The 144,179-nt window shown below is 40.3% G+C and overlaps 2 protein-coding genes and 1 pseudogene across 2 annotated transcripts; all 3 read left to right on the top strand.

The window, feature by feature from the left end:
* Positions 1-22,451: 22,451 nt before the first annotated feature.
* Positions 22,452-68,049, top strand: LOC100768301. Its single transcript, XM_035449729.1, has 10 exons — positions 22,452-22,569; positions 24,785-24,852; positions 25,751-25,871; positions 26,052-26,197; positions 26,576-26,699; positions 35,205-35,379; positions 63,380-63,627; positions 64,656-64,795; positions 67,386-67,532; positions 68,005-68,049. Exons 1-10 carry the CDS (start codon positions 22,452-22,454, stop codon positions 68,047-68,049), a joined length of 1,332 nt encoding a protein of 443 aa, XP_035305620.1.
* An 11,211-nt stretch (positions 68,050-79,260) lies between these two features.
* On the top strand, positions 79,261-81,017 carry LOC100768010 (annotated as a pseudogene).
* Positions 81,018-129,890: 48,873 nt separating this feature from the next.
* Positions 129,891-132,669, top strand: Nap1l2 (nucleosome assembly protein 1 like 2). Its single transcript, XM_027433032.2, has one exon. It carries the CDS (start codon positions 130,259-130,261, stop codon positions 131,648-131,650), a length of 1,392 nt encoding a protein of 463 aa, XP_027288833.1. The 5' UTR covers positions 129,891-130,258; the 3' UTR covers positions 131,651-132,669.
* Positions 132,670-144,179: the final 11,510 nt, after the last annotated feature.

The following is a 144,179-nucleotide window of genomic DNA, read 5'->3' on the forward strand; positions in this document are numbered from 1 at the left end:
CCTAGAAACACCTATTTTTTCACAAAGAAGCTAAAATTATACAATGGAAAAAAGAAAGCATCTTCAACAAATAGTGTTGGCATAACTGGATTCGGACATGTAGAAGATTGCACATAGATCCATATTTATCGCCATGCACGAAACTTAAATCCTAATGAATCAAAGACCTCAACATAAATTCAGCCACACTGAACCTTCTAGATGAGAAGGTAGGTGGCACCCTTGAACAAATTGGTACAGGAGACTGCTTTCTGAACATAACACCAGTAGCACAAACATTGAGATTGACAATAAATGGGACCTCCTGAAACTGAGAAGCTTCTGTAAGGCAAAGGAGACAGTCAGCAAGACAAAACAGCAGCCCACAGAATGGGAAAAGATATTCACCAACCCCACATCTGACAGAGGGCTGATCACAAAAATATACAATGAACTCAAGAAGCTAGCCACCAAAACACCAAACAATGTAATTAAAAAGTGGAGTGCAGAACTAGAGAATTCTCAACAGAGGAATCTAAAATGACTGAACGACACTTGAGCAAGTGCTCAACATCCTTAACCATCAGGGAAATGCAACTCAAAACCACTCTGAGATACCATCTTACTCCTGTCAGAATGGCTAAAATCAATAACACCAATGACAATCTATGCTGGAGAGGATGTGGAGAAAGAGGAATTCTCCTCCATTGCAAACTTGTACAACCACTTTGGAAATGAGTATGGCAGTTTCTCAGGAAAACGGGAATCAGCCTACCTCAAGATCCAGCAATTCCTCTCTTGGGCATATACCCAAAAGAAGCACATTCATACAATAAGGACATATGTTCAACTATGTTCATAGCAGCACTATTTGTAATAGCCAGAACCTGGAATCAACCTAGATGCCCCTCAACTGAAGAATAGATAGAGAAAATGTGGTACATTTACACAATGGAGTACTTACTACTCAGCAGAAAAAAAAAAGAAAAAACCAATGGAATCTTGAAATTTGCGGGCAAATGGATGGAACTAGAAGAAACCATCTCGAGTGAGGTAACCCAGTCACAAAAAGATTAACATGGTATGTGTTCACTCATATATGATTTTTAGACATAGAACAAAGGATTAGCAGTCTACAATCGACACTACCAGAGGAGCCAGGAAACAAGGAGGACCCCAAGAGAAGATTGCATAGTCCCTTGAAGAAGGGGAAGGGTGTAGGGAGCCGTCCCTGCATTCTCCATTACAAGATGGCGCCTGCATCCGGCAGGCACCGAATGTAAACAAGATTATTGCGCAGGCGCTGGGTAATTTTCCATTCCTTGATCTCTGCCTATTCCGTGGCGTCATATGGCCTGATGAGCTGCAGCCAATCATAGGGTGACACGTCCCAGGCGGCGGCTGCCAGCCTTTATTAGGGGACGGGATTCTTGGCTCAGGGTCTCCGCTCTGGGAAGCTTATGCTCTTTCACTCTCAAGATGCATTAAAGCTTGTCTGCAGAAGGATCCGAGTGTCCTGCGTATGATTTCTTGCTGGCGAGAAATACAGAGCGCGCGGGACAGAAGGGGACAAGAACCCCTGAACAAAGTGGGAGCATGGGGCGTGAGTGGAGAGGAAGGAGGTGGGAAGGGAAGAAGGGGAGGGGGGAAGAGAACAAGAGGACTGAGACAGGGGATGAATAGAGGAGGGCAAGAAAAGAGATGCCTTGATAGAGGGAGACAGTACAGTATGGAGAGAGGTCTGGCACAGGGGAAATATTAGGGGATCCGCAGGGATGACCCCAACTAAGAATCCAGGCAGTGCTGGAGAGGATGCCATTGATGCCCTTCCCCTATAATGAGATTGATGACTACCTTGGTTACCATTCCTAGAGCCTTCATCCAGTAGCTGTTTGAAGCAGAAACAGGCACCCACAGCTAAGCACTGAACCATACTACTGGGATTCAGTTGTGGAGAGGGAGAAGGAATGAGCAAAGCAACCAAGATGGGGCTGGAGAGACCTGCAGAAACAGTGGACCTGAACTAGTGAGAGCATGGAGACCCTAGTCATAAAGCAGCGGAAGCAGCGGACCGAACCAAGCCCTCTGAATGTGGGTGCCAGCTAGGAGGCCAGGGCAGTCTATGGGACCTCTAACAGTGGAGCCAGTCTTCAACCCTAGAGCACAAATGGACTTTGCGAGCCCATTCCCTATGGAGGGATACTGTTGCAGCCCAGATACAGCAAGGAGGGCCTAGGCTCTCCCCCAAACGATATGACAGACTTTGAAAGTCCCTGATGGAGGGCCTCACTGTCCCTGGGGAGAAGTTGGGGGACGGGTTGGAGGGGTTGGTGGGGAACATGGGGGGATGGGAAGGCGAGGGAAAGGGGATGGATATGTAAATATGAGTGATAATTAAAGAATTTAAATAAAAAATAAGAAAAAAGTTGAGATTGGTGTTTTTCAAGGGTTGCTTTCTAAGATCAGGCCTGGCACCATAGGTTTCTAGCAAGACCTCACAAGTGTTCAAGATTTTCCTCATCAGTAAGTAGCAGGGTTGAGAGAGGAGTGGATCTTAAGTGTCACTTCAGGCCTTTCTATTAGGGGAACCTGATATCTTGTCATCTGGCTTTCTGGTTGTCATAACTGTTCTTTGGAGCTGAGCATTCTCCAAATGTTATGGAGAGCACATGCAGTCAGGGGCTTCCTCAGGGCCAGTTTATCTGCCTCAGGGATGTGAGAAGTCTGAGGGCTGCTTGCTCTGAGGCATTCCATTCTGGCCATTTCTTAGCCATGAATGTAACTCCTTGCTGAGGAGTTAACTTCACTGCCAGGATGTCTAATATTGTTTGAGTTAGAATTCCTAAGGAAATCCTCTTACTTTGAATTACATAAAGGGAAATTTAGGATTGAGTGGGTAGCCAGAAAAGCAGGGGCCCAAGTAAGTGCCTATTTGAGTTCCTGGAAAGAGCAACGGGCCTCCAGTTCTTGTTCTAGAGAGTCTGGGGTACATTTCTGAGTTGTTTTAAGAAGTTGATTAGATGAGTTAGTTATCTCTGTAAATCCTCAGTTGCTTGACAGTTTTAGGGACAGGATAAGTTAGAATAGTTTGGATTCACTCAGAACTCAGCCTACCTGTTTCCCTCTCTCTAATGTCATTCCCAAATATTTAACTCAAGCCTAGCATAGATGGTCATTTTCCTGAGAGACCTTATATTCTCATTTAGGATATCTTATCTGTATGTCTTCTTTATATTGATTCCCAAATAGGGACTGAGAGGGGCTGTTGGAGTTGTTTCCTTTTAATCCCATGTCTTTTCATGATTGGACTCCATGTTGTTATTCCCAGGTCTTCTTGTCCTTTGTTTTTCAGTTTAAACAGTCCTGAGAATGGTCTTCCCTAGCCATCCTCCTGGTTTTGAGCACAATATCAGATATAGAGAAGCAGTAGATACATTGAAACCCTTACTCAAATTTGCTTACAACCTTCCCCAGAGACCAAGAAAGAAAATCCCTGTTATGACTGTTATGCTAGGGTTCCTGCTTGAGCAACTTCTAGGTAGAAAGTCCTCTCTGCCTGATGCATGGATAAGCATCCTATCATTTGTCTTACTGCAAACATCTTTTTGTCATGAGATATGCAACAATAACTTTTACTTAAAGTAATTTATCCCTTAGCTGTTTTTAAGGGCACCAATGCCTTTCTTCTTGGGCTGTTTAGTTGTCCTCTTTCCTTGTCATGGTCAGGGGGCTGGCCTGAGTCAGTACTAGGCCTGGAAAGACATTTTGAGATAAACATACTTGGTTCTGAAGGAAGAGGGTCAAATGCAATCTTCGGAACTAGCTTCTCAGTGAGTTTAATCAGCAACAATTTGCACCTATATTGTCCACACTCAAAAGGCATTTACTTCTCTACAGAGCCGAACTCAGTGGTTTCTACTTGATAGGGAACTCACTGTTCAGTCCAGTGACAACTGACTGGACCTAGAGGACCCGTATTCTTTTTGATCTGCCTAGAATTGTCCATATGAATTTTATCTTCTGGATCATGTGTCAGAAATGCGGACAGAAAGCATATTCTCCCCTTTGAGGGTGCTATAATAGACATCTTAGTGGATAACCCTCTGATATCTTTAAACTTTATAAGGCTTTATAAGGCTATGGTCTGCACCCATGATTGAGCAGGGTCAAGGCAACAGAGGTATCAGCCTTTATCAGTGTCTAGCTTGAGATCACCACTGCCCAGTCTTGGTGTGCCCAACTGCTTAAAAACCTATATCCACAATCATTTTGTGGGTATGCAAATGAAGACAACCTGCTGACTTATATAGGAGAGCTATTTTCCCCTTGCGAATGTAGTGTTCTTAGTATCTCAGGAGGAGTCTAGGAGGCTTTGACTGAGCCCCCTGGAGACTTCTGGAATATGAGGACATATCTCTAAAGGATAGATGGGACATGGAGATGCAGAAGCACCTAGAATCAAAGTTGGAGAATCAGAGTAGAAACAGGTGTGATGGGGAAGGATCCTTGGCCTTTAAAGAAAGCACTTGTTCCACAGACTACAATTAGCATACCAGAATCTAGTTGGTACTTCCTGGCTAATTTGGCAGTGGTCCTAAAGGTAGGAAAACAGATGCACACATGGTATCTCTGACAAATTTCCTTGGAGACTATGTCTCATGATCTCCCTGGGGAGTATTGAGGTCAAGCTTCCTTGCAGGAAAAGATAAAATTCATTTGTTTAAGAGTTTGAAGAAAGATAGAGAAGCCTTGGGTGGGATTGGCCCTTCTCTACCCACGTTCTCTAGCCTGAAGGAGCAACTCTAGTGTACAAAGGGAAAGAGCTAATGCAGTCTAGTCTGTCCTAGGAGGATGCTGGACTGAGTAGTGAGACATCCACACCTATCCACGCCTCAACTAACATCTTCCAATTTTTTCCTCCCCTCCACTGAGGAGGTTCCTTGCTTGCAGGAGCCTGGGCCCACACTATTCCTCAAACCAAAATATTTGCCACCTGGAAGAAAAGGCTCCAAGAGCAGAAAGGATATGTGATAGGTGGGGTTTTAGTTGGGGTGGTGGTGGTAGGGGAGGACGGGAGGGAACTGGGATTGTCATGTAAAACAGTCTTGTTTCTAATTCAAACAAAAAAAATCTGAAAGAAAAAAATATGGAAGCCAAAAAGAAAGAAAGGTAGAAAGAAAGAAAGAAAGAAAGAAAGAAAGAAAGAAAGAAAGAAAGAAAGAAAGAAAAGGCTCCAAGAGAAAACAATAAAATAAGCTTCCTCTGACTCCTGAAATGTCCAATTTAGAAAGGAAATTGCAGGGGCCATCAAACGTGATGGCCCCAGTCACTCCAGTGAATAGCTGACAGAATATGATACCTACTATAATCCTCCCTACATCAGAATTCTGCTGAAGCATGTGATGCTTGGAGTAGAAAATGAGTTAGGAAGAGAAGAGACTAGCAATGGAGAGGCTGAGGCAAGAGAACAAAGGGGCTGTGGAAAGGGAAATTGGGTTTGTCTCGGTGGGATATTGGAAGATGTTCAATGGAGAAGTAAGCATCATTCATAGATCTTGCTCAGGTTTCCATAAATAGTCATCCAAACATCATGGAAAACAAGAGCTTGACTGCTGAACCTGTTAGGGGTGAGATAAAGCTCTCTTACCTGGGGTGTGTGGCCTTTCTTTGAGGCTGGAAGGCAATACTTCTTAACTATAACTAGTTGTGAGATGTAACACAAGGAGATTTTGAGAACCCTGTTCTCATTCAGCCTAGGTTAATTGAAGCCATAAACAAATACAGGAATCTGTAAAACTCAAGAAGTCCAAGGTATACAAGATCTACTTTTTATAATCCAAGCCTCTCTAGTTAGACAAAAGCTTCAAAAATTATACCAGAGACCCCAGAATTCTTTTCCCACTTTATAAAAGTTATTTTCAGCAACTGGGAGGAGACCTTGAGAGCCAGAAGGGCTAAACTGGAAGAGATAAACGTGGCATGTCAAGTGCACTATGGATTACTCTTAGGAAATCCTATAGCGCCATCTAGTGGCCATCTGGTTCAGTCTAAAGGAACCAACCCAGCTTCAGCTTTCTCCTGCTACTGTCCTTGGTCAGGACATACCTAAAGCTCCTGGGTAGTAAGTTTCCCCCAGGGCCATGTCTAATCTGAAAAGTGAAGCACCACCGGAAGGGAGAATGTTTCCCTCTCCTCTGTGAGGAAAGACCAGTCTCCACCCAAGGACGTTACTCTTTGGTCAAACTTGAAAAAGAAAAAGTGCCCTTGACTTCATTCCTGGACTATGAGGATCCTAGTGAAGCAAGAAGCCCTTCTCCCTTTGATGACTAGTGATTCCCCGAGGAGAGGTTCCTGTATTCTATATTTCTGTGGATAAACCTTGGGTAACCCTCAGTGTGGCTGGAACCAAAATTAACATTCCTTATTGACATGGGAGAGACAATTTCTTCCCTGACAACCTTTTCTTGTTTAACCATCCAGTCCTTGGGCCGTCTTCTTGTTACTTTACATTATGATCCACAGGCAGGAGAGAGGGAGGGAGGGAGGGAGGGAGGGAGGAAGGGAGGGAGGAGGAGCAGAGAGAGAGAGAGAGAGAGAGAGAGAGAGAGAGAGAGAGAGAGAGAGAGAGAGAAGAGAGAGACTGAGATTGGTGTGGATTTTTGAAACCTCCAGTGGCACACATCCAGTGGTACACCTCCTCCACACTGACTCCAACATGACCACACCTCCTAATCTTTCCCAAAAAGTTTCACTTACTGAGGAACAACATTCAAACATATGGGGTCTATGGGACATTCTCATTAAAATCATCACATTTCCACTCCCTGGCCACCATAGTGCCTGTAGCCATTATCATAAAGCAAAATGTCTACTTCAAAAGTCCCCAAAAGTTTTCACAGTCCTAAGACCACTAGAAGCCCAAAGTCTTTTCAAAGACACAAGACCCTTAACTGTAATCTCTAAAATCAAATAAAAAAGTGGATCACATACTTCCAACATACAATGGCACAGAATATATATTATCACTACAAAAGGGAGGAAAAGAGACATGGTGAAGAGATACTGGACAAAGCAAGACTGAAAACCATCAGGGAAAACTCCATATCCCATAACTCCATGTCTGATGTCAAAGGGTTTATTAGATGATTTTTTGCTTCAAGTTTTGTTGACCGTAACACACTTCTCTCCCTTTAGATGGTTTCACACCCTGTTAGCAGCTCTCTTAAGCAGGTTTCCCTTTACTCTGGCATCTCCAAAATATTGGGGTTTCCCATGCAACCCAGGCTTCACCATTAAAGCTTCACACCACGGTTTCTCCAGGCCTCCATGCAGGAACTCCCCTGCCATACTCACGGCCTCAGTGGTTTTCCTTTAACTGTAGAGTAAGATTGTACAACACCTTTCCTATATCCTTATTGAGGTTAAATCCAGAACTATATGGCCAAAGCTGCCAATTTTTTCTACTTGCTGGGGCTGGAACCTGGCCCCTTCCTTGAGTGATATTTGTGTCAGCTTTCTGTTGTTTTTGGTTTGTTTTGCTGCCTAATTTTTCCCTTTAGTTCCTTTTCACAAGTTGGAAGCCTAGCTGGGTGAGGTCTTGACCTGAGGAAACTACTCCCTTTATTCCATTTTGAATCAGGCCCTTCTTTAAAAATGTTTATCTGCTTGAGCACAGGACTTGGCTCCAATATTACTGGAGCTCTTTTTGTCCGAAAACTATATATTTTGTGTTTCTCCTTGCCCCACTTGCTCATTTTCATTGTAGATAAGCATAAGAGTGATAATTAATGCCAATACTAGACTGTCTTGAAATCTCCTCTGCCAATGATATTAGTCAGAAGCTCTTCAATTTAGCTTCCATCAGATTTTTAGGACAAGAGCAAAAACAGCTACTTTTTTGCCAAAATATCATAATGATCTCTAGGCCACTTGCTAGTATTCTTCCTTCCTCTCTGAACCCTCTAGATCCAGTGTAGGGGAAGCTGTAGCTACGCCTACTTAGAGGCTGGCTAGAGGTGTGCCTGACCACGCTTTCGAGGGCGTGGTCAGGGTGACGTAGAGCGATACTTGCATGGGACTGTGTCTCTCTTTCGGTTTCACTTTTGTACTTGCGGTACAGACTGCTGCTGCGCCGGCTGGCTAGGTTGCTCTGTAAGTAAGGCTTTTCCCTATTAAATACCCTTATATTTCTACTTGGCTCCATATTGGTAATTTCCCACTATAATCCAGGCCTATGTATTTCACATCACTATCAGCACTGTCTTCCATGTTCTTAATAGGATGGTCCATTAAGCCTCATTTAAAGCATCCATACTCTTTTCTAGTCCCATGTTCCAAAGTTTTCCATGTTCGTCCAACAAATAGCATGGTCAGGCCTGTCACAGCAATACCCTAGTCCCTGGTACCAACTTCTGTCTTAGTAAGTGTTCTATTGTTGGGAAGAGACACCCTGACCTAGGCAACTGTTATTAATGAAAACATTTATTTGGAGTCTTGCCTACAGATAGTTTTAGAAAGTGTCTTAGGGCTACTATTGCTATGATAGAACATCATCACCAAGAACAAATTGGGGAGGAAAAGGTTTATTTCATTCACAGTTTCATATAGCAGTTCATTATAAAAAGCAGTGAGGGAAGGAACTCAATCAGGGCAAGGACCCAGAGGCAGGAGTTGATGTAGAGACCATGAAGGAGTGCTGTTTACTGGCTTGCTCCCCATGGCTTTGTCAGCCTGTTTTCTTATAGGACCACTAGCCCAGTGATAGTACCACCCACTATGGACTGACCTGCCCCAATCAATCACCAACTAAGAAAATCCCCTGCAACTGGATCTGTTTTGTTTGTTTGTTTTTTTTCAAGACAGTCAAGACAGTATGTCTCTGACCTGGAACTTCCTTTGTAGACCAGGTTGTCCTGGAACTCACAGAGATCCACCTGCCTCCTGAATCTACAGCTGAATCTTATAGGGGCATTTTCTGAATTGAGGTTCTTCCTTTCAGATGACTCAACTTGTGTCAAGTTGACATAAAACTAGCCAGGGCTAGTACATGATTATCATGGTGGGAAATAGACAGCAATGGCACTGGAGCAGCAGCTGAGAGATTTACATCCTAATTCACAGGTAGGGGAGAGAGAGCGAGCGAGCGAGACAGAGATAGACACACAGAGAGACATAGAGAGAGAGACAGAGACAGACAGGTAGACAGAGACAGACAGACAGACAGACACTCCAACAAGGTCTATCTCCTCCAACCAGTCCATACCAAATTATTGTGGAATATTAATTTAAGATATGTTATATTTGTTTATGCCATGGAACATTTGTTTTAATGATGGAAAAATGTATTGCAAGCTGAATGGCCAATAGCAAGGCAGGAGGAAGAATAGGTGGGGCTGGCAGGCAGAGAGAATAAATAGGAGGAGATATCTGGGAGAAAAAGAAGAAGAGGAGAAGAGGAGGAGGACTCCTTGGGCCAGCCACCCAGCTATACAGCAAGCCATGGAGAAAGAAAGAAAGGAAGAAAGAAAGGAAGAAAGAAAGAGAGAGAGGAAGGAGGACATAAATAAATAAATGCAGAAACAGTAAAAAGGTAAAAGCCCAGAAGCAAAAGCTAGAGGGGATAATTTAAGAAAAGCTGGCTAGAAACAAGTCAAGCCAAGGCCAGACATTTCATTTATTTATTTATTTATTTATTTATTTATTTATTTATTTATTTATTGGTTTTTTTGAGACAGGGTTTCTCTGTGTAGCTTTGAGATCTGCCTGCCTCTGCCTCCCGAGAGCTGGGATTAAAGGCGTGCGTCATCACTGCCCAGCTAAGACCTGACATTTACAAGAAACAATAAGCCTCTGTTTGTTTATTTGGGAGCTGTGTGGTGGGCCCCCAAAGAGCTAAAGTGCAAAAGAGTCAAAGAGTTAAAAACAAAACAAAACAAAACAAAACAAAACAATACCCAATCCTTCCCAAACAATTCCAATAACTGGAGACCAAGAATTCCAACATATGAACTCATAGGGATCATTCTCATTCAAACCACCACACTCTTAAGGATAGACTCATATTTGAAACCCTAAAGGCCCATATAGCACTCTGACCACTAAATGCCCCTGTTCCGTACTGCCCAGAACCTCAAAGTCTCTGTTTATAGTTTTTACTATAGACCACTACACCACTCAAAAAGTTTTTACCAATGTCTGGGATAACTCTATTCCTGAATGCTTACAAACAACCACTCATGTCACAGTTGCCCCTAGGAACCCCCGAAAATTTCACTGAAGGTCTCAATATCATTTAAAGCTCAAAGAAGGATGTGATACCATACTGATAAATTGTTATGCTCTGGAAGTGGAATAGACCTTTCTAGCATTTCAGACTCAAACTTGTTTATTTCAAATGCTCTCCAAACACCCTGTTCTGGGACAGGTTGGCTCTCTAGCTCTGTAACAGGGAAAGAAAAACAGGAAACAGCTAAGGGTATTAAAAACATTCGACCCTTAAACAGCTTGGGAGGAAAACCCTTGTCAACAAAGATTACTATTGCCTATCCACTCTGTAGTATAAAAATGCCAGGGGTGGGAACAAGAAGCCAGAAGATCACCCATGGAGAGATTGTCCTGGGGGATTCCAGTCAGAAACACCAGATGGTTACTTTAGTGCAGTTTCCACTGTTGATTTCTGCTGGGTATATTAAGTGCCTGAGTTTGATTTAATGATATGTTGCCTGTTATATGTTACTTGCTACTTGCTCTTTTATTTTTGCTTGCTATATGCTTAACAAAGTCACTCATTTGGAACTGAGAGTTTGGATATTATAAATCATCCTCTGAACTGTACAGAGTAAGTGGAAAGAAAGGTTCACAGCTTCTCATTGATCAATTACCGGCCACTGAACTCCTGTAACTCCTCATTCCATGTGCCTATCTTGGCAATAGAGAAGTCGGATGGATCCTAAAAAATGTTCCGTATCTTGAAGGTCATGAATGAGACTGTTGTTTTGGTATACCCCATAGTTCCCAATCCTTAACCTTCTTGAGACAGATATCCTGATATGCCACCTGGTTCTTGATGTTAGGCTATAAGGATTTTTTTTTAAGTTCTTATCCACCTAGACTCAAAGTTCCTATTTGCCTTCTAAAGGCAGGACCCCTTTACTGAGCAATTTGCCTAGACTGTCATACTTCAACATTTGTCCTATTTTAAATTCTGCCCAAAGTGAGAAGCCTTTTTCAATACATAGATGATTTGCTAATCTATAGCTCAGATCAAACAAAACAGTGTCTTAATTCTTCAAAAACTTACCCCTTATGGATGTGAGGCTTTGCCTTCAAAAGCCCTCCTTCTTCTATTGTCCATTCAGCATAGAAAAAGCTATTCCAGGAGAACATTGGCAAATCAATTTTCTTCATATGTCCCAAGCAAAGGACCCACATATCTACTAGTTCTAGCAGATACCTTCACTGAATAGCTACAGACATTTCAGATAAAACAAAAGGACTTCAGAGGTGCTTCATGTTTTTATAGAACATGTTACTTCTCACTTTGGTCTCTCCTAGTTCCTACAGTCTGATAACAGCTTTGCTTTCACCTCCAATATCAATCAGGGAGTAAATGATTCTCTCAAAATTAAATATTATTTCCATGACACCTGGAACCTTCAATTTTCTGCAAAGATAAAAAAGATTATTTCTTAAAAAGATCTCCCTAAGTTCACACTTGAGACTAAACAGTCATTGCCCATTCTCCTCCCTGTGTCACTTTTAAGATTCCACATCACCTCTGAATATCTCTTAGCCATTTTGGAAACAATTTTCTGTTCTGCCTGGTCCCATAGCCATTTTTTAAATAATCACCCAGAGACTTAATATTAACCACAAACATTTGGCCACTGGCTCAGGCTTGTTACTAGCTAGCTCTTATATTCAAATGAACCCATTTCTATTAATCTGTATATTGCCATGTGGCCTGTGGCTTACCAGTAGTCTGTGAATATTGCTCCTTGGCCGGCTGATGGCTTCTCCCAGACTCTGTCCTTCTCCTGCATCTCTGCTTGGATTTCCTGCCTGTCTATTTTGCCTTGCCATAGGCCAAAGCAGCTTTACTTATCAACCAATGAGAGCAACATATATTCACATCATACAGAAAAACATTCCACGTCAGTTAGATCCCAAGACATAATTCCTGTCTCAACTTGTTACATCTTAGTGACAGCTAATAAAGCCTGCCACTGACTACCAGGGTAAGTACAGTCCCAAGTCTTACCTCACTTTTTCAGGATCACCTCCCATATTAACTTGGAGGACTGTGTCTATCTGAAAACCTTCCCAAAGGATAAAATACCACTCAAAGGTGTCATGTTCAGACCACATCAAGTGCTACTTAGACCTCCAACTTCTATCAGGTCACAAGGCCTGTCATCATGAGTGGTGGTTTGAATGAGAATGGCCTCCATAGGCTCATATCTTTGAATACTTGGTCTCTCGTTTTTTTTTTTTTTTTTTTTTGCAACTGTTTGGAAAAGACTAGGAGGTATAGCCTTGTTGAAAAAGGTGTATCCCTGGAGGTGGGCTTTGAAATTTCAAAGACCTGTATAATTCTCAGTATGCTCTCTCTTCCTCCTGATTGTGAATAAGTGTGTGAATGCTCAGCCATCATTGTTGCCATGCTTTTGCTCTAACCCTCAGAAACTGTAAGCCAATCAAATGCATTTGTTATAAGTTGTCTTGGTCATGGTGCTTTATCACAACAATAAAAAAGTAACTAAGACGGGGGTTGGATTCAGAAGGTGAGCTATTGCTATGACAGACCTGACCATGTTTTTTGTTGGGGGAGTGTTGAAGACTGTGGGACTTTGGACTAGGAAAAATGTTGAACACTATAAGTAAGTAGGTCTTAACAGGCTATTCTAGTAGGAGCTTGGAAGACAGTGGTGTTGAGATCAATGTGGACTACAGAGACCCAGATGAAGTGTTTTCAGAGGGGAACAATATTAGCAACTTGGCTAGGACCATTCTTGTGATATTTTGGCAAATTTTATTACTCTAGAGGACATGGGACCTGGGAGAATGGAGCCAACAAATGAGACAGACTAACATCTCATGCAATAGCAACTTCATTCAGAGCATCAACTCTCAGTGTTAAGAAGAGTCACATGAGAAAAGTGTCCAATCACAAAGGTAAGTGAGAGCTGCATGTGTTGGGCAAGCTGCACATGGCAAAAAAACATGTTTTTACACCAAAGCATATAAACAAATAACAATGGCCAGTTGTAATGAATAATCTGAAGTAAACACACTTCTATCCACAACACCTGGGAGGGGCACCAAAGTGTAATCCAAGAACAATGAACAATTCTGTGTTTTTGAAGAAACTTAGGTCACAAGACTCTTGTATTGGTTTCTTGGAGTTTTTTTTCACAAGTACTCAGAATTTTCTTCACAGGGTTCCATTTTCAGACTATGTTCCGACAGGCAAAGAATGTGGCTGCTTTCTGCCACTGTCCTAAAAATTTTCTTCAGGGACAATTGAAAATTAATGGATTAATTTTTTATTGGCAGGGGGAAATTTTAAGACAGCTCAATAGTGACTCTGTTACATGGTTTTTAGTGATAAGAGATGAAATTATTGAGAGGTTTGATGCAAAATGGAATAAAGGGAGGGGTGCCCTCAGGGTAAGTCCTCATCTAGTTAAGCTTCTAACTTTTACAAGGAAAGGCCTGGGGAAGTTTATGCTCCTAAAAAGCGGCACCAAAGGAGAGCTTATGCAATTGTTAGTATTTAGGCATTTGTACTGGCCTGACCTTGGGGTTCTGACAGGATACACCCTCAGCTGCAGCCACTAAGAGCACCACCTGTGCACATTCACTACATTCCCTTTTAAAAGGGTCCTGCCCACCTCACATCCCTTTCTCTGTCTGTTCTTCTCTCTCTGTGTGTCTCTCTGTGTCTCTGTGTCTCTCTGTGTCTCTGTCTCTGTCTCTGTCTCTCTCTCTCTCTTTTCTCTCTCCTGCTGCTCCCCCTGGAGGCCAGTCTCCCAACTCTCCTTTCCCTTTTATATGATCCCTTTCCCCTAATAAAAAACCTCTCCACTTGAACTCTGTCACATGAAGTTTTTCCCTTCAGTGCCGTTTTTTAAAATTACAACTTTGGTTTCCTAGCATTTCCTCCTGCCCACAGGCAGTTTGAGGTATGCTGGGACCCTGGAACCCTGGAACCCAGTCTACATACAACAACCTCACTTCTGCAGATTGATGGGTCCCTTCATCCAAAACCGGTATGATTGGTGAACCCTTCCTCCTTCCCACCGCTGGCTGTCACAAGAGTGAGGACTTGTCTCTTGAGTGTGGTTTCTCACCCTTTGGCTTTGTTAAGACCTGGTGCCAGGCAATCATAGCTATCTAGGGCTCATTTGAGTCCTTAGCCCCCACCCTTTGCAAGATGGCTCACTGGGTGTCCTCTGCCAGTCTTGTTTCTTGGACCTTCAGGTCCTTTGGCCCCTGCCCCTTGATTGATGGATCACCGAGATGGCTTGTGCCATTCTTGAGACTCTTGATTGATAAAAAGCCATTGGATCTCATTCTGCCTCACTTATGGGGAATAAATAAGTAAAGCAAAAATCAGCTTCCCAGCACTTTATATCTTGATGTGTAATGAAACCTTTGCAACATTCTGCTACTGATCTTGATAGATGGATGGAGGCATCACCTTTTCACTCTTTCACTCTTCCACTTTCTCCCTCCCACAATAAACCTCTTACATTAACTCTGTTTTGTGAGGCATGTTTGCTCCCTGGCAGAGCTCACCGCAAGGTAATCACTTCATGCTGGGACTCTACCCACCTGCTTCACCTTCAACAGAACTGCTCTTTTCCACCTGCAACAAATCTGCTTTCTGGTTCATTGGTGGCTTTGCCTTCCATTCAATATTGGCAATTGGGTCTCTGGTGGGGCATCCTGCTTCTGACCATTCCCCTGGATGTGAGGCTTCATTTCTCCAGCACAGTCTTCTCCTCCCCTTCTGGCTTTTCTCAAAGTCCTGGTACCAGGCAACTGTCTCTCTCTCTAGCTCAGAGTCCTTGGCGGCTGCTCTTTGTTTGAGGAATCATTGAGCAGTTTGTGCGTGTAAATTGATGCACAAATCTGAATTCCTGGTGCTAAGAGTTGCAGACCCTTGGGTCTTCTCTGCCACACTCATGGGAGCTGTGTCATCATCTATACCTCCTTGCTCCCATTGAGATGGTTTTTTTTGAGAACCACTGACCACTCTTAATCTGATACTGTTGCAGGACTACCAGCTGTTGGTTATAGAGCTGAAGGCACAAGACTGCCAAACATGTCCGGGAGATGCTGTGATGATGGAAAAGGCTCAGGTGCTTTAAGCCCTAGGGAGTCAACTTGGATCCACTTTGAACAGCATTTTGCCAGGTCCAGGAGGTGCCTGATGGTTCCACAGAGCCTTGACAGTGAAGTGAAACAACCAGATACTCCAGGATGTGGCTAGCACCCCAGCTTTCCTAGGTCTCCCAAGGTCAGCAGGAAGTAGTTTTGAGAACATGGCGTCCTTATGCCTGCCTCACCTGCTACCACTTTCTAATGCCTAACATTTTTATAACAAATAAAAAGGGAGGAATGTTAGTATTTAGGCATTTGTACAGGCTTGTCCTTGGAGTTCTAATAGGATGCATCCTCAACTGCAGCCACTAAGAGCACACCACCTGTGCCTATTCATTATGTTTCCTTTTAAAAGGATCCTCCTCCCCTATCTGTTCCCCTCTCTCTTTCTCTACCTCTCTTTCCTCTCCCCTGCTGTCCCTGTCTCTGAAAGCCAGTCTCCCCGCTTTCCCCTTTTTATGATCCATTTCACCTAATAAAAAACCTTTCTGGTTGAACTCTGTCGCATAGAGACTTTCTCTCTTCTGCTGCTTTTAAAAAATTACAGTAATTGTGATTCAAGGAAGAGCCAGGCTCCATCACAAACAGGCAGCTGAACTTGGTAGCATTGTCCATATAGTTCTGGCTTTAAAGTAATAGAGGATACAAGAGTAAGGGGGTCATGAAATCTTTCATCCCCCATGTGAGTGGAAATCCTCTATTCAACCAAAGGCCAGCACAACCAGAAGACTTGAGAGGAAACAGGAACCAAGGATCAAAACACCCACCCAACAAAGACAAATCCAGAAATCAGCACCTTGACTTATAATCACTCCAAATCCACATTCGTAAACAAATGTGTAAGAACACGATCACCAACAGCCAGAGCAATATGCCACCACCAGAGCCCAGCCATCCAATTACAGCAAGCCCTGAATATTCCAACACAGCTGAAGCAGAAGAAAATGACCTTAAAATAAGCTTTATAAAGATCATAGAGGTCCTTATAGAGGAAATTGTTAAATTACTTAAAGAAATAAAGAAAAAGACAATCAAATATTGGAGAAAATCAATAAATCCCTAAAAGGATTCAAGAAAGCCAAGGGAGAAAAAACAGTCGAAGAAAACGAATAAAGCTGTTCAAGTCCTGAAAATAGAAGCACAAAGAAAGCAAAACTGATGGAATTCTGGAAATTGAAAATCTAGGTAAGCAAACAGGAACTACAGATGAAAGCATCACCAACAGAATACAAGAGATAGAAGAGAGAATCTCAGACATTGAAGACATGATAGAACAAACAGATACACCAGTCAAAGAAAATGTTAAATCTAAAAAATTCCTGACACAAAACACCAGGAAACCAGGGACACTAATGAAAAGTCCAAACATAAGAATACTAGAAAGAGAAGGAGAAGATTCCCAACTCAAAAACACAGCAAATATTTTTAGCAAAATCATAAAAACGTTTTCCTAACCTAAAGAAGGACATACCTATCAAGGTACAAGAAGCTTATAGAATATCAAATAGATTTGACAAGAAAAGAAAGATCTCTGGCCACATAATCAAAATACTAAACACACAGAACAAAGAAAGAATATTAAAAGCTGCAAGGGCCAAGTAACATATAAAGACAGACCTATTAGAATTATATTCAACTTCCCAATGGAGATTCTAAAAGTCAAAGGGGCCTGGACAGATATCTTGCAGACTCTAAGAGACCACAGATGCCAGCCCAGACTACTGTACCCACCAAAACTTTCAATCACTATAGATGGAGAAAACAAGATATCCATGACAAAGTTAAACTTAAACAATATCTATCCACAAATCCAGAAGGTACTAGAAGGTAAAATTCAATCCAAGGAGGTTATCTATACCCATGAAAAGAAAGAGGCAATAATTTCACATCAGCATAACCCAAAAAGGGGACACACACACACACTACCACAACCAACAACTAAAACAAAATAACAGGAATTAACAATCATTGGTCATGGATATCTCTCAATATCAATGGATTCAATTCCCCAATAAAAAGACAGAGGCTAACAGAATGGATATGAAAACAAGCTCTATCCTCCCTCTGCATAAAAGAAACACACCTCAACACCAAAGACCGACATTACCTCAGAGTAAAGGTTTGGAAAAAGATTTTCCAAACAAATGGTTCCAAGAAACAAGCTGCTGTAGTCATTATAATATCTAATGGCATAAACTTCAAACCAAAATTAATCTAAAGCAATGGGGAAGGGCACTTCATATTCATCAAATGAAAAATCCACCAAAATTACATTTCAGTTCTTGACACCTGTGCCTCAAACATAGGGACACCCACATGAAGATGAAACACTACTAAAGCTTAAATTACACACCAATCCTCACACACTGATAGTGAAACACATCAGTACCCCACTCTCACCAGTGGACAGATCATCCAGATGAAAACTAACCAGAGAAATAATGTCGCTAACAGACATTATGAACCAAATGGGCCTAACAGATATCTACAGAGCATTTCACCTAAACATAAAAGAATACACTTTCTTCTTTGCACTTCACAGAACATTCTCCAGTATTGACCACATACTTGGTAACAAAGCAAGTCTCAACAGATATAAGAAAACTAAAATAATCCTCTGTATCCTATCAGACTACCACAGATTAAAGCTGGATTTCAACAACAACATCTAGCATACAAATTCGTGGAAACTGAACAACTCTATACTGAATGACTGCTGTGTCAAGGAAGAAATAAAGAAATTAAAGTCTTCCTAGAATTCAAAAAAAAAGAATGCACAAAATATCCATATTTATAGGACACAATGAAAGCATTGCTAAGAGGAAACTTCATAGCACTAATTGCCTTTATAAAGAAATTGCAGAGAGGAGTCTGGACATACCTCACCCCTGTCTACACCCTGCCCTCTGTCCGGCAGTGGGTGCCCTAGCCTCAGAGCCCTCATCCAGTGGCTGATGGAAGCAGAGGCAGACATCCACAGATACACACTGAACTGAACTCTGGAACTTAGTTGCAGAGAGGGAGGAATGAAGATCGAAGGGGTCGGTACCAGGTTGGAGAAACCCACAGAAACAGCTGGCCTGAACAAGGGGGAACACATCGACCCCAGATGCTGTCTGGGAGGCCAGTACAGGACTGATACAGACCCCTGAACATGTATGTCAATGAGGAGGCCTCTGCACTGTAGGGGGCCTCTGGTTGTGGATTAGTATTTTTCCATGGTGTAAGAAGTGACTTTGAGAGCCCATCCCACGTGAAGGGATACACTCTGGCCCTGGACACATGGGAAAGGGCCCAGGCCCAGCCCAGGATGATGTGGTGGACTTTGAGGAGCCCCCGTTGAGGGCCCTACCCTGCCTGGGGAGTGGAGGGTGGATGGGGTGAGGGGTAGGTTGGGGTAGGGTAGGAGGGGTGAGGGGAGGGAAAGGGAGAAAGGATTGACATGTGAAACAAGCTTGTCCTAATTTGAACTAAAAAAAAAAAAAGAAATTGAAGGGAACATAGGCTAACAGATTGGATACGAAGACAGAATCTATCCTTCTGCTGCATACAAGAAACACACCTCAAATTCAAAGACATTACCTCAGAGTAAAGGGTTGGGATAAGATATTCCAATCAAACGGACCCAAGAAACGAGATGGGGTAGCTATCCTAGTACCTAACAAGTTAGACTTCAAACTAAAATCAATCAAAAGAGAGGAAGAAGGTCATTTCATATTCATCACAGGAAAAATCCATCAGGAAGAAGTCTCAATTCTAAACCTCTATGCCCCAAACACAAAGGCACCAACAGTTGTAAAAGAAACATTATTAAAACTCAAATCACAAATAAGACCTCACACAGTTATAGTGGGACACTTCAACACCCCACTCTCACCACTGGACAGGACCACCAGACAGAAACTTAACAAAGAGACAAAGGAACTAACAGAAGTTATGACCCAATTGGGATTAACAGACATCTATAGAACTTTCCATACAAACACAAAAGAATATACCTTCTTTTCAGCATCACATGGAACCTTCTCAAAAATCGACCACATACTCAGCAACATTGCAAACCTAACCAGGTACAAAAAATTGGAATAATCCCCTGTGTCTTATCAGACCACTATGCTTTAAAGTTAGAAATCAAAAACAACACAAATTGCAGAAAACCTACCAACTCATGGAAATTGAACAACACACAATTGCACCATTCCTGGGTCAAGGAAGAAATAAAGAAAGAAATTAAAGACTTCCTAGAAGTCAGTGAAAATGAAGACACAACATACCCAAACTTATGGGACACTTTGAAAGCAGTACTAAGGGGAAAGTTCATAGCTCTAAGTGCTCACATGAAGAAACTAGAGAATAGTCACACCAGAGAGTTGACATCACAGTTGAAAGCTCTAGAAAAAAATGGAAGCAAATTCACCCCGGAGGAGTAGATGCCAGGAAATAATCAAATTGAGGGCAGAAATCAGTAAAGCCAAAACAAAGAAAACAATTCAAAGAATCAATGTAACAAAGAGATAGTTCTTTGAGAAAATAAACAAGATAGACAAACCTTTATCCAAACTAAGCAAAAGGCAGAGAGAGAACATGCAAATTAACTAAATCAGAAATGAAAAAGGGGACATAACAACAGACACTGAGGAAATCCACAGAATATTCAGGTCATACTTTGAAAGGCTGTACTCCACAAAGTTTGAAATTTTAAAGGAAATGTGTCGAAGGCCAAAAGGGGCCTCATACTGAATCAAGAGTTAATCATTGTTAGATGACCAGAATCGCTGCGACTACAAGATGTTTTTTCCGGATAAGCTGCACTATACATGTTGCAAAATGTTCTCCCTTTTCTCAGAAATAGCTGCGGTTCGCTAACAATGGGACCATGGGCTAAGATTTACCTTGCCTCTATTTCCTCTTGAAAATTTTCCATTCCTCCTGCTCCCTTACCCCGCCCTCCTGCTCCCTTACCCCGCCCTGAGTAAAAATCCCCTGCATATAAGCAAGCTTTACATTTCAATAAAGGAGACCTTGACATTGCACAGACGGACTCTTGTCCTTTCTTGCGCCGCAAGGTCTCCCTCCTCTCTCGCCCTCATGACCCCTTTAGGTGACAACCCCCTCGAGACCCGCGAATAACCTGGCCTGCTGGACGGGTCAAGTGGCGCCCAAACGTGAGGCTCGAGGTACGGTGGTCTCCGGACAGCGCTAAGAGAAGAAGAGGCTAGCCGACCCAAAATGGAGACGCCCTGCATCGCTCGTGCACCGGTCTGTCTCGAGGTAAGTACTGCTGTCCCATTATCGTCATGGGCAATTCAGCCTCTAAGGAGGCCCTCTTTATCAGAGAAATAAAGAGTAGTCTTAGGGAGAGAGGAAGTAGAGTTAAGAAAAAGGATCTCTTTAATTTTTTGTTGTTGTTGTTGTTGTTTTGTGGAGGAGAAATGTCCTTGGCTGGTGATTCATGGGCCTGGCATTCATCCACTAAGTTGGAATAAAGTGGGAAAGGATATTAATGGTCTCCTCAAAAAGGGAGAGGAGATCCCAGATTCCTTCTTTAGTTTTTATGGAGTTATCAGAGATATTCTTAAGGAATCTGAGACAGAGGGAAAAGTTCTCACCGCTCATGAGTGACTGATTCCCTGGTAAGTCCCCCCTCATTCCGTTCGATAATATGGGCCAAATTGTCTAAGGAAGTCAAACACTTCCTTTCGGGAAAGAGGAGTTTGAGTAAAATGTAAGGACTTGATTCAGTTTTTTGCCTTTTGTCAAAAAAAAAAAAAAAAATGTCCATGGGTCATTTTAAAAAGCCCAGACATTCATCCCTAACTTGGAAAAAGGTCGGAGAAGGACCTTAACAGATTGCTCATAGAAAAGGGAGCTGAGGCAGTTCCCTCACAGACTTTTAGTTACGGGCCTTGAGCCTCATTCTCCTAAAAACCTTAAAAATTACCCTGTCTTTAGTCCAAACCCCAAACTAAAAACAGATAGTAGAAGCTTAGACTGCTCAAGTACAGGAGATTTCAGAGTTTAAACGTTTTAAAAGGATCCTTCCTGCTTACAAAAGCCACTGCCATGATGCAGCATTTTGAGTTTCTCAGGGGCTTAGGAAGACTAGGTGCGGCCTCGCATACACGCAGGCCCTCAGGAGATATCTAGGAATGTAATGGAGAACAAAAAAAATCCGCGCCTACTTAGAGATGGCTAGATAGTAAAGAATATACAGGACAAATAATTGGGATGAGCAGGGAGAGAGAGTTAATAAGTACCAAATTGGAGAGCCTTCACCTCCTTCTTTCGTTTTAAGCTGGAAATTCAGAAAGGCAAATACTCAATGGTAAAATTCAGCAAGAGCTAAGAGACTTAAAAATTTTAACAAAATTGCTTACATGAGATAAGAAATTTACAGGTTTCTTGGGTCAGAGAAAATGGCTCAGGGGAACATAGCAGGATACATGTGCCAATACCATTCAAACAGCTCTAGGAACTATTAATGGCTTGTGTCCAGTATAGACCAACAGAGGCTGATAGGGAATATTACTATAGAAGCCTCACCCCTAGGAAATTAAAAGTGGATAACCAAGGCCTGCCGGTCAAGAGGAGGATATTTGTTATAGAGACCAGGCAGGGACCTAGGGAGTTGATTAAGAATTGATTTCTAGGCCTATATGGAATTTTACAAAAATGTTAGAGACACAGATGTTGGGAACTTTGATTATAAAATAGCTAGCCTATGATAATGTTGGTAATGCATGCCAGACCACACTAAGGCCTCACAGGAGGAAAACTGATATGGTGAATTCATTAAGAATTTTTCAGATATGGACCTAGCTTACACTCAGGGATTATCGATGATGGCTGCCTTACAGGAAATTCAGTTAAAAATAAGTTATTCCTATACAGAAAGCAAGGTACAGGGAGAAAGAAATACATAAAGCCTTCTAGAGGTCGCTTTGGGCATATGCAGAAAGAGCTCCAGGTCAGACAGAGTCCCAACAAAAGAAAGAATAAGGGATCAGGCTTATGCCCAAAATACAGCCACAGATTTTTCAGCGGCTCAGAGGGCATGGTCGAGCTAAGGCCAAGGTCAGCCAGCCATGGCAGCGGCCAGGGTCTGCCGGCCCTCAGCCAGCAGCTTGGTACCACCTCATGCTGGCATCTGCGGCAGGCTAGACAAAATGGCTGCCGGGCTGGCGGACAGCCTGCCTCCACGTGGTAACTTCCAGCCTTGGGAGATGCCGCCATAGTTGATGGCTAATTAATACATATATAAATACTATTGATACAGCCAGACAGAAACTTTTTGAGACTTATAGAGAAAAAAGGACAACATATTTAAGCTTAGAATTGTTCAAATTTTGGATGCTCATATTTCAATGATTGGCTATAGCTGCTATATTAGAAATTTCAATTAGGGATTTTTCTTTTCAACAAACTGATCATAACCTAGGCAAAAGGAGAAATGTGAGACGTATGCAAGTTATGAATGAACGGTGTGGCCACACCTGGATTCGTGATGTGATTGTGAATTTATGAATGCGGATGAATGAAAATGCCTAAATTGCCTTGGATATGATTAGAGAGATATTTACATTGCCTCAGATATTGTTTTAAAAATATCAAAATCATTTTAACATTGCCAAAAGGAGCATCCAATCAGTCAATTAATGTCTTAGCAGGAAAAATTTTGATTTCAGCCCTAGGAGACAGTCAATTAAAAAGTTAGCAAAAGCCTATAGCGTTAGCTTAGAGGCATGAGGATTCTATGGATGATTCTGTAAAATTTGACAGATGAGAGGATACAGGTCTTACTAAATTTTTATGGTTTAAAAAAAAATCTAAAAATTAAAGTTAAAACATGATTTTAAAAAAGGTTTATAAAAAGCCTCAAAAAAGAGCCAACCTGTTAGATTCACAGCTTAAATGTTTTTTCATATGCAAATTTAAGCCAGGTCAGCCAAGATGCAAATGAGATTTTATCAGCTTGTCAGCCTCAAAGGTTAGGTTAGAAAAGGCTACTCAAAAACTCTAAATAAATCTAGAAAATTATTAAAGATATATGTTATATTCTAAAAAAAAAAATTAAGGCTTAATAGATAACAATTAGAAAAGATAGTTTAAAAATCTTTAAATAAATTTTTTAAAAATTGTTATAAAATATTCATTGGTTAAATGCCTTTTTGGGGACATCTAATGATGATTTAAATCCTTTAAGTAAAATTCTATAAGGAGATAATGATCCAGATATACCCAGACAGCTAACTAGAAAGGTAGACAAGTTCTATTATTGGAGGAGGCGATTCAGCATCAATATTGACTATACAAAACCATTACTATGGTTCACCAGCCTAAATATTTTAAACCCTTATTTTAAAGCATTAGCCTACATGGTACAAAAATGCCATATAGATTTTAAAAAATATTTTAGGAAAAAACCAAGTATGATACATGTCTCCGACTCTAAGCAACAGTTTAATTGATGGTTTCAAAACAATGAGTCATATGCGATTGCCTTTGCCCAATTTTTAGGAAGAATTGATAATCAGTTTCTAGCTCATGGACTGTTACAATTTACACTATAAATTCTTTTGTATTTCCAAAATTGTAAAAAGCAGTCCCTTAAAAAAATGCTATGTTAATTTTTACCAATAGTCTATTGGGAGAGTTACTGACAGTCACTATATATTTAAAGCTTATAAGGTAACAAAAACAGTCCCATACACAGGATCTAGTAATAGTCAAGTCAGAAAATTATTTAAACAAATTCAAAATGTTATTCACCTAAGAATTATCGTGTTTATGGGTCACAATGGGAACCTATTAAATAGGTCTTTCCCTGATTACTGGCCAAATGAAATGAATTATCTGATTAACAAAATCAGTTGATTTGCCTTAAATAAAAAAGCTCGACAGGCTTGTAACTTTTCTTCATCATAATAGCAAGTCTAAGTAAGAAATTTGGCTTAACCAGTGAGACTACTGGTCAAATCATCAAACAATAAAAAATATGTTCATAATATGGCTATGGCTAATTTAAGGATGAATCCTCAAGGCCTGCCCCCCAACCATTTATGACGAATAGATATGCCTCACATTACAGAGTTTGGCAAGTTAAAAATGTGCCACTCCACAAACAGGAGAAGCCACCAGGCATGTTATAAGTCACTGTTTAAGATGTTTTGACTGCATGGGAATGCCAAAAGTTATAAAAACAGATAATGGGTCTGGATATACTAACAAAGCTTTCCAGCAATTTTGTGCTTAATTCCCGAGACCGGTGCTACCAGAACAGCCCATATGGCCTAGTCCTGCCCAGTGCGTGTGGACCTGCCTGCCGAGCCCAAGCCCCTAGCGGCAGGGACGGTTGGGCCTTTGGGGACGCAGCATGCTGCTGACTTGGAGTGAAACACCTGCCTCCGTGCTTTTATAGCGGCGGTGAGACATGAGGCGAGCCCGCAGCTCGGGCAACAGCGGCTCCTGAGCCGGCGGGACGCACAGGCCAGGCATTGGTGGCGCACACCTTTAATCCCAGCACTCGGGAGGCTGAGACAGGAGTTCTAGGCTGTAATGCGCTATGTCTGCACTAAATTCGGCATCAATATGATGACCTCCAGAGAATGGGCGGCCACCAGGTTGCCTAAGGAGGAGGAATTCTATACCATACATTGTCTATGCTAAATTTCCTCATGTATGATCCTACAGAAAAATCAGCCTCAGATCGCCTCTGGCATCCATAAATGGCTCAAAATTATGCTTAAGCCTTATAAAAAGATCCCCTAACTTACAAATGGCACGGACCAGATCCGGTCCTCATCTGGGGAAAAGGACATACATATATTTTTGATACTCAGGCCAAATATGCTAGATGGTTGCCTAAATGCCTTCTTAATCCACCCAGGGAAAGCCCCTGAGGAGCCTTCTAATTCTGCTTAATTCTAGATAAAAGATGCTGTCTTTTTGGCTACTTGTGTGTTCCCGCCTTCGATTGCCATTGCCACTGGAAGCCCTTATCAGATCTACAACTACACCTGGATGATCATCAACCCTGCCAATGATGCTGCCAACTGATGCTGTCAATGCCTTCACAACTATTGCGACCACCCCCTCTTTTCCCCCCCTAATAGTTGACTTATATACTTTAGCCTTAGGGGCCTCTCCAGACTAGGGAACCCCTGACCATTTTCCCCCCAGGAGCTCCCTTTTCCGCTGACCTTATTCTATCCTTAATTAACCCTACTGTTCAGGCCCTCCATCAAGCCAGCCACTCCCTTATAGAGGACGGTTGGGTCTGCTATTCTTCCACCCCTCCCTTTTCTGAGGGAATTGCAGGCATTTAATTTCTACCTTGCCAGTTCTACTAGATTGACTACTTAAACTGTCACCCTTACCTTTTCAGAAACTAACCAGATTCATTAAGTACCAGATTGACGCCATCCTCGAAAAACCGGTTTTGGTTCACTACCATCGCCTAGCGGCATTAGATTCTGAGCTGCCTGACGATAATAACCCTCCCCCCAGTCCTAAAGGACTGGATTTTTCAGGCCTTGAACATCGAACCTCCCGATTTCCTTGGCCTTGGAGCCGTCCATGACGGGAAATATCGTGGTGCCGCAAGCCAGATGCCGACCCTTCCCAACGGCTGTAGCGTCCTCCATGACGGGTTTAGCATGAGACTGACCCCCCTTCAAAACCTGTAGGCCCAAATCCGGTCCTCCCCGATCGAGGGATAAAGACTCTGCCTAAGCCCGCTCAAACTCCGGCCCAGTCATCTACCCCTAAGCTTACCCCAATTACCCCCTCTATTAGCCCGGATCCAGGCACTGTAGATAGATTATTCAATTTGGTACAGGGAGCCTATCTAGCACTCAATGCATCCAGTCCTAATTCTACTCGAGATTGCTGGCTCTGCTTGTCTGCTGAGCCCCCCTATTATGAAGGGATTGCCTTTATGGCCAGTACATCCAATATCACCTCCCCATCAGCAAGGTGCAGGGCTGTCCCTCACCAACTTACCCTGCCCGGAGTTTCAGGACAAGGGCTTTGTTTAGGAAAGGTGCCCTCCAGTTACACCCAGTTTTGCAATAAAACTATAATTCCCTATATAGGAAGCTACTATCTTGAGGCACCCAATGGTACCTATTGGGCTTGCAACACAGGATTAACACCCTGTATATTTGCTTTAAGCCTTGATGTTTCACATGAATATTGCATTTTGGTACAGCTTTGGCCTCAAATCAAATACTATTCAGGGGAGATACTGGTCTCACAGGCACAGCGCAGAGTGATGAGAGAGCCTGTCTCTATGACCATTGCCCTTATGCTGGGGATTGGTGGCCTTGTTGCCGGTATAGGAACCGGAACAGCTGCCCTTGTACAAAACAATCAACTGTTGCAATTACAAATAGCTATGAACACGGATCTTGAGGCCATAGAAAGATCCATCAGTGCTCTGGAAAAATCGCTGACCTCTCTATCCGAGGTGGTTTTGCAAAATAGAAGAGGGCTGGATCTCCTGTTCCTTAAGGAAGGTGGCCTTTGCGCTGCTTTAAGGGAAGAATGTTGTTTCTATGCTGACCATACTGGCATTGTCAAAGAGTCTATGGAAATCCTGAGAGAACGGTTGGCTAAAAGAAAGAGAGAGTTTGAGAACCAAAAAGGATGGTTCTCAAATTTGCTACAGGGATCCCCCTGGTTGTCTACTTTACTCCCAACTATTATAGCCCCCTTAATTGTTTTCCTATTGCTTCTTTCTTTTGGCCCATGGGCCCTTCAACGGCTAACCCAGCTTATTAAAAGACAAATTGATTCGGCCTTACCTAAAAGTATTTCGGTCCATTACCACAAATTAGTAGCAGCTGACCCGGGGGAGGAGCGAGGGTCGCAGCAAGAGCTCAGGTTCAGTAATCAAGGACTCAGGTTTAATAACTCAAGATTGATGCAGCAAGGGAGTACTCAATGACGGGAGTATGCATAGGTCCTGGAACAGGGGGCAACAACGTACAGAGGTCGTCAAGACCGGCTCAACAAGGCACGTTGCCTGTCCAGGGGCGCAGCCTATGCGGCCTAAGACAGGGGCTCTCTTGATAATAAGATTCATCATCCCTTTTTGTATACAGAAGGGGGAGATGTCGAAGGCCAAAAGGGGCCTCATACTGAATCAAGAGTTAATCATTGTTAGATGACCAGAATCGCTGCGACTACAAGATGTTTTTTCCGGATAAGCTGCACTATACATGTTGCAAAATGTTCTCCCTTTTCTCAGAAATAGCTGCGGTTCGCTAACAATGGGACCATGGGCTAAGATTTACCTTGCCTCTATTTCCTCTTGAAAATTTTCCATTCCTCCTGCTCCCTTACCCCGCCCTCCTGCTCCCTTACCCCGCCCTGAGTAAAAATCCCCTGCATATAAGCAAGCTTTACATTTCAATAAAGGAGACCTTGACATTGCACAGACGGACTCTTGTCCTTTCTTGCGCCGCAAGGTCTCCCTCCTCTCTCGCCCTCATGACCCCTTTAGGTGACAACCCCCTCGAGACCCGCGAATAACCTGGCCTGCTGGACGGGTCAGAAATGGATAATTTTCTGGACAGATATCACTTACCAAAATTGAATCAAGAACAGACAAGCAACGTAAACAGATCTATAACCTCTAAGGGAATAGAAGCAGTCATCAAAAGTCTCCCAACCAAAAAAAGACTGGGGCCAGATGGTTTCAATGCAGCATTGAACCAGAAATTCAAAGAAGTGCTAATACCAATACTCCTCAAATTGTACCACACAATAGAAGCAGAATGGACATTGACAAACTCTTTTTACGAGGCTACAATAACTTTGATACCCAAGCCAAACAAAGACACAACTAAGAAAGAGAACTACAGACCAATATCCCTCATGAACATTGATGCAAAAATACTCAGTAAAATACTGGCAAATCGAATCCAAGAACACATCAGAGAAATCAACCATCATGATCAAGTAGGCTTCATCCCAGGGATGCAAGAATGGTTCAACATATGAAAATCCATCAATGTAATCCACCATATAAACAGACTGAAGAAGAAAAATACATGATCATCTCACTAGATGCAGAAAAAGCCTTTGACAAAATCCAACATCCCTTCATGATAAAGGTCTTGGAGAAATCAGGGATAACAGGAACATACCTCAAAATAATAAAAGCAATATACAGCAAACCAACAGTCAACATCAAATTAAATGGAGAGAAACTCAATGCAATTCCTCTAAAATCTGGGACAAGACAAGGCAGTCCACTCTCTCCATACCTCTTCAATATTGTCCTTGAAGTTATAGCTAGAGCAATAAGACAACAAAAGGAGATCAAGGGAATACAAATCAGAAAGGAAGAAGTCAAACTCTCACTATTTGCAGATGATATGATAGTTTACATAAGTGACCTGAAAAACTCTACCAGGGAACTCCTAGAGCTGATAAACACCTTCAGCAATGTGGCAGAATACAAGATTAACTCAAAAAAATCTGTAGCCCTACTATACACGGATGACACATTAGTGGAGAAAGAAATCAGAGAAACATCACCCTTTACAATTGCCACAAACAACATAAAATACCTTGGGGGTAACACTAACCCAAAACGTGAAAGACCTGTACCATAAGAATTTTGAGTCTCTAAAGAAAGAAATTAAAGAAGATACCAGAAAATGGAAAGATCTGCCATGCTCTTGGATAGGTAGGATCAACATAGGAAAAATGGTAATCTTGCCAAAAGCAATCTACAGATTGTATGCAATCCCCATCAAAATCCCAACACAATTCTTCACAGACCTTGAAAGAACAATTCTCAACTTTATATGGAGAAACAAAAGACCCAGGATAGCCAAAACAACCCTGTACAACAGAGGAAATTCTGGAGGCATCACCATCCCTGACTTCAAGCTCTATTACAGAGCTATAGTCCTAAAAACAGCTTGGTATTGGTACAAAAATAGACAGGTAGACCAATGGAATAGAGTTGAAAACCCTGATATTAACCCACACACCTATGAACATTTATGATAAACAATCCAAATTTATACGATGGAACAAAGAAAACATCTTCAACAAATGGTGCTGGCATAACTGGTTGCATACATGTAGAAGACTGCAGTTAGACCCAAGCCTATCACCTTGCACAAAACTTAAGTCAAAATGGATCAAAGACCTCTACATAAATCCAGCTACAATGAGCCTATTAGAAGGCAAAGTAGGAAATACCGTTGAATTAATTGTTACAGGAGACTGCTTCCTGAACATTACACCAGTAGCACAGATACTGAGGTCAACAATTGATAAATGGGACCTCCTGAAACTGAGAAGCTTCAGCAAGACAAAATGGCAGCCCACAGACTGGGAAAAGATATTCACCAACCCCACATCTGACAGAGGGCTTATCTCCAAAATATACAAAGAACTCAAGAAGCTAGTCTCCAAAACACCCAACAATCCAATTAAAAAGTGGGGTACAGAACTAAAGAGACAATTCTCAATAGAGGAATCTAAAATGGCTGAAAGACACATGAGAAAGTGTTCAACATCCTTAGCCATCAGGGAAATGCAAATCAAAACAACTCTGAGATACCATCTTACTCCTGTCAGAATGGCCAAAATCAAAAAAAACAATGACAGTTTATGCTGGAGAGGATGTGGAGAAAGGGGAACACTTCTCCCCTGCTGGTGGGCATGTCAACTCGTACCGCCACTTTGGAAATCAGTATGGCGATTCCTCAAGAAAATGGGAATCAGTCTACCACAAGATTCAGCAATTCCACTTATGCATATACCCAAAAGAAGCACATTCATACAACAAGGACATCTGTTCAACGATGTTCATAGCAGCACTATTTATAATAGCCAGAAACTGGAAGCAACCTAGATGCCCCCCAACCAAAGAATGGATAGAGAAAATGTGGTACATTTACACAATGAGTACTACTCAGCAGACAAAAACAATGGAATCTTGAAATTTGCAGGAAAATGGACGGAACTAGAAGAAACCATTCTGAGCAAGGTAATCCAATCACAAAAATACAAACATGGTATGTACTCACTCATATGCGGGTTTTAGACATAGAGTAAGAGATTACCAGACTACAATCCACACTGCCAAAGAAGCTAATAAACAAGAAGGACCCTAAGAGAGACATACATGGTCCCCTGGAGAAGGGGAAAGGGACAAGATCTCCTGAGAAAATTGGGAGCATGGGAAGGGGGGAGCTAGAGAATGAGAACCGGAGAAGAAGAGGGATGCAGAGGACATGAGGGAGCAGAAAGGCTGAGTCAGGGGAAGAACAGAAGAAAACAAGAAAGGAGAGACCATAATAGAAGGAGACATTTTTTGTTTACAAAGAAATCAGGCACTAGGGAAATGTCTGGAGAACTACAAAGATGACACCAACTAACTATCTAAGCAACAGAGGAGAGGCTACCTTAAATGCCCTCCCCTGATAATGAGATTGGATGCCATCCTAAACCCTTCATCCAACAGCTGGTGAAAGTAGAAGCAGACAGCCACAACTAATCACTGAACTGAATTGGAATCCAGTCTCAGAGAAGGACGAGTGAAAAGCAAAGGGGTCTGGACCAAGTTGGTGAAACCCACAGAAACAGCTGACCTTGCTGCTCCCCAGACTGATAGCTGGAATACCAGCATGGGACTGATCCAGACCCCAGGAACATGGGTTTCTGTGAGGAAACCTCGGAAATCTAAGGGACCTCCTGTAGTAGTTCAGTACCTATCCCTAGCATTGGCGTGGACTTTGGGAGCCCATTACATATAGAAGAATACTCCCTGAGCCAAGACACACAGGGTTGGGCCTAAGCCCTATCCCAAAGGATACAATAGACTCTGATGACACACTATGGAAGGCCTCACCATCCAGGGGGAGCAGAAAGGATATATGATAGATAGGGTTTTAGTTGGGGGGGGTAGGGGAGGACGGGAGGGAGAAGGGAACTGGGATTGTCATGTAACAATCCTAATTCAAATTAAAAAAAGTTGAAAAAAAGAAAATCCATCAATGTAATCCACCATATAAACAAACTGAAAAAGAAAAACCACATGATCATCTCGCCAGATGCAGAAAAAGCCTTTGACAAAATCCAACACCCCCTCATGATAAAGGTCCTGGAGAGATCAGGGATAAGAAGAACATACCTGAACATAATAAAAGCAATATACAGTAAACCAACATCAAACTAAATGGATAGAAACTCAAAGCGTTTCCTCTAAAATCAGGAACAAGACAAGGCTGTCCACTCTCTCCATATCTCTTCATTATTGTACTTGAAGTCCTAGCTATAGCAATAAGACAACAAAAGGAGATCAAGTGGATACAAATTGGAAAGGAAGAAGTCAAACTTTCACTATTTTCACATGATATGATAGTTTACATAAGTGACCCGGAAAAACTCTACCAGGGAACTACTACAGCTGATAAACACCCTCACCAAAGTGTCAGGATACAAAATTAACTAAAAAAATCAGTAGCCCTACTATATACTGATGATAAATGTGCTGAGAAAGAAATAAGGGAAACATTACCCTTTACAATAGCAACTAACAACATATCTTGGGGTAACACTAACCAAAAGAAACGAGGAAGACCTGTATAGTAAGAACTTTGAGTCTTTAAAGAAAGAAATGAAAGAAGATACAAGAAAATGGAAAGATCTCCCATGCTCTTTGATTGATATGATCAACATAGTAAAATGGTAATCTTGCCAAAGCAATCTACATATACAATGAAATTCCCATCAAATCCAACACAATTCTTCAAAGACCTTGAAAGAATAGTACTCAACTTCACATGGAAAAACAAAAAACCCAGGGTAGCCAAAACAACCCTGTACAATAGAGAAACTTCTGGGGGCATCACCATTCCTGACATCAAGCTCTATTATAGAGCCATAGTTCTGAAAACAGCCCGGTATTGGCACAAAAATAGACAGGTTGACCAATGGAATTGAATTTAAAACCCTGATGTTAACCAATACACCTATGAACACCTGATTTTTGACAAAGAAGCTAAATTTATACAATGGAAAAAAGAAAGCATCTTCAACAAATGGTGCTGGCATAACTGATTAGGACATGTAGAAGATTGGAGATTGATCCATATCTATTGCCATGCACTAAACTTAAGTCCAAACGGATCAAAGACCTCAACATTAATTCAGCCACACTGAACCTCCGAGAACAGAAGGTAGGTGGCACCCTGGAACAAATTGGTACAGGAGACCACTTTCTGAACATAACACCAGTAGCACAAACATTGAAATGGACAATTAATAAGTGGGACCTCCTGAAACTGAGAAGCTTCTGTAAAACAAAGGAAACAGTCAGCAAGACAAAACGCCAGCCCACAGAATGGGAAAAGATATTCACCAACCCCACATCTGAAAGAGGGCTGATCACCAAAATATACAATGAACTCAAGAAGCTAGCCACCAAAACACCGAACAATGTAATTAAAAAGTGGAGTGCAGAACTAAGTAGAGATTCTCAACAGAGGAATTCAAAATGGCTGAAAGACACTTGAGCAAGTGCTCAACATCCTTAGCCATCAGGGAAATGCAACTCAAAACCACTCTGAGATACCATCTTACACCTGTCAGAATGGCTAAAATCAATAACACTAATGACAATCTATGCTAGAGAGGATATGGAGAAAGAGGAATTCTCCTCCATTGCTGGTGGGAGTGCAACTTGTACAACCACTTTGGAAATCAGTATGGCGGTTTCTCAGGAAAATGGCAATCAGTCCACCTCAAGATCCAGCAATCCCTCTCTTGGGCATATCCCCAAAGAATGCACACTCATTCAATAAGGACATATGTTCAACCATGTTCATAGCAGCATTATTTGTAACAGCCAGAACCTGGAAACAACCTAGATGCCCCTCAACTGAAGAATGGATAGAGAAAATGTGGTACATTTACACAATGGAGTACTACTCAGCAGTAAAAAACAATGGAATCTTGAAATTTGCAGGCAAATGGATGGAACTAGAAGAAACCATCCTGAGTGAGGTAACCCAATCACACAAAGATAAACATGGTATGTGCTCACTCATTTTTGATTTTTAGACATAGAGCAAAGACATAATCACTAGCCTACAATGCACACTGCTAGAGGAGCTAGGAAACAAGGAGGACCCCAAGTGAAGATTGCATAGTCTCTGGAAGAAGGTGATGGGGACAAGAACTCCTGACCAAATTGGAGCCCGGGGGCAGGGAGAGGAAGGAGAGCCTTCATCCAGTTGCTGTTCGAAGCAGAAACAGACACCCATAGGTACGCATTGAACCATACAACTGGAATTCAGTTGTGGAGAAGGAGGAGGGTTGAGCAAAGGAGCCAAGATGGGGGTGGAGAGTCCTGCAGAAACACTTGACTTGACCTACTGATAGAATGGAGACCCTAGTCATAAAGCTGAGGAAACAGCATTGGACCAAACCAAACCCTCTGAATGTGGATACCAGCCAGGAGCCCAAGACAGTCTATGGGACCTCTAACAGTGGAGCCATTCTTTATCCCTAGAGCACAAGTGGACTTTGGGAGCCCATTCCCTATGGAGGGATGCTATTGCAGCCCAGATACAGCAAGGAGGGTCTAGACGCTCCCCCAAATAATATGTCAGACTTTGAAGGTCCTTGGTAGAGGGCCTCACTATTCCTGGGGAGGAGTCTGTGTGTGGTTTGTGGGAGGTTGTGTGGGGAACATGGGAGGAGGGGAGAGGGAGGGAATGGGGGGGATGAATACGTAAATATGAGTAATTAAAAATAATAAAAAATTAAAAAAGTTTTTTATTTTATTTTGATTTTTTTGGGTGGTGGTGTTTCAAGATAGGGTTTCTCTGTAGTTTTGGAGCCTGTCCTGGAACTCACTATGTAGACCAGGCTGGCCTCGAACTCATAGAGATCTTCCTGCCTCTGCATTCTGAGTGCTGGGATTAAAGGCTGGTACCACTACCACCTGGCCTTCAGCTAGTTCTCTTAATTAACCACTGAGCCATCTCTCTAGCCCCCCTGTATGCCTTTTCTAACATTAACTAATCATTAAGAGTTAAGAGGCAGTCTTCCAGTTTCCTATATTAAGCAGCACTAAGAAGGCTACAAGAGGAAAAATGAATCTCATAGTAGGTATTATGATGTCAGACATTCTATAACCTCTGAATTCTGCTTCTAGACTACTAAAGGGGCTGTTGCCTTGAGATTTCCACAACACACCTCTTGCCAGCTGAGTCAAAATGAAGGCTCTACTTTGGCTTTACGGTGTTTTGTGCTTGGTTTTTGACCACTGTGATGGTAAGTCATACATACCTGGACATCCTTATGTATTCTTCTTTCCCTAATATGTCCAAAGACCATTTTGCTGTCCTTCTCATCCCTATTTTACTTCTTATCTCTCTCTGAACTAGTTTAACGTCCTTCACTGCCTTTTCTCATTCTCTCCCCCCTCATCTACACTGACACATCCTCTTCCATTCCTTTTACTCTCTTCTCTACCTCTACTTTCTGCCCCACCTTTTTAAATTTCACTCAACCAGATAGAACATCTATGCCTAGCTTTCCTTGTACAAAACTTATTTTCATTTAGTAGAAATTCTCAGAGAAGAAGAGGCACAGACTCATGTTGTGGTCATGGTGGGAATATCACACATCTACTCACACAGAAGAAACTGCACATGTGAAGGAAGTTAGGCCGTGAGGAATAGGCAGTGGAAACTTTGTAGCTGAATTTGAGTAGATTAACTCAAAACTATAAGAAAGTTCATCAGCATTGAAAATGTTTTTAATGTTTTAATGTTATCTTCATCCATCCCTATAACTACCCTTTTCAGTGCTCCAAATACCGAGACCAAGTTTGGGTTCAAGCCCATTGATCGGAAATCTGCCACCAGCCGATAGTTACATTGATGTACCGTGGCTGGTGTCTATGCCAGGAAATTGCCAGGGTATTGTCCTGACTCCATGGCTGATTCTTTCTACTGCCAACTGTCTGAAGAAATCGTGAGTAGGGGGAGAAAAGAATGTTATTGGGTCTTGGATATGGTTAAATGGGTTTTTCTTTTTAGGACTCCTGCTGGTGGATTGTTCCAGAGAAACTCAATGAAGAAGATGCAGACAAGAATCGCTTTTTGGTGTTAAAACACATAACTGGCTTGTTACTATCACCCAGTTGACTTCTTTTCTGTCTTCTCACACTTTATTTTTCCATTTCTTTCTCCTTTATTCTATTGAAAATTAATTGAATATTCACCTTTGTCATGCTCAAAACTAAGTTCTGAGGAGTCATAGATGTAAGATACAATATCTAGGGCAGGAGATATGGCTCAGGGGTTAAAATGTGCCAGTCACTGAACCTGATGACCTGAGTTTGATTCTTGGAAAGACAGGATGGACTCCTGCCAGTTGTCCTCTGAGTGCCATATACTTGCTGTAGTATGTGTATAGACAGGCATACATAAAAATAAATGAATTAATAACATTAAATGAATTTTTTTTAAAAAAACGGAAGATACAATTTCTCTTCTTGAAGACATGTTAGTCTTTCATCAAAGATAAAAGGTCTTTTGTGCTGGGTGTTGGTGGCACGTACCTTTAATCCCAACACTGGGGAGGCAGAGGCAGGCGGATCGCTGTGAGTTCAAGGCCAGCCTGGTCTACAGAGAGAGTACCAGGATAGCCCCCAAAGCTACACAGATGAACCCTGTCTCGAAAAACCAAAATAAAAGGTCTTTTGTGCCATCTGAAGAGATTGAATTTTATCACAAGCATAAGAAACATAAATATTCTTTGGGAATGGAAGTATTACTCTGCTTATAACCAGAATTCATCCATAATTATTTATCTTATATCAATTCAGTTACAAAGTCTTATTCATCCTTTACTCTCTAATGTCATATCATTCGGTTCTTTATCTTCATTTTCTATGGCCATGGCTTTAATTCAGATATTTATGATATTGGTTCTGGAATACTTCAATACTGTTCTTGAATCTATGCGCTATATTCTTTTTTGATATTTTTTGTTTTTTTTTTTTTTTTTTAGAAGCAGGGTACCTCTGTGGCTTTGGAGGCTGTCCTGGAACTAGCTCTTGTAGACTAGGCTGGTCTCAAACTTACAGAGATTCTCCTGCCTCTGCCTCCCGACTTCTGGGATTAGAGTTGTGCACCACCTCTGCCTGGCTATATTCTTTTTTTTGTATTTTTAAAATAATATTTTAATCAATTTTTTGATATTTTTGTACAATATATTTTGACCATATCACTCCATCTATTCCCATATCCACCCTCACCTCCCTAATCACACAAATTTATGTGCTCTCTCTCTCTCTCTCCCTCCCTCTCTCTCTCTCTCTCTCTCTCTCTCTCTCTCTCTCACACACACACACACACACACACACACACACACACACACACATTCATGGAGTCCAAATTGTGTTGTTAAACTACTCCTGGGTGTGGGGCCTGCCCCTGGGTATGGCCATCATACCATTTAAGAAAATTGACTCTCCACCCAGCAGCTATCAAATAGCAATCGTTCCTCAGCTAGGGGTGAGACTTCATGCCAACCTTTCCCCTTCCATGCTGGGATTTTATCTGGCTTGAGCTTGCACAAGTCTTATACATGCTGTCACAACTGCTGTGACTTTATATATGCAACTTTGCTGTTATGCCAGGAAAGCACTTTGAAATCACCCATCACCTCTGGCCTTATGATCCCTTTGCCTCCTCTTCTGTGAAGATGTCTGACCCTTGGACTAGAGGTGTGATATAGATGTTACATTAACAGCTGAGCACTGTGGGGGCTTTTCTTCTCTACATGCTGACCAGTTGTGGGTCTCTGTTAAATGCCATCTTCACAAGAAGATGCTTCTCTGATGACATTTGGGAGATGCACTGATATATGGGTATAGCAAAGTTACTAGGACTTGTTTTAATACTCTGCCCATTTGAGCAAAATAATAGTAGTAGGTTCTTTCCTTGGGCCTATGACTTATCTAGTCACAGGATCTTGGTCCCGTTAATGGTGTCAGGTATGGGTTCCATCTCATAGAACATGCTTTAATATTATCAGAAACTGATTGGTTATCCTCACAACATTGAGTAGTGGGCATACCTTGCCAGAACAGTTCTTATTATAGCTCAACAGGTTCACATCTGGGTGAGACTGATGATTACTTTCCTTCTCTGGGATTGTGTATAGCAGCACCTTCTAGCAATATGAAAGATAGCCAGTAGGGATGAAGCTTACAGGTGAGTATCAGTTCGTTTTCTCTATGTTTAGTGTTACTCCAAGATATTTTATGTTGTTTGTGGCTATTGTAAAGGGTGGTGTTTCTCTGATTTTTTTCTCAGCCCATTTATATGTATATGGTAGGACTACTGATTTTTTTGAGTTAATCTTGTATCCTGCCACTTTGCTGAAGGTATTTATTAGCTGTAGGAGTTCCCTGGTAGAAGTTTTTGGGTCACTTATGTGAACTATCATATCATCTTCAAATAGTGAAAAATTGACTTCTTCCTTTCTGATTTGAATCCCCTTGATCTCCTTTTCTTGTCTTATTGCTCTAGATAGAATTTCAAGGACAATATTGAAGAGATATGGAGAGAGTGGACAGCCTTGTCTTGTTCCTGATTTTAGACGAATCCTGTTGAGTTTCTCTCCATTTAGTTTGATGTTGGCTGTTGGTTTACTGTATATTGCTTTTATTATGTTCAGGTATATTCCTGTTATTCCTGATCTCTCCAAGACCCTTATCATGAAGGGCTGTTGGATTTTGTCCAAGTCTTTTTCTGCATCTAGTGAGATGATCATGTGGTTTTTCTTTTTCAGTTGGTTTATATGGTGGATTACATTAATGGATTTTTGTATGTTGGACCATCCGTGCATCCCTGGGATGAAGCCTACTTGTTCGTGGAGGATGATTTCCCTGATGTGTTCTTGGATTCGATTTGCCAGTATTTTATTGAGTATTTTTGCATCAATGTTCATGAGGGAGACTGGTCTCTAGTTTGCTGTCTTAGTTGTGTCTTTGTTACCAAGGTAATTGTAGCTTCGTAAAAATAGTTTGGTAGGCCGGGCATTGGTGGCACATGCCTTTAATCCAAGCACTCAGGAGGCCGAGGCAGGCGGATCTCTTTGAGTTCGAGGCCAGCCTGGTCTCCAGAGCGAGTGCCAGGATAGGCTCCAAAGCTACACAGAGAAACCCTGTCTCAAAAAACCAAAAAAAAAAAAAAAGGATTTTGGTAATGATCTTTCTGCTTCTATTGTGTGGAACACTTTGAGTAGTATTGATATTAGCTTTTCTTTGAATTTCTGGTGGAATTCTGCACTGAAGCCATCTGGCCCTGGGCTGTTTTGGGTTGGGAGACTTTTGATGACTGCTTCTATTTCATTAGTGGTTATAGGTCTGTTTAAATTACTTATCTGTTCTTGATTTAATTTTGGTAAGTGATATCTATCCAGAAAATTATCCATTTCCTTTAAATTTTCCAATTTTGTGGAGTACAGGTTTTCAAAGTATAACCTGATGATTATCTGGATTTCCCCAGTGTCTGTTGTTATGTCCCCCTTTTCATTTCTGATTTTGTTAATTTACATGTTCTCTCTCTCTGATTTTTGGTTAGGTTGGATAAGGGTTTGTCTATCTTGTTGATTTTTTTCAAAGAGCCAACTCGTTGTTTCATTGATTCTTTGTATTGTTTTCTTTGTTTCTACTTTATTGATTTCAGCTCTCAATTTTATTATTTACAGGTGTTTACTCCTCCTGGAGGAGTTTATTTCTTTTTGTTCCAGAGCTTTCAGTTGTGCTGTTAATTCTCTAGTGTGACTATTCTCTAGTTTCTTCATGTGGGCACTTAGTGCTATGAACTTTCCTCTCAGCACTGCTTTCAGAGTGTTCCATAGGTTTGGGTGTGTTGTGTCTTCATTTTCATTGAATTCTAGGAAGTCTTTTATTGTTTTCTTTATTTCTTCCTTTACCCAGGAATGAGGCAGTTGAACATTGTTCAATTTCCACAAGTTTGTAGGGTTTCTGCAACTTGTGTTGTTGCTGAATTCTAATTTTAAGTGGTCCAATAAGATACAGGGGGTTATTTCATTTTTTTTTGTATCTGTTGAGGTTTGCTTTATTGCTGAGTATGTGGTCGATTTTAGAGAAGGTTCCATGTGGTGCCGAGAAGAAGGTATATTCTTTTGTGTTGGATGGAATGTTGTATAGATGTCTGTTAAACTCAATTGTGTCATAACTTCTGTTAGTTCCTTTGTTTCTTTGTTAAGTTTCTGTCTGGTGGTCCTGTCTAGTGGTGAGAGTGGTGTTGAAATCTCCCATTTAGGTGTGTGCAGTTTAAGGTGTAATTTGAGTTTTAGTAATGTTTTTTTACTTTGTATTTTGGTGCATAGATGTTCAGAACTGAGACTTCATCTTGATGGATTTTTCCTGTGATGAATATGAAATGACCTTGCTTATCTGTTTTGATTAATTTTAGTTTGATGTCTAATTTGTTAGATATTAGGATATCTACACCACCTTGCTTCTTAGGACCATTTGATTGGAATATCTTATCCCAACCCTTAACTCTGAGGTAACATCTGTCTTTGAAGGTGAGGTGTGTTTCTTGTATGCAGCAGAAGGATGGATTCTGTCTTCCTATCCATTCTGCTAGCCTGTGTCTTGTAGGGAGTGACCCTGATTACAGGTACTCAATCTATTTCTCTTTATTTCCTAGTCTCTATTCAATTGGTCAGCAGTACCTGTAATCAGGGTCTCTCCCTACAGTGTCTTTGTATAGGTGAGTTAAGACCATTGATACTGAGGAATATTAATGACCATTGATTGTTGGTTCTTATTTGTTTTGGATTTGTTTTTGGTGGTGGTATTGTTTGTGAGTTTTCCCCCTATTTCTGGCTTTTGGTAAAGTGTGATTATTTATTGCCTCTGTTCTTGTGAGTGTAGCTAACCTCCTTGGGTTGGAGTTTTCCTTCTAGAAATTTCTGTTGGGCTGGATTTGTGCATATGTATTGTGTAAATCTGGTTTTGTCATGGAATATCTTGTTTTCTCCATCTATAGTGATTGAGAGTCTTGCTGTGTATAGTAGTCTGGACTGACATCTGTGGTCTCTTAGTGTTTGTAGAACATCTATCCAGGACCTTCTGGCTTTTCAGAGTTTCCATGGAGAAGTCAGGTGTAATTCCAATAGGTCTGTCTTTGTTAATTGGCCTTTTTCCTTTGCTGCTATTAATATTCCTTCTTTATTCTGTATTTTTTGGGTTTTGATTATGTGGCAAGGGAACTTTTTTTTGGCCCAGTATATTTGGTGCTTGGTAAGCTTCTTGTACTTTCATAGGCATGTACTTCTTCAGGTTGGGAAAGTTTCTTCTATGATTTTGTTGAATATGTTTTCTGCTCCTTTGAGATTGGCTTCTTTGCCTTCTTCTATACCTATTATTCTTAGGTTTGGTCTTTTCGTGGTGTCCAATAATCCTGTATATTTTGTGTAAGGGATTTGTTGGACTTAAAATTTTCTTTGGTCAACGAATCTGTTTCTCCTAGTGTATCTTTGACACCCGAGATTCTCCCTTCTATCTCTTGTATTCTGTTGGTTATGCTTGCATCTGTAGTTCCTGATCACTTACCCAGCTTTTCTATTTCCAGCAATCTCCCAGTTTGTGTTTTCCTTGTTGTCTCTATTTCAGTTTTCAGGTCTTTAACTGTTTGAATTGTTTCCTTCATATGTTTGATTGTTTGTTCTTGGCTTTTCTGTTTTCTTTAAGAGATTTGTTGATTTATTGCATTTTTTGGTTTGTTTTTTCTTCATTTATTTAAGGGGTTTTCTCATATCCTCTTTGAGGCCCTCTATCATTTTCATGAAGCTGTTTTAAAGGTCTTTCTCTTCTGTTTCATCTGCATTGGGATGTTCAGGTCTTGCTGGTATAGAATCCCTAGACTCTGGTTGTGTCATATAAGTCTTTCTGTTGATGGATGTGTTCTTATACTGTTGTCTTCCCACATCTTCTTCCAGAGGGTACAGGTGGGGTCTCTCCCTCTTCTCTTTCTCTCTGTCTCTCTGTCTCTGTCTCTGTCTCTGTCTCTGTCTCTCTCTCTCTCTCTCACACACACACACAGAGTGTGCAGGGGCAAGACAAGAACAGCGGCCAATGATGCTGGCTGCTTTGTACTGCCTCTAGGTCCCTCTAGGGGATCTAGTGGCAAGAAGGGTCTGGGGGTCTCAGGTCAGGGGACTTGAAGAGGGAAAGGTGGCCTGGGAGAATCTCTTGTACTCACTTCTCTTTCTCTACCAGAGGGTGGCTGTGGCTATGGGTCAGGGGACTCAAAGAGGAAAAGGTGCTCTGGGAGAGACCCTGGCACTCACAGCTCTCTCTCTCTCTCTACTGGAGGGTGGAACCATGTCTTGTGATCTTTTGGTGAGTTTTATATCTGAGTTTTTTTGTTTTTACTTACTAAGTTTTTCATTTCCAGTTTTTTTTGTAAAAATATTTTTTATTCTTTAATTACTACTCATATTTATGTATTCATGCCCCCATTCCATCGACCTCCTATCCTCCCATGTTCCCCACCCCCACAACCCACCCCCAACTCCTCCCCAGGGATACTGAGGCCCCCCACCAGGGACCTTCAAAGTCTGTCAAATCGTTTGGGGGAGGCCTAGGCCCTACTTGCTGTATCTGGGCTACAATAGTATCTGTCCATAGGGAATGGACTCCTAAAGTCCATTGTGCTCTAGGGTTGAAGACTGGCTCCACTATTAGAGGTCCCAGAGACTGTCTTGGTCTCCTAGCTGGCACCCACATTCAAAGGGCTTCGTTTGGTCCAATGCTACTTCCCCACCTTTATGACTAGGGTCCCCATGGTATCAGTAGGTCAGGTCCACTGTTTCTGCAGGTCTCTCCAGCTCCATTTTGGCTCCTTTGCTCATCCCTCCTCCCTCTCCACAAATGAATTCGAGTAGTGTGGTTCAGTGCTTAGCTGTGGGTGTCTGTTTCTGCTTCAAACAGCAACTGGATGAAGGCTCTCCTTCCTCTCCCTGCTCCCCGGCTCCCACTTTGGTCAGGGGTTCTTGTCCCCATCCCCTTCATCGAGGGACTATGCAATCTTCTCTTGGGGTCCTCCTTGTTTCCTAGCTCCTCTAGCAGTATGGATTGTAGGCTAGTGATCCTTTGTTAATGTCTAAAAATAAAAAAATGAGTGAGTACACACTATGTTTGTCTTTTTGTGATTGGGTTACCTTACTCAGGATGGTTTCTTCTAGTTTCATCCATTTGCCTACAAATTTCAAGATTCCATTGTGTGTGTGCCACATTTTCTCTATCCATTCTTCAGTTGAGGGGCATCTAGGTTGTTTCCAGGTTCTGGCTGCTACAAATAATGCTCCTATGAACATGGTTGAACATATGTCCTTATTGAATGAGTGTGCATTCTTTGGGGATATGCCCAAGAGAGGGATTGCTGGATCTTGAGGTGGACTTCTCATTTTCCTGAGAAACCGCCATACTGATTTCCAAAGTGGTTGTACAAGTTGCACTCCCACCAGCAATGGAGGAGAATTCCTCTTTCTCCATATCCTCTCTAGCATAGATTGTCATTGGTGTTATTGATTTTAGCCATTCTGACAGGTGTAAGATGGTATCTCAGAGTGGTTTTGAGTTGCATTTCCCTGATGGCTAAGGATGTTGAGCACTTGCTCAAGTGTCTTTCAGCCATTTTGGATTCCTCTGTTGAGAATCTCTACTTAGTTCTGCACTCCACTTTTTAATTACATTGTTTGGTGTTTTGGTGGCTAGCTTCTTGAGTTCATTGTATATTTTGGTGATCATCCCTCTTTCAGATGTGGGGTTGGTGAATATCTTTTCCCATTCTGTGGGCTGGTGTTTTGTCTTGCTGACTGTTTCCTTTGCTTTACAGAAGCTTCTCAGTTTCAGGAGGTCCCACTTATTAATTGTCCATTTCAATGTTTGTGCTACTGGTGTTATGTTCAGAAAGTGGTCTCCTGTACCAATTTGTTCCAGGGTGCCACCTACCTTCTGTTCTTGGAGGTTCAGTGTGGCTGAATTAATGTTTAGATCTTTGATCCATTTGGACTTAAGTTTTGTACATTGCGATAGATACGGATCTGTCTGTAGTCTTCTACATGTCTGAATCCAGTTATGCCAACACCATTAGTTGAAGATGCTCTCCTTGTTCCATCGTATATATTTGGATTGTTTGTCAAAAATAAGGTGTTTATAGGTGTGTGGGTCAATATCAGGGTTTTAAATTCAATTCCATTGGTCTACCTGTCTATTTTTGTGCCAATACCAAGCTGTTTTCAGGATTACAGCTCTGTAATAGAGCTTGATGTCAGGGATGGTGATGTCTCCAGAAGTTCCTCTATTGTACAGGGTTGTTTTGGCTATCCTGGGTCTTTTGTTTCTCCATACAAAGTTGAGAATTGTTCTTTCAAGTTCTGTGAAGAATTGTGTTGGGATTTTGATGGGGATTGCATTGAAGCTGTAGGTTGCTTTTGGCAAGATTGCCATTGTTACTATGTTGATCCTGCCTATCCAAGAGCATGGGGGATCTTTCCATTTTCTGGTATCTTCTTTAATTTCTTTCTTTAGAGACTCAAAATTTTTATGGTACAGGTCTTTCACTTTTTTGGTTAGTGTTTCCCCAAGGTATTTTATGTTGTTTGTGGCAATTGTAAAGGGTGATGCTTCTCTGATTTCTTTCTCCACCAATGTGTCATCGGTATATAGTAGGGCTACAGATTTTTTGAGTTAATCTTGTATCCTGCCACTTTGCTGTAGGTGTTTATCAGCTGTAGGAGTTCCCTGGTAGAGTTTTTTGGGTCACTTATGTAGACTATCATATCATCTGCAAATAGTGAGTTTGACTTCTTCCTTTCCGATTTGTATTCCCTTGATCTCCTTTTGTTGTCTTATTGCTCTAGCCAGAACTTCAAGGACAATATTGAAGAGGTATGGAGAGAGTGGACAGCCTTGTCTTGCCCCTGATTTTAGAGGAATTGCATTGAGTTTCTCTCCATTAATTTTGATGTTGGCTATTGGCTTGCTGTATATTGCTTTTATTATGTTGAGGTATTTTCCTGTTATCCCTGATTTCTCCAAGACCTTTATCATGAAGGGGTGTTGGATTTTGTCAAAGGCTTTTTCTGCATCTAGTGAGATGATCATGTGGTTTTTTCCCTCAGTCTGTTTATGTGGTGGATTACATTGATGGGTTTTTGTTTGTTCAACCATCGTTGAATCCCTGGGATGAAGCCTACTTGATCATGGTTGATGATTTCTCTGGTGTGTTCTTGGATTTGGTTTGCCAGTATTTTATTGAGAATTTTTGCATCAATGTTCATGAGGGATATTGGTCTGTAGTTGTCTTTCTTAGTTGTGTCTTTGTGAGGCTTGGGTATCAAGGTTATTGAAGCCTCATAAAAAGAGTTTTGCAATGACCCTTCTGCTTCTATTGTGTGGAATACTTTGAGGAGAATTGGTATTGCTATACCTTGAATTTCTGGTATAATTCTGCACTGAAGCCATCTGGCCCTGGGCTTTTTTTGGTTGGGAGAGTTCTGATGACTGCTTCAATTTCATTAGGGGCTATAGGTCTATTTAAGTTGCTTATCTGTTCTTGATTTAATTTTGGTAAGTGAAATGTGTCCAGAAAATTGTCCATTTCCTTTAGATTTTCGAATTTTCACAAATACAGGTTTTCGAAGTGTGACCTGATGATTCTCTGGATTTCCTCTGTGTCTGTTGTTATGTCCCCCTTTTCATTCCTGATTTTATTAATTTGCATGTTCACTCTTTGTTTTTTGGCTAGTTTGGATAAAGGTTTGTCAATCTTGTTGATTTTCTCGAAGCACCAACTCTTCGTTATATTGATTCTTTGTATTGTTCTCCTTGTTTCCATTTTATTGATTCCAGCCTTCAATTTGACTATTTCCTGGCATCTGCTCCTCCGGGGTGTATTGGCTTCTTTGTTTTCTAAAGCTTTCAGTTGTGCTGTTAATTCTGCAGTGTGATTATTCTCCTGTTTCTTCATGTAGGCAATTAACGCTATGAACTTTCTTCTTAGCACTGCTTTCAAAGTATCCCATAGTTTTGGATATGTTGTATCTGTATTCTCATTGAATTCTAGGAAATCTCTAATTTCTTTTTTTAAATTTCTTCCTGGACCCATGAATCATGCAATTGGGTGTTACTTAATTTCCATGAGTTTGTAGGTTTTCTGTAATTCGTGTTGCTGTTGAATTCTAACTTTAAAGTATGGTGGTCTGATAAGATACAGGGGGTTATTTCAATTTTTTTGTACCTGTTGAGGTTTGCTATGTTGCCAAGTATGTGGTCGATTTTAGAGAAGGTTCCATGTGGCGCTGAGAATAAAGTAAATTGTTTTGTATTTGGATGGAATGTTCTATGGATATCTGTTAAGTCCAATTGCGCCATAACTTCTATTATTTCTTTTCTTTCTTTGTTAAGTTTCTGTTGGTGTTCCTGTCCATTCGTGAGAGTGGGGTGTTGAAGCCTCCCACTATAAATGTGTGTGGTTTTATGTGTGATTAGCCTGTACCTTTTTATAGGCAAGTTAAGACCATTGACAGTGAGGGATATTAATGTCCATTGATTGTTGATTCTTCTTTGTTTTGGATTTGTTGTTGGTGGTGTTATTGTTTGTGTATTTCCCCACTTTTTTGGTGGTTGGCAAAGTGGGATTATCTATTGCCTATGGTTTTTTGAGCATAGTTATCTTCATTGTGTTGGACTTTTCTTTCCATTAATATCTGTAGGGCTGGATTTGTGGATAGGTATTGCTTAAATTTGGTTTTGTCATGGAATATCTTGTTTTCTCCATCTATAGTGACTGAAAGCTTTACTGGATACAGAAGTCTGGGCTGGCATCCATGTTCTCTTAGTGTTTGTAGGACATATATCCAGGATCTTCTGGCTTTTAAAGTTTCCATTGAGAAGTCGGGTGTAATTCGGATAGGTCTGCCTTTATATGTTACTTTGCCTTTTTCTTTTGCTGCTCTTAATATTTTTCATTATTCTGTAAGTTTGGTGTTTTGATTATTATGTGGCAAGGGGACTTCTTTTTGTGGTTCAATGTATTTGGTGTTCTGTAGGCTTCTTGTACTTTCATAGGCATATCCTTCTGTAGGTTGGGGAAGTTTTCTTATATGATTTTGTTGAATAGATTTTCTGTACCTTTGAAAAGCTGAATTTCTTCACTTTCTTCTATACCTAGTATTCTTAGATTTGGCCTTTTCACGATGTCCCATATTTCTTGGATATTTTGTGTTAGGGATTTGTTGGACTTGATATTTTCTTTGGCTGATTACTTTTTATCCACTAATGAGTCTTCAACACCTGAGATTCTCTCTTCCATCTCTTGTATTCTATTGGTTATGCTTACATCAGAGGTTCCTGATAGTTTAACCAGCTTTTCTCTTTCCATCATCCCCTCATTATGTATTTTCTTTATTGTTTCTAATTGTGCTTTCAAACTGTGTACTGTTTGAATTGTTTTCTTCACTTGTTTGGTTGTGTTTTTTTCTTGGTTTTCTTTAGATTCTTTAAGAGATTTGCTTATTTCTTGGATTTTTGGTTTGTCTTTTCCTCCATTTCATGTAATTTTTTGCTTTTTTTCTTCTATTTCTTTAAGGGATTTTCTTGTTTCCTCTTTAGTGGTCTCTATCTTCTTCATAAGATATTTTTTAAGGTCCATCTCTTCTTCATCCTCTGCTTTGGGCTTTTCAGATCTTGCTGGTGTGGAGTTCCTAGATTCTGGTGGTGTCATATTGGTCTTTCTGTTGTTAAGTGTGTTCTTATTCTGTCATCTTCCCATCCCTTCTTCCAGTGGGTGCAGGAGGGGTCTCTCCTCTCTCAGGTAGCAGGCTTAAGCTCAAGTTGCAGGCTCATGCTCAGGCAGCAGGCAGAGGGCGGAGTGCAGAGGAGACACAATTTCAAAGTGTGTCCAGACTCAGGATGTGCCTTCCAGTCTGGGCAGGTCCACTCTTGTCCAGGGGGAGGCTAAGGAAGAATGGAGTAGGGGTTATGGGGAAGGTTGAGGGCAGAGCAGTGCCCAGACTCATTCAGGCTGCAGGCAGAGGGAACAGGATGGAGGGGGAACGCATTTCCAGTTTTGTAGTCAGACTTTTTGTTGGAACTGTCAGCTCCCCAATAATGACATGGAGACACAGTAATTATGAAAGCTTGGCCAATAGCTTAGGCTTATTTCTCACTAGCTCTATAACATAAATTAAGCCGTATCTTCTAATTTACATTCTTTTGCATGACTCGGTTACCTTTACTCTGTATTGCCTATGCTGCTTCCTCTACTTTCCCCTCTTTTCCCCAGCATCCTCTGTGCCTGGAAATCCTGCCTACCTTTTGGCCATTTAGCTTTTTATTTATCCAATCAGAGTGACACAACTTCACAGTACATTGACAATATTTCCCCCTTTTGTCTAAATAAAAGGAAAGGTTTTAACTCTAACATAGTAAAACTATAAACAGTAAGATTTACTTTCACAATGTCCAGTCCATTTGTATTTTGCAAATTTGGAGAGATTACTGTATTTTCTTATTATCTGTATTATCTTAGTGCAGAGTTTTATACCTAAACCATTTTATATCATAACTTGTATTACTATCTCAAAGCTATCTTTTTAGACCTCAAAGAATTCGCCTAGATAAACACTTCAAGATTTTATGTCTCTTAACCCCAGCCTTTGAGAGTTTCTTTTCTGAATTTGGTAACAAAGGAAACTAACTATAACTATCTCATTTTCAACCCCATCAGAGACCCAAGAGATAAGTAATATTACCCGAGTAAACAAGATGTGTAGAGCAAACAACTTCCAAAACTAGAATATCTGATAGACCTTTCTACGAAGCAGAAATTTTGAAGGACTGTCCTGCCTTTTTGTGGCAAAGTTCATTAGATGCTTTCCTTTGTGTTCTGCTTGTCCAATTTGGACAGCATACTGTCAGAATTAGAGGCAAGGGCAGGTTCTTTCCCAATGGCTAGCATTTTACTCAAAGATAGCAACTCCATATGGGGTTATTCAATGCTCATCATCCTCTTTTAAAGTAAATTGTTACTGCCAGGAACAGACATGTCTTATTATCATAAAAAGCCTTATGTTACTAAAACATTTCAAATGCCACATTCTATAGTCTTTGAAGTGTTTAATTATCACTTATCTATCTAAAATATTTATCTTTGCATGATCTTGAAAACATACCTAAGATGACTACAAGTTTGAATGTTATCGATGACTATTAACCTACATTTTTTGAATTAAAAAATTAATTAAAAAGAAGATTATTTTACATGTCAATCCCAGTTCCCTCTCCCTCCCCTCCTTCCCTGCCCCCACCAACTAACACCCTTCCTATCCCATACCCTTTCTGCTCCCCTGGGTGGGTGAGGCTTTCTTTAAGGAGTCTTCAAACTCTGTCATTTCCTTTGGGATAGGGCCTAGGCCAACCCCCTTGTGTCTAGTCTCAGGGAGTATCCCTCCATGTGGGATGGGCTCCCAAAGTCCATTCCTATGCTAGGGATAAGTACTGATCCACTACAAGGGGCCCCATAGAATTCTGAGGTCTCGTCACTGACACCCACATTCAGGGGTTCTGGATCAGTCCCATGCTGGTTTCCCAGCTATCAGTCTGGGGACCAAGAGCTCTCCCTTGTTCAGGACAGCTATTTCTGCGGGTTTCACCAGCCTGGTATGGACCCCTTTGCTCACCAGTCCTCCTCCTCTGCAACTGGATTTCAGTTCAGTTCAAGGTTTAGATGTGGGTGTCTGCTTCTATTTCCACCAGCTGCTGGATGAAGGCTATATGATGGCATATGAATAAGTAACCAATCTCATTATCCGGGGAGGGCATTTAAGGTAGCCTCTCCTTTGTTGCTTAGATTGTTAGTTGGTGTCATCTTTGTAGCTCTCCAGACATTTCCCTAGTGCTTGATTTCTCTTTAAACCTATAATGTCTCCCTCTATTAATTATCTCTTATCTTGCTCTCTTCTGTTCTTCCCCCAACTCAACCTCCCTGCCACATCATGTCTTCCTCATCCCTCCCCTTCTCCCGTTCTCATTCTCCTAATTCCCTCTCCCCTCCCCCATGTCCCCAATTTCTCAGGAGATCTTGTCCCTTTCCCCTTCTCCAGGGGAACATGTATGTCTCTCTTAGGGTCCTCCTTGTTTACTAGCTTCTCTGGCAGTGTGGATGGTAGGCTGGTAATCCTTTACTCTATGTCTAAAATCCACATATGTGTGAGGACATACAAGGTTTTCTTTTTGTGACTGGGTTACCTCACTCAGAATTGTGTCTTTTAGTTCCATCCATTTGCCTGCGAATTTCAATATTCCATTGCTTTTTTTCTGCTGAGTAGTACTCCATTGTATAAAGGTACCACATTTTCTCTATCTATTCTTCAGTTGAGGGGCATCTAGGTTGCTTCCAGGTTCTGGCTATTACAAACAATGCAGCTATGAACACGGTTGAGCATATGACCTTGTTGTATGAACATGCACTATATGGTTATATAGCCAAGAGTGTAATGGCTGGATATTGAGGTAGACTGATTCCCATTTTTTCTGAGCAACCGCCATACTGATTTCCAGAGTGGTCTTACAAGTTCGCACTCCCACCAGCAATGGAGAAGTGTTCCTTTTTCTCCACATCCTCTCCAGCATAGATTGTCATTGGTATTTTTGATTTTAGCCATTCTGACAGGTGTGAGGTGGTATCTCAGAGTTGTTTTGAGTTGCATTTCTCTGATGGCCAAGGATTTTGAGCACTTTCTTAAGTGTCTTTCAGCCATTTCAGATTCCTCTGTTGAGAATTCTCTATTTAGTTCTGCACCCCACTTTTTAATTTCATTGTTTGGTGTTTTGGTGGCTAGCTTCTTGAGCTCCTTATATATTTTGGAAATCAGCCCTCTGTCAGATGTGGGGTCAGTGAAGATCTTTTCCCATTCTGTGGGTGGTCATTTTGTGTTACTGACTGTGTTCTTTCCCTTGCAAAAGCTTCTCAGTTTCAGGAGGTCCCATTTATTAATTGCAGACCTCAATGTCTGTGCTACTGGCAGAATGTTCAGTAATCGGTCTCCTGTGCCAATTTGTTCAAGGGTGATTCCCACTTTCTCTTCTAGAAGATTCAGTGTGGCTGGATTTATGGAGAGATCTTTGATGCATTTGCACTTAAGTTTTGTGCATGGTGACAGGTAGGGATCTATCTGCAGTCTGCATGGCCGAATCCAATTGTGCCAGCACCATTTGTTGAAGATGCTATCTTTTTTCCATTGTATAGATTTAGCACCTTTGTCAAAAATAAGGTGTTCGTAGGTGCGTAGGTTAATATCAGGGTTTTCAATTCGATTCCATTAGTCTATCTGTCCATTTTTGTGCCAATACCAAGCTGTTTACTATGGCTCTATAGTAGAGCTTGAAGTCGGGGATGGTGTTGCCTCCAGAAGATCCTTTGTTGTAAAGAGTTGTATTGGCTATCCTGGGTTTTTTATTTTTCCATATAAAGTTGAGTATTGTTCTTTCAATGTCTGTGAAAAACTGTGTTGGGATTTTGATGGGGATTGCGTTGAATCTGTAGATTGTTTTTGGCAGGACTGCCAATTTTACTATGTTAATTCTACCTATCCAAGAGCATGGGAGATCTTTTCATTTTCTGGTATCTTCTTTAATTTCTTTCTTTAAAGTCTCAAAGTTCTTATTGTACAGGTCTTTCACTTTTTTGGTTAGTGTTACCCCAAGATATTTTATGTTGCTTGTGGATATTGTGAAAGGTGATGTTTCCCTGATTTCTTTCTCATTGGATTTATCATCTGTATATAGTAGGGCTACAGATTTTTTTGAGTTAATTTTGTATCCTGCTACCTTGCTGAAGGTGTTTATCAGCTGTAGGAGTTCCCTGGTAGAGTTTTTCGGGTCACTAATGTAGACTATCATGTCATCTGCAAATAGTGAAAGTTTGACTTCTTCCTTTCCAATTTGTATCCCTTTGATCCCCTTTTCTTGTCTTATTGCTCTAGCTAGAACTTCAAGTACAATATTGAAGAGGTATGGAGAGAGTGGACAGCCTTGTCTTGTTCCTGATTTTAGAGGAAACACTAAACACATTTAGTTTGATGTTGGCTATTGGTTTGGTGTATATTGCGTTTATCATGTTTAGGTAAGTTCCTGTTATTCCTGTTCTCTCCAAGATCTTTATCATGAAGGGATGTTGGATTTTGTCAAAGGCTTTTCCAGCGTCTAGTGAGATGATCACGTGGTTTTTCTTTTTCAGTTTGTTTATATGGTGGATTACATTGATGGTTTTTTGTATGTTGAACCATCTTTGCATCCCTGGGATGAAGCCTACTTGATCGTGGTGGATGATTTTTCTTGGATTTGATTCACCAATATTTTATTGAGGATTTTAGAATCGATGTTCATGAGGGATATTGGTCTGTAGTTCTCTTTCTTAGTCATATCTTTGTGTGGCTTGGGTATCAAAGTGATTGTAGCCTCGTAGAAAGAGTTTGGCAATGTCCCATCTGCTTCTGTTGTGCAGAACAGTTTGAGGAGTACTGGTATTAGCTCTTCTTTGAATTTCTGGTAGAATTCTGGAGTGAAGCCATCTGGCCCTGGGCTTTTTTTGTTTGGGAGGCTTTTGATGACTGGTTCCATTTCATTAGGGGTCATAGTTCGATTTAAACTGCTTATCTGTTCTTGGTTTAATTTTGGTAAGTGATATCTATCTAGAAAACTGTCCATTTCCTTTAGATTTTCAAATTTTGTGGAGTACAGGTTTTCAAAGTATGACCCAAAGATTCTCTGGATTTCCTCAGTGTCCGTTGTTATATCCCCCTTTTCGTTTCTGATTTTCTTAATTAGCATGCTCTCTTTCTGCCTTTTGGTTAGTTTGGATAGAGGTTTGTTTATCTTGTTGGTCTTCTCAAAGAATCAACTCTTTGTTTCATTGATTCTTTGTAATGTTTTCCTAGTTTCTACTTTATTGATTTCAGCCCTCAGGTTGATTATTTCCTGGCTTCTACTCCTCCTTGGTGAGTTTAGTTATTTTTGCTCTAAAGCTTTCAGTTGTTCTGTCAATTTTCTAATGTGACTTTTCTCCAGTTTCTTCATGTGGGTACTTATTGCTATGAACTTTCCTCTTAGTACCACTTTCAGAGTGTCCCATAAGTTTGGGTATGTTGTGTCTACATTCTCATTAAATTCTAGGAAGTCTTTAATTTCTTTTTTTATTTCTTCCTCAACCCAGGAATGGTGCAATTGGGTGTTATTCAATTTTTACGAATAAGTAGGTCTTCTGCAATTTGTATTGTTGTTGAATTCTAGCTTTAAAGCATGGTGATCTGATAAGATACAGGGGGTTATTTCAATTCTTTTGTAACTGTGGAGGTTTGTTTTGCTGCCAACTATGTGGTTAATTTTAGAGACGGTTCCGCTGAGAAGAAGGTATATTCTTTTGAGTTCGGATGGAATGTTCTATAGATATCTGTTAAACTCAGTTGGATCATAACTTCTCTCAGATCTTTTGTTTCTTTGTTAAGTTTCTGTCTGGCAATCCTGTCTAGTGATGTAAGGGGGTTATTGAAGTCTCCTACTATAAGTGTGTGTGGTTTCATATGTGGTTTGAGCTTTAGTAATGTTTCTTTTACAAATGTGGGTGCCTTCGTATTTGGGGCATAGATGTTCAGGATCGAGATTTCATCTTGATGGACTTTTCCTGTGATGAGTATGAAATGCCCTTCTTCATCTCTTTGGATTGATTTTAGTTTGAAGTCTAATTTGTTAGATATTAGGATTGCTACACCAGCTTGTCTCTTGAGGCCATTTGATTGGAAAATCTTTTCACATCCTTTTACTCTGAGGTATCGCTTGTCTTTGAAGTTGAGGAGTATATTTTGTAAACAGCAGAAGGATGGATTCTGTCTTTGTATCCATTCTGTTAGCCTATGTCTTTTTATGGGTAAGTTAAGACCATTGACATTTAGGGATATTAATGTCCATTGTTGGTTCTTGTTTGTTTTGTATTTATTGTTGGTGGTGTCATTGTGTGTGGATTTCGCCCTCCTGTTTCTTTTTGTGTTTGGTACAATTAGATTATCTATTGCCTGTGTTTTTGTGCATGTAGTTATGTTCCTTGGGTTGGAGTTTTCCTTCCAGAAACTTCTGTAGTGCTGGATGTGGATATGCATTGTTTAAATCTGTTTTTGTTATGGAATATCTTGTTTTCTCCATCTATAGTGATTGAAAGTTTTGCTGGGTACAGTAGTCTGGGTTGACATCCATGCTCTCTTAGTGCTTGTAGGGTATCTATCCAAGACCTTCTGGCTTTCAGAGTTTCCATTGAGAAGTCGGGTGTGATTCTGAAAGGTCTGCTTTTATATGTTACTTGGCTTTTTTCCTTTGCTGCTCTTAATATTTTCTCTTTATTCTGTAGATTTGGTGTTTTGATTATTATGTGTCTTTTTGTGGTCCAGTCTGGTTGGTGTTCTGTAAGCTTCTTGTACTTTCATAGGCATATCTTTCTGTAGGTTCGGGAAATTTTCTTCTATGATTTTGTTTAATATGTTTTCTGTACCTTTGAGCAGTGTTTCTTCACCTTCTTCTAAACCTATTATTCTTAGGTTTGGTCTTTTCACGGTGTCCCATATTTCCTGGATATTTTGTGTTAGGGATTTGTTGGACTTGAGGTTTTCTTTGGTTGATGAATGTATATCCTCTAGCGAGTTTTCAATAACTGAGATTCTCTCTTCCATTTCTTGAATTCTATTAGTTATACTTACATCTTTAGTTCCTGATTGTTTATCCAGCCTTTCCATTTCTAGCATCACCTCATTCTTTGTTTTCTTTATTGTGTCTAATTCAGCTTTTATGCTTAGAACTGTTTCAAGAGCTTCCTTCACTTGTTTGGTTGTTTTTTCTTGGGTTTCTTTAGATTCTTTAAGAGATTTGTTTATTTCTTGAATTTTTTGGTTTGTCTTTTCCTCCATTTCGTGTAATTTTTTGCTTGCTTTTTCTTCTATTTCTTTAAGGGATTTTCTTGTTTCCTCTTTAAAGGTCTCTATCATCTTGCTGAGATAATTTTTGAGGTCCATCTCTTCTTCATCTTTTGTGTCGAGCTTTTCAGGTCTTGCTGGAGTGGAGTCCCTAGATTCTGGTGGTGTCATATTGGTCTTTCGGTTGTTGATTGGGTTCTTATTCTGTCTTCTTCCCATATCTTCTTCCAGTGGGTGCAGGTGAGGTCTCTCTATCTCCTCTTGTGACCCAGTGGTGTGTGTGGGCCAGGGATTCAAGGTCCACAGCTCTGGATGGTCTTGCCTCTCCTGGTAGTCTCCTCACTCTGAAGGAGTTAGGCCTCCATAGGGGTCCAGTTGGCGGAACGGGAAGGAAGAGTGGGGTGTTTCCAGACTCAGGGTGCTCCTCCCTGCTTGGGCGGGTCTACTCCCAGCGGGCACAGGCCCAGAGAGATCGGGGTGAATGGGGCTTTGTACAGGTGTTGGGCAAGAGCAGAGAGTCACTCACCTAGTTATGGATCAGGTCGGTGGAATGGGCGCTTATCTGTTCTTGATTCAATATTGGTAAGTGATATCTGTCCAGAAAATTGTCCATTTCCTTTAAATTTTTGGAATTTTTCTTATTCTTTAATTAGTTCAAATTAGGAGGAAGCTTGCTTCACATTTCAATCCCTTCTCCCTCTCCCTCCCTTCCCCAACCCCCCACCTGCCCCCACCCCATCCACCCTCCACTCTCCAGGCAGGGTAGGGCCCTCAACAGGGGCTCCCCAAAGTCTACCACATCATCCTGGGCAGGGCCTAGGCCCTCCCCCATGTGTCCAGGCCAAGAGTCCATCCCTTCACATGGGATGGGCTCTCAAAGTCCCTTCTTTTTTATGTATATTTATATATTTATATTTATATAAAAAGACCAATAATAGCAGTATGTTATGCTTCAATAGCAGCAACAGCTTTTCCAGGTTCTGCAGTAATTTGAACAAAATTGTAGAGACATCCAGCACACTCCATTTAAAAAAAACAACAAAAAAGTAAAAAACAAAATCCCAGAAAACAGCACAATTCTGTTATTCTTGTGGTACTTGGCACCATTTTTTTTTTAAATTAGCTTCTCAATCATCATCTGGAAGGAAACCATTCTGAGCAACATCATTAAAAACAGCTCTGATAAAGCACAGTCACTACTATGTATCATAAAGCAGGTCCACATTTGAGTGAGTACATATTATGTATGTCTTTTTGTGATTGGGTTCCCTCGCTCAGAATGGTTTCTTCGAGATCCATCCATTTTTTTTATATTTTTTTCTTTTTATTATTATTATTATTATTATTATTATTATTATTATTATTATTAATTCAAGTTAGGGAACAGGCTTGTTTCACATGTAATTCCCCTCTCCCTCTCCCTCCCCTCACCCCCATTCCTTCTCCCCCACCTCCAACCTACCCCCCACCCCATCCACCCACCACTCCCCAGGCAGGGTGGGGCCCCCAACCGGGGCTCCACCAAGTCCACCTGTGCTGGGCCTAGGTCCTTCCCCATGTGTCCAGAGGCAGAGTGCATCCCTTCAAGTGAGATGGGCTCTCATAGTCCCCCCCCCCACACCAGGGCAAAACGCCAGTCCACCTCCGGAGGCTCCCAGGAGTGCAGGGGCCTCCCCATTGGCATCCATGATCAGGGGGCTGGATTAGTCCTGTACTGGCCTCCCAAAGAGCATCTGGGGTCGATATGCTTTCCCTTTTTCAGGCCAACTGTTTCTGTGGGTTTCTCCAACCTGGTACAGACCCCTTCGTTCTTCATTCCTCCCTCTCTTCAACTAGGTTCCCGATTTCAGCTCAGTGTATTTCTGTGGATGTGTGTCTCTGCTTCCATCAGCCACTGGATGAAGACTCTAGGATAGCATAGAGAGTAGTCATCAATCTCATTCTAGGGGAAGGGCTTCTAGGCCATCCTCTCCTCCACTGCCCAGACTGTCAGATTGTGTCATCCTTGTAGATCTCTGGAGATCTCCCTAGTTCCATATCTCTTCTCGGACCTATAGTGGCTCCCTCTGATATGGTATCTCTCATCCTGCTCTCTCTCCTCTATTCTTCCCCCAACTCAATATATCTGCTCCTCCATTTCTTCTCCTCTACTCTTCTTCTTGTGCTCTTATTGTGGCAGCACCCACTCCCCTACCCTCATCCTCTCGACCTCTCGATTAGCTCGGGAGTTCATGCCACTTCCCGTTCCTGGGGTCCATTTATCCCTTAGAGTCATTCGTGATTTCTAGTTTCTTTGGGGAAGCGGATTATAGGCTGGTAAACCTTTGCTGTATGTCTAAAATTCATATATGAGTGAGTACATACCAAGTTTGTCTTTTTGTGATTGGGTTACCTCACTCAGGATGGTTTCTTCTAGTTCCATCCATTTGCCTGCGAATTTCAAGATTCCATTGCATTTTTCTGCTGAGTAGTACTCCATTGTATAAAGGTACCACATTTTCTCTTTCCATTCTTCAGTTGAGGGGCATCTAGGTTGTTTCCAGGTTCCGGCTACTACAAACAATGCTGCTATGAACATGGTTGAACATATGTCCTTGTTGTATGGACATGCAGTATTTGGGTATATACCCAAGAGAGGAATGGCTGGATCTTGAGGTAGGTTGATTCCCATTTTTCTGAGCAACCGCTATACTGCTTTCCAAAGTTGCTTTCCACTACTTGATCGTGGTGGATGATTTTTCTGATATGTTCTTGGATTCGATTGGCCAATATTTTATTGAGAATTTTAGCATAGATGTTCATGAGGGATATTGGTCTGTAGTTCTCTTTCTTAGTCTTATCTTTGTGTGGCTTGAGTATCAAAGTGATTGTAGCCTCGTAGAAAGAGTTTGGCAATATCCCATCTGCTTCTAAAGTGGTCCTACAAGTTCACACTCCCACCAGCAATGGAGGAGTGTTCCTTCTTCTCCGAATCCTCTCCAGCATAGGTTGTCATTGGTATTTTTGATTTTAGCCATTCTGACAGGTGTGAGGTGGTATCTCAGAGTTGTTTTGAGTTGCATTTCTCTGATGGCCAAGGATTTTGAGCACTTTCTTAAGTGTCTTTCAGCCATTTCAGATTCCTCTGTTGAAAAATCTCTGTTTAGTTCTGCACCCCACTTTTTAATTTCATTGTATGGTGTTTTGGTGGCTAGCTTCTTGAGCTCCTTGTATATTTTGGAAATCAGTCCTCTGTCAGATGTGGGGTTGGAGAAGATCTTTTCCCATTCTGTGGGTGGTTGTTTTGTCTTACTGACTGTGTCCTTTGCCTTACAGAAGCTTCTCAGTTTCAGTGGGTTCCATTTATTGATTGCAGACCTCAGTGTCTGTGCTTCTGGCGTGATGTTCAGGAATCGTTCTCCTGTGCCAATTTGTTCAAGGGTTATTCCCACTTACTCTTCTAGAAGATTCTGTGTGGCTGGGTTTATGGAGAGATCTTTGATCCATTTGCACTTAAGTTTCGTGCATGGTGACAGATATGTTTCAATCTGCAATTTTCTGCATGGCCGAATCCAATTGTGCCAGCACCATTTGTTGAAGATGCTATCTTTTTTCCATTGTATAGATTTAGCACCTTTGTCAAAAATAAGGTGTTCGTAGGTGCATGGGTTAATATCTGGGTCTTCAATTCGATTCCATTGGTCTATCTGTCTATTCTTGTGTCAATACCAAGCTGTTTTCAGAACTATGGCTCTATAGTAGAGCTTGAAGTCAGGGATGGTGATGCCTCCAGAAAGAGTTGTTTTGGCTATCCTGGGTTTTTTATTTTTCTATATAAAGTTGAGTATTGTTCTTTCAATGTCTGTGAAAAACTGTGTTGAGATTTTGATGGGCATTGCATTGAATCTGTAGATTGCTTTTGGTAGGATTGCCATTTTTACTATGTTAATTCTGCCTATCCAAGAGCATGGGAGATCTTTCCACTTTCTGGTAACGTCTTTAATTTCTTTCTTTAGACTCTCAAAGTTCTTATTGTACAGGTCTTTCACTTTTTTGGTTAGTGTTACCCCCAGGTATTTTATGTTGCTTGTGGATATTATGAAAGGTGATGTTTCCATGATTTCTTTGTCATTGGGTTTCTCATCTGTATACAGTAGGGCTACAGATTTTTTTGAGTTAATTTTGTATCCTGCTACCTTGCTGAAGGTGTTTATCAGCTGTAGGAGTTTCCTGGTAGAGTTTTTTGGGTCACTTATGTAGACTATCATATCATCAGCAAATGGTGAAAGTTTGACTTCTTCCTTTCCAATTTGTATCCCTTTGATCCCCTGTTCTTGTCTTATTGCTTTAGCTAGAACTTCAAGTGCAATATTGAAGAGGTATGGAGAGAGTGGACATCCTTGTCTTGTTTCTGATTTTAGAGGAAACCCTTCGAGTTTCTCTCCATTTAGTTTGATGTTGGCTCTTGGTTTGGTGTATATCGCGTTTATCATGTTTAGATATGTTCCTTTTATTCCTGTTCTCTCCAAGATCTTTATCATGAAGGGATGTTGGATTTTGTCAAAGGCTTTTTCAGCATTTAGTGAGATGGTCATGTGGTTTTTCTTTTTCAGTTTGTTTATATGGTGGATTACATTGATGGTTTTTCGTATGTTGAACCATCCTTGCATCCCTGGGATGAAGCCTACTTGATCGTGGTGGATGATTTTTCTGATATGTTCTTGGATTCGATTGGCCAATATTTTATTGAAAATTTTAGCATAGATGTTCATGAGGGATATTGGTTTGTAGTTCTCTTTCTTAGTCTTATCTTTGTGTGGCTTGAGTATCAAAGTGATTGTAGCCTCGTAGAAAGAGTTTGGCAATATCCCATCTGCTTCTATTGTGCGGAACAGTTTGAGGAGTACTGGTATCAGCTCTTGTTTGAATTTCTGGTAGAATTCTGCAGTGAAGCCATCTGGTCCTGGGCTTTTTTTGGTTGGGAGGCTTTTGATGACTGTTTCTATTTCATTTGAGGTTATGGGTCGATTTAAACTGTTTATCTGATCTTGATTTAATTTTGGTAAGTGATATTTATCCAGGAAACTGTCCATTTCCATTAGATTTTCGAATTTTGTGGAGTACAGATTTTCAAAGTATGACCTAAAGATTCTCTGGATTTCCACAGTGTCCGTTGTTATATCCCCCTTTTCGTTTCTGATTTTGTTAATTAGCATGCTCTCTCTCTGTCTTTTGGTTAGTTTGGATAGAGGTTTGTCTATCTTGTTGATCTTCTCAAAGAACCAACTGTTTGTGTCATTGATTCTTTGTAATGTTTTCCTAGTTTCTACTTTATTGATTTCAGCTCTCAGGTTGATTATTTCCTGGGGTCTACTCCTCCTTGGTGAGTTTGCTTCTTTTTGCTCTAGTGCTTTCTGTTGTTCTGTCAGTTTTCTGATGTGACTTTTCTCTAGTTTCTTCATGTGGGCACTTAGTGCTATGAACTTCCCTCTTAGCACTGCTTTCAGAGTGTCCCATAAGTTTGGGTATGTTGTGTCTGCATTCTCATTAGATTCTAGGAAGTCTTTAATTTGTTTTTTTATTTCTTCCTCAACCCAGGAATGGTGCAATTGGGTGTTATTCATTTTCCAAAAGTTTGCAGGTTTTCTGCCATTTGTATTGTTGCTGAATTCTAGCTTTAATGCATGGTGGTCTGATAAGATACAGGGGGTTATTTCAATTCTTTTGTAACTATGGAGGTTTGCTTTGTTGCCTACTATGTGGTCAATTTTAGAGAAGGTGCCATGTGGTGCTGAGAAGAAGGTATATTCTTTTGAGTTTGGATGGAATGCTCTATAGATATCCGTTAACCCCAGTTGGGTCATAACTTCTTTCAGGTCCTTTGTTTCTTTGTTAAGTTTCTGTCTGGTGGTCCTGTCTAGTGGCGTAAGGGGGGTGTTGAAGTCTCCTACTATAAGTGTGTGTGGTTTTATGTGTGGTTTGAGCTTTAGTAATGTTTCTTTTACAAATGTGGGTGCCTTTGTATTTGGAGCATAGATGTTCAGGATTGAGATTTCATCTTGATGGACTTTTCCTGTGATGAGTATGAAATGCCCTTCTTCATCTCTTTGGATTGATTTTAGTTTAAAGTCCAATTTGTTAGATATTAGGATTGCTACACCGGCTTGTTTCTTGAGGCCATTTGATTGGAAAATCTTTTCCCATCCTTTTACTCTGAGGTATCGCCTGTCTTTGAAGTTGAGGTGTGTTTCTTGTAAACAGCAGAAGGATGGATTCTGTCTTCGTATCCATTCTGTTAACCTATATCTTTTTATGGGTAAGTTAAGACCATTGACATTTAGGGATATTAATGTCCATTGTTCGTTGGATCTTGTTTGTTTTGGATTTATTGTTGGTGGTATCATTGTGTGTGGTTTTAAACTTTATTTTTTTAAACTATTTTTTATGACTGTCTATTTCTTTTTTTTTTTACATCTGAACCCATTTTACTGTGTATCTGTAATCTTTTCTGTCTGCATAATCAAAACCTTAAACTGACAGACAGCATAGCCCATGGTACACTGGTGGCTCAAGCCTACAGGCAGTGGCTGGAATATGTGTCACTGTACCATGGTCTGCGTGAAAGGCTGTGGGATTAGGAAGCCACATTTGGTTTAATTTTTGTGTGTTTGGAACCTTTTCAAAAGCTTTCTCAGGTCTTATGTGGAAATGCATGTCTCCATGTTGTATACCATTTGTAGTTGCACCTTTTTTTGTCAGGTCTGTCAGATGCCCAATAATGACATGGAGACCTATTAATAATTACAAAAGCTCAGCCCATAGCTTATAACTAGCTCTCTCTCTCTCTCTCTCTCTCTCTCTCTCTCTCTCTCTCTCTCTCTCTCTTTCTCTCGTTTTTTGAGACAGGGTTTCTCTGTAGCTTTGGAGCCTGTCTTGGAACTCGCTCAGTAGACTAGGCTGCCAAACTCAGAGATCTGCCTGCTTCTGCTTCTCAAATGCTGGGATTAAAGGTGTGTACCACCACCACCCAACTCTAACTAGTTCTTATAACTTAAATTAATCAATATCTTTTAATCTATGTTCTTTTATGTGGCACAATTACCTTTACTCTGTATTGCCCATGTTGCTTCCTCTGTGTCTTCTCATCTCCAACCTTCTTCTTCACAGCATCCTTTGTGCCTGGAAATCCTGCCTAGCTACTGGCCATTCAGCTTTTTATTTAACCTATCAGAGTGACACATCTCCACAGTATACAAAAAGATTATTCCACAACACAGTTTTATCTTAGTTTGGATTTTCTTTAGTGATTCTATTTCTACTTTAATGTTTTGAACTATTTTCACTATTCCATTTTACTGTTTGTGTTTTCACAGACTTCACTAAGTATTTTATTCATGTATTCTTTAAGGTCCTCAAATATATTAATAATTGCTATTTTGAAGTCCTTTTCATGTACTTCAGCTATATTGCACTTCTCAGAGCCTATTGTAATAGTGTTACTGTATTCTGGTGGAGGCGTATTGTCTTGGCTGTTAGTGTTTGTGCTTTGTGCTGGTGTCTGGGCATCTGAGGGGTTGAATGAGGTGATCCTAGGTGTTGCTATCTGGTCTTGTCTTTGTTGGATAGGTAGGCCATCCTTGGTTTCTATTGTCCTCCTTGGATCTTAGGGAAGCATTGTGGCTGTTGGTTCCATGGTAGAGACTGCTTTTTCATGTCAGTTGGTGGCAGAAAGGAGTAGAGATGGGCTTACCGAAAAGACTTAGAGGGGCTTCAAGAAAGAGATAAGAGGATCCTGTCTGCACCAAGAGGCAGGATCCCTGGAAATGGCAGATGTGGTAGGATAGGGGGATTTTGCAAGTAAGGTGCAGTAAGACAGAATAATTTGGAGATAGCAATGAATGGGCTAGGGGACTTTTGGTTTGAACCAGGAGTTGAACTCTCCAGTGAATAGAGTTGAGTAAGGAAATGAGGCACCTGTAAGCAAGTAGTTACCAGGCTCATGGCGAGAATGGAGAGAACATAATGGAGGACAGGAAGATTAGTGTAAATAACTTAGGTGAGTCTCTGCCAGGTTTGGCCACTGGGAGTCCTGGGTAGAAAGTGTTTTGAGGTATCAGTGGTAAACATAAAGGAATGGAGATGGATAGAGGTAGAGGAAGTGGAGAGGGTAGAGAGAGACCATAGGAAGGAGGAAATCTGTGTTCTCACCAAGGTTTGGTGGAGTCCCCAGGGAATGAAGGGAGGGTAGGAGAACAGACCTCTGCAAGCATGCTGCCTCAGGGATGGAGAAGAGACTGGAGATATTTTAATGGACAGGAAGGAGAGTAAAACAAATCACCTGCCTGTATCTAGGACCAGTGTGTCCACTGGAGGACCCAGGCAGAAAGTGTGTCTAGGTATCAGTGGCTGACAGAAGGTTGGGTTCAAAGCAAGTTCAGTGGAGTCCCCATGGATTGAAGGCAGGGTGGGGGAAGAGGCACATACAAGCAGTATGCTACAGGGTTGAGGATGAGACTGGAGAAATCATAATAGAGGACAGAAAGGAGGTGGAAACTGCCTACCTGAATCCCAGACTCTTGTGGGCACTTGGGATCCCAGGTGGAGAGTCCGGGCTTATTTTTCAACTGGGAGAATGTTAAATCTGGAGAATGTTAAATGGAGTTTGAATAGGTAGTCCTTCTCTTCTCAGTTTGTGGGATTCACTAAGTTCCAAGCATGCAGAACAACTTCTTGAGAATCAGATAGTTGGTAGTAGAGCTGTCGAAATGTAAAGAAACCAAAGGCCAACATAAGGCCTTATATAGCCATGGTGTGGCTTGGAATTTAGATAATATCATATAAATGAAAAACATGGTTATTTTATAACTTTGAATTTGATGTATGCTGCCAAAAATGCCTTTCATAAGAATTTTATGGGTAATTCTTTATTGTCATCAATTAGATTATTGTTCATCCTTCTCTTCATCTTTTCTCTTAGGAAAATGTCACACCTGGACATTTCAGGAGTAAATGATCCAGAAAGCATTCCACGTGGCCAAAGAATCTGCCTTTATCCCAAGTTTGATCCTCAAGATGAAAACGATCCAGTGAAAGCAGATATTGGCCTGGTCATCCTTGAAGAGCCTCTCTACGGGGAAGAGATCCCAATATCTCAGTCCTCTAATATATCCCTAAAAAGCTGTTCAAAGTGCCAATACAGAAGCTGTGAAGTGTACGAATATCAGAGTAAGTAAAAGGAGTCAGGTTACACTATTTTGTGATTTTGGCTCTGGTCATATTTCTTTCTAAAGAAATTAAGTCTCTGAAGTGGGAATAATAATCTAGAGGAAATGGTGGAGATCCTTAAGTCCATATTACCTCAGTCCATTGGGAGATAAACTGAAGAATAAGGAAGGAATGGGATATGCTCATGTTTAAGTCTCAACTCTTGTTACAGGACTCTTTCTATCACACAGCTATTTTTACTACTTGTTGCTGTGATGAAAGACCTAAGAGATTATTTGAGACATGATAGATTTATTTTGATTCATGGTTTCAGAAAGTTCCATATGGCTGTGTGTCTCTGTGTACTGGGCAAAACACTGTAGCAAAACATGTGGTGGAGGCTGTTCTTCACTTCTTTGTGGTCAGGAAGTAGAGAGAAGGGAGGAGTAGAGGAAGGGGCAAAGGCATGCCCCCAGTTAGCTACCTCTCCAATTAGGGTGCACTTCATACCTTTAACCATATCTCCACACTGCCATCATATTCAAGTGATTAATTCATTGTTTTGTTAAGAGTTGTTATGAGCCAGATGTTTGAAAATGCTATAGGACATGCCCACAGTTGGGCTTTACTTAGGTACTCCAAGGTGTTTCTTTTGTTGTTGTTGTTGTTTTTGAGACAGTCCTGGCTGTCTTGGAACTCATTTTGGAGACCAGGCCTGACCTCTAACTCATAGAAATCTGCTTGCCTGTGCCTCCTGAGTGCTAAGAGTAAAGGTATATGCCACGAATGCAATCCAAGGTGTTTCTTAATCCAGTCAAGTTGGTAATCAGGACTAACCATCACACAGGTTAAGGAAGGTGTAAATGGTTCAAAGAATCTAAGTTAAGGAGGTGTCTAAAGAGAAGAGAGAAAGGAAAGGGGAAAGTGGGGTGGGGAGGGAAAGGAGAATGTCTTGGGAATATTATGTGATTGAATTGAGAGTGGTGACAAACCAAAGTCAGCGACTGGGTGCTTTGCATCTCTGCATCATCCTTTATGCATACCTGCAGGTAGCAGGAAGCTTGGAACCACAACAGTAAAGAAGATAGCCGTGCAGCTGCTAGACTTCTCAACATGCTACCATCAGCATTCCTATCTAGAGAAGACTGAGGGCTTGTGTATTCAGAGTCAACCACGGGAAGACTGCTGGGTAATCATATACAAAAGCAATATTAAGAATAGGAAGGGAATGCAAAAATGTAGAATTCTATAAATATGCAAGTAAATATCAGATAACAGGACATAAGAAAGTTGGCACCAGGCAAATTCTTGAATCTAGAAAGTTCCATTGGATATTTGAGAGGCATAGTCTACCACAAGGAAGGCTTTGGATACAAATAAGAAATATGAAAAAATGAATCAATAGATAGACAAATACATTTTATATTTATAATTTTATTATAATTTCTTAGTAGGTACCATAATGAACACTGTATGGCTCAAAATTCTCTGTCCACTTATTCATGTAGAAAAGCTACAGAAAAATAAAGGCCCATGCAGGAAAAATTTTAGGTACCCACATATCTTGGACAACTTGAAATCACATTCACAAATACTAGTGAATAGAATTCAAGGGAAGCATTAACTTGAACTGTGCAGATCTGAATTGAGTTATTGAAAGGTATGACCAGCCTGGAATGCTATGTCTCGAGGGATGAGAAGTAACTTAATTAAGCAAGAGAAGATGGAACATTGTTCAAAACTGTTTCAAATTGAGATGAGGAAATAACACACAAAAAGTTATAGAGTTAGTAGATAGGTTTCATAGTGGATAATTTCAAAGGATGAGGTGAATACCAGTACTATTTCTGGAAATATATATGTTAGTTTCTAGAAACACGAGGTTAGAAATTCAAGTAAGACTTGAGGGGACTGCTGTTTATTTGGTGAGACAGAAAAGAAGCATCTGATCCAGTCCTTAGAATGTCAGTCTGATAGGGGAGATGAAGGAGCCAGAGTGCTCACAAACATCAGAGGGATTACAGTAGAATGGGGGTGCCAGAAAAATCATCCATCCAGAAGGACAATAGATATCTGCACAGTATGAAATTAGCTCTGAGAGTAAAATGAGGTTTAATTTAAAGTGTGTTGAAGTTAATATTTCAGCTACTATTTAAAGATAAGTAGCCATTTACCAAATAGGATAAGTATAAAAGAAAGTGGTGGCATTCAAGTCATAGGGAGCAGAATAAGACAAGTCTGGAAACTGTAAAAATACCTTGATTTGTGTGTAGGGGGAAGTAGAGTATGAGGGAGGAGAGAAGTGAGATACAAATAATCATGGGGTAGATTGTGAATGTGTTATTGCTTAATTAACATAAACATACTGTATTATTTAGAGAATGGGGGGCAAACAAATGTTTTGACAAGAGAAATGGTGTGACAAAGTTTATATTCTGAAGTTTACTCATAGTGGGTGTGAAAATACCCTAAAAGGGAAGTCTTGTTGAAGAAATGCAAAATAACAGTTTATGAGATAAAGTATTTATGCACTCTTCATACTTACATAATAACCTTATCTGAACTAGAGTAATGGCATGTTCACATGAATTTATATGTTTTTGAAAGGTGATCAAGAATAAGTAAATAATACAAGTGCTATTTAAATATTTTGAGTAAAATATACCAGGACAATAAACATAAAACAGAGCTTATTATAACCTTACAATCTGATTGCAATCTGTATGCAATCTGAAACAACTGGACTCTAAAGACAGTATTAGCCTAAAATACTTGCAGCACAAGATAGAAGGGTTTTTGTTTAGATAATCTTGTTCAATGGTATTAGGTACTCAGGAAAGACATTTGTAAAAAAAAAAACAATAAAAGTGTTTGAATGGAGTTGAGGAAGAAGTGATGAAGGAAGTCTTTTGAGTATCAGAGCAGTGTTACAAGTATAGGGTAGAGGAAAAGCCAATACAAAGATTTTGATGTGGAAGTATGTAACAGAAACGAGAGGCCAAGTGACCATAGCATCTTAGTCAAGTCAACAACAGTAGGTGATACCAAGGTGGTAACAAGGGTTACAAAGGTCTTATAAGCTGTTAAAAAACTAACCTTTAAACATTGTTAAGACTTTGAAGCACTCACTGAAGGGTTTTTAAGCAGAAAGATGTAGTGATTTTTCTTAGATTTTAAGAGGATAAGTTTCTATGCTGAATTAAAATCAGATGTAAGAAGGATAAGAATGTGCCTTTTTATAAGGACACTATATTATTTATCAAGAATAGGAGCATCCCTAGAATACATTAATTAATTAAATTATTAAAATCCTTTATTTGGAAATTCAAGTATGAGAACCATTATTTGTTAATAGACTGGTAACAAATGTGGAAGAAGGAGAGTCACTGGGAATGATTTCAAGATTTTTTTTTAAATTTTAAAACTTGAATTTTTGAAAGGATGTTGTAGCTGTTACTAGAAAACAGAGCAAAGGGAAGATTTTGAATGAAGAAGATTATTGGTTCTTTTCTGTTTTAACATTATTTGGAATAACTTCTAGAAATCCAAATTCAGTGCTGATGAAGTAGGAGTCTGAAAATTTGTAATTAGTACCAACATTTGCTATATTCTTTTATCATGTACTTGAACTGTATGTGCCTAGTCTTATACTGGTAATTTCTGGGAGCTGCTTGATAATGAATATTATTTTGAATTTTCCCCTCTTTTTCACATAGCATATGAACTGTATGCACAGTAGACTTCATAAGTGACAAATATTTCTTGGTTTTCTTATTCAGATACAGAGAGCCAGTCCTGTTCTATGCCTCCTAAAGAACCACTGGGAACTGGTGGGCCTCATACACAAGACATCAAGGATATGTCAAAATCCCACAGTCATCATTAGAACAGCTCCCTACTTTTCCTGGATGAAACGATTCATCAAAGCATCTAAGAAGCTACTGAATCCTACTTCCTCCTTACACTGTAGGACAATGCAGGAAAGCGAGCATGTCCCCCAGATCAGACATAGCCATAATTATATTTCAACCTCGGCCTCTCCTAATTCCTCCTTGAGGTCTTTGCAAAGAAACTTAGGTATTTCTTCACAAACAAAAAATGTCAAAAATTTCCCAACAGTCTTTAATTTTAGTGATACAGATTCTAATACTAATATCCATAAAATGTTCTTTGATAAAAGCCAAACCCCAGTAGCTGTCAGGCTTCAAGCTCAGCAAATGAAGTTATTGACTGGTGCCAGACTTCCAGAAAATTCTGGACAGAATTTAATTCATCAGGTTACCCCTCAACCTAGTGTAGGTAGTTTTTATAAATATCCATTATCTCAGCTTGTTTCTGAAACAGCTATCCCATATACTTCTCCTACGGCTGATACAGTTAAACCCTGGGGTTTTGTAGTGGATACTCCTGAACAGACTTTTGATAAAATCATGGCAGATATAATTAAACAATGGAGTCCATCTGTGGATGATGAAGTGGAGCCTGTCCATTCTCATGACGCTAGTACAACTGATGAAGCTTGGACAGGAAATGCTCCTAATTTAGAGGACTATACAAATGTGAAAGTCATGCAAAATGGATCTCAGAATCAATACACAACTCAAGCCAACTTAACACCAAATATTTCTTTATCTGACAAAGTGATACCCTGGGGAATTTTTACTCCAGGTGCAGCTGTTAACAAAACAGTTGTACCCATAGAGGCCCTAATATCAAATAAAACTTTTGATTTTTCTCTTTCTGAAGGTGCCAGGATTCCCCAACCAAGTGGCACAGTTGAGCCCTGGAGTTCTCTCTCTAACTCTATTGCAAATTCTCAAGATCAACCAATTATTGATTCAGTAAGACCTCAGAATCATCCTGTGTCTCATGCAGGTAGACTCCAGATTGTACCAATGATCAACTTAGGTGCACCCTCAACTTCTAAAGTGGTTACCTATCCATCAATGCCTAATGATCTTGAGTCTAAAAACGTGCCAAATCAACTTCCATACAGTACACCACCAACACAAGGCCAGTCTTCATTTAAGGGTGTGATACAACCTACAGCTGAAATCAACCATAACTGAAAGCTGAATTTGAGAGAGCTAGACACCCAGAGCAGTATTGAAGCTCATGTGTTTATTGAGAAATGTTACTTTTACTCCCCTGGAAACAACTTATATCCTCATTTGAAATGTCATTTGTCCTAATGAAAAATTATACAACACTCATCTCTTTTCAAAATATTAAAATAAAAACAAGTTAAAAAGCAAATACCTTTCTTGTTAATTAGATCTTGTTTTGTGCTGAAGTTTGTAATTTTTAAGAGGATTGGTCTTTTTACATGTAGGAGGCTTACATGTTGAAAAATTATTCCCACAGAATTGAAAAGTCACACTGTTTAAAAACACCACAAAAAGGAGTTACTGGTGCTGCATTTTCCCTAAATTATAAAAATTTTGAAAAGCTATAGCACAACACCATGATAAGAATATTAACATAGAAAAAAGAATATTAACATAGATACAGCTCATCCACCTTAATTCATTTTATGTTTTATTTGTACTCAATTGTATATGTTTGCTATGCAATTATCAATGCATATAGTTTAATGTATCATCTCCACAGTCATGAGATATAATAGTTCTATTATGATAAAGATTCCCTATGTTATCATTTTATAGTCACATCTACTGCTTTCTCACAAGAACCTTGTCATTAATCCTTAGTAGGCATTAATATGTTCTCTTTCAAAGAAATTATCATTTTGAGAATGTTATAGGAATCATATGATGTGCAATCTTTTGTAACTGACCTTTTAAATTCAGAATAACTTCCTTATCTAAGTTAATGCTTATACAAGTGATTATTTTAAAACACATCACTATGTTAGAAAGTGTGGATGTATCACTGTTTCTCTATCCACTCACACACTGAAGGTATCTGGATTATTTCTCATTTTTATTATTGTAAATATTTCTATGGATAACAATATGCAGTATTTGTGCAGACACAAAACTTATTTTTTCCAGGATAAAGATTCCTGGTTGACTCATTTTAGTTTCTCTTTCTGTTTCAGACAAGAACAATTTAAGGGAGGGTTTATTCTAGCACATAGTTCAGATTATAGTTCATTTTGGTCTAGTCAGAGCTGTAGGATCTTGAAGGAACCAGTCATATTACATCCACAATCAGGAAAAATGCATACTAGTGCTCAGCTCATTTTCTTCATTGTATACAATCCTGGATCCTTTGCCAGGGAATAGTCTCACCTATAGTTTAGAAGATTCTTCCCACATCAATTAACATAGTCAAAATACTTCCCACTACCAGGCTCAGATGCCCATCTCCTAGGTGATTTTAAATTCTGTTAAGTTGACAATAAAACTAGCCATCACACTCAGTGATTACATAGTGGAATTTTAATTTATCTAATAATAGATTCATGTGCAATTATCAAAAATAATAGAGAGAACAAGGAGGACCCTAAGAGAGACATACATGGTCCCCTGGAGAAGGGGAAAGGGTCAAGATCCCCTGAGCAAATTGAGAGCAGGGGAAGAGGGGGGAGGGAGCTATGAGAATGAGAAGGGAAGAAGAGGAAGGATGCAGAGGTCATGAGGGAGCAGAAAGGTTGAGTCAGGGGAAGAATAGAAGAAAGGATATGTGATAGGTAGGGTTTGAGTTGGGGTGGTGGTAGACGAGGACAGCAGGTAGAAGGGAACTGGGATTGTCATGTAAAACAATCTTGTTTCATATATATATATATATATATATATATATATATTATATATATATATATATATAAATTCAAGTTAGGGAACAGGCTTGTTTCACATGTAAGTCCCTTCTCCCTCTCTCTCCACTGTCCCACATCCCTCCTCCCCCACCTCCAACCTACTCCCCCACCCCTTCCACCTACCACTCCCCAGACAGGGTAGGGCCCTCAACAGGGGCTCTGCAAAGTCCACCAAATCTTCCTGGGCTGGGCCTAGGCCCTTCCCCATGTGTCCAGAGCCAGAGTGTAACCCTGCACGTGGGATGGGCTCTCAAAGTCCCTTCTTACCACAGGGAAAAATACTAATCCACTTCTAGAGGCTCCCTGGAGTGCAGGGGCCTCCTTATTGGCATCCATGTTCAGGGGGCTGGATCAGTCTTGTACTAGCTTCCCAGATAGTGCCTGGGTTCGATATGTTTTCCCTTTTTCAGGCCAACTGTTTCTGTGGGTTTCTCCAACCTGGTACAGACCCCTACAATCTTCATGCCTCCCTTTCTTCAACTAGGTTCCAGATTTCATCTCAGTGTATTTCTGTGGATGTCTGTCTCTGCTTCCATCAGCCACTGGATGAGGGCTCTAGGATGGCATAAAGAGTAGTCATCAATCTCATTTTAGGGGAAGGGCTTTTAGGTTATCCTCTCTTCTATTGCCTGGATTGTCAGATTGTGTCATCCTTGTAGGTCTCTGGAGATCTCCCTGGTTCCAGATCTCTTCTCGGACCTATAGTGACTCCCACTAGTATGGTATCTCTCATCCTGCTCTCTTTCCTCTATTCTTCCCCCTACTCAATATCCCTGCTCCTCCATTTCCTCTCCTCTACTCCTCTTCTCCTGCTCTTATTGTGGCAGCACCCTCTCCTCTACCCTCATGCTCCCAATTAGCTCAGGAGTTCATGCCACGTCCCATTCCTGGGGTCTATTTATCCCTTAGAGTCCTTCATGATTTCTAGTTTCTTTGGTGAAGAGGATTATAGGCTGGTAATCCTTTGCTCTGTGTCTAAAATTCATATATGAGTGAGTACATACCATGTTTGACTTTTTGTGACTGGGTTACCTCACTCAGGATGGTTTCTACTAGTTCCATCCATTTGCCTGCGAATTTCAAGATTCCATTGCTTTTTTCTGCTGAGTAGTACTCCATTGTATAAAGGTATCACATTTTCTCTATCCATTCTTCAGTTGAGGGGCATCTAGGTTGCTTCCAGGTTCTTGCTATTGCAAACAATGCTGCTATGAACATGGTTGAACAGATGTCCTTGTTGTATGAACATGCATTATTTGGGTATATACCCAAGAGAGGAATGGCTGGATCTTGAGGTAGATTGATTCCTATTTTTCTGAGCAACTGCCATATGATTTCCAGAGTGGTCTTACAAGTTCACACTCCCACCAGCAATGGAGGAGTGTTCCTTCTTCTCCGAATCCTCTCCAGCATAGGTTGTCATTGGTATTTTTGATTTTAGCCATTCTGATACGTATGAGGTGGTATCTCTGAGTTGTTTTAAGTTGCATTTCTATGATGGCCAAGGATTTTGAGCATTTTCTTAAGTGTCTTTCAGCCATTTCAGATTCCTCTGTTGAAAATTCTCTGTTTAGTTCTGTACCTCACTTTTTAATTTCATTGTTTGGTGTTTTGGTGGCTAACTTCTTGAGCTCCTTATATATTTTGGAAATCAGCCCTCTGTTAGATGTGGAGCTGGTCAAGATCTTTTCCCATTCTGTGGGTGGTTGTTTTGTCATACTGACTGTGTCCTTCGCCTTACAGAAGCTTCTCAGTTTCAAGAGGTCCCACTTATTAATTGCAGACCTCAGTGTCTGTGCTACTGGCGTGATGTTCAGGAAGCGGTCTCCTGTGCCAATTTTTTCAAGGGTAATTCCCACTTTCTCTTCTAGAAGATTCAGTGTGGCTGGATTTATGGAGAGATCTTTGATGCATTTGCACTTAAGTTTTGTGCATGGTGACAGGTAGGGATCTATCTGCAGTCTTCTGCATGTCTGAATCCAATTGTGCCAGCACCATTTGTTGAAGATGCTATCTTTTTTCCATTGTATAGATTTAGCACCTTTGTCAAAAATAAGGTGTTCGTAGGTGCGTGAGTTAATATCTGGGTCTTCAAATCGATTCCATTGGTCTATCTCTCTATTCTTGTGCCAGTACCAAGCTGTTTTCAGAACTATGGCTCTATAGTAGATCTTGAAGTCAGGAATGGTGATGCCTCCAGAAGATCTTTTATTGTAAAGAGTTGTTTTGGCTATCCTGGGTTTTTTGTTTTTCCATATAAAGTTGAGTATTGTTCTTTCAATGTCTGTGAAAAACTGTGTTGGGATTTTGATGGGGATTGCGTTGAATCTGTAGATTGTTTTTGGTAGGATTGCCATTTTTACTGTGTTAATTATACCTATCTAAGAGCATGGGAGATCTTTCCATTTTCTGGTATCTTCTTTAAAGTCTCAAAGTTCTTATTGTACAGGTCTTTCACTTTTTTTTTTGGTTAGTGTTTCCCCCAGATATTTTATGTTGCTTGTGGATATTATGAAAGGTGATGTTTCCATGATTTCTTTGTCATTGGGTTTCTCATCTGTATACAGTAGGGCTACAGATTTTTTGAGTATATTTTGTATCCTGCTACCTTGCTGAAGGTGTTTATCAGCTGTAGGAGTTTCCTGGTAGAGTTTTTCGGGTCACTAATGTAGACTATCATATCATCTGCAAATAGTGAAAGTTTGACTTCTTCCTTTCCAATTTGTATCCCTTTGATCCCCTATTCTTGTCTTATTGCTCTATCTAGAACATCAAGTACAACATTGAAGAGGTATGGAGAGAGTGGACAGCCTTGCCTTTTTCCTTATTTTAGAGGAAACGCTTTGAGTTTCTCTCCATTTAGTTTGATGTTGGCTATTGGTTTGGTGTATATTGCGTTTATCATGTTTAGATATGTTCCTGTTATTCCTGTTCTCTCCAAGATCTTTATCATGAAGGGATGTTGGATTTTGTCAAAGGCTTTTTCAGCATCTAGTGAGATGATCATGTGGTTTTTCTTTTTCAGTTTGTTTATATGGTGGATTACATTGATGGATTTTCGTATGTTGAACCATCCTTGCATCCCTGGGATGAAGCCTACTTGATTGTGGTGGATGATTTTTCTAATATGTTCTTGGATTCGATTCGCCAATACTTTATTGAGTATTTTAGCATCAATATTCATGAGGGATATCGGTCTGTAGTTCTCTTCTTATCTTTGTGTTGCTCGAGTATCAAAGTGATTGTAGCCTCATAGAAAGAGTTTGGCAATATCCCATCTGCTTCTATTGTGCGGAACAGTTTGAGGAGTACTGGTATCAGCTCTTGTTTGAATTTCTGGTAGAATTCTGGAGTGAAGCCATCTGGTCCTGGGCTTTTTTTGTTTGGGAGGCTTTTGATGACTTCTTCTATTTTATTAGGGGTTATGGGTCGATTTAAACTGTTTATCTGATCTTGATTTAATTTTGGTAAGTGATATTTATCCAGAAAACTGTCCATTTCCATTAGATTTTTGAATTTTGTGGAGTACAGATTTTCAAAGTATGACCTGAAGATTCTCTGGATTTCCACAGTGTCCGATGTTATATCCCCCTTTTCGTTTCTGATTTTGTTAATTAGCATGCTCTCTCTCTGCCTTTTGGTTAGTTTGGAAAGAGGTTTGTCTATCTTGTTGATCTTCTCAAAGAACCAACTCTTTGTTTCATTGATTTTATGTAATGTTTTCCTAGTTTCTACTTTACTGATTTCAGCTCTCAGGTTGATTATTTCCTGGGGTCTACTCCTCCTTGGTGAGTTTGCTTCTTTTTGTTCTAATGCTTTCAGTTGTTCTGTCAGTTCTCTAATGTGACTTTTCTCCAGTTTCTTCATGTGGGCACTTAGTGCTATGAACTTCCCTCTTAGCACTGCTTTTAGAGAGTCCCATAAGTTTGGGTATGTTGTGTCTGCATACTCATTAGATTCTAGGAAGTATTTAATTTGTTTTTTACTTCTTCCTCAACCCAGGAATGGTGCAATTGGGTGTTATTCATTTTCCAAGAGTATGCAGGTTTTCTACCATTCATATTGTTGCTGAATTCTAGCTTTAATGAATGATGATCTGATAAGATACAGGGGGTTATTTCAATTCTTTTGTAACTATGGAGGTTTGCTTTGTTGCCTACTATGTGGTCAATTTTAAAGAAGGTGCCATGTAGCACTAAGAAGAAAGTATATTCTTTTGAGTTTGGATGGAATGCTCTATAGATATCCGTTAACCCCAGTGGGTCATAACTTCTTTCAGATCCTTTGTTTCTTTGTTAAGTTTCTGTCTGGTGGTCTTGTAGGGTGGCGTAAGGGGGGTATTGAAGTCTCCTACTATAAGTGTGTGTGGTTTTATGTGTGGTTTGAGCTTTAGTAGTGTTTCTTTCACAAATGTGGGTGCCTTCATATTTGGGGCATAGATGCTCAGGATTGAGACTTCGTCTTGATGGACTTTTCCTGTGATGAGTATATCACATCACTTTTCCTGTGATGAAGAAGTATGAAATGCCCTTCTTCATCTCTTTTGATTGATTTTAGTTTGAAGTCTAATTTGTTAGATATTAGGATTGCTTCACCTGCTTGTTTCTTGGATCCATTGGATTGGAAAATCGTTTCCCTTAACTCTGAGGTGCAATCTGTCTTTGAAGTTGAGGATAGATTCTGTCTTCCTGTCCGTTCTGTTAGCCTGTGTCTATTTTTAGGAGAGTTAAGAGGGATATTAATGAACATTGATTGTTCATTTTTGTTTGTTTTGGATTTGGTGGTAGTGGTGTTATTGTGTGTCGATTTCCACCCCTGTTTTTCTTTTGACTGTTGGTGAAAGGGCATTATCTATTGCCTATGTTTTTGTGAGTGTAGTTAACTTCCTTGGGTTGGAGTTTTCCTTCCAAAACTTTCTGCAGGCATGGATTAGTGGATATGTATTGTTTAAATCTGGTTGCCACGGAATGTATTGTTTTCTCCACCCACAGTGTTTGAAAGCTTTGCTGGATATAGTAGCCTGGGCTGGCATCCCTGATCTCATAGTGATGGTAGAATATCTATCAAGGAGCTTCTGGCTTTCAGAGTTTCCATGGAGAAGTCAGATGTAATTCTGATAGGTTTGCCTTTATATGTTACTTGGCCTTTTTTCTTTCCCACTCTAAATATTCTTTCTTTATTCTGTATGTATGTTTGGGGTTTTGATAATTATGTGGCGAGTGGACCTTCTGTGGTCCACTCTATTTGGTGTTTGGCAAGCTTCCATTGGCATGTCTTTCTTTTTTTTTAATGTTTTTTATTAGTTCAAGTTAGGGAACAAGCTTGTTTCACATGTAAGTCCCTTCTCCCTCTCCCTCTCCCTCCCCTCACTCCCATCCCTCCTCCCCCACCCTCTACCTACCCTCCATCCCATCCACCCACTACTCCCCAGGCAGGGTAGGGCCCTCAATGGGGGCTCTGCAAAGTCTACCAAATCTTCTTGTGCTGGGCCATGTGTCCAGGGCCAGAGTGTATCCCTTCATGTGGGATGGGCTCTCAAAGTCCCTTCTTACCACAGGGAAAAATACTAATCCACTACCAGAGGCTCCCTGGAGTGCAGAGGCCTCCTTATTGACATCCATGTTCAGGGGGCTGGATCAGTCTTGTACTGGCCTCCCAGATAGCATCTGGGGTCGATGTGCTCCCCCTTGTTCAGGCCATCTGTTCCCGTGGGTTTCTCCAACCTGGTACATATCCCTTCGATCTTCATTCCTCCCTTTCTTCAACTAGGTTCCAGATTTCATCTCAGTGTATTTCTGTGGATGTCTGTCTCTGCTTCCATCAGCCACTGGATGAGGGCTCTAGGATGGCATAAAGAGTAGTCATCAATCTCATTTTAGGGAAAGGGCTTTTAGGTTATCCTCTCCACCATTGCCTGGATTGTCAGATTGTGTCATCATTTTAGGTCTCTGGAGATCTCCCTAGTGCCAGATTTCTTCTTGGACCTATAGTGGCTCCCTCTAATGTGGTATCTCTTATCCTGCTCTCTCTCCTCTATTCTTCCCCGGACTCAATATTTCTGCTCCTCCATTTCTTCTCCTCTACTTCTCTTCTCCTGCTCTTATTGTGGCAGCACCCTCTCCCCTACCCTCATGCTCCCAATTATCTCAGGAGTTCATGCCACGTCCCATTCCTGGGGTCCATGTATCCCTTAGAGTCTTTCTTGTTTCCTAGTTTCTTTGGTGAAGAGGATTATAGGCTGGTAATCCTTTGCTCTATGTCTAAAATTCATATATGAGTGAGTACATACCATGTTTGTCTTTTTGTGACTGGGTTACCTCACTCAGGATGGTTTCTTCTAGTTCCATCCATTTGCCTGTGAATTTCAAGATTCCATTGCTTTTTTCTGCTGAGTAGTACTCCATTGTATAAATGTACCACATTTTCTCTGTCCATTCTTCAGTTGAGGGGCATCTAGGTTGTTTCCAGGTTCTGGCTATTACAAACAATGCTGCTATGAACATGGTTGAACATATGTCTTGTTGTATGAACATGCGCTATATGGTTATATAGCCAAGAGTGTAATGGCTGGATCTTGAGGTAGACTGATTCCCATTTTTCTGAGCAACCACCATACTGATTTCCAGAGTGGTCTTAACAAGTTCACACTCCCACCAGCAATGGAGAAGTGTTCCTTTTTCTCCACATCCTCTCCAGCATACATTGTCATTGGTATTTTTGATTTTAGCCATTCTGACAGGTATGAGGTGGTATCTCTGAGTTGTTTTGAGTTGCATTTCTCTGATGGCCAAGGATTTTGAGCACTTTCTTAAGTGTCTTTCAGCCATTTCAGATTCCTCTGTTGAGATTTCTCCATTTAGTTCTGCATCCCACTTTTTAATTTCATTGTTTTGTGTTTTGGTGGCTAGCTTCTTGAGCTCCTTATATATTTTGGAAATCAGTCCTCTGTCAGATGTGGGGCTGGTGAAGATCTTTTCCCATTCTATGGGCGGTCGTTTTGTCTTACTGACTGTGTCCTTTGCCTTACAGAAGCTTCTCAGTTTCAGGAGGTCCCATTTATTATTTGCAGACCTCAATGTCTGTGCTACTGGCAGAATGTTCAGGAAGTGGTCTCCTGTGCCAATTTCTTCAGGGTAATTCCCACTTTCTCTTCTAGAAGATTCAGTGTGGCTGGATTTATGCTGAGATCTTTGATGTATTTGCACTTAAGTTTTGTGCATGGTAACAGGTATGGATCTATCTGCAATCTTCTGCATGTCCGAATCCAATTGTGCCAGCACCATTTGTTGAAGATGCTATCTTTTTTCCATTGTATAGATTTAGTACCTTTTTCAAAAATAAGGTGTTCGTAGGTGCATGAGTTAATATCTGGGTCTTCTAATCGATTCCATTGGTCTATCTCTCTATTCTTGTGCCAGTACCAAGCTGTTTTCAGAACTATGGCTCTATAGTAGAGCTTGAAGTCAGGAATGGTGATGCCTCCAGAAGATCTTTTATTGTAAAGAGTTGTTTTGGCTATCCTGGGTTTTTTATTTTTCCATATACAGTTGAGTATTGTTCTTTCAATGTCTGTGAAAAACTGTGTTGGGATTTTGATGGGGACTGTGTTGAATCTGTAGATTGCTTTTGGCAGGATTGCCATTTTTACTATGTTGATTCTACCTGTCCAAGAGCATGGGTGATCTTTCCATTTTCTGGTATCTTCTTTAATTTCTTTCTTTAAAGTCTCAAAGTTCTTATTGTACAGGTCTTTCACTTTTTTTTTTTGGTTAGTGTTTCCCCCAGATATTTTATGTTGCTTGTGGATATTATGAAAGGTGATGTTTCCCTGATTCCTTTATCATTGGATTCATCATCTGTATATAGTAGGACTACTGATTTTTTGAGTTAATTTTGTATCCTGCTACCTTGCTGAAGGTGTTTATCAGCTGTAGGAGTTCCCTGGTAGAGTTTTTCGGGTCACTAATGTAGACTATCATATCATCTGCAAATAGTGAAAGTTTGACTTCTTCCTTTCCAATTTGTATCCCTTTGATCCCCCTTTGACATGTCTTTCTTTAGGTTGGGGAACTTTTCTTCTATGATTTTGTTGAATGTATTTTCTGTGCCTTTGAGGTGAGTTTCCTCACCTTCTTCTATACCTATTATTCTTAGTTTTGGTCTTTCCACAGTATCCCATATTTCCTGGATATTTTGTATATGGGATTTTTTGGACTTAAGAGTTTCATTTCTTGATGAATTCATTCCCTCTAGTTTATCGTCAGCATCTGAGATTCTGTCCTCCATCTCTTGTATTCTGTTGTTTATGCTTGCATCTGTAGTTCCTAATAGTTTACCCAGCTTCTCTATTTGCAGCATTCCTTCAGTTTGTGTTTTCTTTATTGTCTCTATTTCAGTTTTCAGGTCTTGAACTGTCAGAATTGTTTATCTCATCTGTTTGGTTGTTTTTACTTGGCTTTACTTAAGAGATTTATTGATGTCTTGTATTTTTTTTTGGTTTGTTTTCTTCCATTTTTTCAAGGGATTTTCTAATACCCTCTTTCAAGGCCTCTATTATTTTCATCAAGTTGTTTTTAAGGTCATTCTCTTCTGGTTCATCTGCATTGGGATGTTCAGGTGTAAAGTCCCTAGACTCTTCTGGTGTCATATTGTTTTTTTTTTGTTGAATGTGTTTTTATATTGTCTTTTCCCATCCCTTCTTCCAGTGGGTACAGGTGGGAAATCTTCCTTTTCTGGTGGGTACAGGTCCAAAATTCCCTTCTGGTGGGTGCATGCAAGTATGTCCAATATTCTGATGGCTCTCTTCTTCCCTTGGCTGGAGGTGGGACTAGTACCTTGACATTGGCAGACTCTGGATGGGCTGTTCCTCCTGGATGGGTTCCCCAGTGTGCAGTCCCCAGGACTCCGGAGGCTCTGAGCAGGGCACTGGACGGTGAGATGGAACTCCTGTCATATATCTTAAGGTCTGAAATTGTAATCCCTCCAACACTGTATTTTTTCCCATTAGGAATGTATTGGCTATGTGGGTTCTTTTGTGGTTCCATATGAAATTTAGGATAGCCTTTTCTATTTCTTTGTGGAACAAGATGGAGATTTTTTATTGTAATTGGATTGAATCAATAGTTGTTGGTAGAACTGTCATTTTTACAATGCTTCCTCTACCAATCCATAAGCCTGGAATATTTTTCCATGTTTTAGTGCTTCTATCTCTTTTTCAGAAGCTTAAAGTTTTCATTGTAGATGTCATTCTCTTTCTTTGTTAGGTTCATTCCTAGATATTTTGTTGTCTTTGCAGCTATTGTGAATGGAAGTGTTCCCACAATGTGCTCTGTATGTTTGCTGGTGGTGTATAGAAAAGCTATGCTTTTTGCAAGTTGAGTCTTTATTCTGCCATGTTGCTGAACTTGCTTATTATTTCTAGAAATTTTCTAGTAGAATTTTTGTCATCAATAACATATAATATCATCTAGTGAGTAAGATGGCGGGCGGAGAAGCCAGTGTTACTGTCCGGAAGCTGGTGTTACTCTCGGGCAGCCACACCTTTCTTGTCAGGATCTCTCCACCTTGGATATTACCAAGTTGACTCCCCTTTCACAGGAAGTTATCAGCAGACAAGCCACAATTAATATAGGTACAATTGGTCATGTTGCTCATGGGAAATCTACAGTTGTAAAAGTCATTTCTGGTGTTCACACTGTCAGATTAAAAAATGAATTGCAAAGGAATATTACCATAAAACTTGGATATGCTTATGCCGAGATTTACAAGTTTGATGACTCAAGTTGTCCTCGACCAGAATGTTACAGATCTTGTGGAAATAGTACACCTGATGAGTTTCCTTCAGATATTCCAGGGACAAAAGGAAACTTCAAACTAGTCAGACATGTTTACTTTGTTGACTGTCCTGGTCATGAAATTTTGATGGTAACTATGCTGAATGGTGCAGCAGTGATGGATGCAGCTCTTCTGTTGATAGCTGGTAATAAATCTTGTCCTCAGCCTCAAACTTCTGAACATCTGGCTGCTATTGAGATTATGAAACTAAAACATATTTTGATTCTGAAAAATAAAATTGATTTGGTGAAAGAAAGTCAGGCTAAAGAACAGTATGGAGAAATACTTGCATTTGTACAAGGTACAGTAGCTGAAGGTGCTCCTATTATTCCAATTTCTGCTCATTTAAAATACAATATTGAAGTTGTCTGTGAGTATATAGTAAAGAAAATTTCAGTACCTCTAAGAGACTTTACTTCAGAACCCCGACTGATTGTTATTCGGCCTTTTGATGTTAACAAACCTGGCTGTGAAGTTGATGACCTTAAAGGGGGGTGTAGCTGGTGGCAGTATTTTAAAAGGATTATTAAAGGTGGGCCAGGAGATAGAAGTGAGACCTGGTATCGTTTCCAAAGACAGTGAAGGAAGACTACTTATGTGTAAACCAATCTTTTCCAAGATTGTAACACTTTTTACAGAACACAATGATCTTCAGTATGCTGTTCCAGTTGGTCTTATTGGAGTTGGAACAAAAATTGACCCAACGTTGTGCCAAGCAGATAGAATGGTGGGGCAGGTCCTTGGAGCTGTTGGAGCATTACCTGAGATATTCACATAATTAGAAATTTCCTACTAAGACAACTCCTGGGTGTCCATGCAGAAGGAGACAAACAAGCAGCAAAGGTCCAAAAGGTATCCAAGAATGAAGTGTTCATGGTGAACATAGGATCTTTGTCTACAGGAGGCAGAGTTAGTGCAGTCAAGGCTGATTTGGGTAAAATTGTTCTCACCAATCCTGTGTGCACAGAAGTAGAAGAAAATTGCTCTTAGCCGATGAGTTGAGAAACACTGGCATTTAATTGGTTGGGGCCAAATAAGAAGAGGAGTGACCATCAAGCCAACAATAGACAATGAATGAAATGATACACTTGAATGAAGGCAAGATTTTTCTTAACAACCTTAGAGATATTTTTAAGTTAAAAGTAGTAATATCACAGCTTATATTAGTCAAAACTGTCAGGTTATTCTCATTTTCATTAGAAAAAATTGATTTCTGTAATGTCAAACTTTTTGGCACATTTAAGCTACAGTTCAACAGTGTTACCAGTGTAGCTTTGAAATGAAACTGTCAGTTAACAACTTTTGCTGTATACTATTACAGTAAAGCTTTTCTTATGATTCATGTTTGGATATTTTCAGGCTTGAAAAACTGTTACATTGATTAAAAAAACAACTTGAAGACTGGCTTTTTATTTGCCTCATATTTTACAGTACTTTATGTAAAATTTAAGATGAAAAAATAATTGGTACAAATAAGATTTTCTGTTTGAACATGAGAGCTCATTTACAGGGATCAACTTCTCTGTTACTTTCCTTTGTTCCCAGGAAGCTCAAGTCAGTTCTGTATTTCTGAGGTTACTTCCTAAATTCCTAGCAATTCTTGAAAATACTATTACATAAAATGCTTCTAAATAAATAAGTTCAGAGATACTTTCAAAAAATAATGTATAATATCATATTGTCTGCAAATAAGGATAGTCCTTTTCCTTTTCCTTTCCTATTTGTATCCTTTTAATTTCTTTCTCTTGACTTTTTGTTCCAGTGAGTGCTTTGAGCTCAGTGTTGTAAAGGAGTGGGGATAGTGAGCAGCCCTGTTTCATTCCTGACACAAATGGGATTTCTTTAAGCTTTTTTTCCTATTTAGGAGGATGTTGGCTATGGGTTTCTTGTATATAGATTTTATTGTTCTCCCTCTAACTCTAGATTCTCTAGGACTTTAATCACAAAGGCATGGAGGATTTTTATCAAAGGCCTTCTCTACATCTATTGGGATGATCATGGGATTTCAAGTCCATTTACATGGTTTTCTACATTTATTGACTTGCACATAATGAACCATTCTTGCATTTCAGAGATAAAGCAAATTTACTCATGGTGTATAGTATTTTTTGTTTTGTTTTGTTTTGTTTTTCAAGGCAGGATTTCTCTGTGTAGCTTTGGAGCCTATCCTGGAACTCGCTCTGGAGACCAGGCTGGCCTCAAACTCACAGAGATCCGCCTGCCTCTGCCTCCCAAGTGCTCGGATTAAAGGCACGTGCCACCAACGCCCGGATGGTATATAGTATTTTTGGTATACTACTACATTCTCTTTGCAAGTATTTGCTTGTAGTTTTCATTTTGTTGTGGTGTGTCTTTACATGGTTTGGATATTAGAATGATACTGGCTTCATAGAAAGAGTGTTCCTTCTGTTTCTATTTTTTTAAAAATAGTTTAAGAATTGGCTGCAGATTTTCTTTGAATGCCTGGTAGAATGCTGCTGTGAATCTGTCTAGCACTTGACATTTTGTTTTTGTTTTTTGTTTATTTGTTTTTTGAGACAAAGTTTCTCTGTGTAAGGGGTCTGGCCTTTCTGGAACCTTTTGTAGACAAGACTGACCTGACCTCACAGAGATCCATCTCCCTCTGCCTCCCAACTGCTGGGATTAAAGTCCACACCAGGCTGGGCTTTTTTTTTTTAAGCTGAAATGCTTTTTATGACTATTTTGTTGACTTCTTGGTTAAATTTTGGTGGTTTGGTGGAATCAAGAAATTCATCCTTCTTTTTAAAATGTTTTTAGCTTAATGAAGTACAGGTTTTAAAAATATTCCCTTAATATTCTGAATCTCTTAGGTGTTTGTTGTAATTTCCCTTCTTATTTCTGATTATGTTAATTTGGGTCTTCTTTTTCTTTCTTTTGGTTAGTGGGACCAAAGATCTGCCAATCTTGCTTATTTTTTCAAAGAACATGTGTAGGGAGACACTGTAGCTCTGCCTCCTAGTAGCCCGGACAGGTGTACCGGGACACGCCCATGAGGGCGTGGTGAGGGGAGGTCTAAAGGTGAAGCGGGGAGGATTCTTAAGGGACGGAGGACAAGTGGATAGTCGCTTCTCCCTTCTCCTCTCTCTGGCCTGGCTGCCTTGCTGCCCCTGGCATGATCTGGCTTGCACTTGGCTGGTGTTTATCTGAATAAAGAAATCTTAGCCATACATACTGCGGATTGATCTCTTCACTTGGCACCCAACGTGGGGCATGAACCCACGACCCTGGGATTAAGAGTCCCGTGCTCTACCGACTGAGATTTATGATTTGATTTTAAAGGGCAAACTAAGCTGACTGGAAAAGATTCAGCAGAAATTATAGTACCTTTAACTAATGATGAAATTTCCTCCTTATGGAAGGATAATGAATATTGGCAGATAGCTTTTACTGACTTTTTGGGAACAATTACTAACAACTATCCCAAAACCGACAAAATTAAATTCATAAAAAAGACAGTCTGGATTCTTCCACGCATTGTAAGACAAACTCCCATTTCTGGAGTTCTTACCTTCAACACTGATGCCAACAAATCAGGTAAGGCTGATTATAAAGCAGGTGAGGTAAGTAAAGTAGTTCAAAGTTCATACACATCTGTACAGAAGGCAGAATTATATGCAATTCTCATGGTGCTTATGGATTTTACAGAACCTCTTAACATAGTTACTGATTCCCAATATGCGGAGAGAGTTGTCTTGCACATAGAGACTGCAGAATTCTTCCCTGATAATACTGAACTAACCTCGTTGTTCTTACAATTACAGGAAACAATCAGACACAGAAGTAATCCTCTGTACATTACACATATCAGATCCCATATGGGTCTGCCAGGCCCACTGGCACAAGACAATGACAAGATTGATCGTTTATTAATTGGCACTGTGCTAGAAGCCTCAGAATTTCATAAAAAGCATCATGTAAATAGCAAGGGTTTAAAGAAGGACTTCTCCATCACTTGGCAACAGACCAAGGAGATAGTGAGAAACTGTCCTACTTGTTCCTTTTATAACCAAACTCCACTGCCAGCAGGCTGTAATCCTAAAGGCATTCGGAGGAATGAGATCTGGCAAATGGACGTCTTTCACTTTATAGAATTTGGAAATTTGAAATATGTGCATCATACCATTGACACATTCTCAGGTTTCCAATGGGCTACTGCTCTCAACTCTGAAAAGGCTGATTCCGTTATTACACACCTACTAGAGGTGATGGCAGTTATGGACATACCAGCACAGATAAAAACTGACAATGCTCCAGCATATGTCTCCACAAAAATGGAACAGTTCTTCAAATATTATAACATAAAGCATGTCACAGGTATGCAACCCAATCCAACAGGACAAGCAGCTGTTGAGAGGTCTAATAGGACACTTAAGGAGGTGCTCCATAGGCAAGCTGGTAAGTCAAAACCCCCCAAACATAGGTTGCATAATACCTTATTGACACTAAACTTTCTTAAAGCCAACGACGAAGGACAAACAGCTGTGGAAAGACACTGGACTATGGAAAAAACTGCTGAACTAAATCAACCAGTGTACTTCAAAGATGTACTGACCTTGGTATGGAAACCTGGGCATGTGTTACGTTGGGGTAGGGGTTTTGCATTTGTTTCCACAGGAGAAGACAATCTTTGGATACCATCGAAATTTATCAAGATTTGAGTTGAAAAGACAACCCTCTTGACAAGGACTACTGACAGGTATTTACTGAGGTATATCTCATGAAATAAATAAAAGCCTCCCAAAGGAATGGGAAGTGCTTTGTTTTTATCCTCACAGGAAAACCCACCTCCGGAAGTCAAAGGACACTTCATGGGTAAATACTTAAAGGAAAGAAGGTAGCTATAACCATCAAACAAAAGGAACATGCAGTATGGTAAACTTTACAGCTGTCTCTCAAATAACTCTATTTCTCTTCATTTCCTAGTCCCTATTCAATTAAATCGATGCTGGATTTAGAGTTGGATTTGGCTTTCCTCCCCTAAAATCCAAGCATGTTATTTAACAAAATTTTAAGGTTTCTGTGTTATATCAAGAAGCCAAATTGGTATAATACAGAATAAATAAAGTATTGGAGGACTATCTTTGCCTTTTCTTGGCTCTTTCTTTCAAGGCCTACACCCTCTCATAATTGTCGTTTTTCAATGGTTGCCTTTGAAACCATTGAAACAGTACACATACATGTGTAAGCAAACATTTCTCTGATGACACTTATATTTGAGTCCCATACATCCAATGAAGACCTGCCTGACGACAATCCATGCATGCTCCGGAAAAAGAATTGGACCATTCCTCTCTGACTGCACTGGATTCAACTCACTCCATTTCGACTGACACTCCAACCAGCGCCTCGAGTACTGACTTCAATCAAGTTGAGGATTTCAACCTAAATCTTCAATCAAGCAAATTCCATCTAACATGGACTGGAGATAACCCAATAGAGACTTTCCCTATGTTAACATTTTTCCCCCCCACAGGACCCCACAAGGCTACCATTGTCCCATTTCAGCAGGAAGTAACTTAGAAGATACTATGCCCCCATTCTCCATTATTGTTTATTAGGGTAGTGTAAGGCTAGTTAGGAATAACTTTCTTATGGTTTAGAGTTGGGATTGGAAGGAGGTGTTCAAGTTAGACACCCTTTCCACATGACTTTAGGGCTTAGACGGAATAGAAAGTTAGGATGTACAATAGCAGATTATTGTATCTTCTTATACTTCACCTTTATGATTGTTAATTTTGAATGTTTTACACTATTAAGTTTTAATCCTCTTTTAGACTAAAAGGGGAATTGTAGGGAGACACTGTAGCTCCGCCTCCTAGTAGCCTGGACAGGTGTGCCGGGACACTCCCGTGAGGGCGTGGTGAGGGGAGGTCTAAAGGTGAAGCGGGGAGGATTCTTAAGGGACGGTGGACAAGTGGATAGTCACTTCTCCCTTCTCCTCTCTCTGGCCTGGCTACCTTGCTGCCCCTGGCATGATCTGGCTTGCGCTTGGCTGGTGTTTATCTGAATAAAGAAATCTTAGCCATACGGACTGCGGATTGATCTCTTCAAACATGTCCTTAGATTTGTTGATTCTTTGTAATGTTTTCTTTGTTACTATTTTATTGATATCTGCTCTGATTTTATTATTTCTTGCTGTGTACTGGCTTGGATTTGGTTTGTTCTTGGTTTTCCAACTTTTTGAGTTTCAACATTAAGTCATTTTAAGAACAGTATTATTTGGTTTAACTCTAGGTATCTAGGTGTCTGGGTTATCTAGTCTCTGATTCTTGGTTGCCCAAGTAGTGGATGGTTCCATTTCATAGAGTAGGCCTTAAATCAAATCAGAGATTTGTTGGTTACTCCCACAAGCTTTGTACCACCATTGCCCTATTGTATTTTACAGGCAGGACAGAATGTAGATCAAATGTTTTGTGGCTAGGTTGGTGTTTACAATTCTCTTTTGGTAGCTTGCAGAGTACCTTCTTATATCAAAGACACTAGAATATGGGGGGGGGGGCTGCAGGTTTTATGTAGCACTAGATTTACCTCTCCATGTTCAATGAGTTGTGTTTGTGTTGTCTTCAGCAATGTGTCCTTGCTGTCACTTTGTGGAGAGCAACCTATTGTCTTGGCAACACCCTGGGCTGTTTGAGGATTTCCATGGGAGTTATTTGACCAACAACTCAATTAGATCTAGCCTAGTCCCAGTACTGGATGTTTTGTTTGATGACAAGAGATGGACATTTGAGACTCTGTCTCCATTATTTGGATTGCCTTTATGTATTTTAAGAAGTTTCCACCACTCTAGGTTTCCATACCATCCCTCAAATACCAGTCATTTCTAGCTGTCTTTCCCCACAATTCCTTCCTCAACCCCAATTCCCCTCTCTTTCCCCCATCCATTCCCAGCCCACCCATAAAATCTAATTTACTTCTTTCTCACAGAGAGATCTATGTGTCCCCCTTAGCCCCTTTTTCTGTACCAAACCTTTCTGGGTCTGTGGATTGTAGCTTGGCTATCATTTATTTAATAGCTAATATCCACACATTGTGACTACATACCATATTTGTCTTTCTGGGTCTGGGATACCTCACTCAGAATGATTTTTTTCAACTTTCATCCATTTGTCTGTAAATTTCATGATGTCATTTTTAACAGCTGAGTAATACTTCATTGCGCAAATGCACTGTATTTTTTTTAATCCATTCTTCTGCTGAGGGACATCTAGGTTGTTTCCAATTTCTTGATTAATTAATTCCTAATTCATTTTCCTGATTACATTCTGTCTTCAAACCCCCTTTGCCCCTTGCCACCTGTGGCAGTCAAAAGAGTTGACCTAGCACCTCACCAACTGCAACACTACAGACAGCGGACCCTGTACCTCACCTGGGCAGCATGATGGAGCTGACCCTGTTAACAGGGATGTGGATGAGCTGGCTCTGAGAATGTGAGTGTGGGAGATGTGGCCTTACCTCTTATCTGCCGTACAGTGGCATGAACAATGGGGAGATGTCCTCCCCACACCTCTCACCACCTACTTCAGTTGGAAGAGCTGGGCCTGAAGTCATAAGAACCAGTGAGCTTGCCCAAAATCTCACTGACTGCCTCACTAGGGAGAGCAGAACCTGCACATCACCTGGACAACACAGTAGAGCTGATACTGCTGGTGATGGTGTGGGTGAACCAACCCTGAGGGCATAAGTGAGGGAGAGACAGTCCCACTTCTTGTCTGTCATGTGGCATGGGCAGGGGAGAGATGCTGCCCTATAACCTTTGCTCCTTGATGCCTACAGCATTCAGGAGAACAGGCCCTGAACCTCACCAGGTACCACAGTAGTGCCAACCCTGCAGATAGGGGCATGGTTGAGCCTGCCCTCATGTTGTGAGAATGGGAGAGCTGAATCTGCAATTGTGGTGAGGGAAAGGGAAAGATGCCCCCTCCCACATTGCCACATGCACTGGAATAGGAATGAGAGAGCTGACCTTGCCCTTCACCAGATACATCCCTAGGGAGAGTGGGCCCTGTACCTTGTCTGGGCAGCATAGTAGTGCTGACCCTATTGATGGATGTGTGAGTGAGCTGGCCCTGAGAACATGGACATCAGAGATCAGATCCTGCTCCTCATCTACCATATGGTGGCATGATCAAGGGAGAGAAACACCCCCGTGCCCCTCCAAGTCTGTGGCAGGTAGGAGAACCATCCCTGAGGTCACTAGAGTGAGAAAGCTGGACCCACATCTTACCAGCTGCAGCACTGGGTAGAGTGGTCATATACCTCCTAGGCAACACAGTAGAGCTGGCCCTGGTGGTATAGGTGTGAGCAATCTGATCCCAAGGACACTAGAGTTGGAGAAGTGGTACCACCCTTAACTTTTTGCCTCTGGGCTTTTATCTTTCTTTATTCTATATCTCTTTTTTTTTCCTTCTTACTCTGTGGCTAGCTGTGTGGCTGTGTGGCTGGTCCCTGGCATCCTCCTCTTCTCCTTTTCTATCTCCTCCTCTTTCTATTTATGATTTCTGCATGCCAACCCCACCTATCTCCCTCTCCTACCTAGCTACTACTGGCCATTCAACTCTTTATTAGACCAACTGAGTGTTTTAGACAGGCAAAGTAACACAGCTTTACAGAGTTAAACAAATGTAACATAAAAGAATGTAACACATCTTTGCATCACTAAACAAATATTCTACAGCACAAAAAGAATGTAACATATCTTTAACTAATCTTCCACAACACCTGGGTTTTTTCCATATGCAGCTGAGAATTGTCCTTTCAAGATCTATGAATAATTGTGTTAGAATTTTGATGGGGATTGCATTGAATCCGTAGAGGTGAAATAGCCAGCTACTCCAGGATATGGCTAGCACCCAAACTTTCCCAGGTTACCCAAAGATGAACAACACCCTCCCCACCTGCAGGTCAGCAGTAAGTAGCCTTGAGAACACAAACATGAGTCCTCATCCCCACCTCACCTGCTACCCCTTTCTAATGCCTAATCTTTTTATAATAAATAGTATTTAGTTAGTATTTAGGTATTTGTACTGGCCTACCCTTGGGGTTCTGACAGGATACACCCTCAGCTGCAGCCACTGAAAATACCACCTGTGCATATTCACTATGTTCCCTTTTAAAAGGGTCCTGCCCACCTTCCACCCTTCTTTCTCCCTCCTTCCCTCCTCTCTCTCCCTTCCTTCCCCTCTCTCTTTTCTGCTCTCTCTCTCTCTCTCCTCTCTTTCCTGTATTGTCTATCCTGTTCCTGTCTCTGGAGGCTAGTCTCCCCCCTCCCCTTTCCCATTTTTATGATCCCTTTTCCCTAATAAAAACTCTCCACTTGAACTCTGTCACATAGCGTCTTCCTTTCTCATGGTCATTTTTTTTTTTTTTTAAATCACAACACCTTCTATCCCTTATCTCTCCAAGACTTACCATAAAAAGGTTTTGGAAATTGTCAGCCTTTTCTGAATCTAATGAGATAATCATTTTTTTCTTTCCATTTGTTTATATGGTGGATTACATTTATTGGTTTTTCTTCCTTTTATTTATTTTTCTTTTTTTTACTTCTTCTTCTTCTTATTATTATTATTATTATTATTATTATTATTATTTATTCAAGTTAGGGGACAGGCTTGTTTCACATGTAAGTCCCCTCTCCCTCTCCCTCCCCTCACCCCCATTCCTTCTCCCCCACCTCCAACCTACCCCCCACCCCATCCACCCACCACTCCCCAGGCAGGGTAGGGCCCCCAACAGGGGCTCCACAAAGTCCACCAAATCTTCCTGTGCTGGGCCTAGGCCCCTCCCCATGTGTCCAGAGACAGAGCGCATCCGTTCAAGTGGGATGGGCTCTCATAGTCCCCCCCACACACCAGGGCAAAACGCCAGTCCACCTCCGGAGGCTCCCAGGAGTGCAGGGGCCTCCCCATTGGCATCCATGATCAGGGGGTTGGATCAGTCCTGTACTGGCCTCCCAAAGAGCGTCTGGGGTCGATATGCTTTCCCTTTTTCCAGGCCAACTGTTTCTGTGGGTTTCTCCAACCTGGTACAGACCCCTTCGTTCTTCATTCCTCCCTCTCTTCAACTAGGTTCCAGTGTATTTCTGTGGATGTCTGTCTCTGCTTCCATTAGCCACTGGATGAGGGCTGTAGGATGGCATAGAGAGTAGTCATCAATCTCATTTTAGGGGAAGAGCTTTTAGGTTATCCTCTCTTCTATTGCCTGGATTGTCAGATTGTGTCATCCTTGTAGATCTCTGGAGATCTCCCTAGTTCCAGATCTCTTCTCAGACCTATAGTGGCTCCCTCTGATATGGTATCTCTCATCCTGCTCTCTCTCCTCTATTCTTCCCCCAACTCAATATCTCTGCTCCTCCATTTCTTCTCCTCTACTCTTCTTCTTGTGCTCTTATTGTGGCAGCACCCTCTCCCCTACCCTCATGCTCTCAATTAGTTCAGGAGTTCATGCCACGTCCCATTCCTGGGGTCTATTTATCCCTTAGAGTCCTTCATGATTTCTAGTTTCTTTGGTGAAGAGGATTATAGGCTGGTAAACCTTTGCTCTATGTCTAAAAATCATATATGAGTGAGTACATACCATGTTTGTCTTTTTGTGATTGGGTTACCTCACTCAGGATGGTTTCTTCTAGTTCCATCCATTTGCCTGTGAATTTCAAGATTCCATTGCATTTTTCTGCTGAGTAGTACTCCATTGTATAAATGTACCACATTTTCTCTTTCCATTCTTCAGTTGAGGGGCATCTAGGTTGCTTCCAGGTTCTGGCTATTACAAACAATGCTGCTATGAACATGGTTGAACATATGTCCTTGTTGTATGAACATGCACTATTTGGGTATATACCCAAGAGAGGAATGGCTGGATCTTGAGGTAGATTGATTCCCATTTTTCTGAGCAACCGCCATACTGATTTCCAGAATGGTCTTACAAGTTCACACTCCCACCAGCAATGGAGGAGTGTTCCTTCTTCTCCGAATCCTCTCCAGCATAGGTTGTCATTGGTATTTTTGATTTTAGCCATTCTGACAGGTGTGAGGTGGTATCTCAGAGTTGTTTTGAGTTGCATTTCTCTGATGGCCAAGGATTTTGAGCACTTTCTTAAGTGTCTTTCAGCCATTTCAGATTCCTCTGTTGAAAAATCTCTGTTTAGTTCTGCACCCCACTTTTTAATTTCATTGTATGGTGTTTTGGTGGCTAGCTTCTTGAGCTCCTTGTATATTTTGGAAATCAGTCCTCTGTCAGATGTGGGGCTGGTGAAGATCTTTTCCCATTCTGTGGGTGGTCGTTTTGTCTTACTGACTGTGTCCTTTGCCTTCCCTTTCCACGACCCATCAGAGAGTAGGTTGGGGAAGCTTTCTTCTATGATTTTGTTGAATATGTTTTCTGTACCTTTGAGCAGTGTTTCTTCACCTTCTTCTACACCTATTATTCTTAGGTTTGGCCTTTTTATGGTGTCCCATATTTCCTGGATATTTTGTGTTAGGGATTTGTTGGACTTGAGGTTTTCTTTGGTTGATGAATGTATATCCTCTAGCGAGTCTTATTCTCTCTTCCATCTCTTGAATTCTATTGGTTATACTTACATCTTTAGTTCCTGATCGTTTATCTAGCCTTTCCATTTCCAGCATGGTCTCACTCTGTGTTTTGTTTATTGTGTCTGTTTCAGCTTTCATGCTTTGAACTGTTTCAAGAGCTTCCTTCACTTGTTTGGATGTTTTTTCTTGGCTTTCTTTAGATTCTTTAAGAGATTTATTTATGTCTTGAATTTTTTGGTTTGTCTTTTCCTCCATTTCATTTAATTTTTTGCTTGCTTTTTCTTCTATTTCTTTAAGGGATTTTCTTGTTTCCTCTTTAAAGGTCTCTATCATCTTGCTGAGATAATTTTTGAGGTCCATCTCTGTTTCATGCTCTGGGTTGGGCTTTTCAGATCTTGCTGGAGTGGAGTCCCTAGATTCTGGTGGTGTCATATTGGTCTTTCTGTTGTTGGTGAAATCTTATTCTGTCTTCTCCCCATATCTTCTTTTAGTGGGTGCAGGTGGGGTCTCTCTATCTCCTCTTGTGACCCAGTGGTGTGTGGGGGCCAGGAATTCAATGTCCACAACTCTGGATGGTCTTGACTCTCCTGGTAGTCTCCTCACTAGTTCCTGGGTCGGCCGGCGGAATGTAAGAGTGGGGTGCTAGCAGATTCGGGGCACAGGGAGCTTCTCCCTGCCTGGGCGTGTCTACCCCAAGCCCGCAGGCACAGGCGGGGGTGCGGGGAGAGGGGGTGGTCGGGGTGAATGATGTTTTGGGCGGGAGTTGGGAAAGGGCAGAGACTCACTCACCTAGTTCCTGGGTCAGTCGGCAGAATGGAAGAGTGGGGTGCTAGCAGATTCGGGGCACAGGGAGCTACTCCCTGCCTGGGCGTGTCTACCCCAAGCCCGAAGGCACAGGCAGGGGTAGGGGGGTGGAGGTGTTCGGCGTGAATGATGTTTTGGGTGGGAGTCGGGTAAGGGCAGAGACTCACTCACCTAGTTCCTGGGTCGGTCGGCGGAATGCAAGGTATATTTCTTGTATGCTGCAGAAGGATGGATTCTGTCTTCTTATCCATTCTGCTAATCTGTGTCTTTTTATAGGCAAGTTAAGACCATTAATTTTGAGGGATATTAATGATCATTGATTGTTCCTTCTTGTTTGTTTTGGATTTGGTGGTGGTGGTGGTGAAATTATGTGTGGGATTCTATCCCTTTCTCCTTTTGGCTGTTGGTAAAGTGGGATTATCTGTTTCCTATATTTTTCTGGTTGTAGTTAACTTCCTTGGGTTGGAGTTTTCCTTCCAGAACTTTCTGTAAGGCTGGATTGGTGGATATGTATTGTTTAAATCTGGTTTTGTCATGGAATATCTTGTTTTCTCCTTCTACATTGATTGAATTCTTTGCTGAGTATAGTAGTCTGGGCTGGCATCCATGGTTTCTTAGTGTAGGTAGAATATCTATCCAGGACCTTCTGGTTTTCAGAGTTTCCATGGAAAAGTCTGGTGTAATTCTGATAGGTTTGCCGTTATATGTTACTTTACCTTTTTCCTTTGCTGCTCTTAATATTTTCTCGTTATTCTGTTTGTTTGGTGTTTTGATTATTATGTGTGGAGGAGACCTTTTTCGGTTCAGTCTATTTGGTGTTCTGTAGGCTTCTTGCACTTTTATTGGCATGTCTTTCTTTAGGTTGTGAAAGTTTTCTTCTATGATTTTGTTGAATATGTTTTCTGGGCCTTTGAGTTGGATTTCTTCACCTTGTTCTATACCTATTATTCTTAGGTTTGGTCTTTTCACAGTATCCTATATTTCATGGATATTTTGTGTTAAGGATTTGTTGGACTTAAGATTTTCTTTGGTTGATGAGTCTATTTCTCCTAGTGTATCTTCAACTCCTGAGATTCTCTCTTCCATCTTTTGTATTCTGTTAGTTATGCTTGCATCTGTAGTTCCTGATTGTTTACCCAGCTTTTCTATTTCCAGCATTTCCTCAGATTGTGCTTTCTTGTCTCTATTTCAGCTTTTAGGTCTTGAACTGTTTCCTTGAGAGATCAGTTGATATCTTGTATATTTTCGTTTGTTTTTTCTCCCATTTCTTTAAGGGATTTTTCTCATGTCCTCTTTGAGGTTTTCTATCATTTTCAAGAAGATGTTTTTAAGGTCATTCTCTTCTGCTTCATCTGCATTGTGATGTTCAGGTCTTGCTGGTGTATGGTTCCTAGTCTCCGGTGGTGTCTTATTGGGTTTTCTGTTGTTGAATGTGCTTTTACATTGTCCTCTTCTCATCCTTTCTTCTGGTGGGTGTATCAGGAGTCTCTTCCTCTCCGGAATTGGAAACAACCCCTGGCCTACCTGGGCAGGTGCATTGAGTCAGAACTGTTACCAGGGCCTTGGCAGTGTCTGGGTGTGTTGGATGCCACTGCTGACTTCGGATCTCAAGGTATTTTTATTATTATAGTTCTATAGTAGAGCTTGAAGTTAGTGATGATGGTGATACCTTTGTCATACAGAATTATTTTAGCTATCCTGGGGTTTTGTTTTTCCATATGAAGTTGAGTATTATTCTTTAGAGGTCTTTAAAGAATTGTGATGTGGTTTTAATGGGGATTGCATTGAATCTGTAATAGATTTTGGCAAGATGGCTGACCATTTTCACTATGTTAATCCATGAGTATGGGTGATCTTTCCATTTTCTGATATCTTCTTCAGTTTCTTTCTTAAATTTAAGACCTAAAATTCCTGTCATACGGGTCTTTCACTTGCTTGGTTAGAGTTAGCCCAAGATATTTTATATTACTTGTGGCTATTGTGAAGGGTGTTGTTTCCCTGATTTCCTCATCAGTCTATTTATCATTTACACATATGAGGGCTACTGATATTTTAGTTAATTTTGTATCCAACCACTTTGCTAAAGGTGTTTGTCATCTGTAGGAGTTCTCTGGTAGAATTTTGGGGGTCACTTATGTATACTATCATATCATCTACAAGTAGTGAAAGTTAGTCTTCTTCCCTTCCAATTTGTATCCTCTTAATCTCTTTTAGTTTTCTTATTGCTCTGGCTAGAACTTCAGGTACCATATTGAAGAGATATGGAGAGAGTGGTGCTGAGGAGAAGGCATATTCTTTTGTGTTTGGGTGAAATATTCTGTTTATGTCTGTTAACATCCATTTGCGTTATAAAGTCTGTTAGTTCCCTTATTTCTCTGTTTAGTTTCTGTCTGATCTGTGCATTGTCGAAAATGGGGTGCTAAAGTCTCCCACTATTATTGTGTGGGGTACTATGTGTGATCTAAGCTTTAGTAATGTTTCTTTTTTAAATGTGGGTGCCTTTACATTTGAGACATAGATGCTCGGAATTGAGACATCATCTTGGTGGATTTTTCCTTTGATGAGTATGAAATGCCTTTCTCCATCTGTTTTGATTAATTTTGGCTTGAAGTCTGTTTTGTTAGATATTAAGATAGCTACACCAGCTTGCTTCTAACGTTCATTTGATTGGAAAATATTTTTCCAACCCTTTACTCTGAGGTAATGTTTATCTTTGATGTTAGGGTGGGTTTCTTGTATGCAGCAGCAAATGGATACTGTTTTCATTAGCCTATGTCTTTTTTATTGTTTGAATTTGACTTTTTCATGAAATATCTTGTTTTCTTCACCTATGGTGATTAACATTTTTGCTGGGTATATTAGTCTGTCCTGGCACCATGGTCTCTTTGAGTCTGCAAAACATGTGTTCAGTCCCTTCTGGATTTTAGGGTCTTCATTGAGAAGTCAGGGGTAATTCTAATAGGTCTGCCTTTATATATTACTTGGCCCTTTTCCATTGTCATTTTTAATTTTTCTCTTTGTTCTATATGTTTAGTGTTTTGATTATTATGTGGTAAGGCAATTTTTTCTGATCCAATCTATTTTGTATTCTGTAAGCCTCTTGTTCTTTACAGACATGTCCTTCTTTGAGGTTTAGAAAATTTCCATCTATGATTTTCTTTAAAATCTTCTCTGAATTTTTTGAGCTGGGTTTCTTCTCCTTCTTTTCTTCCTATTATTCTTTTGTTTTGTCCTTTCCAAGTGTTCCAGATTTCCTGGATATTATGTACTAGGACATTTTTAGATTTGACATTTCCTTTGACTGATGAGTCTATTTCCTCTATTGTGTATTCAATGTCTGAGATTCTCTCTTCCATCTCGTTTATTCTGTGGGTAATTTTCCATTTCCATGATTCCCTCCATTTGTGTTTTTTGTTGCTTCTATTTCCATTTTCATGTCTTGAAGAGTTTGTTTTTTCTTGGTTTTCTTTTAGTGATTTATTGATTTCTTCCAATTTTGTTTGCTTTTTTCTCAATTTCTTTAAAAGATTTGTTCATATTCTCTTTAAGGACCTCTATCATCTGTATAAAGCATTTCTAAAGGTCATTTTCTTGTGCTTAATCTGTGTTGAATTGTTTAGCTGTTGTTCAATAGCTGGGCTCTGGTGGTGCCATATTGCCTTTTCTGGTATTGTGTTCTTACACTGGAATTTAGAAATCAGGACTTGGGAGGATTTTAGATCTAGGTGTTGATTCCCGCGTTTGTATTTTTGAATGGTTGTTTTGTTCCTTGGTTTCCCTTTTCTCTCTGGTCTTCTGGCCTAAATGGCCAAAGGTTCTTGTGGCTGGTGAGTCTTCAGGTCCAGTAGGGTGTCCACTCTGCGGTTTCTGGGGTCCAAGGTCCCTAGATCCAGCCTGGTCTCTGGTAGAGACAAAGTTTTCTTCCAAAATTGCAGACAGGTATATGGACCCCAAGAGAGGAGGTGCAGTCTGGGGTACCTAGTCTGTCCTGGCCTCTGGAGTCCCTAGGACCACTTTGGCCTCCAGTAAGGCTGCTGGGGCTGTGGATCCTAGTGTGAAGCCCAGTGGAGGGGGTGAAGTCTGGGGTTATTGGTGGGGGGTTAAGGAATATTAGTGGATGGTGGGTGATGTCTTACCTAGGATTCCTAGATCCTGCCTGACCTCTGGTACAGCCAAGGTTTCTTCCAAAGTTGTATGGAGTCTAGGGCTGGGGGTGTAGTCTGTGGTTGCTGGGTGGGTTTTAAGCAGTGTTAGCAGGCAGTGGGTGGGGTCTTACCTGGGGTCCCTAGGACCACTCTGGTCTCTGGTAAAGCTGCTGGGGCTGTCCTGGGGACAGGGCTCCACACTAGGACTTACAGTCCCAGCAGACAGCCCTGGGGACAGACCTGGGGACAGCCCTGGGGACAGCCCTGGGGACAGTCTTTTCCCTCAATTTCTTTAAGGGGTTATTCATTTCCTCTTTAAGGATCTCTATCATCTTCATAAAGTTGGTTTTAAGGTTGTTTTCTTGTGCTTTACATGTGTTGGATTAGTAGGATAGCTGGGCTTTGGTGGTGACATATTGCCCTGGCTGTTGTTAATTGTGTTCTTATGATTTATTCTAAGCATCTGGGTTTGGGTTGACTATATGTCTAGGTGCCAACTTCTGAGTTTATCTTTGTTGGATGGGTGTTTTGTTCCTTCATTTGTTTCCTCTCTGGTCTTCTTGCCAGCATGACCTATAGTTGAATAGATTGTCTCCACTCAAGTTGGGCACAGAACATGTTGGGGAAGAGGGGAACAGTGGCTGGGGGTAGGCTGACTGGGCACTGAGAGAGTGGGGTAGTCTGTGGCTGGGTGGCTTACCTGTAGTTCTGGCAGCCAGCATGGCCTATAGTCAAGTAGGGAGCTTCCACCAAAGTTGTGGGCCATGATATAGTGATGAGGAGTGGAGAGGTAGTTGGGATAGGGTCAGCAGGCACTGAGAGAATTGGGGTGTGGCCTTTCTGATTTCTTTCTTATTTCTGTCTTGGGCCATTTTTCATTCAGTAAAGCTGGGTCAGTTCCCATGAGTTTGTAATCTTTCCATTTCTGTTGTTGATATCCAGTTTTAATCTGTGCTGATCAGATAGGATGCAGGGAGTTATTTCAATTTTCTTGTATCTGTTGAGACTTGCTTTGTGTCTTAGTATGTGGTGAATTTTGGAGGAAGTTCCATGAGGTGCAGAAAAGAAAGTATATTCTTTTGTGTTTGGGGAAAATGTTCTGTAGGTATTTGTTAAGTCCATTTGATATATAATGTCAGTTAGTTCCAGCAGTTTCCTGCTAAGCTTTTATCTGCATGACCTGCCTGTTGGCGAGAGTGGGTACTGAATAATCCCACTATTAGTGTGTGAGGGTAAAACTTGGGTGCCCTTGTGTTTGGGGCATAGATGTTAAGAATTAAAAAGTCTTCTTTGTGGATTTTTTCTATTGAGTATGAAGTGTCTTTCCCTATCTCTTCTGATTAGTTTTGGTTTGAAGTCTATTTTGTTAGATATTAAAATGGATACAGTAGCTTCCTTCTTGTGTCCATTTGCTTGGAATATCTTTTACCAAGAGCCTTTAGCTTAAGGTAATATCTATACTTGATGTTGACTTGTGTTTCTGGTATGCAGCAGAAGGATGGATCCTGTTTTCTTATCTATTTTGTCTTTGTGTGTCTTTTTATTGGGGAACTGAGACCATTGATGTTGAGAGGTACCAACAACCAATGGTTGTTGATTACTGCTATTTTTTTTGTTGTTGTTGGTGATATGTGTGTGCTTCCTTTCTTTGATTTTTCTGGTCTGAGATTATTTATTTCCTGTGTTTTCATGGTTGTATTTAATATTCTTAGTTTGGAGTTTTCCTTCTAGGACCTTCCATAGGCTAGAGTCCCTGTTCCATCTTTTGTATTCTGTTGTTGAAGCTTGCCTCTGAGGGATGATATAGGTCTGGTTTTATGTTTGTTGGGGAGCTGTTTTATTCCTTGTTTTCTGCTTTCTCTCTGGACTTTAGGAGAGTGTGATGGCTATATATTGCCTTGGAGACAATTTTCGATAATTTTCTGTGGACCTGTTTCCTATCTCGTTCAGCTGGTTTGTTCCTAGGGAAAACCTGGTGTTGGAGGTTGGGATAAGTTGGGGGATGGAAGGTTGGAGATCTTCATGATTCATTGGGGATGGGGTCAGAGAGGAAATGGAGATCACAGCAGGTGTTCTGCTACAGAGCCAGGGATGAGATGGGGGAATGGCTCCAGAGCAGCAGAAGGAGAGTGGAAGATTTGCAGTCAGTCTACCTGCTTTCCTGGAATGAGTGGCCTTTGTGTTAGCAGGGGGCATTTCCTCAACTGAAATTCCTTCCTCTCTGATGACTCAACCTTGTGTCATGACATATAAAACCAGCCAGTACAAAATGGTTGTTTTGTACATACTATGTATAAAGATGATGATTCACATGGGAGTCACTATGGACTGCGTGCATATGTTCGTGTGTGTGTGTGTGTGTGTGTGTGTGTGTGTGTGTGTGTGTGTGTGTATACCCTGTGACCATGCTACAAAAATTCACACAAAGTATGAATTTGGGACCTTCCGGTGCCCTGCTCAGAGCCTCCGGATTCCTGGGGACTGTGCACTGGGGAACTTATGCCATCGGTCCAGCCCATCCAGAGTCTGCCATCTTCCTAGTCCCGCCTCCACACACAGGAGGAGGTAAGCATGGGCCTGTTTCCAGCCTGCTTTCTGGTGCCCTGCTCAGAGACTTCTGAGGCTTTGGGACCTGCAAACAGGGGAACCCATCCCAGTGGAACAGTCCATCCAGAATCTTCCAATGTCAAGTTACTAGTTCCCCCTCCACCCTCAGGAAGAAGAGAGCCATTGGAGTATTGGATCTGTTTGCACCCAATGGAAGGTAATTTCCCACCTGCACCCACTGGAAGAAGGGATTGTAAGAAGGCAATATAAAAACACATTCAACAACAGAAAAACCAATATGACATCACGAGAGTCTAGGTGCAGGCCATCCCAATGCAGATGAACCAGAAAATAATGACCTTAAAAACAACTTGAGGAAAACGATAGAGGCCTTTAAAGAGGATATAAGAAAATACCTTAAAGAAATTTAAGTAAACAAACTAAAAATAAAAGAAATCAATAAATCTCTTAAGGAAAGCCAAGAAAAACATTCAAACAGATGAAGGAAACAATTCATACAGTTCAAGACCTGAAACTAAAATAGAGACAATGAAGAAAACACAAGCTGAGGGAATGCTGGAAATAGAAAAGCTGGGTAAACAATTAGGAACTACAAATGTAAACATAACCAACAGAATACAAGATATTGAAGAGAGAATCTCAGGTATTGAAGATACACTAGAAGAAATAGATTTATTGATCAAAGAAAATCTTAAGTCCAACAAATCCCTAACACAAAATATCCAGGAAATATGGGACATCGTGAAAAGACCAAACCTAAGTAAGAATAATAGGTAGAGAAGAATGTGAAAAAACTCACCTCAAAGGTACAGAAAACATATTCAACAAAATCACTGAAGAAAAAATTTCCCAAATTAAAGAAAGACATGGCAATGGAAGTACAAGAAGCTTACCGAACACCAAATACAGTGGACCACAAAAAAGTCCCCTTGCCACATAATAATCAAAATCCCAAACATACATGCAGAATAAAGAAAGATAATTAAGAGCAGGAAAGGGAAAAGGCCAAGTAGCACATAAAGGCAAACCCATCAGAATTACACCTGACTTCTCCATGGAAACTCTGAAAGCCAGAAGGTCCTGGATAGATATTCTACCTACACTAAGAGACCCTGGATGCCAGCCCAGACTACTATACCCAGCAAAGCTTTCAAATACCATGGATGGAGAAAACAATATATTCCATGGCAACAAGATTTAAACAATACATATCCACTAATCCAGGCCTGCAGAAAGTTCTTGAAGGAAAACTCCAACCCAAGGAAGTTTACACTCACAAAAACATAGGCAATAGATAATGCCATTTTACCAACAGTCAAAAGAAAAAAGGGGTGTAAATCCACACAGAATACCACCACTACCACCAAATCCAAAACAAATAAGACTGAACAATCAATGGTCATTGATATTCCTCATAACTCTTCTAAGAAAGACACAGACTAACAGAATGAATAGGAAGAAAGAATGCATCCTTCTGCTGCATACGAGAAACACATCTCAATTTCAAAGACAGACTGCACCTCAGAGTTAAGGGAAAAGATTTTCCAATTCAATGGATCCAAGAAACAAGCAGGTGAAGCAATCCTAATATCTAACAAATTAAACTTTAAACTAAAATCAATCAAAAGAGATGAGGGAGGCCATTTCATATTCATCACAGGAGAAATCCATCAAGATAAAGTCTCAGTTCTGAACATCTATGCCCCAAACAAAAGGGCATCCACATTCACGAAAGAAACATTACTAAAACTAAAATCACATATAAAACCTCACACACCCATAGTGGGAGATTTCAACACCCCATTCACACCATTAGACAGGACCACCAGACAGAAACTTAACAAAGAATCAAAAGAACTAACAGAAGTTATGACCCCATTGGGTTTAACAGACATCTATAGAACATTCCATCCAAACACAAAAGAATATGCCTTCTTCTCAACAACACATGGAAACTTCTCTAAATCGACCACATACTTGGCAACATAGCAAACCTCAACAGGGACAAAAGAATTTGAATAACCCCCTGCATCTTATCAGGCCACCATGCTTTAAAGTTAGAATTCAACAACACAGATTGGAGAAAACCTACAAACTCATGGAATTTAAACAATGTGCAATTGCACCATTCCTGGGTCAAGGAAGAAATAAAAGAAAGTAAATACTTCCTAGAATTCAATGAGAATGAAGACACAACATACCCAGACTTATGGGATACTTTGAAAGCATTGCTAAGAGGAAATTTCATAGCACTAAGTGCCCACAAGAAGAAACTGGAGAATAGACACAATAGAGAATTAATAGTACAACTGAAAGCTCTGAAACAAAAAGAAGCAAACTCATCCCAGATGAGGGCTGAAATCATTAAAGTAGAAACAAACAAACAAACAAAAAAAACAATGCAAAGAATCAATGTAACAAAGAGTTGGTTCTTTGAGAAAATCAACAAGATAGACAAACCTTTATCCAAACTAAACAAAAAGCAGAGAGTGAACATGCAAATTAACAAAATCAGAAATGAAAAGGAGTACATAACAAAGGACACTGAGGAAATCCAGAGAATCTTCAGGTCATACTTTTAAAAAAAATTTTTTTTATTAGTTCAAGTTAGGGAACAAGCTTGTTTCACATGTAAGTCCCTTCTCCCTCTCCCTCCCCTCACCCCTATCCCTCCTCTCCCACCCTCAACCTACCCCTCACCCCATCCACCCTCCACTTCCCAGGCAGGGTAGGGCCCTCAATTGGGGCTCTGCAAAGTCCACCAAATCTTCCTGTGCTGGGCCTGGGCCCTTCCCCATGTGTCCAGGGCCAGAGTGTATCCCTTCACGTGGGATGGGCTCTCAAAGTCCCTTCTTACACCAGGGAAAAATACTAATCCACTTCCAGAGGCTCCCTGGAGTGCAGAGGTCTCCTTATTGACATCCATGTTCAGGGGGCTGGATCAGTCTTGTACTGGGCTTCCAGACAGCATCTGGAGTCGATGTGCTCCCCCTTGTTCAGGCCAACTGTTTCTGTGGGTTTCTCCAACCTGGTACAGACCCCTTCGATTTTCATTCCTCCCTCTCTTCAACTAGATTCCAGATTTCAACTCAGTGTATATCTGTGGATGTCTGTCTCTGCTTCCATCAGCCACTGGATGAGGGCTCTAGGATGGCATAAAGAGTAGTCATCAATCTCATTTTAGGGGAAGGGCTTTTAGGTTATCCTCTCCACAATTGCCTGGATTGTCAGATCTGAAAAACTGTACTTCACCAACTTTGAAAATGTAAAGGAAATGGACAGCTTTTTTGATAGATATCACTTACCAAAATTGAGTCAAGAACAGATAAGAAATTTGAACAGACCTGTAACCCCTAATGAAATAGAAGCCATCATCAAAAGTCTCCCAACCAAAAAAAAAAAGCCCAGGGTCAGATAGCTTCAGTGCAGAATTCTACCAGAAATTCAAAGAAGAGCTAATACCAGTTCTCCTCAAAGTATTCCACACAATAGAAACAGAAATGTCATTGCAAAACTCTTTTTTTTGAGGCTACTATTACCTAGGTACCCAAGCCACACAAAGACACATCTAAGAAAAATAACTACAGACCAATATCCTTCATGAACATTGATACAAAAATACTCAATAAAATACTGGCAAATGGAATCCAAGAACACACCAGAGAAATCACTCACCATGATCAAATAGGCTTCATTCCAGGGATGCAGGGGTGGTTCAACATACAAAAATCCATCAATGTAATTCACCACATAAACAATCTGAAAAAGAATAACCAAATTTTCATCTCACTAGATGTTGAAAAAGCCCTTGACAAAATCCAATAACCCTTCATGATAAAGGTCCTGGAGAGATCAGGAATAGCAGGAACATACCTAAACATAATAAAAGCAATATGCAGTAAACCAACGGCCCAACATTAAACTAAATGGGGAGAAACTCAATGTGATTCCTCCTAAATCTGCAATAAGACAAGGTTGTCCTCTCTCTACATATCTTTTCAATATTGTACTTGAAGTTTTAGCTAGAGCAATAAGACAAGAAAAGGAGATCAAGGGGATACAAATTGGACAAAGAAGTCAAACTTTCACTATTTGCAGATGATATGATAGTTTACATAAGTGACCCAAAAAATTCTACCAGGGAACTCCTACAGCCGATAAACACCTTCAGCAAAGTGGCAGGATACAAGATTAACTAAAAAAATCAGTAGCCCTAGTATACACAGATGATAAATGGGCTGAGAAAGAAATCAGAGAAACATCAACCTTTACAATTGCCACAAACAACATAAGATACCTTGGGGTAATGCTAACCAAACAAGTGAAAGAACTGTATAACAAGAACTTTGAGTCTTTAAAGAAAGAAATTAAAATGGAAAGATCTCCCATGCTCTTGGATAGGTACAGTAAAAATGGCAATCTTGCCAATGGGCCATCTACAGACTCAATGCAGTCCCCTTCAACATCCCAGCACAATTCTTCACAGACCTTTAAACAACAATACTCAACTTTATATGGTACAACAAAAGACCCAGGATAGCCAAAACAACCCTGCACAAAAAGGAACTTCAGAAGGCATCACCATCCCTGATTTCAAGCACTATTACAGAGCTATAGTCCTGAAAACATCTTGGCATTGGCACAAAAATAGACAGGTAGACCAATGGAATAGAATTGAAAACCCCGACATGGACCCACACACCTAGGGACACCTGATTTTTGACAAAGAAGTTAAAATTATACAATGGAAAATAACATCTTCAACAAATGGTGCTGGCATAACTGTTTGCTGGTGTGTATAAGCCTGCAGATAGATCCATATCTATCATCATGCACAAAACTTAAGTGCAAATGGATCAAAGACCTCAGCATAAATCTAGCCACGCCGAACCTCTTAGAAGAGAAATTGGGTGGTACCCTCGAATGAACTGGTACAGGAGACCTCTTCCTGAACATAACACCAGTAGCACAGACACTGAGATAGACAGTTAATACATGGAACCTCATGAAACTGAGAAGATTCTGCAAGGCAAAGAACACAGTCAACAAGACAAAACGGCAGCCCACAGAATGGGAAAAGATATTCGCCAACCACACATCTGACAGAGGGATGATTTCCAAAATACATAAAGAACTCAAGAAGCTAGTCACAAAAACATGCAATAATCCAATTAAAAAGCCGGCTATAGAAATAGAGAATTCTCAATAGAGAAATCTAAAATGGCTTAAAGACACATAAGAAAGTGCTTAACATCCTTAACCATCAGGGAAATGCAAATCAATACAACTCTGAGATATCATCTTGCTACTGTCTGAATGGCTAAAATTAAAAACACCAATGACCAGGTGGGCCAGGGGCTGTTTCCAGTTCCGGTTCAATGACCCTGCTTGGAGGCATCTAACGCCAAGGGTTTGCCAAGATCAGCAGCGAGACCCGACACACCTGGACACTGCTGAGACCCCGGTGGCAGTTCCGCCTCCATCCACCAGCCCAGGTAGGCCAGCGGCTGTCTCCTATTCCAGTTCAGTGGGATCCGACACACCCAGACATTGCCTAGGCCCCGGTGGCAGTTCTGTCTCCATCCACTACAAGAGGACAGACATCAGAGTATTGGAACTGTTAGCATCTACCAGAAGGGAACCTTGGTCCCAAACCCACCAGGAGAGGAAGCGACTCCTGTTACACCCACCAGAAATAAGGATGAGAAGAGGACAATGTAAAAGCACATTCAACAACAGAAAACCCAATATGACACCACGGGAGACTAGGAACCATACACCAGCAAGAACTGAACATCACAATGCAGATGAAGCAGAAGAGAATGACCTTAAAAATATCTTCATGAAAATGATAGAGGACCTCAAAGAGGACATGAGAAAATCCCGTAAAGAAATGGAAGAAAAAACAAACCAAAAAAAAAAAAAACAAGATATCAACAGATCTCTCAAGTAAACAGTTTCAAGACCAAAAAACTGAAATAGAGACAATAAAGAAAGCACAATCTGAGGAAATGCTGGAAATAGAAAAGCTGGGTAAACAATCAGGAACAACAGATGCAAGCATAACCAACAGAATACAAGAGATGGAAGAGAGAACTCAAGAGTTGAAGACACACTAGGGGAAATAGAATCACCAACCAAAGAAAATCTTAAGTCCAACAAATCCCTAACACAAAATATCCAGGAAATATGGGAAACCATGAAAAGACCAAACCTAAGAATAATATGTATAGAATAAGTTAAAGAAATCCAACTCAAAGGTGCAGAAAACATATTCAACAAAATCATAGAGGAAAACTTTCCCAACCTAAAGAAAGACATGCCAATAAAAATACAAGAAGCCTACAGAACATCAAATAGACTAAACCAAATTAAAATGTCTCCTCGCCACATAATAATCAAAACACGAAACATACAGAACAAAGAGAAAATATTAAGATCAGCAAAGGAAAAAGGTCAAGTAACTTATAAAGGCAAACCTATCAGAATTACACCAGACTTTTCCATGGAAACTCTGAAAGCCAGAAGGTCCTGGATAGATAATCTACCTACACTAAGAGACCATGGGTGCCAGCCCAGACTACTACACCCAGCAAAGCTTTCAATTAATATAGATGGAGAAAACAAGATATTCCATGACAAAACCAGATTCAAACAATACATATCCACCAAACCAGCCTTACAGAAAGTTCTGAAAGGAAAACTGCAACCCAAGGAAGTTAAGTACAACAAAAAATATAGGAAATAGATAATCTCACTTTAACAACAGCAAAAAGGAAAAAGGGATAGAATCCCACTCGTAATTTCGCCAAATCAAAAACAATCAATGGTCACTAATATCCCTCAACATTAATGATCTTAACTTGCCTATAAAAAGACACAGATTAGCAGAATGGATAAGAAGACAGAATCCATCCTTCTGCTGCATACAAGAAACATACCTCCCCTTTCCGCCGACTGATCCGCAACGAGGTGAGTGACCCCCTGATCTTACCAAACTCCGGTCCAAAGCGCCATTCACCCAGATCTCCCCGGGCTTGTGCCTGCTTGGAGTAGACACCCCCAGGCAGGGAGGAGCTCCCTGAATCTGGGTATAGGCTACTCTTCCTTCCCTTTCCCCCAACTGATCTGCAACTAGGTGAGTGACCCCCTGCTCTTACCCAACTCCTGTCCAAAGCGCCATTCACCCAGATCTCCCCAAGCTTGTGTCTACTTGGAGTAGGCACTCCCAGGCAGGAAGGAGCCTGAATCTGGGTACAGGCCACTCTTCTTAAACTTTCCGCCGACTGATCACATCGAGGTGAGTGACCCCCTGCTCTTACCGAACTCCTGTCCAAAGCGCCATTCACCCAGATCTCCCCGGGCTTGTGCCTGCTTGGAGTAGACACCCCCAGGCAGGGAGGAGCTCCCTGAATCTGGGAACAGGCCACACTACCTTCCCTTTCCGCCAATTGATCCACAACGAGGTGAGTGATCCACTGCTCTTACCTGACTCCCTTCCAAAGCCCAATCCACCCCAATCTCCCCGGGCCTGCTCCTGCTTGGGGTAGACCTGCCCAGGCAGTGAGGAACTCCCAGAGCCTGGAAACACCCCACTCTTATTTCTTTTCCCCCTCCAAACCTGACCCCTATGGAGTCCTAGCTCCTTCAGAGTGAGAAGACTACCAGGAGAGGCAAGACCATCCATAGTTGTGGACATTGAATTCCTGGCCCACACACACTACTGGGTAACAAGAGGAGATAGAGAGACCCCACCTGCACTCACTGAAAAAGATATGGGAAGAAGACAGTATAAGAACTCTCTCAACAACAGAAAGACCAATATGACACCACCAGAATCTAGGGACTCCACTCCAGCAAGACCTGAAAAGCCCGACACAAAAGATGAAGAAGAGATGGACCTCAAAAATTATCTCAGCAAGATGATAGAGACCTTTAAAGAGGAAACAAGAAAATCCCTTAAAGAAATAGAAGAAAAAGCAAGCAAAAATTAAATGAAATGGAGGAAAAGACAAACCAAAAAATTCAAGAAATAAACAAATCTCTTAAAGAATCTAAAGAAACCCAAGAAAAAACAACCAAACAAGTGAAGGAAGCTCTTGAAACAGTTCAAAGCATGAAAGCTGAATTAGACACAATAAGGAAAACAAAGAATGAGGTGATGCTAGAAATGGAAAGGCTGGATAAACGATCAGGAACTAAGTATGTAAGTATAACTAATAGAATTCAAGAGATGGAAGACAGAATCTCAGTTATTGAAAACTCGCTAGAGGATATACATTCATCAACCAAAGAAAACCTCAAGTCCAACAAATCCCTAACACAAAATATCCAGGAAATATGGGACACCGTGAAAAGACCAAACCTAAGAATAATAGGTTTAGAAGAAGGTGAAGAAACACTGCTCAAAGGTACAGAAAACATATTCAACAAAATCATAGAAGAAAACTTCCCAACCTACAGAAGGATATGCCCATGAAAGTACAAGAAGCTTACAGAACACCAAACAGACTGGACCACAAAAAGACACATAATAATCAAAACACCAAATCTACAGAATAAAGAGAAAATATTAAAAGCAGCAAAGGAAAAAGGCCAGGTAACATATAAAGGCAAACAAATTAGAATCACACCCGACTTCTCAATGGAAACTCTGAAAGCCAGAAGGTCTTGGATAGATACCCTACAAGCACTAAGGGAGCATGGATGTCAACCCAGACTACTGTACCCAGCAAAACTTTCAATCATTATAGATGGAGAAAACAAGATATTCCATGACAAAAACAGATTTAAACAATACATATCCACAAATCCAGCACTACAGAAGGTTTTGGAAGGAAAACTCCAACCCAACGAACATAACTACATGCACAAAAACACAGGCAATAGATAAATCTAATTTTACCAAACACAAAAAGAAGCAGGAGGGCGAAATCCACAAACAATGACACCACCAACAATAAATCCAAAACAAACAAGAATCAACGAACAATGGACATTAATATCCCTAAATGACAATGGTCTTAACTTACCCATAAAAGGAATATAGGCTAACAGAATGGATACGAAGACAAAATCCATCCTTCTGCTGTTTACATGAAACACACCTCAACTTCAAAGACAGGCGATACCTCAGAGTAAAAGGATGGGAAAAATTTTCTAATCAAATGGGCTCAAGAAACAAGCTGGTGTAGCAATCCTAATATCCAATAAATTAGATTTAAACTAAAATCAACCAAAAGAGATCAAGAAGGGCATTTCATACTCATCACAGGAAAAGTCCATCAAGATGAAATCTCAATCCTGAACATCTATGCCCCTAATACGAAAGCACCCACATTTGTAAAAGAAACATTACTAAAGCTCAAACCACACATAAAACCACATACACTTATAGTAGGAGACTTCAACACCCCCCCCCTTATGCCACTATATAGGACCACCAGACAGAAACTTAACAAAGAAACAAAGGATCTGAAAGAAGTTATGACCCAACTGGGGTTAACGGATATCTATAGAGCATTCCATCCAAACTTAAAAGAATATACCTTCTTCTCAGCACCACATGGCACCTTCTCTAAAATTGACCACATAGTAGGCAGCAAAGCAAACCTCCATAGTTACAAAAGAATTGAAATAACCCCCTGTATCTTATCAGATCATCATGCATTAAAGCTAGATTTCCACAGCAATATGAATGGCAGAAAACCTACATACTCTTGGAAAATGAATAACACCCAATTGCACCATTCCTGGGTTGAGGAAGAAATAAAAAAAGAAATAAAAGACTTCCTGGAATTTAATGAGAATGCAGACACAACATACCCAAACTGAAAGCAGTGCTAAGAGGGAAGTTCATAGCACTAAGTGCCCACATGAAGAAACTGGAGAAAAGTCACATTAGAGAATTGACAGCACAACTGAAAGCTTTAGAGCAAAAAGAAGCAAAGTCTCCAAGGAGGAGTAGACGCCAGGAAATAATCAACCTGAGAGCTGAAATCAATAAAGTAGAAACTAGGAAAACATTACAAAGAATCAATGAAACAAAGAGTTGGTTCTTTGAGAAGATCAACAAGATAGACAAACCTCTATCCAAACTAACCAAAAGGCAGAGAGAGAGCATGCTAATTAACAAAATCAGAAACGAAAAGGGGGATATAACAACGGACACTGTGGAAATCCAGAGAATCTTTAGGTCATACTTTGAAAATCTGTACTCCACAAAATTCGAAAATCTAATGGAAATGGACAGTTTCCTGGATAAATATCCCTTACCAAAATTAAACCAAGATCAGATAAACAGTTTAAATCGACCCATAACCCCTAATGAAATAGAAGCAGTCATCTAAAGCCTCCCAACCAAAAAAAAATCCCAGGGAGAGATGGCTTCACTGCAGAATTCTACCAGAAACTCAAACAAGAGCTGATACCAGTACTCCTAAAAGTGTTCCGCACAATAGAAGCAGATGGGATATTGCCAAACTCTTTCTACGAGGCTACAATCACTTTGGTACTCAAGCCACACAAAGATATGACTAAGAAAGAGAACTACAGACCGATATCCCTCATGAACATTGATGTTAAAATACTCAATAAAATATTGGCGAATCGAATCCAAGAACGTATCAAAAAATTATCCACCATGATCAAATAGGCTTCACCCCAGGGTTGCAAGGATGGTTCAACATACGAAAATCCATCAATGTAATCCACCATATAAACAAACTGAAAAAGAAAAACCACATAATCATCTCACTAGATGCTGGAAAAGCCTTTGACAAAATCCAACATCCCTTCATGATAAAGATCTTGGAGAGAACAGGAATAACAGGAACATATCTAAACATGATAAATGCAATATACACCAAACCAATAGCCAACATCAAATTAAATGGAGAGAAATTCAAAGCGTTTCCTCTAAAATCAGGAACAAGACAAGGCTGTCCACTCTCTCCATATCTCTTAATATTGTACTTGAAATTCTAGCTAGAGCAATAAGACAAGAAAAGGGGATCAAAGGGATACAAATTGGAAAGGAAGAAGTCAAACTTTCACTATTTGCAGATGACAGGATAGTCTACATTAGTGACCCGAAAAACTCTACCAGGGAACTCCTATGGCTGATAAACACGTTCAGCAAGGTAGCAGGATACAAAATATACTAAAAAAAAAAAACCCTGTAGCCCTACTGTATACAGATGATAAACCCAATGAGAAAGAAATCATGGAAACATCACCTTTCACAATATCCACAAGCAACATAAAATATCTGGGGGTAACACTAACCAAAAAAGTGAAAGACCTGTACAATAAGAACTTTGAGACTTTAAAGAAAGAAATTAAAGAAGATACCAGAAAATGGAAAGATCTCCCATGCTCGTGAATAGGTTGAATCAACATAGTAAAAATGGCAATCCTGCCAAAAGCAATCTACAGATTCAACGCAATCCCCATCAAAATCCCAACACAGTTTTTCACAGACATTGAAAGAATAATACTCAACCTTATATGGAAAAATAAAAAACCCAGGATAGCCAAAACAACTCTTTACAATAAAAGATCTTCTGGAGGCATCACCATCCCTGACTTCAAGCTCTACTATAGAGCCATAGTTCTGAAAACAGCTTGGTATTGGCACAAGAATAGACAGATAGACCAATGGAATCGAATTGAAGACCCAGATATTAACTCATGCACTTACAAACACCTTATTTTTTTTTTTTTACAAAGGAGCTAAATCTATACAATGGAAAAAAGATAGCATGCATGAAACTTAAGTGCAAATGGATCAAAGATCTCTCCATAAATCCAGCCACACTGAATCTTCTAGAAGAGAAAGTGGGAATTACCCTTGAACAAATTGGCACAGGAGACCGCTTCCTGAACATCACGCCAGGAGCACAGACACTGAGGTCTGCAATTAATAAATGGGACCTCCTGAAACTGAGAAGCTTCTGTAAGGCAAAGGACACAGTCAGTATGACAAAACAACCACCCACAGAATGGGAAAAGATCTTGACCAACCCCACATCTAACAAAGGGCTGATTTCCAAAATATATAAGGAGCTCAAGAAGCTAGCCACCAAAACACCAAACAATGAAATTAAAAAGTGAGGTACAGAACTAAACAGAGAATTTTCAACAGAGGAATCTGAAATGGCTGAAAGACACTTAAGAAAATGCTCAAAATCCTTGGCCATCAGAGAAATGCAACTCAAAACAACTCTGAGATACCACCTCACACCTGTCAGAATGGCTAAAATCAAAAATACCAATGACAACCTATGCTGGAGAGGATGTGGAGAAGAAGGAACACTCCTCCATTGCTGGTGGGAGTGTGAACTTGTAAGACCACTCTGGAAATCAGTATGGCGGTTGCTCAGAAAAATGGGAATCAATCTACCTCAAGATCCAGCCATTCCTCTCTTGGGTATATACCCAAATAGTGCATGTTTATATGACAAGGACATATGTTCAACCATATTCATAGCCGCATTGTTTGTAATAGCCAGAACCTGGAAGCAATCTAGATGCCTCTCAACTGAAGAATTGATAGAGAAAATGTGGTACATTTATACAATGGAGTACTACTCAGCAGAAAAAAGCAATGGAATCTTGAAATTCGCAGGTAAATGGATGGAACTAGAAGAAACCATCCTAAGTGTGGTAACCCAGTCACAAAAAGACAAATATGGTATGTACTTACTCATATGTGAATTTTAGACATAGTGCAAAGGTTTACCAGCCTATAATCCTTTTCACCAAAGAAACTAGGAAACATGAAGGACTCTAAGGGATAAATGGACCCCATGAATGGGAAGTGGCATGAACTCCTGAGCTAATTGGGAGCATGAGGTTAGGGGAGAGGGTGCTGCCACAATAAAAGCAGGAGAAGAGGAGTAGAGGAGAAGAAATGGAGGAGTAGAGATACTGAGTAGGCAGAAGAATAGAGGAGAGAGAGCAGGATGAGAGATACCATATTAGAGGGAGCTACTATAGGTTCGAGAAGAGATCTGGAACTAGGGAGATCTCCAGAGACCTACAAGGATGACATGATCTGACAATCCAGGCAATGGTGGAGAGGATAACCTAAAAGCCCTTCCCCTAAAATGAGATTGATGACTACTCTTTATGCCATCCTAGAGCCCTCATCCAGTGGCTGATGGAAGCAGAGACAGACATCCACAGATATACACTGAGCTGAAATCGGGAACCTAGTTGAAGAGAGGGAGGAATGAAAATCGAAGGGGTCTGTACCAGGTTGGAGAAACCCACAGAAACATTTGGTCTGAACAAGGGATAGCACATCTACCCCAGATGCTGTCTGGGAGGCCAGTACAAGACTGATCCAGATCCCTGAACATGGATGTCAATAAGGAGGCCTCTGCACTCCAGGGAGCCTCTGGAAGTGGATTAGTATTTTTCCCTGGTGTAAGAAGGGACTTTGAGAGCCCATCCCACGTGAAGGGATACACTCTGGCCCTGGACACATGGGGAAGGGACCAGGCCCAACACAGGAAGATTTGGTGGACTTTGCAGAGCCCCAATTGAGGGCCCTACCCTGCCTGGGGAGTGATGGGGGGATGGGGTGTGGGATAGGTTGGGGTTTGGGGAGGAGAGATGGGGTAAGGGGAGGGAGAGGGAGAAGGGACTTACATGTGAAACTAGCTTGTTCCCTAACTTGAATTAATTAAAAAAAAAAAAAGAAACATACGTCAACTTCAAAGGAAGACCGTACCTAAAAATTAAAGGTTGGGAAAAGCTTTTCCAATCAAATGGACCCAAGAATCAAGGGGGGTAGCAATCCTCATATACAATATATTTGACTTTAAACTAAAATCAGTCAAAGTGATGAAGGAAATCACTTCCTACTCATCACAGGAGAAATCCATCAGGGTGAAGTCTCAATTCTGAATATTTTTGCCCCCAATACAAAGGCATCCAAGTTTGTAAAAGAAACATTACTAAAACTCAAATAACACATAAAACCACACACACTTATAGTGGGCGAATTCAACACCCCACTCTCACCACTATACAGGAACATGACAGAAACTTAACAAAGAAACAAAGGAACTAACAGAAATTATGGCCTAATTGGGCTTAATAGACATCTATAGAACATTCCACACAAACACAAAACAATATGCCTTCTTCTCTGCGCCACATGGAACCTTCTCTAAAATGGACCACACAATTGGCAACACAGCAAACCTCAACAGGTACAAAAAATTAAAATAACCCCCTGTATCTTATCAGACCACCATGCTTCAAAGTTAGAATTCAACAACAACAAGGATTGCAGAAAACCTACAAAGGTGTGGAAATGAAGTAACACCCAATTGCACAATTCCTGGGTCAAGGAAGAAATAAAAAAATAAATTAAAGATTTCCTAGAATTCAATGAGGATGGACACACAACATACCCAAACTTATGGGACACTTTGAAAGCAGTGCTAAGAGGAAAGTTCATAGCACTAAGTGCCCACAAGAAGAAACAGGAGAATAAACACAGTAGAGAATTAACAGCACAACTGAAAGCTTTAGAACACATAAAAGCCAATACACCCTGGAGGAGCAGATGCCAGGAAATAATCAAATTGAGGGCTGAAATCAATAAAATGGAAACTAGGAGAACAATACAAAGAATCAATATAACGAAGAGTTGGTGCTTCGAGAAAATCAACTAGATAGACAAACCTTTATCCAAACTTACCAAACAGCAGAGAGTGAACATGCAAATTAATAAAATCAGGAATGAAAGGGGGGTCATAACAACAGGCACAGAGGAAATCCAGAGAATCAACAGGTCATACTTAGAAAACCTATATTCCTCAAAATTCGAAAACCTAGAGGAAATGGGCAATTTTCTAGATAGATTTCACTTACCAAAATTGAATCAAGAACAGATAAGCAACATAAATAGACCTATAACCCCTAATGAAATAGAAGCAGTGGAGAGCATGTGGAGAATGGGGAACACTCCTTCACTGCTGGTGGGAGTGCCAACTGGTACAGCCACTTTGGAAATCAGTATGGAGATTCCTCAAGAAAATGGGAGTCAGTCTACCACAAGATCCAGCAATCCACTCTTAGGCATATACCCAAAAGAAGCACATTCATACAACAAGGACATCTGTTCAACAATGTTCATCGCAGCATTATTTGTAATAGCCAGAACCTAGAAACAACCTAGATGCCCCTCAACTGAAGAATGGATAGAGAAAATGTGGTTCATTTACACAATGGAGTACTACTCAGTGGAAAAAAACAACGGAGTCTTGAAACTCACAGGCAAATGGATGGGACTAGAAGAAACCATCCTGAGCAAGGTAACCCAGTCACACAAAGACAAACATGGTATGTACTTACTCATACATGTATTTTAGACATAGAGCAAAGGATTACCAGCCTACAATCCACACCACCTGAGAAATTAGGAAACAAGGAGGACCCTAAGAGATACATACTTGGTTCTCTGGTGAAGGGGAAAGGGACAAGATCTCCTGAGCTAATTGGAACCATGGAGGGGGGGAGTTAGGAGAAAGAGAAGGGGAGAAGAGGAGGGGAGAAGAGGATGTGAAGGAGCTGGAAGATTGAGTCAGGGGATGAATAGAGACGAGCAATAAAAGAGATACCATAATAGAGGGAGCCGTTATAGGTTTAAAGAGAAATCTGGCACTAGGGAAATGTTCAGAGACCTACAAGGTTGACTCCAACTAACAATCTTAGCAATAGTGGAGAGGCTACCTTAATTGCCCTTTCCCAATAATGAGATTTATGCCTACCTTATATGCCATCCTAGAGCCTTCATCCAGTAGCTGATGGATGCAGAATCAGACAACCACAGCTAAACACTGAGCTGAACTCCTAGAATCCAGGTGCAGAGAGGGAGGAGTGGAGTGATGAGCAAAGGGGTCAAGACCAGCTGGAGAAACTCACAGAAACAGCTAACCTGAACAAGGGGGAACTCATAGAGCCCAGACTGATAGCTGGGAAACCAGCTTAGGAACAACCCAGACCCCCTGAATGTGGGTGCCAGGTAGGAAGCCTTGATAATCTATGGGGCCTCTGGTAGTGGATCAGTATTTATCCCTAGTACACGAATTGACTTTGGGAGCCCACTCCATATAGGGGGATACTCTCTCAGCCTAACCACATGGGAGAGGGCCTAGGCCCTGCTCCAAGTGATATGTCAGTCTTTGAAGATCCCCCATCGAAGACCTCATCCTTCCTGGGGAGCAGAAAGGGGTGGGATGGGGACCAGTTGGGGGGCAGGGGAGGAGAGGAGGGAGAGGGAACTGGGATTGACATGTAAAACAAGCTTGTTTCTAATTTAAATTAAAAATAGAAAAGAAAAAAGTATGAATTTGGCTGTAAGTTTCTTCTGAAATCCTATTCCTTTTAGCTACCCCTAAAATACAGATTATAGGATAATATACTGAAGATAAATAGTAACAAAAGAGAATAATTTTTTTACATTATTATAACTGACCCAGTGATATGTTATCCCACAAATGCTAACAAACAGGATCTTGTTTTTCAACAGAAGATATTTTGTTTTGTACCCACAGCACAGAATCACCACAGGAAGAAAGATCTTTAAGTTGGTTGCCTAGAGGGCCTGTCACTCCAGCTTAGAAAGAACTGTGGGAAGTTGAGGTATGGGCTGCAGCTTGGATAATAGCATTGCTGACTTAGTCTATAGGGTTCCCATTGATGTTTTCTAGTATGTGTTGGGCATGAATCTTCCTATGATGACTATGGTTGTCAGGAGGCTGGTTGATGTAGCGTTGGTGTTAAGGAACAGAGTCATAGAGGAACAGCCCCTCAATGTGCAACAACTAGTTTCATAGAGCTCATGGAGTTGAGTGTGTACTGCATGAGGTGTTTCCTGGGTGAGGGGTCAGTTTGGTGGTTCTTCAGAATAGCAGCAGGCTGCCAAGATCTATACCAGGAAAATTGGTTCATACGCAGATTTGCAGCTGAGACACTTTCCTGAGAGGGCGCATGGCCACCTAGAAACTATGAACCAGATTACCTTTATTGAGCTCATTGGTTCACAAATCAAAAACAAAGGCAGAAATGAGGGAAAGGTACTTGTAGGGAGGAGGGGGAAAATAGGGGTGGGCGGGAGATAAGATAGTGTAGGAGTGACAATAGTCAGAATTCACTGAGTACATGTGTGAAAATTTCAAATAACAAATTTAATAAAGTTTATTAAATAGAAAATGAAGAATCATCTCACAGAAAAGGAGACAACATTGTAAGCCAAGTAGTATGTTATTAGGCTCTAATTTTCACAATCCATATAGAAACTTTATAACTCTATATATTTACTTTCCAGAAATTTACATTCAAATTATTCATGAGTTACTAAATTTTAAAATTTAGTAAAGGATTTGAATATAAATTTCTCAACAGAAAATTCAAGAAACCTAAAAGACTCAACAGAGGTGAAAACTAAAGCAAAATTGATGCCTTTCCTTATTTACTGGGTCAGTTATAAATAAACAAAATGAAGGAAAACAGTAAGCTTTGCTTGGGAAGTAAAGAAAGGAAATCTTAACATACTAATAATGGGGTTGTAAAATAGTGTGGCATTGCTGCAAACTGTTGTAGCATTTCCTCTGATTTAAAATATCTCAAGATATTCTTTTCATACTTGTCCACTATGCTGCTTAGGTTTTTTGTTATCTTGACACAAGGTAGGGTCATCTGGGAAAGGGGAACCTCAAGTTGAGAAAATGCCTCATCAGATCTGCTTACTGTTCTAAACATGGTAGGAACTGGGAGAATGAAGCTGATAAATGAGGCCAACTAAAGTCTCAAGAAATAGCCAACTTTATTCAGAGCATCAGACAATTTATACTCTGAGGGTAAAGAGGAGTCATATGAATGAAGCGTCCAATTACAGGGCAAGCTGCATGTGGCAGGCAAACCACACAGGGCAAATGCGTACAGGCATATAAACAAATAACAATACCCAGTTGTAATGAGTACCCTGAAGTAAACTCACTTCTAACCAATACACCTAAGAAGAGCACAAAAGCACATTTCAAGAACAACTCCATCTTTTGAAGAAACTGAGGTCATAAGACTATTGTCTTGGTTTCTTGGAGTCTTCTCACAAGCACTCAGAATTCTCCTGGACCATCTTCTGACAAGACTGGCACATAGACAAGTCTGTGGGGGGTATAATTGTAATTAAAGACTGATACGGGAAGTCTAGATCATTGTGTATGGTGCAAACCCCGAGCAGGTGGTCCTGGGTTGTATGAAAAAGCAAACTGAGTAAACAAGTAATCAGTTCTCCTCCATAGCCTCTGCTTCAGTTTCCACCTCCAGAGTCCTGCTTGATTTGATCCTACCTTGGCGTCTCTCAATGTTGGACTGTGATCAGGACATATAAGCCAAATAAAATCTTTCTTCCTTACATTGCTTTTGGTCATGGTGTTTATCAGTAATGGAAAACAAACTAGAATACTCACCATAAGAAGAAATGAAGTGTTCATTCTGTAGTGTGCATAACCTATGAAAATAAGTGAAATAATACACAAAGTCACATATAATATAATATAATATAATCATTTTGAAATATTTAGTATAGAAAATTTACAGAGACAGTAAGTATACTAGTGCTTGCAAGCAGTCCACAAAGAGGGAACCTTGGATAATGATTGATAAGTAACCCTTTCTTTTGAAGTTAATGGAAATGTTCCAGAATTAGACAGCAGTAATGGCTGTGCAGCATAGTCAATTAATTAAAAGGGAGTTATAGACCTTAAAATCAATCTTGTTATATAATTTATATTTTAATTGACAGTGAAACTGAATTACTGATATTTACTATAAAATGGATGAATCTTAAAAAAAATCACGCTAAGTTAAAGAAGCCAGTACATTTATAGACTCACAAAGAAGATTGATAAAGTTGGAGTGGGGGCAGGAATAGGGAATGACTGCAAATGGCTGGAGGCTTTTTTTTAGAATTCTTTTTTCCATTTTTAAAAATTTTTTTTTGATTACATTTTACATTCCAACCGAAGTTCTCCCTCCCATCCCTCCTCCCACCCCCTTGCCTCCTCTCACCTGCCTACCTCCCCAGCAGCCCACCCACACTCCACTGGTTCTCACAGGAGTCAAGATAGTCTGGCACAATAGGTTGATACAGGGACAGGCCGGCCCCTCTCCAGTACATTAAGACTGAGCATGGCACCCCACCATAGGCAATGGGCTCCAACAAGTTAGCTCATGAACCAGATTTGTGAGACTTTCTTTTCTAACAGTGAAATATTTTGGTATTGATTGTAGTCTATATTGTACAACTCTGAAAATAACTTTGCAGCATGTACATTGAGTTCAATAAATTATTTAAAATTAAGTAAGGCAACACGAGATAATAGAGATTATATTGGATCAATTAGTCAATGTTAAGTACTTGGTAATTATTAAGATAGAGATAGGAAAGTTATTTGAGACTTTTATATAAGACTTTTTTTTTTTTTACACCATAACTTCCATGTTAAGAAAAGGATTGTGGAGGCACCAGAGCAGAAGCAGGTAATGAAAAACTACCCAAATAACCCAACCAAGGATGATGTTGAGTGAGGTAACCCAGACCTAGAAAGACAAATATAGTATGTACTCACTCATAAGTGGATACCAGACATAAAGCAAAAGATACCCAGCCTACAATCCATAACCCCAGAGAAGCTAGAACCCTCTTCCAGAAACAGATGGAAGCAGATGCAGAAATACACAACTAACCAATGGGCCAAGCTCCTGGAGTACAATCGAAGTGAGGGAGGAGCAATAATATGAACAAAGGAGTCAAGACCATGATGGGGAAAACCCACAAAATCAGCTGAGCTAGCGAGAGATCACTGACTCAGGTCTGACAAATGGAGAACCTGCAGAAGACCAAACTAGACTCCCTTAATATAGGTGTCAATGGTGTGACTGGGACAATATATGAGGCCACTGACATTGGGACCAAGATCTAACACTAATGCACAAACTGACTTTGTGGAGCCCATTCTATATGGAGAGATACCTTGCCCTGCCTAGACACAGGGGTGTGTGGAGTGGAGAGGTGCCTTGGTCCTGCCTCAAAGAGATGATGGGAGAGACTTAGTAGACTTCCAAGGGGATGTAATACCCTCTCCAAGGAGCAGATGGGAGGTGGTGAGGGGATCAGGAAGAGAGGAGGTAGGGGGAACTGGGATGGGAATGTAAAAAACAAATTAATAAAAAAATTGAAAACTTCCAACTGCTAGAGGACCCACAAAGGAAAAGTTTCTGCATACTGGATGTGGCAATTTCTTGGACATGATTTCAAAAATAACAAGCAAAAAAGGGGCTTAGATCAAACTGAAAACACCTATGAAAACATACGAAATAAATTCACACCAGCAAAACTCAAAGTAGGGGTGTGCATACACACCACCACCATCAACAAAATAATAGGAATTAGCAATCATAAAGAAATTGGAAAGATCTCAAACTAGCAACTTAAGAGCACATCTGAAAGCTCTTGAACTAAATGATGCAAACTCATCCAAGAGGGGCAGATGGTAGAAAATTATCAAACCAAGGACTGAAATTAATAAACTAGAAACAAAGAGAACAATGCAACAAATCAATGAAACAATGAGTTGGTTCTTTGAGAAAATCAACAAGACAGACAAACCATTTTCCAAATTAGCTAAAACACAGAAAGAAATTAACAAAATCAGAAATGAAAAGAGGGACATAACAACAGATACCAAAAAATCAAAGAACCACCAGGACACAGTTCAAAAATCTGTACTTCACACAATTAGAAAATCTAAAAGAAATGGATGATTTTATGATAAATACCATTTAACAAAATTAAATTAAGACCAGATAAATAATTTAACTAAATCTATAACTCCCAAGGAAATAGAAGCCATTAAAAGTCTTCCAACCATATAAAGTTGAGAATTGTTCTTTCAAGGTCTGTGAAGAATTGTGTTGGGATTTTGATGGGGATTGCATACAATCTGTAGATTGCTTTTGGCAAGATTGCCATTTTTCTTATGTTGATCCTACCTATCCAAGAGCATGGCAGATCTTTCCATTTTCTGGTATCTTCTTTAATTTCTTTCTTTAGAGACTCAAAATTCTTAATGGTACAGGTCTTTCACGTTTTGGGTTAGTGTTACCCCCAAGGTATTTTATGTTGTTTGTGGCAATTGTAAAGGGTGATGTTTCTCTGATTTCTTTCTCCACCAGTGTGTCATTGGTGTATAGTAAGGCTACGGATTTTTTTGGAGTTAATCTTGTATCCTGCCACTTTGCTGAAGGTGTTTACCAGCTGTAGGAGTTCCTTGGTAGAGTTTTTCAGGTCACTAATGTAGACTATCATATTGTCTGAAAATAGTGAGAGTTTGACTTCTTCCTTTCCGATTTGTATTCCTTAGATCTCCTTTTGTTGTCTTATTGCTTTAGCTAGAACTTCAAGGACAATATTGAAGAAGTATGGAGATATGGAGAAACAAAAGACCCAGGATAGCCAAAACATCCCTGAACAATAAAGGAACTTCTGGAGGCATCACCATCCCTGACTTCAAGCTCTATTACAGAGCTATAGTCCTGAAAACCGCTTGGTATTGGCACAAAAATAGACAGGTAGACCAATGGAATAGAATTGAAAACCCTCATATTAACCCACACACCTATGAATACCTGATTTTTGACAAACAATCCAAATTTATACAATGGAACAAAGAGAACATCTTCAGCAAATGGTGCTGGCATAACTGGTTGCAGACATGTAGAAGACTGCAGTTAGATCCAAGTCTATCACCTTGTACAAAACTTAAGTCAAAATGGATCAAAGATCTCAACATAAATCCAGCTACACTGAACCTATTAGAAGACAAAGTGGGAAACACCCTTGAATTGGTACAGGAGATCGCTTCCTGAACATTACACCAGTAGCACAGACACTGAGGTCAACAATTGATAAATGGGACCTCCTGAAACTGAGAAGCTTCTGGAAAGCAAAGGAGACCGTCAGCAAGACAAAACAGCAGCCAACAGACTGGGAAAAGATATTCACCAACCCCACATCTGACAGAGGGCTTATCTCCAAAATATACAAAGAACTCAAGAAGCTAGTCTCCAAAACACCAAACAACCCAATTAAAATGTGGGGCACAGAACTAAATAGACAATTCTCATTAGAGGAATCTAAAATGGCTGAAAGACACATAAGAAAGTGTTCAACATCCTTCGCCATCAGGGAAATGCAAATCAAAACAACTCTGAGATACCATCTTACTCCTGTCAGAATGGCCAAAATCAAAAAACCAATGACAGTTCATGTTGGAGAGGATGTGGAGAAAGGGGAACACTCCTCCACTGCTGGTGGGAGTGCCAACTTGTACAGCCACTTTGGAAATCAGTATGGCGACTCCTCAAAAAAATGGGAATCAGTCTACCACAAGATCCAGCAATTCCACTCTTAGGCATATACCCAAAAGAAGCACATTCATACAACAAGGACATATGTTCAACGATGTTCACAGCAGCACTATTTGTAATAGCCAGAAAGTGGAAGCAGCCTAGATGCCCCTCAACCAAAGAATGGATAGAGAAAATGTGGTAGATTTACAAAATGGAGTACTACTCAGTGGGGAAAAAAATGGAATCTTGAAATTTGCAGGAAAATGGATGGATCTAGAAGAAACCATTCTGAGCGAGGTAACCCAATTGCAAAAAGACAAACATGGTATGTACTCACTCATATGCTGATTTTAGACATAGAGTAAGGATTACCAGCCTGCAATCCACACTGCCAAAGAAGCTAATAAACAAGGAGGTTCCTAAGAGAGACATACATGGTCCCCTGGAGAAGGGGAGAGGTTCATGATCTGCTGAGAAAATTGGGAGCACGGGAAGAGGGGGGAGGGAGCGAGGAGAATGAGAAGGGGAGAAGAGGTTGGGTGAGGAGGACATGATGGGGCAAGGAGTTTGAGTGGGGGAAGAACAGAAGAGAGCAAGATAAGAGATACTATAATAGAGGGAGACATTATAGGTTTAAAGAGAAATCAGGCACTAGGGAAATGTCTGGAAATCTACAAAGATGACACTAGCTAACTATCTCAGCAACGGAGGAGAGGCTACCTTAAATGCCCTCCCCTGATCATGAGATTGATGACTGATTTATATGCCATCCTGTAGCCTTTATCCAGCAGCTGGTGGAAGTAGAAGCAGACACCCATAACTAATCACCGAACTGAACTGGAACTCAGATGCAGAGAAGGACCAGTGAAGAGCACAGAGGTCCAGACCAGGCTGGTGAAACCCATAGAAACAGCTGACCTGAACATCTGGGAACTCTTGCTCCCCAGTCTGATAGCTGGAATACCAGCATGGGACTGATCCAGAGCCCAGGAACATGGGTTTCTGTGAGGAAACCTCAGAAATCTATGGGACCTCCTGTAGAAGCCCAGTATTTATCCCTAGCATAGGTGTGGACTTTGGGAGTCCATTCCATATAGAGGAATACTCCCTGAGCCAAGACACACGAGGGTGGGCCTAGGCCCTATCCCAAAGGATACAACAGACACTGATGACACCCTATGGAAGGCCTCACCATCCAGGAGGAGCAGAAAAGATATGTGACAGATAAGGTTTTAGTTGGGGGGCGGTAGGGGAGGACGGGTGGGAGAAGGGAACTGGGATTGTCATGTAAAACAATCCTGTTTCTAATTCAAATAAAAAAAGTTGATAAAAAAGTCTCCCAACCAAAAAACAAAGCCAAGTGCCAGACTGTTTTAGTGCAGCATTCGACCAGACTTTCAAAGAAGTGTTAATGTTAATACACCTCAAATTATTTCTCAAAATAGAAACAGGGAAGACATTGCCAAATTCTTTTTATGAGGCTAACTGTCACTCTGATACCCAATCCACACAAAGATTCAACAAAAAATGAGGATTACAGACCAATATCCCTCATGAACACATATGCAACACACTCAATAAAAATCTTGCAAACAATATCAAAGAGCAAACCAAAAAGATCATTTCCCATCACGACCATCAAGTAGACTTCATCCCAGAGATGTAGGGATGATTCAATATAAAAAATCAGTCAATGTAATTCACCATATAAACAAACTGAAAAACTCCACACATAATCATCTCATTCGATGCTGAAAAGGCCTTTGACAAAATCCAGCACCCCTTCATGATAAAAGTCTTTGAGAAATCAGGGATACAAAGAAATACCTAAATATAATAAAGGCAATTTACAGCAAGCCTATAGTCAGCATCAAATTAAACAGAGAGAAACTCAAGTCAATTCCACTAAAATCAGGAACAAGAGAAAGCTTTCCACCCTCTCTATATCTATTCAATATAGTACTTGAAGTTCTAGCTATAGCAAGAAGACAACTAAGGAAGATCAAGGAGATGCATAGTGGAAAGGAAAAAGTCAAAGTATCACTATTTGAAGACGACATGATAACATACATAAGTGACCCCGAAAATTCTACCTGAGAACTTCTACACATGACAAATACCTTTAGCAAAGTGGCTGGATACAAAATTAACTAAAAAACAAAACAGTAGCCCTCTTATATGCAAATGATAAAAGTGTTGAGAAAGGAATTAGGGAAATATTACCCTTAACAATAGCCAAAACTATTATAAAATATCTTGGGGTAACTCTAACAAAGTGAAAGACCTATATGAAAAGAGCTTTAAGTTGTTGAAGAAAGAAACATTTCAGAAGATGGAAAGACTTCCCATGCTCATGGATCGGTAGATTTAACATAGTAAAATGGGCATCTTATCAAAAGCATTCTACATATTCAACAAAATCCCCATCAAAATTCCAATGCAATTCTTTACAGACCTTGAAAGGACCATTATCAACTTCATATGGGAAAACAAAAACCCCAATATAGTTAAAACCATCCTACACAATAAAAGAACTTCCAGAGGTATCACCATCCTTGATCTCAAGCTCTACTATAGTAACAGAAACAGCATAGTATTTGCAGAAATAAACATGTGGATCCATAGACAATTGGATGATGGAATTGAATCAAAGACTCAGACATAAATCCACATACCTATGGGCACCTGATTTTTTACAAAGAAGCCCAAAGTGTACAATGGGTAAAAAGTATCTTCAACAAATGATGAAGGCGTAACTAGATGTCTGCATGTAGAAGAATGCAAATAGATCCATATCTATCCCCATGCACAAAACTGAAATCCAAGTGGATCAAAGACCTCAATTTAAAACCAGATACAGTGAACCTGATAGAAGAGAAAGTGGAGAATAGCCTCGAACACATTGGCACATGAGACAACTTCCTCAATATAACACCATTAGCACAGACACTAAGAAGGACAGTTAATGAATGGGACCTCATGAAACTGAAAAGTTTCTGTAAGGGAAAGGACACTGTCAAATGGACAAAACTGCCAGAAGCCTACAGAATGGAAAGATATTCATCAATCCTGCACCCGTCAGTGGGCTGATCTATGAAATATATAAAGAACTCAAGAAACTAGACATAAAAAACCAATTTAAAATGGGGTAAAGATCTAAATAGATAATTCTCAAAAGAAGAATCTTAAATAGCAGAGGAACACTTAAAGAAATGTTCAACATCCTTAGCCATCAGGAAAATGGAAATCAAAACTCCTGAGATTCCACCTTACACCTGTCAGAATGGCTAAGATCAGAAACATAAGTAACAGCTCATGCTGGAGAGGATGTAGGAATACTCCTCCGTTGCTGGTGGGAATGTAAACAGTCACTTTGGAAATCAATATGGCAGATTCTCCAAAAATTGGGAATTGATCTACCTCAAGATCCAGCTATATCTCTCTTGATCATATACCCAAAGGATGCTCTATCATACCACAAGGACACTTACTCAATTATGTTCACAGCAGCCTTATTTGTAGTAGCCAGAACTTCTAATTCTTGGCTTGCTCTCCATAAGCAATCCTGTGCTGGGTGCACAGGGGCTGTTGAGCAGACTGTGTGAGAAGAGAAATGGAAGTTGCTAAGTCATTCACTACCTGGTTCTTAAAAATGGACAATTAAAGTCCAACTCACAGGACTTGTTTTGAAGATGGAACGCAGTACTGCACAAATAAATATGTGCATGAAGTAAAATGAGCCACTTGGCCAAGGTCCCAGCAAGAACCTGTCTTCCCTACTTTACCCCGGGTTCACGCCATAGAAACATGCTGTTTCTTATAATAGGCACTCCGAGGCTTCTGTCTTTCTTATTTCCCTGCCTTTTTGCAAGACCAAGTGTCCTATGGCAGCTGTATTTGTGCAGTTCTAACGTACTAGATGCTGTTGCCTTTAATATTCTTAATATATGACCACACTCCTCATTCTTCAGTATCAGCTATGCTGTTTCTTGTAAAGTATTTCATATCTTGCTTGTTTGTGGAATGAAGCCTCAGACAAGTCCAAAGTGGAGAGAGATATAAGGCAGGGAGATTAGAAATTTGCATACAGGTCTTATTAAAAATACTCCTAAAGGGAAAGAAAACAGCCATGAAAAGATTGTTACTCTCCTGTTCTCATGCAGTGTTGTTTAAATAGACATGGAGCAACCCCAGTGTTTTTTAACAGGTGAACACTAAAGAAAGCTACACACACGCACACACACACACACACACACACACACACACACACACACACACACACACACCGCATGCACACACGCATGCACACACACAATGGAGAGTATTTTTAGTTTAAAAATAGAAGAAAACGCTGCTATTAGTGATGGCATGAATGAACCTTTAGGACAATGTGCGTTAGAGAAATTATAGATTTAGAGAATTTAAAAACACACCTAAAGAATTTACTTTAGTTCATGCAAAACTTGATACTGTCAAAATACTAATCTTTCTAAATTGATCTATTGATTCGATGTAACCCCACCAAAATTTTTAGGCTTCCCTCCCCCCAAAATAGACAAACTGAACATAAATACATATGGTGAGCCAAATATGTTGATGCTTGCAATCTTAGCACCCAGGGAGCAGAGACAGAGGTGTTGTAAATTTGGTTTTGTCCTGGGTTCTATATATGGCTCAAGGCCAGCCTGGGATATATAGTGTAATCTGGTCTCAGAAATCAAACAAGAAAATAAAATATGTATAGAATTTCAAAAGTCTCATATCAGCCAAAGTTATTTTGAAAAAAAATGATGAAGGACTTGTACTTTTCAGTAAAAGTTAATTCAAGATATGGCAATCAAGACAACACACTGACATGGTAATAAGGACAGGCATATGCAGCCTGATGAAACAGAATTGAAAGTCTAGAAAAAATATTTGCATTTAGGGGTCTGGAGAGTTTGAAGATCTCTGGGATGATCGAGGGAAAAAGAAGTGAATGCAGGCCTTTTATAGTACAATAACTGCCATGTGGTAGTTCTTGGGCAGAGTTTAGTGACAGAGTAGGTCCCTGACCACCGGAGACCTTCTTCTTCTTACAAACTATAGCACAGGGCTGCAGTCCAGAAGGTGAAGTGGATAAGAACATTTTCTCAGAGAGGAGGATCAGAGGTGGCTTCTGTAAGTGATGTTCTTCAGTGAGATGAGGAATCTCTGAGTCAGAGGGTTTGGACACTTTTGTGGTTAGAACTTTGTTTAATCTATGGCTAGCAGATGTTTGATGCATTTTTTGGAGTAAGTAATGGGCTCTAGAAATGCCAATAGAATTATTTTTGCTATAGTAAATCATTGGGTTGTGTGAGAATTTGAATTTGATGATGGCATGTTTGAGCTAACAGTCGGAGCTTGCTTTGAAGAAGTAAACAACAAAGGGGCTGATACACTACAGGGGCCATGTTTGACACATTCACACAACAACAATCAACTAATTTTATGATAAAGGTATCAAGATAAGTCACTAAGGAATGAAGAAAACTTTTTAGACTAACTGTCTGGGACAAATGAATGTCCATCTGCAGGAAATTAAGCCAGGGCTAGTAACACAACACACGAATTAACCCAAAGAGAGATCTATAGACCTACACTGAAGAGCTAAAAGTATAAAATATTTAAGAACAGCAGAGGAGAAAGTCTCTGCTACCTTAGATTACATGGACATTTTTACTTGTGACATCAAACATGGTCCACTAAAATAATAAAATTGGGCTGGGGAGATGGTGCAGTCAGTAAAGTGCTTGTTGCTCAAACAAGAGGACCTAACTTCAGATCCCTAGTCATCCACATGAAAGTCAGCTGCTACAGTGCACCTCTAATCCCAATGCTGGGAGGCCAGAGGAAAAAATGATCCCTGGAGCTTGCTGGTCAACCAATCTAGCTGAATTAGTGAGCTCTAGGTTCAGTGAGAAACCCTGCCTCAAAACTAAGTGGCAATTAATTGAGGAAGGCATCTGATGTCTATCTCTGGTATCCACATACATATGCACCACATACATGTACATATATATACAAAATGATAAGTTGAGTCATCAAAATTAAAGTCTTTCAAAAACACCATTCTATCAGGTGTCAAAAGATGTGCAAAACACTGATGGAAATTACCAGCAACCATTTTTCTCCATTGATCTGTCAGTGGACATTTGGGCTATTTCTAGCTTTTAAAGTTTTTTTTTTTGCTTGTATATATGTAACACTTGTATGTCTGGTGCATGCAGAGGTCAGAAGAGAAAGTCAGATCACCCGGGACTGTAGTTACAGGCAGTTGTGATCCTCCATGTGAATGTTGGGAGCCAAAACTGGTTCTTTTGGAAGAACAGCCAGTGCTTTTAACTGCAAAGTCATCTCTCCAGTTCTGTTTCTAACTTTTTGCTGCTGTGGACATGCATGTGCAAACATCTGAGACTGCTTTCAGTTTTTCCAATAGGTATCCAGAAGTGGAATTGCTGGATCATATGATAATTATATTTAATGTTTTGAGGTATTGTCATACTGATTTCCACTGTCCTTCCTCTCACTGCTGCTTGCTATTTTCTGTATTTTAAGTTATCCTAATGGGTATGCAATGGTATCTTGTTATGGTTTTGACTTGTGCTTCCATAATTAATGATGCCAATCATCTTTTAAAACAATTTTTGATGCCCTGGGTGGTGGTGGCACACACCATTAATCCCAGCACTCAGGAGTCAGAGGCAGGCAGATATCTGTGAGTTTGAAACTAGCCTGGTCTACAAGAGCTAGTTCCAGGACAGCCTCCAAAGCCACAGAGAAACCCTGTCTCGAAAAACCAAAAATTTTTTTTTTTGAAAATTGTACTTATTATTGAGTTGGTGTCATCAGGATGAGTTCCAAGGAACATGTATGGAGGCCAGTAGAAACTGTATGGAACCAGTTCTCTCCTTTAACATTTGCATGCGTTCAGGAATCAAACTCAGTTTGCAGGGCTTGTGCACCAAGCACCTTCACTCACTGAGCCATCATCCTGGTCCCTACCTAGAGGAAATTTGAATTCACTGCATATATTCTATTGTATGAATATGATATTATATATTTAACCATCTCTTTAGTGCTGAGATTTGTATTATTCCCAATAAACTTCAAAATGTAAAGCAAATTCTGTGGTTTTAAAAACAAAACAGTAATTTACATTTGGTTTTTCTTCATAAAATTCCTAATGACTTTTGATTTTGGCTTTGTGTGTGTGTGTGGGGGGGGGGCGTGGGGGGTTGTATGACAGAGTCTCATGTAGCTATCTGTGGAGACTGACCCTTAACTTGTTATTTTCCTTCCCAGTGCTGTCATTACAGGCTAAGGCAACATCACAAAAAGGAAAGTGAAATGTCAGTTTAGGACTGACAGGTGCTATTTATCTGCTATACTCTCTAGTCAAATAGCTGGCTATTCTATACAAGTTTTAACACACACACACACACACACACACACACACACACACACACACACACACGAGAGAGAGAGAGAGAGAGAGAGAGAGAGAGAGAGAGAGAGAGAGAGAGAGAGCGCATTTTACCTTTACAGATTCCTCATTTCTTCCTCATTAGGAAATGTTATGAAATTTTTCCAATTTAAAATCATACAGGCTGTGAAAAATACAGAAAACCAGGATACAGAATATTTAACACACTGTCAGTTACATCACCTAAAGGCTACCTATGCTCATTTTTGGTATTTTTAAAACTGAAAGGTTCTCCAATACCCTCCTCTCTTCCCCAGAGCCTCAGGCTATAACCAAAGGAACAGACTAAAGATGAATAGATGCCTTTCCCATTTTTTCTTTCCCTGATGCTGCAGTCAATATTTCCTTGTTTTTTTAAATTATGAAAATATAATATCAGTTGAAAACTGAATGAATGATAACTGCATTTCTACAAAATTCCACAGGGTATAGGATGGAAGATGAACCATAGGTGGACGAATCAGCCATATTAGAGAACCTGGGAAGGCAAGTGGAGATGAAAACTTGATTCATCTACTAATTTACTGGCTCAGGATTTGTCAATCACTACAGCCTGGCAAATGAGATTAGAGAAGAATCGTGGGAGGGAAGGGGTGACGCAGCAAACTGCATACACTTGAAAAAAAAAAAAAGCCTAGACAACTGCGTAATCACACTGCGGCACCAGGTCCCGCCCCATCCCCTCCGCCCCTGCGTGGCTGGAGAGACAGATTGCGGAGGTCTGCCCACTGCGGCTCTCTGCAGTCTCCCCTCTGCTTCTTCAGGACCCATTGCAGCAGCCATAAGCGGCCCTGCGTCTACACCCAGACCGCCCGCCCGTCTTCAATCCTGTTATCCCAGCTTCAGCACCGCCTTTTATCCCCGCTGCTCCCTGCTTGTTATCACTCCAGCAGTCCGGCCGGCGCCGCTTGGTCCATCTCTGCCCGACCACCGCATCTGCTATATTGGTGAGTCTTCCTGCAGAGGTCAGGTCTCCTGATCTGCGGGCTTAGCCACCTTAAGTGCAGGCGATCTTTGGGCGAGAACAATGGCCGAGTCAGCCGATCATAAGGAACTGCCTGAATCCAACCTAGAAGAGCTTGGTAGCCAGGTAATGGCGGAGGGGCCCGGGGAATGTCAGGACCGCAGTGAAGGTGCCTCTGCTGAGCCTGTAGATAGCGGCGAACGCGGTGAAGAATCCGCAGCGGCTGCTGGAATCGGGGAAGAGGGAAAAGGTGAAGAAGCTGCTGCAGGGTCCGGGGAAGATGCAGGGAAAAGCGGGGATGCTAATGAGGACTCAGACTCAGATCGTCCAAAAGGACTTATCGGTTATCTTTTAGATACCGATTTTGTTGAAAGTCTCCCCGTGAAAGTTAAGTACCGAGTGTTAGCTCTTAAAAAGCTTCAAACAAGAGCTGCCCATTTGGAATCCAAATTCCTGAGGGAATTTCATGACATTGAAAGGAAGTTTGCTGAAATGTATCAACCCTTACTGGAAAAAAGACGTCAGATCATCAATGCAGTCTATGAACCCACAGAGGAGGAATGTGAATATAAATCAGACTGTGAGGACTATTTTGAGGAGGAGATGGATGAGGAGGAAGAGACTAACGGCAATGAAGAGGGCATGGTGCATGAATATGTGGATGAAGATGATGGCTATGAGGACTGTTATTATGATTATGATGACGACGACGAGGAGGAGGAAGAGGAAGATGACAGCACCACCGGGGCCACCGGAGGAGAAGAGAATAACGAAGAGGATCCTAAGGGAATTCCGGATTTTTGGCTGACTGTTTTAAAAAACGTTGAAGCACTCACTCCTTTGATTAAGAAGTATGACGAGCCTATTCTGAAGCTGCTGACAGATATTAAAGTGAAGCTTTCGGATCCCGGTGAGCCTCTCAGCTTCACACTCGAATTCCACTTCAAACCCAATGAATATTTCAAAAACGAGCTGTTGACAAAGACTTATGTGCTGAAATCAAAGCTTGCATGCTACGATCCCCACCCCTATAGGGGAACTGCCATTGAGTATGCGACAGGCTGCGACATAGATTGGAATGAAGGAAAGAATGTCACTTTGAGGACCATCAAGAAGAAGCAGAGACATCGCATCTGGGGAACAGTCCGAACCGTGACTGAAGATTTTCCCAAGGACTCTTTCTTCAATTTCTTCTCTCCTCATGGGATCAGCTTGAATGGAGGGGATGAAAATGATGATTTTTTACTTGGTCATAATTTACGTACTTACATAATTCCAAGATCAGTGTTATTTTTCTCAGGTGATGCACTTGAATCTCAGCAGGAGGGTGTAGTTAGGGAAGTTAATGATGAAATTTATGACAAAATTATTTATGATGATTGGATGGCTGCAATTGAGGAGGTGAAAGCCTGTTGCAAAAATCTTGAGGCATTAGTAGAAGATATTGATCGTTAAAGCAGAGTAGATGCTTTTGAAATTAACTGCCCAACATGTAGTTACTGAAGACATCAGCAGTTAATTATAGTCTTGTGTTCTGTATTTTTCCTGTCATGCCAGTTTAAAAATTCAAATACTAATTAATCTGACCTTGCACTGTAGTGGTATGATGCTTTCAAATTATGTAGACTGTGGTAAATGATTAAAGACATTAATATAGTATGTAGTATAATACTCCTGAAGTCCTTGTGCCATGTAGCTATTAATCTGTGGCTGTGAATATTATTATAAGTGCTAACTGAGGCTATTTGTTTACAAAGAAAATATTGGTAACCCACTTAAGAGTGTTTTGCAATTTTGTCCCTTATATTCTTAGTGCTTTAACCAATGGGCTTAATTGTATTGTGCCTGCTTATTTTTGCAGTAAATATACAGTAGAATTTAAAGCTTGAATGCCTAAGAGGCCTGCATATGGTTGAGAATTTCAGGCCAAAACACATATATTATTAATAATAGCTTGTGCAAGGCTCCTGTATTGTATATGACTGTGATAAATATTAAAACTCAATTGTATTGAAATTACTGTTTACCATTGAAGTGTGAGTTACAGTATTTTCAAAAGTTGCAAATATTGTTCTGTGTAATTGTGCAAACTGTGACTACAATGTGTAGTTTTGTTTTATAGTATACTGAATCATTCATTGAAGTGGACACTTCATCATTTCTGAAAATATATTTCATATTCTGTTCCTTCACTGACAAATAAAGTGAATAAAAATGTCATGGTGTTTCCTGATTTAAAAATTTAACATTTTAGTTATAAAGGCAGTATGTTCACTGGAGGACACATACAAAATACTGGAAGTATATATTAATTAAAATCAAAAGCCATATCCTTACTTCATCAAAGATACACTGTTAATGTTTCATTTATTTTTTTACAGTTATTTTTGTTTATATATGCATGCAAATTTACCAAGACAATCTAACATGAATATTCTAAAATTATTTATAACCCATCTAATTTTAATCTCCAGATTATGTTTCAGGAAAACAAAAACCTTAATTTTAATCAGTTCAGTAAATTCATTGCTTTAATAATATAAGTGCTCTTTATAAATAACAGGTACTTAAGTGCTAGTCTACATTTTAAATTTCTTACCTATCCTTCTACAGTGTATATTGCCTTGTGGCACTGGAAGGAAGCACTGACTGGGATACAGCTAGTCAGATTGTCCAGAGCTGAATTTGCCTTTGTCCCTTGGGACAACCCAGATGTTTGACTTCTCCCTTTGATAAACTCTATGAAGAATGATATCTATCCCCATAGGTATGATAAGGGATCTTCTTGGTCACTTTTATGTCACATAGAAGTGGTGAGGAAATGCTAACTCGGTTTTAGTATTGCTGCCTACCCACAGTTCCATCCCAAATGTTTTGTGATTTCACTGAATTATAATTCAAGTGGAATGAAAGCTTTGGTATGACTTATTCTTCCACTGCCCACTATTGAACATGCCTCCTCCTTCAGACTGTGGCCTAAAGAGGTAAGTTTCTGGCATGCCTATTTTTCTTACTTCTACATGATTCAATTGGGGAAGACAATATGAGCTTTGCTCTTTCTATTCCATTCCAAGCAGGACCTTCAAAGTCAAGTTCTTCTCCCCGATATGATAATAGATGTTCTGGTGATTTTCTTTGGAATTGTAGTAAGTGGAAATATGCAGGGAGACAGACAACCCATTACTATAAAGAAACAAAGGATTCTGCCAATATGCATTTTGTAAATACAGAAAGCTGTACACTTCCACCATGATTAATACTTACATTTGAAATTTACTAATACTCCCAAACTCATTCCACAAATATTGGTTCTTTTTTATTGTGTCACTATTACTATGCACTAAAATATCAGAAACAGAAAGCTGTAATCCCAACTCTTGGGAGGTGGAAGCAGGAGGATCAAGAGTTCAAGACCAGCTTCAGCTATATAGGGTGTTTAATACCAGCTTGGGCTAGGTGAGGCACTGATGCAAAAATAAATAGGTAAGTATCAGGAACATGGGTGACTCTCTCCTGCTGTTTTGCAGAAAATGCCTCCGGTGCATACTGCTGCATACTGCTGCATACAAGCTGCATACTGCAGCTTCCGGTGGCCCTTTTCTGTTGTTCCATGAGCTAGAATAGTAAACATGCTTCTTCTGGATTTACCCAGAGATAAGCAGGCGATTAGGACCCCACTGATAGCAGACCAGGACCCCATTGCTATAGCTTTCATGGCAGTGTCCTCCATCAAATGTATGTAAGGAATGCACATAGGAGTCATCAAGTCCTTTTCAGTCCTCATTGCAGAGAAAGATAACACACATCACAGAGGAACACAGAATGGATCCATAATTGTTAGAACACAATGCAGAATTTGGTCTTTGTGTGCTTTGGTGACGTATTTAAGGAAATAGGGGGTTGCTGTAAATTGGACACTGGCAAAAATGGAACTAATTATTGGTTATATCTCAATAAATCTTAGTCATGTTGTATCTGGGAAGACTAGAAAAATGATAAAGCTATATTTGGTAAGGCAGATGGAGCCTGGATGGCAAGATTCCACAGACACCATACAAACAAGGAGATAATGAACTATTGCAAGCAGTGCTGGTGCTCTGACCTGATCCTCCTGCTTCCACCTCCCAAGTGTTGGGATTACAGCTTTCTGTTTCTGATATTTTAGTGCATAGTAATAGTGACACAATAAAAAAGAACCAATATTTGTGGGATGAGTTTGGGAGTATTAGTAAATTTCAAATGTAAGTATTAATCATGGTGGAAGTGTACAGCTTTCTGTATTTACAAAATGCACAGGTACACGCACACACACACACACACACACACACACACACACACACACACACTCTGCAAAAAAAGATGCACACATTTTAGCATCTGTTTGGGGTATTTGATTTTAAGGAGCATGACATAGTAACCTTTTATTTTGTATATGCGTATATGCTTAGACAAATTAAGTGGCCTAGCTTTGTCTCATTTTATTACACTCCCCAAGTAATCTTGTGTGAGGTTGTTACTTCTACAAAATGAGTTATCTCCAACAAGAGAATAACAGGGCCTACCTGTATGAATGAAGCCAGTTTCTTGATGTCAGGGATTGCTTTTCATTGTCCTTTTTCTTTGGTCTTTTCTCAGGGAAACAATTTGAGGTGCTCATTGCTCCCCTAGTTTGGGGTAGGAGGGAGGTTTATTTTGATTTATCTTTAATGTAAGGATCTTTTAAGCCTTGAAGTTGGTCTATCAACCTCAGACCACCACATACTCCTGTACTAGAGTTTAGGTCCCAACTATGTTAACAAAAAATAGGATTTGGAGGCTGGAGAGATGACTCATCAGTTAATACATTCTTGCAGAGGTCCAAGGTTCAATTCCCATCTCCCATGTTCTCAACTGTCTGTAACTCCAGCTCCAGGAGATCTGACTCACTCTTCTGACTCCCAAAGGCACCTGCACTCATGAATGCAATACCCACACCCATATAAAGACAATTATACTCACACACACTTAAATTTTTTTAAATCGTGGCTGGATAGACTGCTCTGTGGTTAAGAACACTTCTTGTTCCTGCAGAGACCTGCAAGTTCCCAGCACCCACATTAGGTGGCTTACTGCCTGTAACTCCAGTTCTAGGGGAATCCATAACCCTCTTCTGGTCTCTGTGGGCATTGCACAATCAGCATATAGACATAAATGCATACAAAACACCCACACATATAAAATAAAAATAGATAAATCTTTAAAACACTAAAATAAACCTAAAATATAATTTCACCTTAATTCTCTTTATACTTTTTTTGTTGTTATTGTTGTTTTGTTTTTTGCTTTCTTGAGGCAGGTTTTCCCTGTATAATGGCCCTAGCAGTCCTAGAACCTGCTTTGCAGACCAGGCTAGCCCCCCCAAACTCACAGGCATGCACTTGCTTCTGCCTTCTGAGTGCTGGGATTAAAGGCAGGTGCCACCATGCCTGACTGTACTTGTAGCACGAATTCTAATTGGTTTTAATAATAAAAACCCAGAGTCAGATATAGGCGTTAATGCTAAAAGATCAGAGAAGCGGAGCAGCCAGCCACAAGTTCTTACCTCTGCTGAATCCTCAGACCAAAGGGGCGATCCTGTTCTTAGGAAACCTTAAACTGAATGCTGTCTCTATGAAACCTCAGACTGAATTCTATGAGCTTCTGTCTCCACCCCACTTTATATTCCTCTTTCCACCCAGCCATATCACTCCTGTCTCCACCTCCCTAGTGCTGGGATTAAAGGCCTGTGACTCCCAAATACTGGGATTAAAGGTGTGAGCCACCACCACCTGTCTCTGTTTGTCTTCTAGACTGGATCAATCTTGTGTAGCTCAGAGTGGCCTTGAACTCACAGAGATCCTGCCTGCCTCTGTCTCCTGAATGCTGAGATTAAAAGTGTATGCCACTACTGCCTGGCCTCTATGGCTAACTAGTGGCTAGATCCACACTCTGATCTTCAGGCAAGATTTATTTGTTAAAACACAAAACATCACCACATATACTTGCATTTTAAAGTAATTTATTCATGTGATTCTGGACTCCAGAAGATTATTAGAAGTAACTGTTAGTTAGGAAGGACTTCCGAGAGTTTTTGTCTTTCTAGAGAATAGTCTGAGAAACAAAAAATACAATAAAATTCCATTTTTAATACATGATGATAAATACATCAAGGAACTTGGTATTATATATCCAAGAGCTTAGTCTTTAAGGTCTGAATTACAGCTCTGTAAATTACTAGTTGGATAACCAAGTTATATAAATACTACATGTATCTATCTTTGTTATTTATTAATGTTTGTATTTGCAAAAAATTCAAAACTACACATTAAGTTATTAATTGTTAATTATTCTCCTAATTACTGTTCTATGAAAACAAAGTACAAGTATGCACTTTGCATTTCAATAACAACATCCAAGATATCTGCAAATACTAAGACTAAGTGGCAAGTTGAACAGCAGCACTTATTCACAAGACTGGTGTATTAGTTACTTTTCTATTGTTGAGACAATACACCACAACCCAAAACAAATTAAGAAGGACTTTATTTTGGCTTATGGCTCTAGAGGGATAAGAGTCCATTATAGCAGGGTAGCATGGAAGCAGGCAGCAGAACTGATGACAGAAACAGGATGCTGAGGGATTACATACTGTGATGATATATTATCTATGATTTATTAAAGCTGTGCCTGAGGGCACAGAAAGAAAAGCTAGCCACAAGCCATAGAGCCAGACAATGGTGATATACACCTTTAATCCAAACAGTCATCATACTAGCTAGCTGTAGAGCCAAGTGGTGGTAGCACATACCTTTAATCCCAGGACTCAAGAGACAAGCAGATGGTTCAAGACCATACTGAGCTGAAACACAATGAAACTGATGCAATCCTAAAGAAAAACATCTCACACAAAAGTGATCTCAGTACTTAGGATCACATGCCTTTAATCCCAGGATCTGAGAGGAATAAGAGGAAGACGTCTCCAGCCTCATTAAGGAGAGGCAGCAGTCTAGGATTGTGGTCTGAGGATTAGTGGAGCTAGCTGGATCACCCTTTCAGTCTGAGGTAAGAGGTAGAGGTAAGAGCTTGTGTCTGGCTGCTTTACTTACCTAACTTCCAACTTGAACCCCATTATCTCTCTCTCTGGGTTTTTATTATTCATGTTACATGCTCAACTGCAAGCAAGAAGCAGAAAGACATACCTGGAAGTGAAGCTATGCTATAAACTTTCAAAGATGACTCCAATGATTTACTTCCTTCAGCAAGGCTACATATCCCTGTATGACACCAACTGGGGACCAAGTTTTCAAATACCCTGATCTATGGAAGACACTTCTCATTCAAACCACCACACCTGGATCATAAAAAGGTAACATCTGTTACTATTGAGGTATTTTCCACATTGTTAATTATATTTATGCTTTTAATTTGTGTTTACTAAGCTCAATATTCATTCCAGGCCATTTGCTCAAAATCAGAACTAATATTAATGAAACAAACAAAGAAAGCAATACAAACAGTCAGTGAATCTAAGAGCTGGTTCTTTGAGAAGGTAAATAGGGTCAACAGATTCTTGGCCCAATTAATGGAGGAAAGAGATGACCCAAATTAACAGAATTAGAAATGAACAGGAAACATCACAACAAATACCAAGGAAACAGAATATTGTAAGAGAATACTTTAAAAACCTGTACTCCATGAAGTTGTAAAACCTAAAAGAAATAGGTTCATCCAAACCACAAAATTAAAGCAAGAAGAGATCAACAACTTAAACAGACCCATAACAAATTTGGAAATTGAAATAGTAATAAATACCTTGCAAGTAAAAACAAACAAACAAACAAAAAACCCCAAAACCAACCATGCCAGATGAATTCACAGCAGAATTCAACAGTCTTCCAAAAATATATAAAGCCACTCTTTCTTAAACTAATAAAAATAAAGAAACAAAAATCAAACTTCCAAATTCCTTTTATGAATACAGTATCATGCTAATACCCAAACCAGGTAAAGACACAACAATGAATGAAAGAATAAATAAATAAATAAATAAATAAATAAATAAATGACAATATACCCAATGAACTTAGATTTTAAAATGTTCAACAAAATACTCGCAAATAGACTATAGCCATACATAAAAAAGATTATCCACCATAATCCAAGTTGGCTTCATCCTGGAGATTCAAGGATGGTTCAACAGATGGCAGTCAATAAATATAATAATCCAACAAATGAACTCAAAGACAAAAGTCATATGATCCTCCTTCCAATAGATGTAGAAAAACCTTTTGACAAAATCCAACATGCTATCATGATAAACATCGTAGAGAATGTAGGACCAGTGGGAACATATCTCAACACAATAAGAGAAACTGGTGGCTTGAATGAGAATGGCCCCCATAAGCTCATATGTTTCAACACTTTGTCCCCAGTTAATGGAACTGTTTGGGAAGAATTAGCAGGTGTGATTTTGTTTGAGAAGGTATGTCATGGGGGGTGGGGTGGGATTTGAGGTTTCAAAAGCCTTGTTCATTCCCAGTTACCATACTCTGCCTCTTGCTTGTGGATCAAGATGTGAGTTCTCAGCTACTGCTCCAGTGCCATGCCTTCCTGCCTGTTGCCATGCTTTCCACCACAATGGCCATCAACTCCAAACTCTCTTATACCATAAACCCCCAAATTAAACACTTTATTTTAAAGTTGCCTTGGCCTTAGTATTTTATCACAGCAATGGCAAAGTGGCCAAGACAGAAACCTATGGCCAACATCACCCTAAAAGGAGAAAAACTTGAAGCAATATTACTGAAATTAGGAACAAGACACGTTTGCTGTACCCACCCATTTTCAATATTGTGCTCAAATCACTAGCTGGAGTAGTAAGGCAAGAAAAGAAAATTAAAGGGATACAAACGGGAAAATAAATAAAATGTTCTACTTTTGCAGATGACATGATATTGTACTTAAGAGATCCCAAAATTCTACCAGAAAACTTGTAGAAATGATCAAGAAGTTCAGCAAATTGGCAGAATTCAGAAACAACTTGAAAAAACATCAATAGTTTTTCTATACAACAACAAATGCATAAAGAAAGAGATCATGGACACACCCGTACTCATGGTAGCCTTAAGAAAATGAAATATTTCAGAATAAACATAACCAAGGAGATGGAAGATCTCTACAATAAAAACTCTGAAGAAAGAGATAGAGAAAGACAATAAAAACTGAAAGACCTCCCATCCTTATGGATCAATAGAATTTTTAATTGTGAAAATTTATAGATTCAATGCAATCCCAATAAAAATCCCCATTTCACTCTTTGTAGAGGTAGAAAACAAAAAACTATCCTAAAACTCACATGGAACCACAAAAGACCCCAGATAACCAAAGAAATATTGAGCAAAAAGAATAATACTGGTCTATTGACAGTCTAGATTTCAAGATATATGATACAGCTATGGTAATAAAAACAGTATGGTACCATGCAATTACAGCCATTTGATATTTGAAATAGGGGTAAAAATATACAATGGAGAGGCAAAAATATATACCAGAGAATGTCTTTAACAAATGGTGCTGAGAAAACTAGATATCTTCATAAAGTAGAATGAAATCAGAACAGTGTCTATTACCCTTCACAAAAATATCTCAAAGTGGATCAATGTCCTCTATAGACAGTCTTTATCATAGGACTTTCTTTGGACTGCCAGCTCCTAAATAATTACATAGAGACTATTATGAATGTTTGGACTTAGCTTAGGCTTATTCACAAATAGCTCTTATAACAAATCAAACTATTTATATTAATCTACTTTTTGTCACATGGCTCTTTACCTCTCCTCCATTCTGTACATCCGACTCCATCTGTGCCTCACTGGCAACAACCACATGCCTATTTACCCTGAGTTCCTCTGTCTGAAGTACTGCCTAACCTCTTTTGCCTAGTTATTGGCCATTCAGCATTTTATTAAACCAATGACACATCTTCACACAGTGTAAACAAATATTCCTTAACAGACTTCAATTTGAAATCTTAAATGCTAAAACTTCTAGAAGAAAATATATTTGGTATTTTACAAGATACGTATGTAGGTAAGGACTTTCTGAATAGCACTCCACTTACCCAGGAATTAAGATCAACAATTGACAAGTGGGACCGCATAAAACTTAAAAGCTTCTGTTTAGCTAAGAAAACAACCAATCAAGTGAAGAAGAAGATACCACCGAGTGGGTGAGAATCTTTGTCAAATACCTATCTGACAGAGGATTAGTATCTGGAATATACTAGAAGTTAGAAAAGAGTCAAGGACACAAGTGACCCAATTTGAAAGTGGGCTAGAGACCTGTCTCAGGGTTTCTATCCCTGTGATCAAGCCACATGACTAAAACTAACTCAGAGAGAAAAGGGTTGATTTTATTTTACAGCTTGTAGTCCATCATCCAGGCAAGTCAGGGCAGGAACCCAGAGGCAGGAGCTTATGTAGAGGTCAATGGAGGGGTGCTGCTTACTGGCTTGCTCCTCGTGGCTTGCTCAGATTGCTTCTTATTGCACCAAGAACCACCAGGCCATGAGTGGCACCACCACAGTGAGTTGGGACCTTCCATATCAATCATCAATCAAGAAAATACACCACAGGTTTGACTACAAGCAAATTTGGTGGAGGAATTTTCTCAATTAAGGTTCCCTCTTCTTAAACGACTCTAGTTTGTATCAAGTTGTCAAAAATTAGTCAGTACTGGAGCTAAACAGAAGTCTCAATAGAACAAATAAAAATGGCTGAGAAATTACTCAAAAAGTGTTCATCATCCTTAGAAGTTAGGGAAATGCTAAGACAACTTTGAGATTTCATCTCACTCCCATCAGAATAGCTAAGATCAACAAAACACCTAATAGCAAATTCTGGTTTGGGGAAGAGAGGAACTCTTACCGTTAGTAGGGTTGCAAAATTGTACAGCCACTTCGTACTTTAGTATGGAAAGTATTCAAAATTGAACTAAATTTACCAAATGACCCAGCTATATTACTCCTTGGAATAAGTCCAAGGGCTCAATATCCTGGTCTACTCCACAGATGCTTCTCAGCCATGTTCACTGTTACTCTAAATAGCTAGGAAATGGAAACAAGCTAATGTCCCTCAACTGATGAAAATGTGATATATACACAGTGGGATATTATTTATCTATGAAGAAAAATTAAATAATTAAGTTTGCAGGTTAATCAATGGAACTAGAAAAGATTATATTGAGTGAGATACTCATGACACAGAGACAAAAGCTACATGTTCTCCTTGTGTGGTTCCTAGCTCCAAATCTTCAGATTTGAGTTATAACACGGAGTAACTATACAAACCAGCAAAGTATAAAGGGACCAATGGTTTTTAGAAGAGAATGGAAGAATACAGGTGATATGAAGTGGGAAATGGAAACCTGGGTGAAGTATCCAACTGTGGAGGACAGAAGGTGGCCAATACAGAAGAAAAAGGAGAGAAAAGGGAAAATTACACCAAGGATTTTTGATAAAGCTTCAAGGAATCATACTATTTTATATTCACCTAAAATTTATGCAACACATGTAAATGTATGTATACATATACATATAAATACAGGTATGCTACTTGGACTGAAAATGCTCTCTACAAGAACCAGAGATGAACCCAAACCCCAGTACTAGCATGATAAACCTCATTTCTAGTGGTTGGCCAGGGTAGTCCAGTTATTCCCAAAACAATATACAGCAAATGGAGACCATCATAGAAGCCCACAGCTTGACACAATGCACAGATCAATGGATCTTAAGGATCCCAGCCTCAGTCTACATCAAAGACCCTGATCCTATGGCTAAAGGAACATCATGGAAGAAGAGGCAAAAAAGGTTACACACACACACACACACACACACACACACACACACACACACACACACACACACACACACACACACACGAGGGTATTTGAGAATGAGGAGAGTACATGGGAGGAACTGAAGGGTGGGGACATGGAAGGGGCTGAAGGTAAGAAAGGAAATGGGGAGTGATATCATTACATTTAAACAATGTAGGCTAGCGCTGTTATCCTTGTTTGATTATTAGACGTTGAAGATAAGCTCCTATTGCTGAAGACCACACACACTTAGGACACAGGTCTCAGATTGTTTGAACAGGATGTCACATGAAGGCCTCCTTCCTGTGGTCTAGCTTCTATAGTACAAGAAACTATTATGCAAGCTGCCATGGGAAGAAAGCAATTGATAGTCTTACCCAGATACACCTATGAAGCATAGCATGGCAAGATATTCCTAAAGGTGTAATAGTGGCACTCATATGTTGATGGCAACTAACAGCTAATTACGTGTGAAGTCCCATTCAACAGGAGAGAAATCATGCCCGGTACTAGAACCCAGACAACTACCTGGGGTTAGTGAGGTCATGGATCTTAAAAGAGAAATTATTATCTTCAGTGCTTATACCATTTTATGATAATAACCAGGATTAATTGCATTACACAAGGATTATAAAATTTTATAAATTTTACTAAGAATAGAGAAATATTTCAAGAAACTCCTGTCACTTTAAACAGAGAATTAGATTCTGGTTTTATGTCATTATACTAATGTGCAATGCAACATTTACTAACCTACATATATTGAACCATCCCTGCATTTTGGGAATTAAACCAGCTTGGTCATTAATTTCTGCTGATATTTTTTAGTCTCATCTTGTAGCTCTGCCTAGTCTGTAACTTGCCACCTAGACCTGGGTGGACTCCAACTCACAGAGATTGAATGCCTCTGCCCCCAGGTATTATTTCTTTCTATCTACTAGATGTGGGTTTGGTTTGTTCTTGTTTTTACAACTTTTTGAGTTACACCATTAAGTCATTTACTTTCATTCTGATTTCTTAGTGTATTCATTTAGATGGAAAGATTTACATTGGGAGACTGCTTTTCATGTGGACAAGACATCTTATTGTGTTTCATTTTCATTTTGTTCTATAACTTATTTTTATTACTTCCTTGACTTCTTCTTTGAGTTGCTTAATCTCAATGAGTTGACATACTTACTGGAGATTTATTTGTTGTCAATTTTAAGTTTTGTTGCTTGATGATCATATAGGATATATGTATTATTTCAATTTGTCTGCATTTTTTAAGGATTGTTTTGTGTCCCAGGATGTGATTGTTTAAAACAGAAGCTTCTGTGGGCTGCTGAGTAGAATGTATATTCATTATGTCTGGGTGGAATATTTTGTAGATATTAAGACCATTTAATGTACAGTGTCATTTAATTCTGACATTTGCTTGCTTGTTGTTTGTTTAGATGGCCTGTTTATTGGAGACAGTGGGGTATTTATTTATTTACTCTTATAATTGTAATTATACCAATTTTAAATTAGAAACAAGCTTCTTTTACATGCCAATCCCAGTTCCCTCTCCTTCCCCTCCTCCCCTGCTCCCCACTAATCCCTTATCCCATGCCCTTTCTGCTCCCCAGGGAAGGTGAGGTCTTCCGTGGGGGGATCTTCAAAGTCTGTTATTCAAAGTCTTCATTTGGAGCATGGCCTAGGCCCTCCCCCGTGTGTCTAGGCTGAGAGAGTAGCCCTCTATGTAGAATGGGCTACCAAATTCCATTCGTATGCTAGGGATAAATACTGATCCACTACCAGAGGTCCCATAGATTGCCTGGGCCTCCTAACTGACACCCATGTTCAGGGGGTCTGGAACAGTAACAGTGGGGTATTTAAATCTTCTACTATTGATGGGTTGTTGTTATTTGTGTCTTTAATTCCAGTGGTACACTTTTTAATGAAATTGGGTAAACTAGCATTTGGTGCAACTATGTTTAGGATTATAATGTCTTCTCGATTAATTGTTCCCTTGGTTAGAATGAAATGCCCTTCTTTATCTCTTTTGATTAGTTTAATCTGAAGTCTATTTTGTCAGATATTAAGATTTCAAAGCTTGTTTGCTTCC

Source organism: Cricetulus griseus, chromosome X (genome assembly GCF_003668045.3).
Source record: "Cricetulus griseus strain 17A/GY chromosome X, alternate assembly CriGri-PICRH-1.0, whole genome shotgun sequence".
Classification (NCBI taxonomy): domain Eukaryota; kingdom Metazoa; phylum Chordata; class Mammalia; order Rodentia; family Cricetidae; genus Cricetulus; species Cricetulus griseus.

Coding starts and splice junctions, on each gene's coding strand:
- LOC100768301 (XM_035449729.1), top strand. CDS start 22,452: ATGGCAGCGGCCAGGGTCTGCCGGCCCTCAGCCAGCAGCTTGGTACCA. Junction 25,872..26,051: donor CGATAATAACCCTCCCCCCA/GTCCTAAAGGAC, acceptor CAAAACCTGTAG/GCCCAAATCCGGTCCTCCCC. Junction 64,796..67,385: donor AACCACGGGAAGACTGCTGG/GTAATCATATAC, acceptor TTTCTTATTCAG/ATACAGAGAGCCAGTCCTGT.
- Nap1l2 (XM_027433032.2), top strand. CDS start 130,259: ATGGCCGAGTCAGCCGATCATAAGGAACTGCCTGAATCCAACCTAGAA.